The sequence below is a fragment of the Neovison vison genome, chromosome 7 (assembly GCF_020171115.1).
Source record: "Neovison vison isolate M4711 chromosome 7, ASM_NN_V1, whole genome shotgun sequence".
In the NCBI taxonomy this organism is placed as follows: Eukaryota; Metazoa; Chordata; class Mammalia; order Carnivora; family Mustelidae; genus Neogale; species Neogale vison.
Window position 1 is genome coordinate 96,177,074 of NC_058097.1, and position 132,848 is coordinate 96,309,921.

General features: G+C 43.5%; 2 protein-coding genes across 2 annotated transcripts in view; both read right to left on the reverse strand.

Annotated features, from left to right (window-relative positions):
• Nucleotides 1-23,499, reverse strand: part of ACAT1 (acetyl-CoA acetyltransferase 1) — a 24,062-nt gene extending 563 nt beyond the window's left edge. Inside the window, exons 1-11 of the mRNA XM_044257716.1 lie at nucleotides 23,378-23,499; nucleotides 15,041-15,088; nucleotides 13,416-13,533; nucleotides 12,955-13,050; nucleotides 12,632-12,732; nucleotides 5,955-6,098; nucleotides 5,370-5,520; nucleotides 4,513-4,608; nucleotides 3,113-3,226; nucleotides 2,066-2,130; nucleotides 109-266 (exon numbers count right to left, since the gene is read on the reverse strand). Of these exons, the coding sequence (XP_044113651.1) occupies nucleotides 109-266; nucleotides 2,066-2,130; nucleotides 3,113-3,226; nucleotides 4,513-4,608; nucleotides 5,370-5,520; nucleotides 5,955-6,098; nucleotides 12,632-12,732; nucleotides 12,955-13,050; nucleotides 13,416-13,533; nucleotides 15,041-15,088; nucleotides 23,378-23,449 (1,163 nt within the window). The 5' untranslated portion in view covers nucleotides 23,450-23,499. The remainder of the gene's footprint in view (nucleotides 1-108; nucleotides 267-2,065; nucleotides 2,131-3,112; nucleotides 3,227-4,512; nucleotides 4,609-5,369; nucleotides 5,521-5,954; nucleotides 6,099-12,631; nucleotides 12,733-12,954; nucleotides 13,051-13,415; nucleotides 13,534-15,040; nucleotides 15,089-23,377) is intronic.
• A 7,489-nt stretch (nucleotides 23,500-30,988) lies between these two features.
• CUL5 (cullin 5) lies at nucleotides 30,989-119,829 on the reverse strand. The gene is given in 22 exon segments (XM_044257717.1): nucleotides 30,989-34,538; nucleotides 39,227-39,350; nucleotides 39,947-40,065; nucleotides 40,804-40,965; nucleotides 41,520-41,695; nucleotides 42,861-42,984; nucleotides 44,491-44,622; nucleotides 45,448-45,580; nucleotides 53,188-53,252; nucleotides 56,167-56,274; nucleotides 56,523-56,653; nucleotides 58,332-58,425; nucleotides 76,378-76,458; nucleotides 76,543-76,688; nucleotides 78,074-78,215; nucleotides 80,238-80,414; nucleotides 82,973-83,072; nucleotides 98,491-98,600; nucleotides 119,386-119,415; nucleotides 119,418-119,501; nucleotides 119,503-119,583; nucleotides 119,585-119,829. Coding segments are annotated over 22 exon segments (2,574 nt in total). The 5' UTR covers nucleotides 119,645-119,829; the 3' UTR covers nucleotides 30,989-34,343.
• Between the last annotated feature and the right edge of the window lie 13,019 nt (nucleotides 119,830-132,848).

Genomic DNA, 132,848 nt, shown 5'->3' on the forward strand with positions numbered 1-132,848 from the left:
CAACCAGGAGTAACAGGATTAGCATGAGGCGGTTAAGATTTAGACAAAAGTAGAAGGCCATTATGAAGCCATTAGCCTAGACAGAGAGACTTGTCTGACTTCACCTACCCGATGGGATGTCCCAGAGAAACTGCTCCTCCGTCGATGTTCACTTTGTGGGGATCAAGGTCCAGCATTTTAATGTTTGCCAGCACAACCAAACTGAAGGCTTCATTCACTTCCCACATCGCAATCTCCTCTTTCTTCAGGCCTGCATCTTTAAGAACCTAAAATTTTTTAACAATAGATTAACAGTCAAAACTTATTTTCATTGTTTTTTGGAATTCTGCAGTCTGGGTTTTTAGTTCCTGTGATGCAAGAGATATTTAAATATGGAGTTTCTTAGTTTTCAGGAAGAAGAACCTTTTCATTTTCGGATTTTAATGTCTCACTGCACTGTGAGCAAAGAATTCTGTTTGCATTATTTATTTTTTGCAGCAATAGAAAAAAACCTAGATTTTCTTGAACAGTCTATGGATATCTGAAAAGAACATGTGTTCTCTATTTGGGGGTTTTAACTTGATCATCTTAAAATCTTTTTTACTACTTTGATCAGTTGTAGATTCTTTATCTGTCAAATGAGAGAGATCTGTTAGTTTCTGCTGTTAGTACGGTGGTTTTTCTCTGCATCTCCTAGTTTCTCCTGTATAAAAGCTGCTGTGGAGTTATATGGGCGCAGACATTCTTAGCTGTGATATCCTCACTACAAATTATCTCAAGTCTTTCTTTAATTCTGAGCAGTTCGTCAGCTATGCAGGAAGATGTTCTAAAATTCTGCTACTATCCTTTTTTTTTTTTTGAAAGAGAGATCACAAGGAGGCAGAGAGGGGTGGGGGGAACAGGCTCCCTGCTGAGCAGAGACACCCCCCCCCCCAATGCAGGGCTCAATCCCAGGACCCTGAGACCATGACCTGAGCTGAAGGCAGAGGCTTAAGCCACTGAGCCACCCAGATACCCTGTTTTCCTTTTATTTAAAAATTGTTGTGAGAATTAATAAAAGTAACTGGGAACTCTTCCCGCCCGCCCCCCCCCCTCCCCGCCCTTCCTCTCTCCCTGCAGCAGGCTCTGTGTTACAGGCTGTACAGCTCCCACAACGAGACAAAACCCGTGTGGCCCCTTCCCTGGCCCTCAGTCAAGCCGGGGTCAGGACTAGAGCTCCGCCTTCAGAACCCAGACCCGTTTCTCCTTGCTGTCCTGGGCGATGCATTCACTTTCTGAAGCTGTTCTTCTCTTCCTCTCTGAACCCTGCCACCCCATCATTTCTGATCCTTTCTTCCCATAGTCCTCACTGATTTCTGCTCTTTCTGGGTGTTGCTGTCAGAAGTCCCTTCCCTGGGTGAGGCCCTTTCCTTCCAAAGGGGAGTATTTGCTGGAATCTTCCAGGCTCCTTCAGCACCGTCTCTTCCTGTGACCCTGTAGCAACTTCCCTTAGAGACAGTGACTGCTTGGAGTACATAGGTTTTTTGTTTTTAGTTTTACTCTAAGACCAGCTCCCAGCAATTTCCTTTTGGAATGGAGACCTCTCCTAGTACTGCGTTACTTGCTTTGAATTCTAGACCCAGGACCTTCAGTACTCTCCTTTGCCACACCAGCCTCCCACTCTGTGGCCCACGCCAGGGGCGAGTAAGCATCCTACCTAAAAATAATTCCAGACTTTGCGTCGGTTTCACTGAGGCTCTAGTTTGTGGGCTGCTCAGACTATTTTCAGAAGTTGGAAGATTTGGGGGCCTTTCAGTGCCTCAGGCAGTTAAGCATCTGACTTCAGCTCAGGTAGTGATTTCGGGGTCCTGGGATCCAGCCCCGTGTTGGGCGTCCCACTCAATGGGGGAGGCTGCTTCTGCCTCAGCCCCTCCCTCCATTCATGCTCTCTCTCAAATAAAATTTAAAAAAAAAAATTTGGTTTCAAATCTTCCTATCTATCTCTAGGCTTCTGCAGACGAGTAACATTTAAAACCCCAACCTCGCAGTTCTGCTCTAAGAGAAGCCAGCACGATGTGGTAATGACTGCCCCGCACTGGGTTCTCACCTTCGGTACAGCATACGCAGGCGCAACTGGGAAATCAATGGGTTCAACAGCAGCATCAGCAAATGCTTTAAAAAAAAAAAAAAAAAAAGTCATTAAAACCTTTTTTACAAGTGATATGTCATGTATCATGTGCAGAACTGCAAGCTTCCTAACTCCGATCATACATGGAAATGTAGCTGTTCCTGTTCTAAGACTCTCAGCTTTAAAAAATTAGATCCATCACCTAGGCCACGGATTTTCCAAAGCAGGGGGCTGGGGGAATTGGCCTCCAGGGACACTGGCATTAGCTAGACAAGATGTAGGTGCTGCAGTGGGTAGAAGGCCCCTTCCTGCAGCATCCGGGGGGGGGCAGAGGCGACCGGGCGTCCTCCAGCGTGCAACACAGCCTCCAGAAAAGGAATTACTGGTTGCAGAATGTCACAAGCGCTGAGGTTAGGAAACCGCGCTCCCAGCTGAAAACGAGGGGGTGCCTGAGTGGCTCAGGGGGTTCATAAGGCATCGGACTTGGTTTTGGCTCAGGTCACCATCCAAAGGTAGTGGGACCGCCTGGGTTCCGCACTCAGCAGGGAGTCTGCTGGTCCCTGTCCCCCTGCTCCTCCTCCTTTCTCTAATAGGTAAAATCTTCTAAAAAAAATAAAGTAACAAAATGGTATTTGTTAAACTTGCTCACAAGGTGGATTTTACAGCTAAAAATGTTTAAGGAGATGAAGGGTGTGGCAGCCACATAGTTAAATGCCAAAATGTCTCGACTTCTTATTTCTAAACCCCTACCTTCATATTCTTTTTCTTCTAGGCGGCTACCTCTCCCCTGCATGCCAGGACCACGTACCTCCTACCCCCACTCAGCAGACAGGCTAGGAAAGATCTAACGCTTACTCTTCTACAAAATGAATGATAAAGGAGCTTCTAACTCAAAATACGAGCGACTGTCACACCGAACCACCCAGAGAGAAGGAGCCGACCGCAACGCTGTGTGACCAACACGGAAACTCCGTTTCAGGAGGCTTCGAGGGGCTCAGGAGGAAAGCGGTTGGCAACACGCGCTACCTGCTACTCTGGCCAGCGGCCTGACGTTGAGCCTCCGGGCCGCGTCCGCAGTCATGAGGAGCAGGGCAGCCGCGCCGTCGTTGAGCGTGCTCGCGTTGGCCGCGGTGACTGTGCCTGGAAGCAGCAGTGAGCGTGAGGCCTCGACTCTTCACACCACGTTCATTTGGTTCAACTGACTGAACTCCTGGGGGCACCACGGGGGCTGCTGGGTGCGCGGGAATGACCAGGATGTGTGGAGACGATGCCCGCTTTCAGGAGACCCACACCTGGCTAGTTCTGGCTGGTTTTCTACCCCTTTGTTCACAGCTCGCTCAGCAACACTGACGGCAGGAGGGAAGTACCGGCTTACGAGGCTGCCCAGGTAAGGACTAGCGCGCTGCTCTTTCTTCCCAGAGTCTACCTTGGCTTATCCACATTAGAGCAGATACTGTGTCAAAACCACATACATCTTGGTTCGCCTGGGTGGCTCAGTGGGTTACAGCCTCTGCCTTTGGCTCAGGTCATGATCCCAGGGTCCTGGGATCGAGCCCCACAGCAGGCTCTCTGCTTCCCTTCCTCTCTCTTTCTGCCTGCCTCTCTGCCTACTTATGATCTGTCAAATAAACAAAATTTTAAAAATAATTTTAAAAAACCACATCCTTCTCTACAATCACTTGAAGTTAAATGTCAAGAATACTAAAAACAACTGGATGTTTTAAATTTTACAGAATGTAAATTATATCACATAAGCTTTTATAAAAATTGTGACCAAGCCCCTATAGTAGATTGCAGCTAAAAATATACAAGTATACTTTTGAAACATAAATTTTACATGGTGCTTTGAAAAAGACTGATCCCTCCCTGTAGCTGGTATTAACAAATTCAAATCAGGAAAAGCAGAAAAAGTAACTTTAAAATCTAATCGCCAATAGATCTACCCATTTTAAAAGCAGCATGGACCACACCTCGAGGATTTCAAAAACATTAACTGAGACACTTGAATCCTGTTTATGGTAGATTTCGACAGTTATTTACTGAGGACCTGCTACAAGTCAGGCACTAGAAAAAAACCGTGAACGACACTGCTGCCAACTTCATCCTCAAAAATCTTATAGGTACTTAACATGTAAACACATTTCATTACAGAATAACCTTTCAAAATGAATTAAATATGAAAAACTGAATTCTATACTCATTCTATAGTCTCTTCCCTAGGATTTCTAGATTGAAGGTATTAAAATTTTTAATATTTTTTGGATAAATATCACTTGTTAATTTCATATGAGCCTTGACATATTGAAAATGCTAAATAACATCTAAATGTTTTCTAGAATTACTTAACTAAAATCCATAGGCAGTTCCAAGAGTAGAGGTAGTATATTAACTCCACTTTTTGCCACGGTTCATTTCTTCGTACTAACCATTTTCTTTCTGGAAAACTGTCTTCAGCTTTGGGACTTTGCTAAAGTCAACCCGTTTATATTCTTCATCTTCTTTCACCAGGACATCTGGTTTACCTGCAGTACAAGTCTCATCAGCAGTCAGGACAATGAGTCCCTCAGTAAGACACAGCCAATGTACCCCTTGCACCACCCCAAGTCAACCCTACTTGAGAATCCACCACCTACCCTCTCTCTGTTAGGGACTTGTAGAGTTTCTTAAGTAGTTTAACATTTTAAATCTTTGATGGCCCCATCCCATTCTCTTGTCTCGCCCTTTTTAGATCACAGCTCACAGATCCCAGCCACTTTCTGACTCCAGGGCTGGATAAGCTCTAGTAATTCTACCATCCTGAACCTCATCATTTCTCCGTGGAAATGGAACCTAAACCAGTTTAATGAGTCTTCATGCTGAGTCCCTGCTGGAGCAGACGAGGAATCCTCCCTGCTCAGTGGCAGAGAGCCTTCAGATGGGACCCGGAGATGGAGACGGGACAAAAAGACACAGCTCCCAGAGCTGCTGCCATGCGGCCTTCAGTCCTGGGAGGTGCCCCCCAAAGCCTGCCTCCTCACCTCAAAGGCTAATAAACTGTCACTGATACTAGAAAATTTATAATAAATATAAATATATTTCTCAAATTGGGAACATTATTAGTGGTATTTGTAGCTGAGCTGGAAGTGGATGTGAAATTGGGTGGAATTACATTGTAACTGGACAGCATTTCCCTCTGTTAACCATAAGCAAAAGTATGTGTCCTCAGGTGAACAAAGATAAAAATGTACTAATCTAAAACAATTTTTTAGCATAAAAAACCTATATTGGCTCATGATCCCTCTACCTTTTACTGTAATTGTGACAGGGATAACTTCATTTCCAAATTTTCCTGCTTCCCACGCTGCTTTACTCCTGGTGTAGGAGTTAATCGCGTATGTGTCCTGTTCCTCTCGTGCAATGTTCATCTTCTTCGCAGTATTCTCAGCACAGTTCCCCTGATAAAAGATGGAATTCTTAAAAACAAATTCACTTTGCAGAACTTATAAAATATCTATTAACTTGCATAACATAAAACTGGTGAGCCATTAAACATAGTTTCTTAAAATACACTCTTTCTGTACTAGGTCATTTTTCACTCAGGTCTCATCTTTAGATACTTCAGTGAGTCCAGAATTTCTATTTCAAAGGTAAATAATTAAATAGCTACAGAATCTATAATCAGAAGTCAGAACACTCCCTATTCCAGTGTGGGCCAGCGGATTCAACACCCAAGTCAAACTGATGTGGGGAGCTAAGAAATGTGTTCCTGAAATGAATGGCGAAAATCAACATTTATGGAGCCCACCCTTAAGTTTCTGAATCTGCGTATCTTTAAACATCAAGCAGTCCTGTGTACTAGCTGGGATTTCTCCAAAAAACCAAGCATTACCATATGGATCTTATTGTAGACATCCGTCAGCCCATCTTTCACAATCAAATCTTCCAGCTTGACACCACCGTACGGCGTGGCTCCTCTGCTCATGACGTAGGGAACATTGGACATGCTCTCCATCCCGCCTGCCACCATCACATCCTGCTCAGCAGCGAAAACAATGTCAACTCCAACAGGACCTACAGCCATGGATGCCCACCACGCAGCCACCACCAACACGCTTCCGTGGGCCTGGCTAGGCTGCTACACAGTGGGCACGGAGGCACCCTCTCTGAGCCAGATGAAAAGAAATGGTCTAAAATGTCAGGATATTTAAGAATCAGGTATCCTAATAAAGCAGCTCTTCCCCATAAGCAGTTTGAGGAAGTGCCCCTTGCATACCCTATAATGGACAGGACAGCGTGGGTATTGGAGCAAGGGCTTCACTAGAATCAAGAATTATAAAGACCATGCAAGAAAGAGCACACAACCAACAAAATCATGGCCAACAAATGGTAGTATGACTCCTCTGTGCCTCTCCTCTACAAGATACAGCATGTTCTCACCACTGTTAAGTTGCTTACCAGCTGGCGTGCTGCGTACATGGGGAGGAACTGGAGAGTATTAGGATACTGTGCCAAAAGAGTTTCAAGCAGTGGTGTTTAATGATGTAAAAGAGTTACTATTTAGGAGGAAATGTAGGACTGGTGCTCTGATGGGCCTGGACTCTGAGGTTTCAGAGAGGTGGAGACAGCAACCCAAGGAAAGGCCTCAGCAGGAGAAAAGGAGCTGTGCCCCAGAAATAAGACACCCAGTTTGGCCAGGATGTAGATTAGCTAAAGACCTCGTAAAAGAAAGCCCTGGAAAAGTAAGTTGGCTTGAGCATGTGCCAGCGTTAGCATTTTGCATGTGGCTATTAGAGATTTTGGCATAAACACTGGATTCTACAGTTAATGAAGGTTTAAGCGACTATGATGAATGTGTCCTGACAGGGCTGGTAGTAAATGTGTGCTTTATTGACAGTCCTGTCCCATAGGCCAGTGTTTGAGAATTGGCTTCCTTCTGCCTCTCTTCCCTTCAACCATCCCCGAATCTGGAGATTTAATACCACCTGAAAAGACAAGGTTTTATTACTCCTGGTTTTGGTAAAGTTGCTTACAGCAAAGGTGAAGCTGAAATAAATTTCCTGTACATGAAGCCAGAACTTGGCAAACAGTGGTCCCTGGCTTCCAGCATAGCAGAAAGGGCAAGGTAATACTCAGTAGGCAGCAGTTCAAGGGTTTTTTGAAGGCAACCGGCCTTAGGCCACTTGACTCTGCTGTTTTCAGTTTGTCCGTATGAAAAATATGACTCAATACTTCCCAAGCACCTGCCTTACAAGTGAGGCAATGTTTACACTGCTTGAGCAAATGTCTGGCTGCTTGGGCAAAAGCTGCTGGTCCACACAGGACTCCTGATGACTGCAGGGGTCAAGGACACAGCGGAAGGATGTGGGGAAAACCTCCAGTGCCCACCCACAGGATTCTTGCCTCCTTAATAACCTGTTCACAGTCCTGGCTTGTCTTTGGCCGACTGCAGCAGTCTCATTCAGTTCAAAGTACAGTCAGGAACATGTACCGATGACACTTTATGCAGACAACCCAGAAGATTCCACCCCAAAGTACTAGAGCTCATACAGCAATTCAGTAATGTGGCAGGCTACAGAATCAATGCACAGAAATCAGATGCTTTTTCATACACGAACAGTGAAACTGTAGAAAGGGAAATTAGAGAGTTGATTCTATTTATAATAGCACCAAAAACCTTAAGACACCTGGGAATAAACCTAACCAAAGATGTAAAGGATCTGTATTCGAGGAACTACAGAACACTCATGAAGGAAACTGAAGAAGACACAAAAAGATCGAAGAACATTCCATGCTCATGGATCAGAAGAATAAACATTGGTAAAATGTCTGTGCTGCCCAGAGCACTCTATCCTTTCAATGCCATCCCAATGAAAATACTATCAGCATTTTTCAAAGTGCTGGAATAGTCCTAAAATTTATATGGAACCATCACCAATGAAATGATGAAAAAGAAAAAAGCTGGGAGCATCACGTTGCCTGATTTCAAGCTTTATTCACTACAAAGCTGTGATCACCAAGACAGCATGGTACTGACACAAAAACAGACACATAGGCCAGTGGAACAGAGTAGAGAGCCCAGATATGGAACCACAACTCTATGGTCAACTCCTCTTCAACAAAGCAGGACAAAATATCCAATGGAAAAAGACAGTCTCTTCAGTAAAAGGTGCTGGGAGAATTGGACAACTATGTGTAGAATAATGAAACAGGACCATAAACTCTAAATGAATGAAAGACCTCAATGTGAGACGGGAATCCATCAGAACCCTAGAGGAGAACATAGGCAGTAACCTCTTCAACATCAGCCATAGCAGCTTCTTTCAAGACAGGTCTCCAAAGGCAAAGGAAACAAAAGCAAAAATGAAATTTTGGGACTTCCAAAGGAAACAGTCAACAAAACAAAGAGACAACTCGTGGAATGGGAGAAGATAATTTTGCAAATGACACTAGAGATAAAGGGCTGATATCCAGGATCTATAAAGAACTCCTCAAACTCAACACTCAAAAAACAGATAATCATGTCAAAAAATGGGAAGACATGAACAGACACTTCTCCAAAGAAAGCATACAAATGGCTAACACACATGAAAAAACATTCATCATCACTAGCCCTCAGGGAGATTCAAATCAAACCCACAGAGATACCACCTGACACCAGTCAGAACGGCCAAAATCAACAAGACAGTAAACAACGTGTGTTGGAGAGGATATGAAGAAAGGGGAACCCTCTTAACACCACTGGTGGGAATACAAGTTGGTGCAGCCACTTTGGAAAAGTGTGGAGCTTCCTCCAAAAATTAAAAAGAGAACTACCCGGGGTGCCTGGGTGGCTCAGTGGGTTAAGCCACTGCCTTCGGCTCAGGTCATGATCTCAGGGTCCTGGGATCGAGGCCCGCATCGGGCTCTCTGCTCAGCAGGAAGCCTGCTTCTCTCTCTCTGCCTGCCTCTCCATCTACTTGTGATTTCTCTCTGTCAAATAAATAAATAAAATCTTAAAAAAAAAAAAAGAACTACCCTACAACCCTGCAATTGCACTACTGGGTATTTACCCCAAAGATACAGATGTAGTGAAAAGAAGGGCCATCTGTACCCCAGTGTTCAGAGCAGCAGTGTCCACAACAGCCAAACTGTGGAAAGAGCCGAGATGTCCTTCAGCAGACGAATGGACAAAGTAGATGTGGTCCATATATACAATGGAGTATTACTCAGCCATCAGAAAGGATGAATACCCAACTTTTGCACCAACCTATATGGGACTGGAGGGAATTATGCTGAGTGAAATCAGAGAAAGTCAATTATATGGTTTCAGTTACTTATGGAACATAAGGAATGGCATGGGGGACATTAGGAGAAGGAAGGGAAAAATGGAGGGAGGGAAATCGGAAGGAGAGATGAACCATGAGAGACTGTGGACTCTGAGAAACAAACAGGGTTTTAGAGGGAAGATGGTGGGGGTTTGGGTGAGCCTGGTGATGGGTATTGAGGAGGGCATGGACTGCACAGAGCCCTTCGGGTTATATGCAAAAATGAATCTTCGGACACTGTATCAAGAACTAATGATGTACTGTATGGGGGCTAACATTTAAAAAACCAGGAAAAAAAAGAACCAGGTATCCTAAGACTCCCAGGATCCTTTGCCACACTCAACACTGCTCTAAAAGATGACAGCTGTTCACAGAAATAATCCTACTTCTCTCCTGATCGGCTCTTCCCAGACGGCTGTGGTAACTCTCTACGTGACCATGTGCCACGCATTGCTGCCTCCACCCCGGTGGCATGGACTCACACCCAGGTCACTTGGGCTAGAATGAAAGGCTCCTTGACTCTTCTCCCGGAAGGCCTCTCTCCCCCTTTCTGTCCACTAACCCGCACCTGCCATGAGACCTTCAACCCCGTGCTCGCTCACACCCCCCTGCGCATCCTGCCCCGCCACCAACACGGGAAATACCCGGATCAGGACACGTGGCCCTTCTGGGACGAGATGCCCGTCCTTCTGTTCTGTTCCCCGGTTCCTCGGTAGGGTTAGGGTTTATCAGCGCCACGGCCCTGCCCTGAATAGCTGTACTCCCGGGTCCATCTTCACCAAACACTGCTCCTTTCAGGACCAGAGACCTTGTCACGTCTATCAGAGAGTACTAATCAACTAACCGGTTAGTACAAACCAAGAGAAGAAACTTGTTTGCATATAAGGGCTATTTTAAAACAAATAGTTTAATATAAAACATTAATGGAAGCATTAAAGCCAAGTTATTTTCTCACAGCCTTTAACGAGGAATAGAGACAAATCACGAGTTCCAGACCAAAGAAACCTAAATATTTTGCCAGTTTTGAAATCAAGAGATTCTCACTTACTTCTCATGTAAGTTCTACTCAGTTACTCTAAAATACTGAATATTCCCAGGGGGTGATGGCAATAGTGAGTGACAGAAAATAAGGTATCGATTATTCTTCAATACAAAATAAAAAGTGGCCACTTTCCAAAATATTTCAAAATACTTTGATAGTTAAAAATATTCATTCCGGGAACCTGGGTGGCTCAGTGGGTTAAAGCCTCTGCTTTCAGCTCAGGTCATGATCCCAGAGTCCTGGGATCGAGCCCCCACATCGGGCTCTCTGCTCGGTGGGGAGCTGCTTCCTCCTCCTCTCTCTGCTGCCTCTCTGCCTACTTGTGATCTCTGTCTGTCAAATAAATACATAAAATCTTTTTAAAAAATAAATTTAAAAATTTTTAAAAAATATTCATTCCTAGTATTCCTGTAAGTCAGGTAACTAACTGTACACACGCAGAAATACCAGCCGAAAGCGTCTCCAGGTAGCACAAACAGCATTTGCTAGAAAATCACCGTGAATCCACTGAGAGAAAACTCTCCTTCTCAAACAGTTCCCAGCATGGAAACAATCTCCTCCGATTTCCACTCGCTGCTGTAGCCAAGGCCTAGAACACCCCGTGCTGATGTCACCCTCTGTACAAAGGAGTTCCTTTGCAAAGTGCGCAACTGTACCACTTTTAGGGAAGCATCTGAAAATACCCTCTGGAAATCCTCTGACTCAAACTCTCCTCTTAGTAATCTTTCCAAGGGACCAGTTTGTGCGTGACAAGACTGTTAACGTTCTGTCCACCGGCGATCCCTGCGGGTCCCAGAGCAGGCGCTCAGCTCGCGGGGCGGGAGGAGGGGTCACGCCTGTCTGGCTCCAGACGTGCTGTTCTCACCTCTCCACGGAACCCCTCAGAGCTGCTGTTCAAGGACCATGACCCAGTGACCAAGATGCACGCGTACAGGCACGCGTGGCGCCATCATCTAAAATAGTGAGGAAGGGGAGACCACCTTGATGTCCGGTCCACAAGGGCCCAGAAAATACGCTTTCGTTACTCAGGTCAGGAGAACACGAGCACGTGCTCACGGAGAAAGATCCCGCAGGCATTCCGTGGGGTACCGAGTTTAAGCAACTTGCCCGGAGTCTCTCTGCTCGCACTGGCAGAACACACAAGGCAGCGGGAGAGAGAACAAAGACCGCGTTTCACACGCGTCATTTCCGGGCCCGCCCGAGCACGCGCGGTTTACGGTAACGCGTCAGCCCCGTCCACGAGGGGGCGCCCCAGCCACTCCCCCTCTCTGCGCAGGGACTGGAAACACAGCCGGGGAAGCGTGTCCGCAGCGCACCCTCCGGGGCTCCGGCGCGTGCGGGCCGCGGTCCACACACACCTCCTGGGTCACACCCGAGACCCCGAGAGGCCAGAAGGCACCAGAGGCGACGAAGACCCCCGCTGTCCTGTCTCAACCATGCAACCTTGCCGGCCAGTCTCAACCTCACCCTCTTCACACGCGAAAGGAAGGGCTCAGACGCCCCCACTCTCCGTTCCGCGGTCCCAGCCCGGGCTCCTCCCGCCGCAGCACGCGCGGACCTCAGGTGAAGACGAGCGGCCAGCGGGGAGCGCGGTGTGACAAGTGAGCGGGGACGCGGCGACTACTGATCGGGCCTCGGTTCTGGGCTCTGCCAGTGACTGGATCCCCAGGGTCAGCACCTTCTTCTCCTCCACGATGCAAACCCTTCCTACTCCGACAAATAAAATCTTTCCTGTTGAGTCCCCAGAATCTCAGAAAAAGACCAAGTAAAGGGTCACCTGAAGACCCAAACCTCTTCACTGAAAGCTCATTTCGGACCCCAGACCCTCGAGGTACCACCTGCGCGCCCCTTCAGATGGAATAGGCAGATCCAGACCCTCACGAGCCTCGGAGGAGGAGGAATCCCACTTCTAAAGCACAAACGTGGGCGCCTGGGTGGCTCAGTGGGTTAAGCCGCTGCCTTCGGCTCAGGTCATGATCTCAGGGTCCTGGGATCGAGTCCCGCATCGGGCTCTCTGCTCGGCAGGGAGCCTGCTTCCTCCTCTCTCTCTCTCTGCCTGCCTCTCTGCCTACTTGTGATCTGTCTCTGTCAAATATATAAATAAAAATCTTTAAAAAAAAAAATAAATAAAAAAATAAAGCACAAACGTGCTGCGACTTCCAGCATCTCTGAACACCGCCTGTTATTTGGTTATAAAATGGGAACGAAGGCGCTTCTTACCTGGTGTCCACACATGAGATTCTGCGAGGCCATCATGATGGCTTTCATGCCTGAGGCACACACTTTGTTCACAGTGGTGCAAGGAGTGGAAATTGATAAGCCTGAAACCAACACAAACAAGTCCTTGTGAAAAGCGCGGATACCCTTCCCACACACCTGCAGAACTTAAATTAATACAACAGGGCACGGGAACCTCTAACTCGCCACAGCATCCCTCCTGCCAATTTTAACCGGATTATATGATGCATTTAACATTGACCCAGCCTCCACTCGGCTCTCCCGAACAGCTGACGACGCATCAAAGCAGACTCGGCTCCCAGTACCTGCGCCCAGGGCCGCTTGCCTTGTTGGCGCTTGTCCTTCACCCCCTTGCAGAACGTTTCCCATGTACACCTCCTTCACTTCTTCTTTTGGAATCCCTGATTTTACAAAAACAAAACACATTTCCATATTTTAGTCAATTTAATTAATGGTTACCTAATCAGTTTCAAGACAGTCTACAGCAAGACGGTTTCTTCCTCTTCTCGGCTGACATTCATCCTACATGTAGTACAAGGATTTCCTTACAGGGGAATTTAGAAAGGAGGGCATGGAGTACTTCTAAGTGTTATGTATTCAGTAAGTACAAAATAAGTGTTTGCCCCATTGAAGCACCGCCCACCTCTACACAAAAAGCAAAGCAAGTGGGGTGGCTGGCCAGCTCCGTCAGGAGAGCATGTTTGAGCCCCTTGGGCAGCAGAGCTCACTTGAAAAAACCACCCAGAAGAGCACAGTGGTGACTGACCTGCCTTCTCGATGGCTCCCTGAATTGCAATGGAACCAAGCCTGGTGGCCGGCAGGGAGGCGAGGCTGCCCAGAAAGGATCCAATAGGAGTTCTGGCAGCACTCACTATGACCACTTCCTGGTAAGACAGGAGATGGTAAAAATGATGACATTTAAATATTTTATCCAAACCATCTTTCATGAAATGAATACAACTCAATACACAGGAGACCCCCAACCTTACCCACAAGGGAATCCGTTCTAAGATGCCCAGGGGATGCCCGGCCCTGCAGACAGAACTGAGGCCTGGACGGTGTCCACTCCGGCCTGCATAGCCGCCTTCCCATGAGGCCCCGTGAGAGGGGAGCCAGAGCAGCCCCACAAACACGGATACGGCACCAGGAACCAGATACGGGGCATAACAGCTAATGACAGAACTGAGTGACACGGGCACTGGGCCACTAACTTTCTGAGGAAATCAGGAGGAAACTCATCTCCTTCCAGATCAAGGCGGACCACAGCCAAGCGGAACCATGGAGAAGGGTGACCATTTTATTATTTAGGATACAGACTTTTTTTTTTCCCCCAGACTTTATCGGAGACAGAACACAAGCAGGGAGAAGGACAGAGGGAGAGGGAGAAGCAGGTTTCCTGCTGAGCAGGGAGCCTGATGTGGGGCTCAATCCCAGGCCCTGAGATCATGACCTGAGCTGAAGGCAGACACTTGCAACTGAGCCACCCAGGTACCCCTAGATACGCTTTTTTATGAATGACTATTCACTCAATAAAGATTGAAATAATCTAAATATCTGAATAGCAGTAAGACTAATCAGTTCACTGAGGATGCTTTATGATTAAAGATCTAACAGAAAACCTGAGACAAACCAAGTCTAAAATAAGCACAGATCCTTCCCAGTTGTCCACAGAAGGCTGGAAAACAGAAGAATACATTTCACAGCTACTCCTCAGTGAAAATTTAAGAAACGATTGCTTTACCCGTGTTTACTACAAAATCAAGAACCCTAACGAACGGCTTCCTCCTGAAGGCTGTTCTGGGCTCGGAATCCAGACCTACGGGCAATGTGGGGCTTAACGGGGACTCAGCAGAGTCATAACTTCCTAAATGGTTAATATGAACAGTAATATGAAATTGAAGAAAAAGTAGATAAAAGTTCTCTTAAACACTGTCAAACTCTATTTTAACAATTCCCTCCTTACACTTGCCTTCCATAGTCTCCGACCGAGCTCGGAGACAGTCGCAGACTGCTGAGATCTGGACAGAAGGCTATCGCTACGTCGCCTGAGGAACCCGTCAGACACAGGGCCCCTTGGAAAGTACCACTGTGATCAGACAGCGGTCCTCCCGGTCTAATCCCCAGCCTGGTTCAGTTCCTTTCTTCTAGGATCTTCCAGGTGTCCCTCAAAATACAAGGGTCCCCAAGCGTAAGAAGGAACCCCGCACGGTTTCAGAGAGAATGTGGTTCCATGGGAGACAATGGGGAAGCAGTGGCTGCAGAGCAGGGCCCTAGACCCATATCTTGGCCAGGACCCCACATATATGCAAAGATAAGAATATGCATTCTTTACTGACTATATTTCCCTTTAAATTCTTGAAATTTTAAAGCACAATTTAAGTTTCTACTTACATTCAAAGTGGGTTTTGAAACGTAACTTCGCTCCATGTATCTTATTTCCTGTAATATAAATATTTGTAAAATTATAATGTAAAAAACTTTAATCTACATCATTTAATACTTCTCAGTGGTGGGGTTCTGATTAGTTCTTTCTGCTTCCTTATATTTATTATTTCCACGTTCTACACAGCATGTATCATTTATAATCAGAAAAAATTTGCTTCTTTATACTATGATTAGCTCTTCATTGCAACTGTTTTAACTTTTTTTTTTTTTTAAGATTTTTTGTTGTTGTTTATTTATTTGACAAACAGAGATCACGAGAAGGTAGAGAGGCAGGCAGAGAGAGAGGAGAGAAGGCTCCCTGCTGAGCAAAGAGCCTGATGCGGGGCTCGATCCCAGGACCCTGAGATCATGACCTGAGCCGAAAGCAGAGGCTTAACCCACTGAGCCACCCAGGTGCCCTGCAATTGTTTTAACTTCTGATACCTTTGTAAACTTTAAATCTATAAGCCTTTAAGTATAAGCTTTAGTTTTAAGTTAAATCTTCTAAATTTTTTTTCTAAACTAATTTCAGACCACACGAAAATGTCATTTTTCAAAAAAAATATTTTATTTAACTTAAACTTGCTATTATTTCCTTCAACCACTTCTAACAAATGGATGATTTATCTGAAGCAAACACACCTCATACAAATATAGTCTATCTTGCCAAATAAGTCCTTTCTTTTTTTTTTTTTTTTAAGATTTTATTTATTTGACAGACAGATCACAAGTAGGCAGGGAGGCAGGCAGAGCTGGGGGGGAAGCAGGCTCTGCACTGAGCAGAGAGCCTGATGTGGGGCTCGATCCCAGAACCCTGGGATCATGACCTGAGCCGAAGGCAGAGGCTTAACCCACTGAGCCACCCAGGTGCCCCCAAATAAGTTATTTCTTAAGAAAGAAATGAGTAAGTATCTTCTCCCTACATGTCTATTCTTACCACACCACTTTTACTAACAAATGCCAAAAAGAACAAGCAGAGAAAACCCAAGTCACGGTTCAGAGACCCGACTGATCTAAAACTGGACAGTCTGGGGCGCCTGGGTGGCTCAGTGGGTTAGGCCGCTGCCTTCGGCTCGAGTCATGATCTCAGGGTCCTGGGATCGAGTCCCGCATCAGGCTCTCTGCTCAGCAGGGAGCCTGCTTCCCTCTATCTCTCTCTCTGCCTGCCTCTCCGTCTACTTGTGATCTCTCTCTGTCAAATAAATAAATAAAATCTTTAAAACTGGACAGTCTGCAGGGCAAAGAACAAAGGATAAGTTTTTTTACCCTCTGGAGTCAGAAAGCATAATAAATACTCAAAAATGACACTTATATTTAGACCCTAATCTTGTTGATAGCTGTAAATGGCCAATCATATCTTAGAGCAATAAGCAAGCGTACAAACATCTAAAAGCTAGCCTGACTTAAAGCAAACAACCAATTACAGCTTTCAGTTCGCAACAGAGCACAAAAGAAAGGAGATGTGACCAAGAGTGGCTCTAAGCAGAGAGAACCACTAAAACCACAAGGCATCCTCTCAACACTGATGCATAACGCGTTCAGATGAGAACAGATACATCAGCATCTTCGAGACAGAGGGTGTTACTGGGTCATAGAAGAGAATTTAAGAAAATCCTTTTTCCAATGTTAAGATGACAGAGTAACTCACTTTTATGTAGAAAGTTCATATAAACAAGTTTGTTATAAGAAATAACCTACTTTAGGGGCGCCTGGGTGGCTCAGTGGGTTAAGCCGCTGCCTTTGGCTCAGGTCATGTTCTCAGGGTCCTGGGATCGAGTCCCGCATCTGGCTCTCTGCTCAGCGGGGAGCCTGCTTCCTCCTCTCTCTCTCTGCCTGCCTCTCTACCTACTTGTGATCTCTCTCTCTGTCAAATAAATAAATAAAAAACCTAAAAAAAAAAAAAAAAGAAATAACCTACTTTAATCCTGATTTTTATTCAAAACCATAATCATTACAAAATTCAATGCATCCCCCCCCTTTTTTTTTTAAGATTTTATTTATTTATTAGACAGGTTACAAGGAGACAGAGAGGCAGGCAGAGAGAGGGGGGAAGTAGGCTCCCTGCTAAGCAGAGAGCCCGATGTGGGGCTCGATCCCAGAACCCTGAGACCACGACCTGCCTGAGGTGAAGGCAGAGGCTTAACCCACTGAGCCACCCAGGCACCCAGTGCAGCCCCTCTTGTGAGGAGATGGCTTTTCAGTCTTCATGAGCGAGAGGACAGACTCGCCTCCCACCACCCGGCTCCTCACTTGAGATCACCAACATCACAGGAGGCATCACTGGGAATCTGGAATCCACAAAACAGGGCCCTACACTCCGGCAGCGTTAAAATCTTACTAAAGGAGAAATGTTAAAATCACCCGTACACAGTCCATCCACTGTCTAAAGACAGCTCGGTGAAAAACCGGAGAGGCTGACGAACGAGCCACCCCGGCTTCCACGGAGAAGGCTCCTGGGCGTCGCGCAGGGTCTCCAAATACGCGGTGCCACTGAAACGCTTCGGAAAGGGGTCCCGGTTTGTGTACATTCATCGCTCCCATCATCCAATGTAAACACAACACATGTCACCAACGTGCTGTCACTTTCCAAATGACCTGTCTGTGCAGACCTTCAAAGAAAATGTATCTGCCATCTCCGCCTGTGTCTCGGGAAGCTGGGTCCTAAGTCAGGGGCATGCTTTCCCCGCCGGGAGTCACCGGCGGACACGGCTGTCAAGGGCAGCCCACAGCCGCGCCCGCCCGCCGGGCAGGAGGGCACCTTCACGGGTCAGCATATCTGGGGTGCTGCCGAAGGGTTCCAGCCTGTCACCTGGGATCCAACTTTGAATTAAAGGTTCCCACTTGTACTCCCCAGTATTTGGAAAGTACACTTTTGATGGAAATCAAATGTATCATCCTTTGTGGGCCATATCCAAGCAGCGGATTTTTTTTACAAGTCCCCACTGGTGGCACACATGCCAGTCCCTGCCTCTCCGACCATGCGGCTTCCTCAAAGGGGAGTGAAGGGACACCCAGGCCCCCGTGCCCCCGCCCCCCCACGCCGACAAGCGGACAGGACAGGAAAGGGGAAGACCTTGGCGGGGGCCTGGGTCAGCGGGATGACCGTGGGCTCGGGATCAGCCCGTCGCAGGGGCCGCAGCCAGCCGGCACCACTGCCAACCATGGCCGTGACCGCAGAAAGAACAGCCAGGAGCAAGCAGAGAAGCAACAGGATGGACCAAAATACTCGGAAAGAAGGGAGAGGAGCCGGGCACATAACAAGGGACAAAAGAAGATTCCTCGGTGGCCGACCTCCCCGTCCAGGCTCCGCAAGGGCGGCACCTACCACGCAGCCTCGGGTGCCCCGCGCGGCTGCTGGGCCCGGAGGCCGGCTGCCCTGAGCGAGTCCGCGACGGGATAAGGCTCCTTGCCACCAAGGCCACTTTTCCTGGAACAGCGGCCACCTGCAGCCGAAGCTGCCCTGGCCTCTCCGGCCGGCCCCGCCACCACCAGCTGCCCTTCCACAGGGCCACATCTTCATGTCTCCCCTACTCTGTTCACCCCTGTACTCCCGGATCGTTCCAGAAGCACACACAGGCTCTGCTTCCTCCCACCTGAACCCGCGTTCTCCCCAAGCTGTCCCCTCACTCCCTGGCCCCCAGGGACACGGGTTCCCCACCCAGTGACACGGGGCTCACCTCCCCGCGGCTGACCCCCACCCGAGCCGATGCTGGGTGTCTGCGCTCACTGGGCCGGAGGTTCCCTCCACCCCTGTCCACTCTCTCCCCGCTCTGCTTCCCCGGCTCCTGAACTGGCATCCCTGCCCTCAGCACCTGCCCATGGCCATGTCCCGCCTCCACCTCTCCGCTGACCTCCCGACTCACTCAGTCCCAGGGCCCAGGGACGCCTTCCATGGAACGTCCCACTCACCACACCCTATCCCCCCAGGAAACCGGTTTCTTCCCAGTGCACCCCCCTCAGAGCATCGCACTACCATTTGCCCGGTGCCTGAACCCCAGCCCTAGAATTCACCCTTTGTCCTGCCCTCAGACCCATGTACTCCATCACGGACACTGCCAACTCTGGGTCCAAAACACAGCTCTCTTCCTCCCCCGGCTTTGTCTCCACCACCACCCCCGAGTCCCGTCGCCTCTCTCGCTGGAGTCCACGGGCACCTGACTCACCTCCCATCACCCCGGACTGGACTTCTGCCCGCGGTCCAGTCGGTTTTAAACACATCAACTAGATCTCATCACTGCCCTGGTTCATCCTTCTACGGCTTTCCATCGCTCCCGGAATGACATCAAAACCCTGTCCGTCATTCGGCAGGGACACAGCCCCTCCATTCTTCCAAGGCTCACTTCACTCTTGCCCTGTGCCAGCTGCCCAGCCTACGCTTTGCTTTGTCCTCAACCTGCCCCACCACCCAGAGCCGACACTAACAGCCCATCCCCTGCTCCCCATGGGAGCCGATATCCACTCTCGATGTCCCAGCGCTGAGGACACCTTCCCACAGTGCTCCTTCCCGACCACCCAACGGAAATCGGCCTCCCCTGCTGACAGTGTGTCATCGGTGATAGGCATGGGACGATCACAACCAACAGAAAGAGTGTCCTCTGCGGCCTAGGGCCACTCGGCCGCACCCCCGGCCCTGGAAACCTTACCTGCCTGAGCCAGGCAGGGGCAGGCCTGGCGGCCTCCGCTTCCATGGCACCCAGGGAATGCTCACGTTTTCCAGAACACACAATTCTGTGGCCCCTCGATGACCTGTCTCCACACTACACTGTGAGTTCTGAGAACAGATGTTATTTACTCTCTCCTCGTGACCGTGGTAGACACCAAATAAATATCTGAGCAAAATCCGAAGCTTACAGCAAGTGTGAGCAACAACACTGCAGGCAGGAAGTCCATTCCGAAGCCTGTGAAACAGCTACTGAGCGAGGAGGTGAGGGCCGATGCTACCTGGTACGTGGAGGGGTCACAAGAGGGCTCCTAGGGAGGCCCCCGGGGCAGAGACGGGAGTCATCCAGAGAAGCCCTGGGGAGACCTAGGAAAGGAGCACCTGCCACAGGGAAGGTGGAGAACCAAGGCCTTGAACTATGAACACACTTGGCACAGGAGAGGGAGAGAACGTGGAGCAGGACCACGGGGCCAGGTTTGAGCCCGCGGGTGGTGGCGAAGGATTGGAATATGTCTGTGCAACCAGCCACTCGCATTTACAGGTAAGGAAACGAAGGCACAGTCAGGTCCAGCAACTTGTCCGGAGTCACACAGCCAGTAAGGCGGAGAGCCGGTACTTCAAATCTAAGAGGACTATTTATAGATACATGTGTATGTATCTATATTGAGATACGTACATTTATATGTGTAATAGACACAATGTACATTATACATAGGAGTTTATTAAAAAAATAATAATAAAATTTAGGAAGCAGAGGCCAGTACTTTCCAAAGTACTGCGCTATCTTTCAGGAACTAATGATTTGCTTATGATATACTTTCCTGATCAAGTATGTCAACAGGAACACTAACGTTTCTTTATTCCACTGCAGAAACAGGTAGAACCACCGAAGACAGGCAAATTAAGAGAGAACATCTACAAGCCAAAATACCTGTAAAAATGAGCCAAGTGAGTTAGAAATTGAGCCATAATCAATGAAAATATTTTGAGAAAACTGATTAAATCATTTTTGGACCTTTTCAACTTCTAAGTATACAGAGCTTAGCAGTTAGTATCTACAATATCTTGTGTTTATACCTATTATTGTCTGTGTAAGGAAAGCAAAATTCCCTTACATAAAACAGTAATACCTCAAGTCTGTATTTTTTTTTCTTTTCCTTTTTTTTTTCCTTTAGGAAAGAGAGAGCACAGGGGATGGAGGCAAGTGTCAGAGAGAGAACCCCAAGCAGGCTCCACACCCAGCAAGAAGCCAACATGGGGCTCCATCCCACAACCCATGAGATCATGACGTGAGTGAAAACCAAGAGTCAGACGCTTAACTGACCCACCCAGACCCCCCCATCAAATCTGTATTTCGTAAGTTCTTTATAAAGCTCTCCAAGTATTAAAAGAGTTTTGCTAATTTCAATCAACAATTCTCATTTAGGTATTTCATTTATATAATTCCCTTCTTTAAATCCTACCTAACCCTTTTGTTATATTAAATTTTTATACCACTAAGTGCTCTGTTATGGGTTGAATTGTGCCTCCCAACCCTGCCAAAAAAGAAGTCCTAATGCCCAGTACCTTAGGATGTAACTTTATTTATAAATGTTGGTCTCTACAGAAGTCATCAAGTCAAGATGAGGTCATCAGGGTGGCCCTAATCCAGTATAACTGATGCCCTCATAAAAAGAGAAAATTTGGGGGCACGTGGGTGGCTCAGTGGGCTAAAGCCTCTGCCTTCAGCTCAGATCATGATCTCAGGGTCCTGGGGTCTAGTCTTGCATCTGCTCAGCAGGGAGCTTGCAGGCGGTAGAGATTAGCACCAGGAAGGCCTTAGGACACATAGGGCCCCCTGACAGACCCTGGGATGTGTGCACCCACAAGCGTCAGCCCCACAGCTACACAGAGGAGCAGAGGGAAAGGAACCGGGAGCAAAAAGGCTGAGGACTGGCACAATGCAAGAAATTTTTTTAAAGTCTGAATATTAAAACAAACGATAACCTGGGGTCAAAACAGCAAAACAGAGAAGTTTGAAGGAGTATCAAATGCAGTAAAGATCAAGAGGATGAAAAAAGAAATACACATGCACCCAAAAAAAGCACTGGCATTCTTCAAATGAGGGGCACAGAACTCTACCACCAGAGGCTTAAAGAGAAAGGGGATATACTTAAAAAAAAAGAAAAAAGAAGTCGTTACAGCTGGAAAGGTGACAAGCTCCTATATAGGCAGACCATAAGGCAGACTTTGTATCTGAAGGAAAAGGTCAAAGAGCCAGTATGATGGGTGAAGGTCAAGTTCCATTCAACAAACTGACACTGAATATGGCAAATCCTGTTACAACAGGTTTCCAGTAAACCACCACTTATTTCAAATTACAACCAATACTGATTCCTAGAATTCAATCAAATGAGTACCATAAATCATTTGCTGTAAAACCTAGGGCGCTTCCCATCAGCAACATGTGTTTGGATCCTAAGTTCTTAATTAAACTGTAAATTAAGAGGGTTCTGCAATCGTTTTTGGCTTTTTGAGAGGACCTAGTTCATCTAGTTCACCTGGTCAACACCGGTTGAAACCCAGGTTAACCTCGTTATACTTTCCTGACTTCCCAAACCATTGCAGGAACTAACGAGAACTGATGCAGGTCCACGTCCCAGTTCCGCTCTGCGCTACCTTAGACGGGGAAGGAAAGAAAAAAACGCCTCTTTGTGGAAACCCTCTCCTCCTGACTTTCCCCCAGGATTACCGTGACTCCTCCACGTCCTCCTGGCCACTCCCTCCAAGTTCCACATTTCTGCTCTCACAGACCTGTCCGCGGCTGCTACGTCCCATCTCCTCCGGCCAGCACGCGGCTCAAGTTGCTTCACGCGGAAACCATGCCCCCCACACCCCGCACCGCAATCCTGCGTAACCTCGGGCTGCGACACAACCCGAAACACCAACGGTCTCACCGACTTGCGTCAAATTCTCGTACCACGCGGGCGGCTTTCGAAGCGTCCGACCCGGAGCCACCCGGCAAAGGCACCTTCGCCCGCCACGCCCTCAGCCCTCCACCACTCCCAGGTTTCGCAAATCTAAGACGCAGGCGCCCTGGTTCTGAGCCTCTCGGGAGGACCGGCTCCCTTTCAGGGCCGTGGCCCCGCGTTCCCTAAACACGGCGAGCGGGAGCGGAGCACGCCGCCGGACGCCCTCCGGGCGCAGCAGCGAGCACACCCCGCTCCTCGTGCGCGGAGCAGCCCCGACTCTCCCCCGCGAGGGTCAGGTCGCATCCGAGCGGGGCATCTTCCCCCCTCGGGCCTCACGCCCGCAGGCCCGCCGATGCCCTAGAGCACGAGCACTAGCACGACGCGAACGAAATCCCGGAGAAGGCGGACGGCGCGGACTGCGGGCCAGGCAGGACCCGGACTGGGCCCTTCTGGCTGCCGAGGTCCGTGCCCCGTGCCACCCACGGGCAAGCGAGCAGCGGACCGCGGCGGAGGCCCCGAGAACGCCCGGCACGCACCGGGGCCAGGGAGCGGCGCGCGTGCGCGCGTGCGCGGCTCCGGTGGGCTTCCCCGCGCGGGCCCGCGGCCTACCCCCCGGACTCCCAGCGCCGCGAGCTGGGACCCTCCCAGCCAGGGGTGCCGGCGCGCCGCGACCCGGGCCCGAGCCCTCCTCACCTGCAGCGGCCTCTGGAGCAGGCGACCGCGCCCCCGGGCGCTACAGCGCAGAAGGGCCGCCAGCACAGCCATGGCCGCCGGGCGTCTAGACACACTCAGCAGCGGGAGACTCCGACACCCGCAGCCAAACCCCGGCGCCGCGGCCCCGCCCTCCCTGCTCCCGCCCCGCCCTCTCCAATAGCGGCCACGGACGGCGGCGGCGTGCGTGGCTATTGGCCGGCAGGAGGGGGCGGGGCGGGGCAGGGCCTGGGCGGACAGATTTGGCCTGAGCCGCCCACAGTCTGGCCAGCACGTGACAGGCCGCTGGTCCCTCTTCCCCACTTCTGACCTTGCCGGGTCGGTGGGGCAGGGTCACCTGGCGTTTAACGCTCACGGAGCCGTCTTCTCCCACTCAGACCCACCCGGCTTATTCACATGTTGCTGCGCAATCCAGTTCGCTTTTTGCTTGTTTTTTGTTTTTTTTTTTTAAAGATTTTATTTATTTATTTGACAGAGAGAGATCACAAGTAGGCAGAGAGGCAGGCAGAGAGAGAGGAAGGGAAGCAGGCCCCCTGCTGAGCAGAGAGCCCGATGTGGGACTCGATCCCAGGACCCTGAGATCATGACCTGAGCTGAAGGCAGCGGCTCAACCCACTGAGCCACCCAGGCGCCCCGCTTTTTGCTTGTTTTTAAAGATTTTATTTAATTGAGAGAGAGTACACACACACACACACACACACACACACACACACACCCCACCCCCGGAAGGGGCGAAGCACAAGGAGAAGCAGGCTCCCCGCTGATCAGGGAGCCCTGAGCAGGGAGCCCCGGGCGGGACTCGATGGGGAAACCCGGGATCATGACCCGAGCCCAAGGCAGACGCTTAACTGTGGGAGCCACCCAGGAGTCCCCGCAATTAGTTTTTAATTTATGATGAGATAACGTTTGCAACTACCTTAACTGAGCAATTAATAAGAATTTTTAATGTAAGTTTACTTATTTCTCTTTTAAGTAATCGCTATGCCCAACATGGGCTCGAACTCAGACCCAGAGATCGAGTTGCACCCCTGGGTGACTCCGTGGGTTAAGGGGTCTGGCTTCGGCTCAGATCTTGATCCCAGGGTCCTGGGATAGAGAGTCCCGCATGGGTGCCCCGCTCCTGCTCAGCTGGGAGCCTGTTCTCCTGGCCCTCCCCCTCCACCTGCTTCTGGTCTCTCTCTCTCTGACAAACACAACAACAACAAAAGAGTTGCATGCACCACCTACTGAGCTAGCCAGGTGCCCACACAGTAAAAATCCTATTAAACTTGAGGCTTCTGGGTGGCTCAGTGGAGTAAAGGTAGGACTCTTGATTTCAGCTCAGGTCATGATTCTGGGTGGTAAGATCAAGCCCAGAGAGCAGGGACTCTGCTTGGGATTCTCTCTCCTTTCCCCTCTCCCTCCCCAACTCATGCTCTCTCCTTCTCTAAAATAAATAAATGAATCTTTTTTAAAAAAAGATTTAAATTTAATCTTCACAGAAACTCCATGAATTACATTCTATTATTATCCACCTCGTAACTAAGGAGCTAACTGAAGTACGAAGAGGGTAACTTTTTTGTCACAGTTGCACACAAAGTGTTGTGGAGCTGAGTGAGGTCAGAACTGATTATGTCTGCATAGCATCACTTCCCTGTTCCTTTTCCCAGAGAACCTTGGAAATGTCAGCCGTGATTATTGTCCTCACATTTTGGGAACCCAATACTTGACCTTGAATCTTCATTTGAGACAGCAAATCTTTGTGACTCTAACATTTTCTTTTATTGTCATATAGAAGAGTGGAATGCATGGGTGGCTCAGTAGGTGAAGCGTCTTCCTTCTGCTCAGGTCATGATCTCAGGGTGATGGGATCGAGCCCCACATCAGACTCCCGGCTCAGCGAGGGAATCTGTTTCTCCCTCTGCCTCTGTCCCTCCCCCAGCTCGTGAGCTCTCTCTCTCTCTCTCTCTCTCAAATAAATAAAACTTTTTTAAAAAGAAGATACAAGGAGTGACAGCATACAACTTACCCAAGCCCATATTTTTCCTAAAGTAAAATTCCCACCCTTCATTATCTTTTGTTTGAAATTGTGTTTGTGAGCAGTTGAGGGAGATTGCGTTTTTCAAAGATGACCACACCTGTAGTTAGCCCACCCAATAAGCTCTTCTTTCCACGTGCCTGATGCTTACTCCAGAGGTGGGGTTTGTGTTACCTCACCCAGAATCGGAACACAGACTGTGTGGACCAGGGCAGTATGGCAGAAATGAAGCTGTGTGATTTCCCAGTCTAGGTCCAGGACAAAATATGGATATAAAGCCTTGAAATGACTCTAGTCCCCAGCATTCAACCCTTCTAGTTGAAAGCCCAGACAACATGGAGCAGAGATAAGCCTTTCTTTCTGTGCCCTGAATTCATGATCCACAGAACCAGTGAAAGAAATTAAATGGTTGTTTTTGTTTTTAAACCACTACGTGCCCGGCTAGTTCAGTCGGTAGAGCATGAGACTCTTAAACCACTACATTTGGGGTTGGGTTGTTTTTTTTTTAAAGCAAAGCAGTAAATAAACACAACACCCCATCTTTAACCTCTTGGGCACCCCAGTTTTCCCTTAAAGTAATGTTTGATTCCTTCACCTACCAGAGCCTCTATATTCAAGGTCACCAAGTTCTAACTCCTTCCTTTGACTTTCACACACAATGCCTTCTCTCTTACTAAGCCTCCTCCAGGCCAAGCACAGACCTCTCCACACCTCTTGCTTCAACAGCTACTGAAAGAAAATCATTACAGTATGTACCCGTGCTTAAGCTCTGTGTTTGTGTGTGAGGCCCAAGATATATATACCTATATAAGACATATATATGTACATATATACATCTATATATCTTAAAAATTTATTTATTTGAGAGAACATGAGCAGGAGAGCAGCAGACTCTGACCTGAGCACAGAGTCCAGTGTGGCTCAGTCTCACGAACCTGAGCTGAAGACCTGACCTGAAACCAAGAGCTGAAGACCTGACCTGAAACCTCAACCGACTTTGCCGTCCCGTATGCCCCCAAACTGTCACAGATTTAGAGCAAACCGTCTTACTGACCCCTACTTACCACTCTGTACTTGTAGACAGTCCACTTCAAAATGCAGGCCAAGAAGCAAGGCAGCAGCTACCTGACACGGCATAAGCACACTGTGAAATGTTGAACACTCAGCCAACACAGTAGAAGCGAAGGTCAACAAAGGTCAGATCGTAGCTATAAAACAGAAGTGGGATTAGTAAGTGGGGTGGGGAGGGAAGCAGCAGAGAATTCGATCAAGGCTGCTGACCTGAGAGACTGAGTTCATTCCGAAGTGGAGCAAGTGTGTGACTCTTGGTAAAATGCTCAGGAACCAGCTGGAAAGACACATTGCTCCTGGCAGGGAGAGCCCGGGCTGGGGCCAGTCTGGGGCGAACACATGGAGACAAGGGTGAGAGCTAGGGAAGTCGATGAAGAGGAGGGAATCCAGAGGAAAGTCTGGGGCGTGCAGGCAGAGGAAGAGAGGGAAGGAGACAGACAGAGGGAAGAGAGGGACGTGTGAGACAAGTGGGAATGGCATGTTTAACACCAGGGGTTGAAACGCGTTAACTGGGTTCAACCCAGTTCAATATGCAAGTGCGGTGTATGGAATTTAAGAAACAAAACAAACAAGCGAAGGGAGCAAACACAGAGGCCAACCAAGAGCCAGACTTAACTGGAAGAACACACTGGCGGGCGCCAGCAGGGTGGGGCGGATGGGGGAGGGGGAAGCAGGTGATGGGGACGAAGGAAGTGTTGAATCCCTGCATTGTACACCTGAAAATATTACACTGTATGTTAACTAACTGGAATGTAAATAAAGCTTTAAAAAAAAAAGTGGCAGGGGCACCTGGGTGGCTCAGTGGGTTAAGTGACTGCCTTCGGCTCAGGTCGTGATCCCAGGGTCCTGGGATCAAGCCCCCCATCGGGCTCTCTGCTCAGCAGGGAACCTGCTTCCTCCTCTCTCTCTCCTGCCTCTCTGCCTACTTGTGATTTCTGTTTGTCAAATAAATTTAAAAATCTTTTTTTAAAAAGTTGCAAATGCTGTAAGGAGATCCAGAGAGAGGAAGACTGAAGATGCACCTTTGATTAAGCAACAGGGAGGTCATGGATGACCTTGGCCAGAGAACCAGTGGGGCATAAGGCAGCGAGTACGACATGGCAGAACCAGAAGCAGACAGTGGATGAGACTGTCCAGGTGTTTAGAAGAAAACAGAAGGAAGACACTGAGGTCACAGTGCCAGCAAGGCAGGAGAGGAATTCTTTTAAGGATGGCAGACCCTTGAATACGTCTGTTTGGGGAGGGGGCGGTCAAGGTGTTCAAACTTTGCACACATCAGCCTTACCTGGAGGGCCGGTTGAAATTCAAATTGCTGGCTGCTACCGGAAGACTTTCTGCAGACAAGGTCTTGGGGTCAAGCTCAAGGATGTGCTTTTCCAAGTTCTCAAGGATAATGCTGCTGGTCTGTGGACCGCAACTGTGATAACCACGGCTATAGGCCAAGGAAGAAGTAATCCGAAAGATGTTGGGAAGGCAGAGGGGATACGGAGGTCTTTGGGGCAAAACGCAGGAGGCAGGAGCTGGGTTTCAAGAAAGACAGTGAAATAGTTGTCCTTGAGTAAGGATGGAGGGAGCTCCTCCCCGAGACAGGCAGGCAGGTGAAGACGGTCACTGTCGGAGGGACAGCCTAGAGGTGGGGGGAAGGCAAGTTACGAAAGTTCATGTGGGAAGGCCCCATTTCCTCTGCTATTTTCTCCGAGCAAGGTCATCTGCTGAGAAGGAAGAAGGTGAAGTACGCATGGAGCCGCCACAGGAGAAGGGCCGAGGGAAGGTGTTCCCCAACCCCGACGGCCACCCTTCGTCCTGGGTACGGTGCGGGTTGTCTCAAGGACGGGTGCTGATTTCCCAACCTGGCTCAGTGCAGAGATAATTTAAATTATGAATTTGCTCTTTCCAGTTGGATTTTTTCCATGTTGAGGAGAATGAGTTCTCTATACATTTTACTTATTAATTACCTGCATGTTGGATGTATGGTTTACACGGGCTTCCTCCCGTTCACTAGGTTGTCTGTCTGTCCTGTGCGTGGCTTCCTCTGCTTCCTTGTGGCAGTCTCGCTTCACGATTTCGGGGTTCACATTTAGGTCTTCAACTGCTTCGTTTTGTGCATGGGGCAAGAAAGTGGTCCAGTTTGGGGGCGCCTGGGGGACGCAGTCAGCTGAGCCTCTGACTTTTGATTTCAGCTCAGGGTCACGACCTCAGGGTCATGGGATGGAGCCCTGCATGGGCTCTGCGCTCAGCGGGAGTCTGCTGGGGATTCTTGCTCTCCCTCTGCTCCTCCCCAGCTCTCAAGTAAGCACAAAATCTTAAAAAAAAAAAAAAAAAAAAGTGGTCCAGTTTAGCCAACACCATTTATTGAAAAGACTTCCCCTCCCCCATCACGTATTCTTACCTCCCTTGTCATAGATGAACTGAAGGTATGGGCAAAGGTCTCTTTCTGGGCTCTTTATCCTGTTCCATCAATTCACGACTCTAACCTTGTGCCAGTACCATACTCTGCTCACTCCACTCTGGTGCCCCATTTGCAGAGCATGGACAGACGGGGCTTAGCATGGTTCTTAAAGGGCCCTAGGGTTTCCAGGAGTGGCTCGTGAGCACTAGCTCCAACTCAGCCACCAGCTGCCTGAGCCGGCTCCTGAGTCAGCCCATCGTCCTTTGAAGCTCTGAGGCACGGACTTCTGCTTTCTCACTGTCGCAGTCCTAGATGGCACCTTCGTTCAGGAGGAGGCCGGGTATCCACACTGAAAATCTGATAAGCGGAACCACCTTTGTTAATTCTTACGGAGAACTTGCTGCCTCTCAAACGTCAGCACTCATCACTGTACCTCGCACTTGACTTCTGCAGCTTCTTCTCTCAAAATTGAAGAGCTACAGCCTTGCCCTGGACCAGTTTTGGCTTCCAGGAGTTATGGCTGGTTTGGTCTTCTATCCAGACTACTAGAACTTTCTGTGTATCAGCAGTATGGCTGTTTGGCTTTCTTATCCTTCCTGTGTTCATGGGAGGAGCACTTTTGATTTCCTATAAGAACTTTGTCTTTGCTCATAACTTTTGTTCCTGTAAGAACTTCGTTTTGTTCATAACTTGGCTGTTTGGCCCAAGAGGCCTAGCTTTGGGCCTGTCTCCATTTCCACACGCCCGCCTCACCAAGCTTAATCACTCTCAGCTTCCGGTCTCAAGTGAAAGATGTGCGACTCTTTCATTTGAACACTTAGATGCCACTGTAGGGCTAACTGGTCCAATTTCAGTACTGTTGTGTCAGGAATAGGGAGCCCTGAGGAGAGGGTGTGGGGGAACAGTCAGTTGGTGGGAGTCCGAACACAAATGGCATGTATCGGTTCAGTCTGCCGTCCCTACGTGGGTGCACTTTGCGGTACCTGAAACCATTACAAAAGCAGCATCAAAGATCACTGATAACCGTAACAAATATAACGGAAGTTTGAAAGATTGTAAAAATCACCAAAATGTGATTCAAACACAGAACAAAAGCTATGGAAAAATGAAGCTGGGTTGTCACAAACCTTCAATTTGTAAACAAAACAAAAAGCCCCCCGAAACCACGTGAAGTGGGGTGAGGTTGGCCGACACAGAACTCCTAGGGCCCTGAGGGGGGCGCCTGAGCAAGGAAGGGGCCCAGAAGCTTAAAAATCTATCTCTAGGTTTAAGTGAATACTTTCCCATCCACTCCCCAACCCGCCTCAATCCCTGTTCAAGTCCAAGCTGAGCCCGGGGTCATTATGAAGTCCAACAGGTCTATGTCTCAAGTCATAGGCTGAAACCTAATCCCCAAACAGATGGTATTTGGAGGTGGGGCGTTGGCTTGGCGAGCTGGTTCGTTCAGGAAACAGGGTCTTCCCGAATAAGATCAGCGCCCTTATAAAAGAGACCCTGGGAGTCCCCTCAGCCCTCCCTCCTCCACTGAGGACACAACCAGGAGGCAGCAGCGGACCATGGAAGAGGAGCCGCGCCAGAGCCAACCTCCAGCCTCCGTGACTGTGAGGAACAGATTTCTGTTGTTGGTAAGCCACCCAGTCTATGGCACTTTGTGAAAGGCACTGTCCACCCTCACGACCTTCTTACTGAACTATCCCTAGCTTCGAAACAGAAATAGTTCACCGATTTTCAAAAAAACACAAAACATGTCATCATTTGTTTTAGATATGTATTTTTTTTTTACTTGTATCTGATATAAAATTCAAGTTGTCCTTATGACATGGGCTGTCTAACCTGATGAAGGAATGCATTAGTCACTTTCAGGTCTGAGACAGTTTCTCTTTTCCAGGCAGGATAACTTGAGGCTGTTACCATCGCTGAGAATGCTACATTCCTGACAGCTTTCACTATGGACTAAAATTTGAAATCTGAAAGAAATTAGTGGGTTACTTTTCAGATTTCTGACTCCTAAGGTTAAGATTTACTATGTCACCATGAAATGTATAAATATACTTATTACACAAATTTAACTCTTAAAAACTACTTAATAGTAGAACATCAACATTTTCTGGAAAGGTGAAAGCTTTTATATTACATTTTTATTTTGCAAGAAAATAAATTATACAACTTAAAAAATAAAATCCAAAAATTAAGCAGTTCATCAAAATATTTCAGCCTACTGCATACAGAAACTGCTACCATTTAAAATTGTACAGCATTATCATCTCAGTATGTAGTGGCACACATTCAAGATCGTATATACCATAGAGTACAACTTAGGAACGCAAATTTGTTCAACACTCCAGACGACACAGATAGTGTAGATGACAGGAAAGCTCTCATATAATGTGGATTTCACAAACATGACCTTGGAAGAGTTTATAAGATAGCATCCCAGTCATTTACATGAAAATAGAAAAAACCGGCTTGAGTTTAAGATAGCAAATCTTTCTGGAAAACTAGCAAATCTTTCACCCAAATTGAATTTTTAAAATTTGCCCTGTGAGCCAAGCTAATGACGTCCTACTGCAAATAATGCAAAATACTTTGTAACTACTCTGGTCATATTTTATATTAAATTCAATAAAAAGTAAAAACAAGAAAGCTAACATTTCATTTTCGGAAACGGTAACATTTATGCACAAAATAAGCGTAAGAGACTTAAACAGGTTGACAATGCAAGGGACCCCTCCAATAAATGTAAAAATTGGAAGACTTCATAATTTATTTCAAGATCCTCATTAAATCACTGGAACCCTAATGTCCTAATATTTACCTCATTGTAAGCCTTAAAATTGCTCTTTTTACTTTGTAAGTTTTGCTTCATATCTACTTACTCTGGCAATGAGGACAACAAAGGTTAGTATTTTCCAGATGGCTCCATCTTTTACATTAGCGTTCACAGCTTAAATGAACCTGTGGTGCGTCCCATTGCCCTACTCCTGGTGGCCTGGATTCTTCTCCCCGAACCAAGTCAGTGTTCATCCCTGCTCAGAGAGCACCACTGTTCAGTGCAACCAGAGAGAAGGGACCTCATAAAGGATACTAATTGTGATTCTATACCTTTTGCTAACTGCTGATAAGGTTTTTATCAGATTCTTTTTTTTTTTTTTTTAATTAGCAAATCTACTGTCAAGACACATTTAAAGAAAACTTAACAATGGTACAGGCACCTTGTCAACTAAATTGTTTTCATAAACATCAAAAAGTGGTTAAACTTTTTTATACATAACAAAAAGAAAAAAGAAAAAGATGAAAACTGTTAAGTCTACAATATTTGCTGCTGTTCAATTTCCCAAAATACAATTAGGACATAATTAGCTATTAAAAAATTTATAAAATTTAATAGAAAACTTTGCCATGGATTTAGAATTACCCACTTTTGCATTAAATTTTCCTTTATAAATCAAAACATCATGGCTCTCATTCTTAAATTAAATGACCAAAAAGATGAGAAATTCCAAACACGTTCTGAGAACAATTATAGTTTAAAGCAACAAATCTGAAACTTTAAAAAAAATGACCTGTAGTTCTCCCTTCTACTGTTTTCCCATGGGCATTCTTCCCTGGGACACGCAGAGATGCCTGATCCTGAACTATGTGTAAAACGTGAGGGCCGCAATTATTACAAATTATTTTTTCTTTTAATTTCAAATGCATCTCTTGTCCGCAGTCATCAATTTAGTTTAATTCACCACGATACACTCGGTCTGACAACAGACACATGCCGCCCCCAGAGCTAAATGCACGATTTTAAATTAGAAACAGAATTCCAACTTCCTATGAGTTTCAGAACAGGCGTGTGAATGTATCCAGCGACACCTTCCGTGTTTGGAATTTGCGCTCCTTCCTTCCGGCAGGCAGCTCACAACCCCTCTTGGGACTGGGGACAGATTCCACGGAACGCTCCTGGAAGCACCTTGCATAATACTGTCTACTGTGCACCTTCCAAAGATCAGCCTCCGCTTCCTACTATTTCCGAAATCAGAGGTTTAAAGTATGACTTAGTATCAAACAAGATAGAAAAGTATTTCCCAAAAAACTTGGAACATGCAGCATAATGAATAAAAGTCCACGTGGAGCCACTCTTCGCCCACGGGGAATGCGCTTTTCTCCGCTGAGCTGCCCGTGTCCTCCAGCCCTGCGCTCCGCAGCCCTCTGGGCATTCACTTGCTGGCAGCCAGGAAGTTGCTACTTTGGATCAACTGAAAGGAACAGGTTAAGTGTTGCCTTCTGAACATTTTAAAAACGTTTATTTTTAAAATATAGAACTATATATGTACATATATTTGGCAAGTTTCCTGCTCGTATTAGGACTGCAACAATTCTGCTTATACTTTTCAGGTCTTGTGTTGTGGCTCCTGTCCTCCCCCTCCGCAGCGGACACTCGCTCCTTTCCAAAACAGAATGTCTTCCTTTCCAGAAACCTGAGGCTATCCATCAGATGAAGTATTTCTGCGCTACAGATCAAGAGATCAGGTACATAACTGCATTATATGAGAGTGGATCTCTGCCTTGTTTTTAATAAATCTGGAGATAATAAATTTGGCATAATAAAATTAGGTATACAAACATAAAGTGTGCTGATGAACACACTTCACATCTGTTTTGCTATTCCGACTCTGCAGCTGAAATGACCTATCTCCATCCATTTTTTTTAAGCAATTGGAGCAACAAATTAATATAAGCTTCAGTTTTTCAAAACAAGCTCTCCAGCCACGTGAGATTTTAAAACTCCTTATTTGACAACAAACAACTGAAGTAGCAGTCTCCTGCTTAAAGAAAGCCAACGTAGGTAAGTTGGAAAAATCTGGTATCATTTTCAGGTCACCATTAAATCCAGTTACTACACTGAAGCAGGGCGTGAACAAATAGTGTTATACTACTAAATACTTCTCTTCTCACCTACATCTGCCCTCCCCCAACACTGTGTAGACCAGCTCCCTCTTTTGATCAAAAGAAACCAAGAGTGCTATTTCTAGTTTTAATTGCATTTTAAGAAACAAAACATAACAGCATTATTCAGTGCACGAATATCTGAAGATCCTTCCTTGGCCAAGTACATTTTGGTTAAGAGAGGAAAAAAAAAGAGGGGAAAAAAAAAAAAGCAACAAGAACCCCGCCCTCACCCTTCCCAACTATTTCTTCCGGTGGATAGAAATCAAGTTTACTTTCACAAGTTCATCGGGGGCTCTTCATGAATGCAAGTTTCTCTACAAAACAGCATGCTGTTACAGAGTGTGCAACATGAAGGGATGCCATCATGCTAGCTAATGTGATTGGCAAAATAGAGTTGTTTTGTCAGGTAAGGCAGAGATTTTAATATTTATGTAATCAAAGTCCAATAAACCTTCCTCCAGCACAAACTGTTATAACTTTCTGCCCAAGCACTCTGAAATTTGGGTTCTTAATGTTGTCCATGATATTCAAGATTACGCCATGTATATGAAAGTGTTGATGTCGGACTCATCTCTTCGGATGTATTTGTGCTCTATTAGCCACTCTATTTGCTCTTTTATCATTTTCTTTTGTGGCAAAAACATGTTTTTCAAAATTTCTACTAATTCAGTCTGCAGCTGAGCGTTACTAATTTTCTTTCTCATCTTCATTATTTGTATGATAGCTTCCTAAAAGAAAAATACAAATGAAAGAACATTAATAGATTAAATTTTAATTAAAACAACAAAACATGGCTTTTTATGTATTTCACTCTCTTTCCAACATCCATCCTTAATCTTGAGACCAGCAGCTTTTACTTAAATAAAAATCCATTTTTTTTTCACTCACTATAAAAGAAAATCTGATCGTAAAGATTTTGAGGAATGAAGAAAAGCAAAATTGCCCATAACCTCTCCACAGAAAACCACACCTTATATTTTGGGATACTTCCTTCTATTACTTTTTTCCACATTATGCACATTTTAAAAATTTCTCTGACCTGTGAACACAGTATGTATATAACCCGGTGTTATGCTAAGTGTCAATTAAGATACAACAAACCCCTTATACTCCCTTTTCCATTGTAGGCAGTTATTGGTACATAGAAGCTCATGCCAGCTGGTGTCTAAAAGTTTGTTTGTTTTAAGATTTTATTTATTTATTTGACAGAGAGAGGTGTCACAAGTAGGCAGAGAGACAGACAGAGAGCGGGGGGGTGGGGGTGGGGGCGGGAAGCAGGCTCCCTGCTGAGCAGAGAGTCCAATATGGGACTCGATCCCAAGACCCTGAGATCATGACCTGAGCCGAAGGCAGAGGCTTAACCCAATGAGCCATCCAGGAGCCCTGGTGTCTACTTTTAAACATCAATAACTACCAGAATAATAAATTGTATTTGCTATAAATATTACCTTCAGTTTACTGATTCAATGAAGTATTCTGACTTCCTATAGGAAGTAAGCACTATTCCCCTAAGTCAATTTTTTTTTTAAGATTTTATTTATTTATTTGACAGAGATCACAAGTAGGCAGAGAGGCAGGCAGAGAGAGAGGAGGAAGCAGGCTCCTTGCTGAGCAGAGAGCCCCCATGTGGGGCTCCATCCCAGGACCCTGAGACCATGACCTGAGCTGAAGGCAGAGGCTCCAGCCCACTGAGCCACCCAGGCGCCCCTCCCCTAAGTCAATTTTATAAATAGTTGTTGATGATTTAACTACTATTAAGCTTGTAATACGGATAACTCAAAAATTATTATATGTTCTCTCTTTCACTTTTCCCATATGAACCCTGTCTTTAGCAAACCAAAGGCATCTGGCTGCTTTGGTGGAGATTAGAATTTGTTAAAAAAGAAATGAAAGCAGCAAATGAGAGCTAATATTGGCTTTTCACATTCCAAGTGGAGTTTTGCAGCAAAGTGGTAACAGACTTGAGCGCCACATACTGCTCAGCAAGAGAAAGGACTCTTCCACTTCCCCGGCAGAGACAGGAGGATCCTTGCCCCGTCTCAGGGAGGTCAGTGAAGTCCTCCCATTCATTCTCAATGTATCCAGATGCCGGGGTCTTGATGAGGGGCTTATGTCAAGGGTGCAGAAAGAAAGAACGAAGGGGGAAGCCTTCAGGCACGTGAAGACCGGACTTGAGAGCCGGGGAGGAGAACTGACCGCACCCGTCTCCAGCTTTGGCAGAGGTGAGGGAGGGGGCTGTGTTCGAGGAGCGACAAGGAGAACAGAGCACGGGCGCGCTGGCCCTGGTCTGCGCTTACTACCCAGACGTCACTGCAAGACGGGGCCTGACGGGCCGGAAAGAGCAGGCACTCCCGACCCTCCTCTGGTTCCCACATGACGCAGAAGGGGTGCAGAGCTAACAAAACCCCCGAAAGCCTGTAGTGCCAGGCGAGAGTAACCCCGCAGCAGCAGGTGAAAGTGACAGAGGGCACATAGGCCGAGGGGCCACGTGGGAGATGGGGCAAGTCAAGAGAGCTGCAGAGCTCCCTGAGAACAGAGGACAGGCAGGCAGCGCGGGGAAGAACGCAGGTGGTCCTTACCCACTGGTGACAGGAGGAACAGGAGCTCGTCTGCTACAGACAGGAGCAGCAGATGGCAAGGAAGTCAGGTTCCCGCAGCGGACAGATAAAGCACCGCCCAAAAAATGCAAGAACCCAGGACACTGTCACAAGGATAGGACGATCCCTTCACTATCACTATGAGGTCAAGTGAATTCCTCTCACCCTCGAGCCTTCCAGACGCCATCTGTGAAATAGCACAGAGTGGGGCTGGAGGGAGGAAGATCACGGAGAAATGAGAAAGGATAAGCACCACCTAAAGGGACAGCCGGGTCACTGGAATGCACGTCATTAGCCACCGGTTTAAGACAAAGCAGAAAAACTTCATTTTCTCTGCACATCCTACAGAACGACGACCCCTGCTCCAGTCTAATCCACCTGGAATTTATCCTGGTGTAGCCAAAAACTCGGACTACAACCTGATTTTCACCCCAAATGTGAAACTCCCCAAAATCTCTTACTGAACTCCCTTTTCATGGCCCATGAGAATTATTTCCTTTATTCCAAAGTTCGTCTATACTTCTATGGTAGGTTCAGTTCTGAGCTACCTTCCTCCACCTATCTGCCTATTACACTGTTTTATTTTCATCAGTATTTTCGTAAGTGTTCATGTTTGCCACAGCAAGTTCTACCTACACCTTATTCTTTTTTTTTTTTTTAAGGATCTCACTCTCATTTATTTATTCTTTCTCATAAAACTGAGAATCAATTTGTAAAATTCCCAAAATATTCCCAGTCAACTTTTTATATGGGGAAAATTGACTCCTCAAGCAATTCAGTCTTAATTTTGAAGAATGTGGTTACTGTATGCTGAGCAAAAGAAGCTAGACAGGGGCGCCTGGGTGGCTCAGTGGGTTAAAGCCTCTGCCTTCAGCTCAGATCATGATCTCAGGGTCCTGGGATCGAGTCCCGCGTCAGGCTCTCTGCTCAGCGGGAAGCCTGCTTCCTCCTCTCTCTCTGCCTGCCTCTCTGCCTACCTGTGATCTCTGTCTGTCAAATAAATAAATAAAATCATTTAAAAAAATGTAGCTAGACAGCATGAGTACGTTCACGGTCCGATTCTGGTTCTGTGGAGACTTGAAACAGGCACAACTAGGAAGTGGTGAGAGGAATGTGGCGGGTCAGAGGGGGTGGCTGGACTGACAGAAACCTTCTGTATCTTAACCGAGGTGATGGTCACACAGGTACGTACACTTACCAAAACTCACTGACAACCTCTGAAATGTGCATTCTACGTGGACATCACACCTCAATTAAACATTTTAGTAAGAGAAAAAGAGCAAGATCTTTCTATTTACTCAAATCTCCTTTTGACTCTCAGTAAAGGGCCACAAATTTTTAAAGAAGTGCCCTTGAATTCTATGGTTTCTTCTTACTTTTTTTAAGTTTTTTTTTTTTTAAGATTTAATTAATTAATTAATTAATTAATCTGTTTGACAGACAGGGAGAGCATACAAGTGGGGGCAGGGGCAGAGAGCGAGAATCTCAACCAGACTCTGTGGAACAGGGAGCAAAGCATGGGGCTCCATCTCACAACCCAGCTCTCATGACCGGAACCAAAATCCAGTCGGATGCTCAACCAACTGGGCCACCCAAGTGCCCCCTTTCTCTTAAGTTTTTAAAATTTATTTATTGCTAAATAGAAAAGCACCAGGGTTTTGTTCATCTTTTCTCTGCTCACTTATCATACTAGATGATCTAGAAGTGATCAACTATTTTAATCTTCCTCTTGTTTCATATTTTATTGAATTGGCCAGCAGTTTCAAATATTAAATAAAAACAGTGAAAGTGGTTGGTTTTAATTTTTTTTTTTAAAGATTTTTACTTATTTGTCAGAGATGGAAATAGACAGAGACGGAGCACAAGCAGGGACAGGCAGAGGGAGAAGCAGGCTCCCCGCTGAGCAAGAAGCCCAACGTGGGACTCAATCCTAGGACCCTGGGATCATGACCTGGGCCGAACGCACAGGCCTAACTGACTGATCCACCCAAGCATCCCTAATAAGAATATTTCTAAAGTTAAAATGGCCACACATCAGTTGGCCAGAAGTGTTCTTTATCATGTTCAGAAGGGACCACAACCCTAGCTTTATAGTTTGTGAATGTAGAGGCAACTGGCAGGCTTAGTCAGAAGCAGATGAGATTTCCTGATCTTGGGGTCAAGAAATTGAGCCTCACACTGGGTGTGGAGGCCACTAAAAATAAATAAACAAAACTTAAAAAAAAAATGTTTTCAAAAATATTCCCTAATTTTGGGGCGCCTGGGTGGCTCAGTGGGTTAAAGCCTCTGCCTTCAGCTCAGGTCATGATCCCAGGGTCCTGGGATCAAGCCCCACATCGGGCTCTCTGCTCGGCAGGGAGCCTGCTTTCTCCTCTCTCTCTCTGCCTGCCTCTCTGCCTACTGGTGATCTCTGTCTGTCAAGTAAATAAATAAAATCTTTAAAATAAAAAAAAATATATTCCCTAATTTCACATTACAATGGAATTATATGTCTTAAAAATAATTAGAATTTAAAAAGACTTCAATCCTGGAATTATAACTTATTGTGGACACATGTTTAGTCAGTTTTGATCAAAGGGAGACACAAATCAAAACCAAGGTTTTGCCCAACCAATACAATCCACTAGAGGCCATCAAAGATGTCTCTTTCAGCAGCTAAGAGAACGCCAGCAATAAAATTTTTAAATTCCAGCAAAATGAAAATTAGCTCTTTGTTACAAACACTTTGAATGCCTACATGCTTTTAAATTTAAAAAAAAAATGAAGATTAAAAAAGAACAAAAATTTTTCAAAGTATAGACACTCCGCCTTATACAAACCTGGGTTCTAAGTATTCTTAGTTGAACTATTCCTTCATTCTCTTCTTCTCTCATCCTTTCTGTAGTGAGCTGCAAGCGTCCAATCAAGTTGATTTTACCCCTTTTCTGAACTTTAGCATTTTTTCTGCAAAAAACATTGAATCACGTATTTTACAGTTGAAGGCCTTTTGACATCATACTATAGCAATAATGTCTGAGAAAAAAAGATTTAGAAAATTTCTGAAAATTACTCTCCAGAGCTGTCTAAAGGAAAAGTAACGAATAATCAGCATGCCGCTTTATTTACAATGAAGCATCTGATTCTCCCAAAACACAACGAAAGCTCAGCTATTACGTCCGGGTGGCAGCATTCCCTGTAATAACAGAGCTAATATACTTTATACTGCCACGAACGTGCTTAGACAGTTTGAAGACATATGGGCTGTTGTTCAGCATTATCATCTAAATGGATCTTAGGGGAAAAAATGCTTTGTGTGAATGAAGCTTCCTTAGAGTTCAACAGGATGTTTAAAGATGAAAAGCAACATAATCACACACCAAAATGTATCCTTGACAAATAAGCATCTCTAGTTCATTACCATGTTTAATAAACAACTAGATGGCATAACCCTAGAATGTTGTTTTAAATATAATGTAAGGAAAATAATTATTGTGCTAACAATAAATCACCAAAACTCAAACGAGGTGTTTGTATTTTACATCAACCAACGTCAGCCTTACATTAAACTGAACTCCTGGTTCACTGAGAAGAGGGTGCCTTCCGTGAAGTCTTTGGGTGAGTTGACTTGAGGTTCATATAATAGAACTTGCCGCTTGAGCTTTGGGAAAGCTACTAAAGACTATGTAGAACAAAAAGAAAACAAAATCTATTCACAGTATGGAACACATAGAGCAATTCTTCAACGTGACTAAAAGAGGTGAGAACAAATTAGAAGCACAAAATCACAATTCAACTTTTACATGGTACCTCAAAGAATGTAACAGTGTAAATGTTCACTGGGAAAAGAACAGGAGCAGGAGCTTGTTATGAGGCAGGAAGCAACACATGATCTCTTTCCAGCAGGACAAGAGACCAGAGGGATTGGTCAGAGGCGATGGCTGCAAAAGCAACCTGCCAGCTCTTTCCCTCTAGACAATTATGGAACTTTCAAGAGGTCTGTGGAGTAAGGGTAAAATGGAGCTGTGGACTACTAACAAGGACATTCTGCAGGCTCTCAAAAAGACCAGAGTTTTCTAATTCTTACATTTTTGGTCATGATAAGATCTTTGAACACATTCTCAGTATGAACTCTCTGGTCACACTTCTCGCAGGTAACGTTTAACCCCAACTCAGTCTTTCTCACTTTTTTTTTCTTTCTTTCTTATCTTTCACCATCTCAGTAACTTGCTTATTTTCAATTTATTTCTTACCACGAATACCTCATTAGTGCACTAATATCTCTCATAAGTGTATTATTTCTGGGTTAAAGGTCATTTTCAGAGTGTTATGAATTCAAAAATTTATTATAAGCAAGCCATCAAATATTTCCTGCCTTGTGACTGGATATAACTTTAAAAACAAAAAACATAAAACAAACCCATAAAGTCCTTCTAAGCTCAGCATCAGGGAGTTCAGTTGCAAGTTTTAGATTTTCAAAGCTGATTTTCTCTCTGGGTCTTTGGTTCCATGCAAACAACACAGCCAGTTGAAACGTTGTGACCTCCAAATCATATTGACCTACTTCGTTCTTAAATGTTATCTATGACAGACAAAATAGTATCAAGATGAGACTCTCTTCAGAATGAATACCATCTCCCTACCATATACTCTCCCTTCCATGAGATTAAACATGAAAAAGACTGCTAGCTGTCTTCCAATACCCATTCTTCCTTTCTTACAAGGTAATCAAAATTTTAGCAGATCTTACTGACTGTCCAGAAAAAAGGCTCAAATTCCAGCTCTCCCTGGGACAAAGGGTGGCCACGTGACCCGTTCTGTCCAATGAGATGTGAGTGGAAAGGATGGGGCAACTTCTAGGAGTTGCTCCTGAAGTAAGGCACACCTCATCTCTCCCTTCCTGCTGGGCTGGAAGACAGCCACAGTGAGGACCCTCCTGGATCTGCAGACAAAGACTGGAAGTGCGCTGCTGCAACCAGAAGCCCACGTCCTACAACTCCGTGGACTGGACCCCCTAGACCCATTCAAACTTGCACGTACAAAACAGACAAACATCTCTCTGTTTCAGCAACTCTAATTTGGAGCCTTGGTACCTTCAGTCAAACCAGTGTCAGAACTAACACAGCATCCACTTACAATTCCATTTGACATGAGATGATGCCAATGTAATTTCCGACCACTATGATTTTTTTTGTAGAATTCTTCTACTTCAGGTATCAAATCCTCCAGTTCGGTAGGAAGTGAGACAAAGACTTTCTCAGAGCTCCTTGACCAGGCCCCAGCATTCAGAATTTTTATATTAACTGAATCAGCTATAGGCAAGAATATCAGAAAATAGGAAATAAATAATCTTGAAAATGTATAAACTTAAAAAAGAAACAAATACATAAACACTGGGTAAGCATTGGTGAAAACTGAACAAAACCCTAAGGATTTTGTTAAAAGTGTCCTTTTAGGAAAAAAAAAAAAATGATAATAAGGGTTAGAGGGGCACCTGGCTGTCTCAGTTGAGGAAACATGCAACTCTTGATCTTGGGGTTATGAGTTTGAATGCCACACTGGCTGTAGAGACTATGTAAAAAATTTTAAAAAACAAAAAAACAAAAAAAGGGAGGGAGGGGCACCTGGGAGGCTCAGTCAGTTAAGCCTCTGCCTTCTGCTCAGGTCATGGCCCCAGGGTCCTGGGATTGAGCTCCGAGTTGGGCTCCCTGCTCAGGTGAGAGTCTGCTTCTCCCCTCCCCCACCCTGCTGCTGGTGCTCGCTCTCAAATAAATAAATAGAATCTTTTAAAAAAGGAGTTGCGGGGAGATGCCTGGGTGGCTCAGTCGGTGAAGCATCCAACTCTTGGTCTCAGCCAAGGTCTTGATCACAGGATCATGGGTTCATGAATGCTGGGTGTGGAGCCTACTTAAAAGTAAATAAATAAAATCTTAAAATAAAAAAGAAGTAAGTTAGTCTCTTCACGTGATTTGTCTGAAACATGTAAAGCTCAGGCAGTGAGTTGGGGCTATTTTGAAGAAATAAAAAATAGGGGCGCCTAGGTGGTACAGTCAGTTGAGCATCCGACTCTAGGTTTCAGCTCACGTCATGACATCAGGGTCATGAAACTTGAGCCCCATGTTGGGCTCTGAGCTCCACACAGAGTCAGCCCGAGATTCTCTCTTTCCCTCTGCCCTTCTTGCTCATGCTCTCTCTCTGAAATAAATAAATGAATCTTAAAAAATAATTTAAAAATAATTAAAAATATATATACATACATAAAAATAAGGATTAGCAAATCTAAATTCTGTTAAATTCTGTTCTGCTGGATGTCTTCAAGGAATGTGGACTTTGTAACATCTTTGTATCTGTTACAGCTAGGGTTCATTTTTAATATACTGGAAAACAAAAATATTCTCTTTAAAAAGGTATATATGTACATATATATGTATATATATGTATATATACATACACACACACATAATTATAAAATAATACCTGGTAAAGCCAATTTATTGTTTTTGTGCATTTCCTTAAAAGCTTGGTTCAAATCTTCAGATACTTTTATGTCCTGAAACATTCTAGCAAGTTTGTTTACATAATCTGCTGGCATACCAACTTCCTATAAAAGGCAAAGACAAAAGAGGTAATGAATAATAATATATAATCTGATATACTATTAGGAAAAACTTTTAACGGAAAACTAAGTCTTAGATGCTTTAAAATAAAATCATTCCCCTTTATTAGGATATTTATATTCTAATACGTATTAAATTTGATTTTTAAAAACGAAATGACAGTACAGGTCACCCAGGCTTTCCCTGCATGATTCCAATTGACATGTATCAGTCACCACAGCAGAGTTCAGCAACACTAGTCCCTCAACAACACACGTCAACTCTCCATTATCACCATGTATTAAGTGTGAAAGGACAAAATTTATTCTCATCAGGAGAAAAGCAGGAGTAAAGTAAAAAAACTATCTCACTACAGTTTTGATTTGTGTTTGTTTCCCTAACAACTAATGATGTCCAACATCTCCAATACACGCATTGGCCACGTGGCTATCTTCTGGGAAGAAATGTCTGCTTTAATTCTGTGCCCACTTGTACCTTAGCTGTCTTTTTACTGGGGAGTTGTAAGAGTTCTTTATGTATTCTAGATACAAAGGCATTGGACATATGAATTGCAAATATTTTTCTAACTAATCTTAAAATTTTTACAGAGAAACAGTACTTTAGTTCTGAAAGTTTCTTTTGTCTTAAATTACAATGTACTAAATACATACTCTTTTTATAATTTTTTTTCCTAGGTAAGAGAGAGTTTTTAATGTTTTAACAGAAGTTTCTCAGAGTCACAAAACAGTAATTTTTCCCACTAATTGTTAACATTAAGATCATTTTACACAATGTCAGTCTGCAGAGTAATTTTTACTATCCTGTAGTATGCAAAGCAGGACAATCTATAAATGCATATTGTGAAATATATATATAAATGAAAGTTATATATAAAATACACAGCTTTATTAGTATTAATAAATTAATATTATATATAAAAATAAATATAAATAAAAACTTTATACTATATCATCTTATATAATATTATGTATCTTAACATCATATAAATGAATAGAACACATTCATTGTAATAGAATGCAAATCCCATTTAAGTGAACTGACAGGAACAGACTTAAAATACTTTGATATGAGAATTTAATAATTAAATTAGCATTATTACCCAAAATAAGCCATCATTTCTTATGTATTGGTTCTTTTAGCTATATAAAAGTCATTATTTACAAACATCCCTACAGTTAAGCATTTAGTACTGAAAACACCAATGATTTGTCCCATAGCCCATTTAATAAGGTCAATTCAAATGAAAGTGGAAATACAAAAGTGCAAAACATCAGAAGCAAACCAAGAGCAAAAGTGTCTCACTAAGTCTTTATTAAGAAAATATACTTTATTAGTATCACTTTATTTTATATAATCAATGCCATGCTCTTATAAAATGTCCCCTACTTCTTTGACACTAACATCACCAAAATGAATTACTTAAGCACACATAAGAACCATGTGCTATATTAAAAAAAAATATATATATATATATATATAAATTTACTTACTCTTAGCCACTCTACCATATTCTCTTCAATTTCACTATCAGCAGAAATGTCTAATATAAGACGTCGTGTCAAATGAGCTTTGTGGTATCTCATAAAAACATCTTTATTTTGTACGTATTTAAGTACCAGCAGCTGTATAGAAAACAAAGTTACTTTCAATTCATGTATATTCTTAGTCAACTCTCACTGAGACCCTTCCACAACCCCAATGTCAAAATCCAGAAATTTACATAAACATACACAGATAGAAGCCTACTGAACCAACCATCTCAGAAAAATGACCAGTCCCAATACCCTACTTAGCTACTTTAAAAGCTAACAAATTGGAGACTTTAATCGAATAACCTTTTAGTTCCTATAAACATCAACTTTTCAGATTTAATAAATAGTGTAAAACTTCACATCAAAATTAAGGGTTCTCCCCAAAATTTCTCTTCTGTATAGCCTCTTCACTTTGATCTGACACTAATCTCTTTAGCCTTCTTGTCTGTATTTTCTATTTTCTTACTTTTTTACTTCCTTGTATTCCTGGGCTTATAGCAAATGACACTAACAGCCAGAGACAAAAATGAAAACAATTAATTGTTACCTACACTCACTCATTTCTAGTTCTCTATTTTGAGCTCTCACAAAAAGAAAGAAGTGACAACCCCCCAGTCTCTCTACTGTCATTCCAAACACCATCAGCTCCATTTTCCCTTTCTTTGTCCTTTAATAGGAAGTAGCAATGAATTCCTTCACAAGAATCAGGAAAGGGGGAAGAATTAAATACTATTTCCCTTTTCTAGAAGCTACAGAATAAAAATTCCCAGGAAGAGAAATAACTGCCCTCCAGAGATCTTACACTGTATAATTTCACAACATTAGCTGCTACCACACAAAGTCTCATAAGCACAACACAAATTCAAAGTGAGTAATTAAAACTGCTGAAATTAAAAAAAATATATATATATATACCACTTCTTTAAGTTTTGCTTCAATCTCTTCGGAGGTTAGTTTTTTGCTTAACGGTGTTTTTCTTAGCAACATGTCACAGTAATTGGCAAGCAACTCGGGGCATTTTGATTCAGGCTGAGTTTTTAATCCCACCCTAAAAAAAAACAAATTAAAAGCAGCTGATGAAAAGCGAATGATACCTGCAAGTATTTTTCCTAAAGCCAATTTTCCACATATCCCTTATGTTGTGTAAACCCAATGATCAGGGCTGAGACGAGGATGAGCAAGACAAGGAGGGTGCCTAACTCAAAGAGGCGCTGACTCCTAATTTCCCACAGGCGCACCTGCAGGATGCTGAGAGGGAGACCCACATTCTGTACCCCAGGTACCGGCCTACCCCGCCCCGAGTGCTGGCCCTGCCAATCATGTTTAAAAATTTTTATTCAGGTACTAACTTCCTAAATACTTTTGAAAACATTGTGTATATTTTGTAAGTTAGCATTTAGAACTTTTTGGTATTAATAGATCAAGAAAAAACTGTTTTGGGGATGTATCCAAGGTAACCTAAATTCCACAGTTATGTGATACCTACCATCATCCATTTTAGAAAAGTAAGCAAACTTTTCTGAAACAATGAAGAACCTGCATCTCTACTTTACTTTGCTAATAAAATTTAAAAACCAGGGCCCCTGAGTGGTTCAGTGGGTTAAGCATCTGCCTTTGGCTCAGGTCATGATCCCAGGGTCCGGGGATCGAGCCCCATATCAGACTCTCTGCTCAGCAGGAAGCCTACTGCTTCCTCTCCCTCTCCCACTTTCCCTGCTTGTGTTCCCTCTCTCGCTGTCTGCCAAATAAATAAAATCTTTAAAACAAACAAAAATTAAAAGCCAATGTATTGTTTTTTGTTTGTTTGTTTGTTTAATAATTCTGAATGTACTGTATTTTTCTGCTCGGAAGTCTTGCATTTATTCTTTATCTGGCTTCTCTAAATTATGAATGTAAATAAATTAAAATTCAACATTCTAAAATTTGTGTATACAAGACTCTGGTGTCCCAGAATGGAGTTAATTCAACCTGTTTTAAGTACATAACTTACGGGTGGCTGGGTTATGGACAGTGGGGAGGGTATGTGATATGGTGAGTGCTGTGAAGTGTGTAAGTCTGACGATTCACAGACCTGTACCCCTGGGGCAAATAATACATTATATATGCTAATAAAAATAATTTTTTTAAAAAGTACACAATTTACCAAAACAACATAATTATGTTGTGTCTGTGTGTATAAAACATACACAGTATCTTAATGAGGTACATGAAACTTTTCCCCCTCTTACTTAATGAATCCAGAAACCACAATTTTATTTCTACTTTTTTTCTAGTTCTTATTTTTATAACTGTATATCTGTCCTGAAAAAATATCATTCACATAAATAAGTAGATGGGAGTGGAAGGTTTTCTGATGTTACGCCACTCGTTGAGAACCTCCTGAGTTATATGCTTAAAAAATACATACAGATCTAACAAAAAAGGTCATTTTTAGTAATGCATCATATTATGGAAACCATGTGACTTACAAAAGGGCCTGACACCTAGTTGTCAGAAATTCATCCTCTGTACATCAATCCCAAAGTTTCAAAATAATCCCTTCTTCTGCAGCTTGGAGGCTTTTTATGTTTCAAGGCAACACACAGCAGTATAATGAGAGAGAGAGTCATGCCTTTCTTTGCAAAGCATGGAGGAAAAACCCGGGAAGTGGAAAGGGCAAACGGTAACTGGTACTTCCACCAAAGGCCTCGGGTATAGAAAGGAGCAGATGTGAAAGGGAGGACCCAGAGCTGATCTCCAGCTTCCACATGGCACACTTGGGGAAGGTGTTTCTGACACTGCAGGACCACTAGCTCGCTTCTCCAGGGTCCCTCTGTTTCTTTGAGTCTATTCCCACTGACAGTGCCGCGCTACCGCAGGAGCCGCCACCCTCCCGCAGGGAGGCCTCCTGTCTCCCTTCCTCCAACAGGCCTGCTGAGAAGATGGTGGTCGGCCTTTTGGGGCTGTGTCATTTCCCCCCAGGGCTTTCTTAGAGCTCGTCTGTTCTCAGTCTTGGCTGTTTCACTATGACACACTTAGGAATGGCTTAATCTGCATCAATCCTGCTTGGGATTCAGAGAGATGTCTGAACCTAACTGGCATCTTGCTTCTGTTTTGGAAATTTCTGGTCAACTGCTCTTCAAATATTGCTATGTCCCCCTTTTCTGTCTCTAGAATTCCACTTACAGATCGCTACACATATTTTACCTTTTCTCAGGTAACATTTTCCACCTATCTGTCCATTAATATGAATTATTTCTTTTCTATGTAAACTTATTATTACTAAGATATAATTCACATACCATGTAGTTCATCCATTTAAAGTACCTAATTCAATGTTTTTTAAGTATATCTACAAACTTGTGCAACCATCATGATAATGAAATTTAAAAAAAAAAATTTATTTGAAGATTTTCTTTATTCACGAGAGGACAGGAGGCCAATGGAGAAGCAGACTCCCCTCTGAGCAGGGAGCCCAAAGCAGGGCTCGATCCCAGAACCCTGGGATTGTGACCTGAGCTGAAGGCAGATGCTTAACCGACTGGGCCACCTGTGCACCCCATCACAGTGAAATTTTAAAACATTTTCATTATCCCCAAAAGAAACCCTATACTCATCACCAGTCAAATGTCATTCTTCACCTATCTCCCCCCTTCCTGGTCCCTGGCTACAAGTCATCTACCTTCTCTCTTTAGGGATTTCCTTATTCTGAGCAGCTCAATAAAGGGAACCATACAATATGTGGACTTTTGTGACTGAATTCTTTTACTTAGAATAATGTTCTTAAGTTTCAACCTTATCATAACACATACTGATAGTTCATTTCTTTAAAAAAATACTTTCCTTTTTTATTGTGGTAAAAAGATTTACAATTTTAATCATTTTTAAGTTTACAATTTAGGGGCATTAAGTACATTCACAACGTTCTGCAAATATGATCTGTGTGCAGAACTTTCTCACTGTCCTAAACAGCAACCCTACACCCATTAAACAATAACTCTGTACTCTCCCACCCTCAGTCCCTGTTAATGTCAATTTTATTTTTTATATCAATGAATTTGCCTATCCTAGACACCTCATATAAGTGGAACAATAGAAAATGTGTTCTTGGGGCGCCTGGGTGGCTCAGTGGGTTAAGCTGCTGCCTTCGGCTCAGGTCATGATCCCAGGGTGAAAGCCTCTCCTTTAAAAAAAAAAAAAATAAGAAAGAAAGAAAATGTGTTCCTTTGTATGTAGCTGATTTCACTTAGCACATTCTCAGGGTTTCATTTATGTTGTAGCATGTATCAGAATTCATTCTCTTTTATGGGTGGATGATATCGCACTGCACAGATACACCGCATGTTGATTACCCATTCATCAAACAATGGGCATTCGGGTTGTTTCCTTTGGGGAAGGCTATTAAGAATAATGCTGCTACAAACATTCATGCACAAATTTTTGAGAGTGTGTATGTTTTTTTCTCTTGGGTACATACCCAGTAGTGGAACTGCTAGGTGATATGGTAATGCTATATTTAACTTCTTTTTTTTTTTTTTTAAGATTTTATTTATTTATTTGACAGGCAGAGATCACAAGTAGGCAGAGAGGCAGGCAGAGAGAGAGGAAGAAGCAGGCTCCCTGCCGAGCAGAGAGCCCGATGTGGGGCTCGATCCCATGACCCTGGGATCATGACCCGAGCTAAAGGCAGCGGCTTTAACCCACTGAGCCACCGAGGCGCCCCTGTATTTAACTTCTTGAAGAACTACCAAACTATTTCCAAAGTGGCTGCATAGAAGAACTATAAATGAATCCAATCTCTCCACATCCTCACCAATACCTGTGCCTTTTCAATTTTAGCCATTCTAGTGGGGATGAGTGGTATATCACTGTGCTTAAGCTATTGATCTTAATTATTTATTTATTTTTTAAAGATTTTATTTAGTTATTTGACAGACAGAGATCACAAGCAGGCAGAGAGGCAGGCAGAGAGAGAGGAGGAAGCAGGCTCCCTGCTGAGCAGAGAACCCAATGCGGGGCTCCATCCCAGGACTGAGACCACGACCCGAGCCGAAGGCAGTGGCTTAACCCACTGAGCCACCCAGGCGCCCCTGATCTTAATTATTTTAAAGTCCTTATCTGCCAACTCCAATATTGGGATCATCTGACAATCTGTTTCTAAAATGGTTTTTCTCTTCATTGAACGTATGTGTCTCTGCCTTCACAAGCCTGGTAACGTCATCCTGATTACCGGGCACTACATGTAAAGCATCATGGAGGCACCAGATGATGTCAGCTCCCATTAGGAGTGGGTTCAAGCTCTGTTCTGTTCTGGAGGAGGCCAATCACTTTAATTCAACCAGGGGCTGGGTTGCAGTTTGGTCAAGAAGAAGTCTACTTCTGGTAGAATCAGTCATTTTTCACACAGCCCTAACTTCTTTCAGGGGACAATAATATTTAGTGGACTACATCTGGTGCTAGTTGTGTTCCTTGCTTTTGGCGTGTCACTGCTGCTAGGTCCTCTCAGTGGACAAACTTAGAGATACACATACTCATTTACGACTACGGTATCTGGCCCTGTTTCCTTATGAATGTTATTTCTCATCTTAATGAGGCTCTAATATAAGTCTGACAACTTAGAATGAACAAGGGCCTCGAAAAACACACCTGGCCACAACTAAAACTAAGTTACTTAAGAAATCTGAAGAGGCTGAACCTGGGATCAACATCTGCACATAAAGAAAACCCCAGGCCCGGATGATTTCACTTATGAATTCTATCAAACATGTAAGGAAGAAGTAATACCAATTACACTCATTCTTTTAGAACATACAAACGGAGGAAATAACTATCAATCCTTACAAAGCCAACTTAATCCTAATACCAAAAAATGACAAAGACATGATAAAAATGAAAATTATACATGGCACAAAGACCAGAAAAGAAAGAGGTCAAATCCTTCATGAATATGGATGGAAAAAAAAAAAAAATCTAACCAACATTATTAGCAAACTGAGTGCAGGATATATAAAAAGAATAATATGCATCACAACCAAGTAGAGTTTATCCTAGCAATTCAGCCTTGGTTAAATGTGATTTTTTAAGAAAAACCAATGTACTGGGATCCCCGGGTGGCTCAGCTGGTTAAGAGTCTGCCTTCTGCTCAGGTCACAATCCCAGTGTTCTGGGATCAAGTCCTGCCTCCGGCTCCTTGTTCAGTGAGGAGCCTGCCTCTCCCTCTACCTGCGGCTCCCCCTGCTTGTGCTCACTCTTTCTCTGACAAATGAATAAGTAAAATCTTTAAAAAAAAAAACAAAAACAAAAAACAGGGTGCCTGGGTGGCTCAGTGGATTAAGCTGCTGCCTGCTGCTCAGGTCATGATCTCAGGGTCCTGGGATCGAGTCCCGCATCAGGCTCTCTGCTCAGCGGGGAACCTGCTTCCTCCTCTCTCTCTGCCTGCCTCTCTGCCTACTTGTGATCTCTATCTGTCAAATAAATAAATAAAATATTAAAAAAAAAAACCGGGGCGCCTGGGTGGCTCAGTGGGTGAAAGCCTCTGCTTTCAGCTCAGGTCATGATCTCAGGGTCCTGAAATCGAGCCCCGTGTCAGGCTCTCTGCTCAGCGGGGAGCCTGCTTCCTCCTCTCTGTCTCTGCCTCCCTCTCTGCATACTTGTGATCTCTGTCAAATGAATAAATAAAATCTTTTTAAAAAAAAAATAAAAATAAAACAACAACAAAAAAACACAATATATTTACCACATCAGAAAAATATAGAGGAAAAACCCTATGATCATTTCAACACAGAAAAAACATTTAAAAAAAGTCAACACCCATTCATTATCAAAACTTTTAACAAGCTAGAAATAAAAAGCAATCTAAATAAGGGCATATATGAAAAACCCTCAGCTAACTTTGTACCTAGCGATAAATATTAAAGGTCCCCCACAAGCTTGACAAAAAGGACAGGGACACCCACTTTCACCACTTCTATTCAGCACGGTCTAAGACCCTAACCATGTAGCAAGGCAAGAAAAAGAACTAAGTGGTATGAAGATCAGAAAGCAGTAAAACAGTATTCACAGATTACATGATTATTTACACAGAAAACTCTTAAGAAATCTACAAAACAACTACTGGAATAGCTTTGACACAAGGTAACAGTATATAAAATCAATATACAACAATCAACTGTATTTCTATATACTAGCAAAATACTAGAACATCAAGAGTTCATAGAAAAAAAGAACAAAATTAAACTACTTGGCTTACCACAGAACTGTATTAATTAGAACTATGTAGTAATGGCCTAAGGATATCCAAATAAAAAAATGGAATAAAATAGCACAGAAATAACACACATATTTTTAAGTCACTTGATTTTTGACAAAATGCACTGAAGCCATGCAGTGGGAATGGTAAGTATTTCCAACAAATGATGATGAAACCAGTTGCTATCCATATGGAAAAGAAAAAAACATTAAATATAACCTCCTACTTACAATATAAATAATCATTTATTTAAGATGGATCTTAAGCTAAAATTCTAAAGCTTCTAGAAGAAACAAAAAAGATTATCTTCATGTCACAGGGGTAGAAACAGACAAAGTTTTTCTGAACAAAACATAAAAAAGCATCAACCATAAAAGAAAAGTATGTATCTCTCAGTCTACATAAAGAATATCTAAGGGCGCCTGGGTGGCTCAGTGGGTTAAGCCATTGCCTTCGGCTCAGGTCATGATCTCAGGGTCCTGGGATCGAGTCCCGCATCGGGCTCTCTGCTCAGCAGGGAGCCTGCTTCCCTCTCTCTCTCTCTCTCTGCCTGCCTCTCTGCCTACTTGTGATCTCTATCTGTCAAATAAATAAATAAAATATTAAAAAAAAAAAAAAGAATATCTAAGAACTGTTACAGCCCCCTAATGAAAAGGAATAATGCTGTGGGGGGGGGGGGACAAAACAAAACAGGCAAAAGAGTGGAACAGATACTTAAGTAAAATACAAGAAAGCCAAACAGTACAAGAGAAAGTGCTCGACACCAATGAAGTCTTAAGGGAAATGGAATTACAACCACACCAAGAAAGTATATCATCATGACCTGAGCCAAACGCAGACACTTAACCTACTGAACAACCCAGGTGCCCCTAAAATAGCAATTCTTAGCTAGAAAGTATATCAAAACATTTTTCCAATGAACTTTAGTGCTTAGTACTACTCTAAAGGTACCATAACTAGCTCAGCTTTACCATTTTGTAAATTTAACTTATCAATGTATCCATTTAATTCATTATATTTTAGATTTTTTTAAAATGGCAATATAAATATTTACATTAATATTGACTTCCCTCTTTCAGTATGGTGAATTGAGTTATATTCTATGTTTTTATAAGTAATAAAGTAACTTTAGAGACTAATAGGAGAAAAAAAATCACATAGAGATTCTAAAAGATTAAGAACACTTTTCTACTTAAAAAAATAAGATCAACATTTTTTGATGACCATGCGAGATAATATGAAATTAAAAACTAAGAGATTTTTTAATATTCAAAGGCAGTAAAAATCATACAGGTAAAAAAAAAAAAAGGCAGCAGCAAAAATCAAACCTAATAGATTTTAGGGAGACAGGACACCACACATACCCAATAATGTCTAAAACACTCCAAAAAAGTTAAGAATCTTAAATGTGATTTTTAAAAACTTACCCTTTCTGCTTCAAAGGTAATTCAAGTTTAAATATGGTAGCATCATTAACAACTGCTTTATATGCCTGCAAAGAATTTACAATGAAATGAACATTATTTTTAGTATTTAAAATATAGTTTGGTATTTTAACGGTGTCTGTGGCCTGACGGAATGTTTCAAGCCACGACTTCAGCGTGTTCCCTCTCACGTCAGGACTGGCCTTGTTCTCAAGTGGGGTCTCAGTGCTGCCTGACGGCCGTCCCACTCTCTCTGTGCACACTCCCCCAGAACACACTTCACACATCGTCCTTCCCTTCAGCCTTCCCCATTTACTCCCTGCGGAGACTTTCCGAGAGGACGGGACTCCCTGTGATGCTAATAAAACCGAGGTGAACAGAATTCCCTCTCATTTCTCCTCTATCATATTTCCCTGTCCACTGTTCCTAGGCACACAAATAGATCATTATTTAAACCTAAACAGGGAGGAGAGGGAGAAGCAGATGCCCCACTGAGCAGGGAGCCCAACACAGGGCTGGTTCCCAGGACCCGGGACCATGACCCGAGCCGCAGGCGGCTACTTCGCCGCCTGAGCCCCCCAGGCGCCCCGGCAGCAGCACTTGAAACCAGCCCACCATGCCCTCGTCCTGGAAGTGCTTGTCCCACGTGCTACGACACTGTACTCTCCGGCTCCTTCCGCTCACTCTGCTCTCTCCTCACGAAAGCTGGTTCTTCATCTTTCTCCTAACAAAACCGACAGTGCCCCAGGCCAGACCTTGGTCTCTCATCTTTTCCATCCTCACTCATTACACTGGTGCGCGTGGCCGGTGTCAGCACTTTAAATGCCATCCGTATGTATGAAAAAATAATGAATACTGTTTTTCTGAAAATAAATAAATTGGAAAAAAAAATGCCATCCGTATGATAAAGCTCCCGAATTTATTATTCAGGTCTGTTCTCTCCCTTACACGCCATACTGGACACTGCCACACCGATGTTTCATGAACGTTTCAAAGTTAACCTGTCCAAAACTGAGCTCCTAATCTAACGGCCATCCCAATCTAACGACCTTCCCAATCTAACGGCCATCCCAATCTAACGACCTTCCCAATCTAACGACCATCCCGATCTAACGACCATCCCGATCTAACGACCATCCCGATCTAACGGCCATCCCAATCTAACGACCTTCCCAATCTAACGGCCATCCCAATCTAACGACCATCCTGATCTAACGACCTTCCCGATCTAACGACCTTCCCGATCTAACGACCATCCCGATCTAACGACCATCCCGATCTAACGGCCATCCCAATCTAACGACCATCCCGATCTAACGGCCATCCCAATCTAACAACCATCCCAATCTAACGACCTTCCCAATCTAACGACCATCCCGATCTAACGACCATCCCAATCTAACGGCCACCCTCCCAAAACCTGCCTTTCCTCCATCTTCCCCACCTCAGCAAGCATGTGCTTCTAATCAATCAGAACAAAAATTTAAATGTCATCCCTGACTGGTCTCTTTCTATCACGTTCTACATCGGACTCATTGGCAAATCTCGTGCAGTCTGTTGTCATCACCAGTATCTGACTGGCTCTGATGTCTCTAACAACCATTGTTCCGGGCCCAGCCTCCAGCATTGCTTTATGAATTACTTAAACAGGTTTTTAGCCGACGTTCTTACTTCTTCTCCTGCCCCCCTTCAGTCGATTCTTTTTGCAGCAACCAAGTGACCCTGTTAAAATGTAAGTCATATCCATTCTGTTCAAAACCTTCTAATGACTTTCGATCCTCCTCGGGGTGAAAACCAAACTGCCTTCCCTAGCTCGGGGTCTTCCGTGATCTGGCCTCCTACTGTCTGTGACTTCATTTCCTACTCCTCCCTTCACTCCATCCACTCGGGCCACACTGACCTTTTTTCCTCCTGTTCCTGGAATGTGACAGGTAAATTCCTGCCTTACAGCTTTTTAAGCTGTCCCTTTTGCTGGATACTCTTCCCTCAGAAAGCCATATGACTTTATTTCTTAATTACTTTCAATCCTGATTCAGACGCCTCCTCAACAAAGCTTTGGCTGGCCACTCCACTTAATATTTTGAACTAACGCACACTACACCTCTAGCCTCCCTTAAAGCCATTCTTACCCTCTCTCTCTCTACCTACGTACCTACCCACCTAAAAATGGGGGGAAAAAAACACTACCGGAGAAAGTTGATGGTCTTTTTAGAGTTACAGGAAAAAAAAAAAAAGAAATAAGAAATAAGAAAGGTAGATCAAAATGAAAAAACTGACGCTAACTTCTAGTGATAGGTTTATGACATTTAAAAAGATAAAACCCTGGGGCTTAGTCAGTTAAGCAACCAACTCGTGATTTCAGCTCAGGTTGTAATCTCAGGTTCATGGGATGGAGTCCTGTGTGGAGCTACGCGCTCAGTGGGGAGTCTGCTTGGGATTCTCTCTCTCCCTCTCCATCCCCGCCCCCCATGCACATTCTCTCTCTTTAAATTAAAACAAAACAAACTTAAAAAGATAAAACCTGAAGGATAACACCCTGTTTCATTATTATCCCACACTAGTAAGGATAGGAGAAAGGGGCAAGGGAAGTGGGATAAATGGGACCGGATCCCCTGGAGTCCCATGAAAAGGGCAGAGAACAGAAACTGTGCTGGAGAACAGGGTGTGGGCGAGGCAGGGTATCACGGAAGTTCCAGGACATGGGTACTTTGAGGTGGGTCTTAAAGGACGGATCAATAGGAATTCAATATTTTTTTAAAATCTCAAAAAAATGAAGACAAATTTCCTAGCTAGATTCTAGTTCACAAGCATACCCAATTCTTACAAAACCATGTAACAAACCAAATACAATAAAAATGGCTGTCCTCCACTGATAAAAAATCAGAGTTGCTATGTTTTTAGTTTATAATTTAGTAGCATAATGGTACAAGTTCCTTTTTAAAGTAAATTATGACAATACTGTTACTATACAAGAATATATACCTTATCTCTTGCAGTAAGAAATCGCGGATCATCTTGAAAAGCTTCTTTGACGAGTTTACTAAATCTATTAAATAATGTAAGTAACTGTTCAACGTATTTCTCAGAATCCTAAAAATAAAATGTTTTATACTCAATTGAGGTTTTTAAAAAAGAAAACACAAAAAAATGAGAAAATATAAACAAAATTTTAATAAAACACTGTAGCTCTAAAATTTGAGAAATTCTCTGAAAAATTCTTGATATTAAAAGACGTTCCAACATTACCATTGTATCATCAATTACTATTTTAAGTACCCAAGCTCTCATTTAAGGAACAACGTGGACATACGTGCACCCCCGCCACCGAGGACACTCACGGTAGTAATAGTTTCAGCAGCTGCTACCATATCTGCCAGGCCGGCACTAACAATATGTTCCTCCAAGTCCTTCAACATTGGCTCTATCCCATTGGGAACTTTGTCCATCAGCGAAAACATCAAATGTAATTCTGAAACGATAGAACACACTCGAATCATCATCTCATCCATCAAAATACATTTTCTCTTTCATTTGTATCTTGGGTCTAGAATTCCTAGGATAGTGAAAGTCTGGAGCAATATTAGTTGGAAACTGAAAACCTTAGCAGTATTCTGTGGGTATGATTAGGAGTTTTTCCTACCAAGTACTGTAACTTACGGATTCACCTGCTCTGACAAAAGTTATTTTTAAAAGAAATTCTAATTAAAAGTGATCACTCACCATAAAACCTAACTCCTCTTAAAAGGTGAGTCATTTGACCTTCAACTCAATGGAATATGTTTATTTATTTATTTATTTATTTATTTATAATTTTATTTTTTTCTTACATTTAAATTCAATTAATTAACATATAATGTATTATTTGTTTCAGGGGCACAGGTCTGTGATCCATCAGTCTCACAGAACACCCGGAGCTCATTACAACACATACCTTCCCCAGAGTCCATCATCCAGTTACCCCAGGCCCCCACCCAACATCCCCTCCAGCAACCCTGTTTGTTTCCTAAGATTAAGAGTCTCTAAGGGTTTGTCTCCCTCTCTGGCTTCACCTTGTTTCAGTTTTTCTTCTCTTCCCCTACGATCCTCTGCCTCGTATCTTAAATTCCCCATATCAATGAGATCATATGAGAATGGAACATTTTTAAACCTAAATAGTACAAAAGTTTACACAGAAGGGTAGTATATTTCATAAAGTAAATGTAGTATTAAATATACAGCACCACATCATCAAGTGGCAAAAAAAAAAATTCCATCATCAGATTATTCCAAGTGATTATAAAAGCATATTAGAGATAATATAAAATTGTATTCATAAGGAATTTTTCAGTTTATAAAAACACTTTCTCCTGTTATACCATGTAACAGACCTTCACAAAAATCCCACTGCACAGAAGCGGCTACCACTACATAGCCTTCTGAAGGGAAACCGCCATGGAGCCCAGCACAGATCTCATTAGCCTGGCATACACAGATTCTAAGATTTCGTCTATGCCAATGAGCTTTTTACTATAAAACTATAAGTGTACGAACCTACCTGACCGAAATGCACACTTTAAAAGCAACTAGAGACTAAACAGGACCTTGCGCTCGTACACAGTGAAATCTGGAGAGGAATGCGTCCGAGTTTTTACCATATTGGTTGTAATGTACTCGCAACCTCCCAAAATGTATCTTTATTAAGAAAACTTGTCAGTAATAAAAAAGCACACTTGCAGAAACCTTAAATTGTAACATATTTTAGGAAAGAGGGAGGGAGATCATTAACAAGGAGTGTCCTATTACTTTCTAAAAATACTCGCCACAAAGTTTCACACAGAAGCCAAACACCTAGTTCTAGTCTTTTCCAAATGTTTGTCCTTTTAATTAGTCTTTAAAAGCAGAGCCCTACATCTGAGAACAAACTGAACCCACTGCCATTTTCTACAAACAAATGTTGATACCTAAGGGTGGAATGTTTAAAACGTAAATTTATAACCTTCTTTGCAGTACTGCTGTGTTAAAATTTTATCATTTTCTTTAAGCACAGTTTATTGTTACAAATATACCTACGTAGAAAAGGATGATCTAACAGCAGCTTATTAAAAGTAATCTGCTTCAAAGATACCCTCTTAAAAGATTATGAGAACTTTATGTGATGTTTTACCTACTTTCAGTTTCATTTCGCTTGATCATGCCTTGGCACTCTGCTAAGATAGTCTCCTTAAAGGATGTCACCAGGGCATTTACACAGCATTCCATGAGCTGAAATATATCAGAAATTGGTCAAGGCTATTATAAGCACAAACCTACTCCACCCCAGTTTGCTTTTTAAGCTCCATAAAAACCACACTGTTCAACAACAGCAAGAAAATGAAGCATAATGAATGCAGAACTTACTTACCTTTACTGCAGGCGAACTGAAGGTGGGCACTCTATACTAGTTTACCACGGTATTTTTACCCCAAGAAAAAGGCCACAGAACTTAAGTTCTCTTTAGAAATTTACATGGACAGCCCCAAGGAGGGGAGGAAAAAAACCCAAAAATATACAAAACAAAATGAGGGGAAAAAGAAACCAGAAAAACTCGGATGAATTCTTTTCTGGAGAGAACATGTATTAAAATCAGAGTCTAAAACTCTAAGTCATTCAACAAACCATCACTGGACGCTTACTATGTGCAGGCAGCAGAGAAGTGGTCAGGAGACAAGACTAGGAGATAGCCCCTGCTTTGGAGGAGGAGCACCGTCTAATTAAGGGTAGGGAAGAAAGCAAACATAAACTAATATATACAACACAGTTAAGTAGCCACACACACACACTCACACCCAACACACAAAAAAACACGCAGAGGACGACATACTTCTGGGGTAGTTAAAAAGCTCTCACCTACAAGACGAAATCTAAACTGAATCTTGAAAAATAATCACAAGCCCAAAATGGACTGAGTATTTTACCAGTTAGAAGCAGCTGAATATGGTAGGGAAGAGACAGAGAGCAGAAGAGAAAACTAGAAAGGTAGGCTGGAGCCAGTTCATAAAGCAAAATCTATGGTTTGGGATTTTTGTTCCATAGGTAGGGTAGGGAACAAAGAATCAAAGGTTTTCCACAGAAGATAAACGCAATGAATGTCGGCTCCCCTAAGAGCAGGCTGGTCAACAAGGCGGCTGCATCTCTGGGGAACACGGGTCTGGGGTTCCAGCAGCCCTTCACACAACCCACCCCCCGCGCCCCTGCTCCCTCATGTCACAGAATTCCTTACTCCTCTTGCAGGCATCAAGTAAAACTACCAGGCTGTGAGCACTCACGCACAGAACGCACACTAAGGCTGACATACATCTTCTGAAATAAAGATCATCTGTGTGTACTAAGGAAGGGAACTGTGTAAGTCTTGAAAGTTCTTTGTTAAAAGTTCTACTTGGAATGGACATAATGTTCTATTCTGTCTACTTTTAAATGTTTATTTAACTATTCTGTCTACTTTTTAAATGTTTATAAATTTCTCTAACAAAAAAGTTTTTTTCAGGCCCCTTTTTGAGAACTATGCTAACAATTTTAGAACCCATGGATGTCGATTTCCTAAGAGAAACAATATACACAAGAAGTGGGTGAGAAATTTCTCTCTTGCCAAGGTGGTAAGGTCTGTCCCAACTCCAGGGTAACCTCCTGTGGTAGCCGCTCTGGACCGTGCGCGACTGCGCACTCCTGCCCAGAGCGGCGAGCCCAGACTCACAACAGGGGACTCTAACTACACAGAACGCAGGGGGAAGAGAGAGAGCGCAGAGTCAGAATGAGCCCCGGGCCTCTGTCCCTTCATCCCAGTTTCTCTTTCACTGAAAAGTCACAGCTGTGTGACTGGGTAGTAGTCCAACTTCTGCAAATTCCAAAAATCCAGCATGTGTTTTGAACTGTTGTTCTGAAATGTGTTAATGGCTGTAATCAGCTTTCCTTAACAACAGAAAAAAGCAGGAGTCATACATAGTAACACTGAATATTACTTTGTAGAACTTTTGTTTCTGATACATGCAAATAAGCAGAGTGTATACTAAACCACAAAATGAAATGGCTTTCTTATTGTGGGTTACAATGGGGATTAAAAGGAGAGGACAAGATAATTAAAGAACCTGGGGCGCCTGGGTGGCTCAGTAGGTTAAAGCCTCTGCCTTTGGCTCGGGTCATGATCCCAGGGTCCTGGGATCAAGCCCTGAATGGGGCTCTCTGCTCAGCAGGGAGCCTGCTTCCTCCTCTCTCTCTCTCTGCCTGCCTCTCTGCCTACTTGTGATCTCTCTCTGTCAAATATATAAATAAAATATTAAAAAAAAAGATAACTGAATAAACTGAGCAGAATCTAGTAAGTCTTAGATGACAGGAGCTATGCAGTCTGTTGAGGCGGTTTCTGGTTTGAGAGGTCTAACTATTAGAAAAGGAGGTATCTTTCAATGAACACTTAGTCTGTACCAAACACTGTGCTAAATGCTTTCCATACATGACCTTACACATAAGGAAACCGGCTCAGAAGGGCTAAGTAACTTGCAAGTGTTATGGAGGGGACTCCAAAGTCTGCAACTTCTGTTACTACAATGACAGAGCAAGTATATACTTAGCGATGGCTGCATGCTGAGAACTGAGTTAAGTGCTATAAGGAACAGAGAAATAGAAAACATGGTTTAGGGGTGCCTGGCTGGCTCAGGGGTTAAGCCTCTGCCTTCGGCTCGGGTCATGATCTCAGGTTCCTGGGATCGAGCTCGCCATCGGGCTCTCTGCTCAGGGGGAGCCTGCTTCCCCGCCTACTTGTGATCTCTTTCTCTCTGTCAAATAAATAAATAAAATATTAAAAAAAAAAAAAAAGGAAAGGAAAACATGGCTTATACCTTCAATAATCTTACAGTCTAGCTAGGGGCATGTAAGTACACATCTCAAAATCTATGTATAATTCCCATATAACAGAGGCGGACTGGAAGAAGTTCAACTCCCTAAAGGCAAAGGTATGGAAATACATGCCTCATTAGGACACTATGAATTTCACAAGGACCCAGACTATGTTCACTCATAGCTGTTGTGTTCACGGCCCCAGCCACAGTGTGTGCCTGAAACACAACACCACAAGCAGACTGTAATTTGCTACTAAATCCAGTGGCAGAAACAGTAGGTACAGTGGAAGCTCAGTAAGAGGAAACTGTCGGAAACCTACAGAGCTTGCAGTGATACCACAAGAGGGACTATAAAGATTCTGAAGAATTTATAGAGGAAAAGGAGAAAGTAAAACATTAAGAAAACAGGTAAAAAAAAAATTCTTAAAAGTGAATCCAAGAAAAAAAATGAATTGGAAGAAGTTTAAGAATGAGAAACTACTTATTGGAGTAGAATGACTCTTGCCAGATAGTATTAAGCTAGGAAAATAGATTAGGGCCGAATTATGAAGAGTCTTGAACATCAGGTATATAAATGGTCCATAAGAATACAGATGTCTAGCCTCAATAATTTTTAAATGCACACACAAAATTTTTTTTAATCTACGATAGTAGGAGATTCTTACAATTAATAGAGTGACAAAATCCAGATTAGCAAAGATAAACAGGCACATTGCTGATGGGATAAGAATTACTGTCTTTCTGAAGACTGGTTTGGTATTATGTAGAGATTTGTAAAAGGTGCATACCCTTGGCTTCAGCAATTTCATTTCTGTTAAATTCCATTCCAAGAGAATGCCCCATGTGTACGTAAAAGTGTTAAGGAAGTAATATCCACAAGGAATAAACTACAGTAATAACAATAATGAAAATGCCCATCATTAGGGGATAGGTTAGGTGTATCTACTAAATATCTATGATAAAATACAGGCACTGAAAATAATGTTACAATACACTTCCTGTGTCATATAGGGTAAAATATACGGAACGTCACACATTTCTTTGAAATAATAAAAGGAAGAAAAGAAGGAAAGGGAAGGGAAAAGAGAAAAGGAAAGGAAAGAAAACAGGCAAGGAACAAGTGAACAGAACAAATGATGATTGCGGCTCAAACCAGAGGCTGGCTATGGGGGCTGGGGTTCACTGTACTATTACCTCCAATTTTGTAAATATTTGAAAATTATTAGAACCAGGCTTTTATTTTTTAAATAAAGAGATTAATTAAGGCCTAAATCCTTATGAGATGAAAAAGCCTTTAGAGAACTATCTCATGTGGGCAAAAAGAAGAAAGGGAGACTGCACAGTGGCTTTCCCCTTGCTACAAACGAAGTTTTGTTTTCAACAGGTCAGTTCTGTGAGGGCAGAGACCATGTTACTCTTTCATGTTTCTTTTCCACCATTTACCAAAACACTACATAGAGAGTCAACCCTACATACATACTTGTTATTTGAAAAATACGTCTCGAAGGAAAAGGGTAGTGATAAACCATCTCTCTCACCTTGTGTTCCCTTTCTGTCTCCTTTGCTAGCTTCCGTGAAGAATAAAACTTTTTGCCACATGTCATCAAGTCCTGTATTTTGCCCGAGATGAGCACAACTTCTAAATCCATAGAAATCTCTCCCCAGAGGTCTGCAAGGTGAAACACTTTAACTATCAATGTGCTTGATGTTTTACCTTCCTCTATAGCAAAACTCTCCGAAGATGACGCCTGCCGTAAAACACAGCAGGCGCTCAGTACTTGCTCAGTGAACGGATGTGTAGGTCTGCGGCCGACAGGTGCGACAGGAAGGCTAACGGACGGCGCAGAGTCTTCTTTTTGCACAATTAATTCTACTTCACTGAAATTTATTACAAAGCAACAAGAATGCTTCTAATTTTCATTAGTTATTTAAATCTGTACAAGATTAACTTGCTTTAGCTCAACTATAAAATAGGAGATGAACTAAAAATCATCCTAGGTTTCTCCCTTAAGACTTTATCATTATAAGGTCTTTAACCTTACAAAGATATCTGTAACGTATTTAAGAATTCAGTTTATTCTATGCGTGGCAGGTTATTCTCAAAATTAATTTCCCTTGGCCTTTCTGGCTTGGTTCAGATTTCTTTATTTTACCATTATAACTAGTGGTACTTCCTTCATTTCTAAACTATTTACATAGGAACTATACAGAGCAATGAAAACTCGGACTTACTCACCTTGACTTTTTCGAAATCACCCTCAATATACTAAGATACTAAAAGTTAACAAATACATACTTTAAGGTTAATAATCTATGACTTATGACCTTGCTGCTAATTCAGTTTTTTTAATCAACGTTTTGTATGGACAGTCAGATAGTTCCTATCTGAGAATCAGCAACTTTCTCCAAACCCGAGCCCTATCATGCCAGGCCGCAGTGTTTTATTAAACTCTGACAACACATGCGGGTGTCACCCCATCTCACAGTTAAGGAAACAGGATTACAAAGGCTGAGTAACTCACCAAAGAGCACACTGCTAGTCAAAAGGCCACAAAGGGATTCAAATCCTCATCTCATTCCACAAGTATGCCCCTGACCCCTAGAACACACTGCCCCCCCGTCAGCGCCATGTCCCCGAGACAGGATGGAGACCTGCCGCCACCAATCCATTCTCCATCCCACCACTCTACGGCACGAACAATCCATTTTATCTGACTGTCACTCTGAAGACCGGAACCAGATCTCCGGTGTCAAGCCCAACTCACACAAGGCCTAGCATGTTTTAAGTGCATAACAAATACGAACTGAATGCCCTCAGAGAATGCCAATGTATATAGGACAAACACCTAAAATACAAACAGCCACAGAAAAACTTTTAAATGGGCGCCTGGGTGGCTCAGTGGGTTAAAGCCTCTGCCTTCGGCTCAGGTCATGATCCCAGGATCCTGGGATTGAGCCCCGCACTGGGCTCTCTGCTCAGCGGGGAGCCTGCTTCCTCCTCTCTCTCTCTGCCTGCCTCTCTGCTTACTTGTGATCTCTCTCTGTGTCAAATAAATATATAACATCTTTAAAAAAAAACAAAAACTTTTAAAAAGTTATTTTAGTTTAAGGTTTTTTTCCTCCCATTTTCTTACTATGTTTCACCTTTTCCTACCCATCGTGTGTCTTCAGCAGACAGCTAGAAGCCTCTCCGGGTTTGACACAGACGCTGCTGCTCATGTGCTACAGGACCCGCCAACGACAGTGGAGTTCATCAGAATCGTGTGCATCACTGGATGTGAGCGGGGCTACGTGGGTCTCCCAGGAGCAAAACTAGAACCGTGGGCCTCTGGGCTTCTCAGGCAGCACTTAGGCTCTGGGCTAGGTTTTGGACTGACTGACTTTTCAGGTTCTCCACTGAAGAGCAAATAGCTCAACCGCTCTGAGGGCTGTCCTATGGAAAAGCCAAATTCTACAGTTTGGACACATACTTCAGACACATGCACGCTGCCACTGAAGCACGCACACACACATGGGCAAAGACACACACAGAAAGCACGAGATCCACGTGTGGGCCCGCATTTCGAGCTGGGTCAAGTAGAGCCAGGCTACGTGAAACCTTGGAGCCGGACTCTTACCTTGGCTCAGGTCACACACACTGAAGGACAGGCTGGCCGCAACCACAGTCCCCACTCCAACAACAACAACCAAAAGACTAAGAGCTGTCCAAGGTAGCAGAGCTAAGAGCAGAAAAACACATGCAGAAAGCTATCCCAGCGTTCCAAGTTCCTAAACCCACACATCCTTCATTTTAGTCTTAGCCTTGAATTTTCCATGCAGGATTTTATACAAACTAACACATCTGCCTTTTTCTGTTTCAGATGGGTTCCTGCTCCCCCGCCACCAAGAGTGCAGACGAACTAGGCATGTGTAAGGGCAATCCCGTGTTCAAAATCCTGTATCAAACTCTGCTCTCTTCTTCATTCACCGCCACAGTGCTTACCATCATCCTCAGGAACTCAAGACCCAGAAATGCACTTCATTAAAAGCCAGTTTCACCATGTCCCAGCAGACTGAGGCCGACCTCCCTCGGTCTCTGACCCTCAGTGTCTTCACCTATAAAGGAGAAACAATGACAGCATCTACCTACTAGTTCTCCCTCCGAAATGCGTCCTGAATCCTTCCACTTCTATATTCATCTCCACTCCATCGACACCTCTCACCTCGATTATAGTTTAGAATCCAAATACCCCACTGCAACCCAAATGCTCTTCTGGGGTATGAAAATCAGATCACACCAGCTCTCTGCTTAAAACCCTTCAACAGCCGCCCACTGCACTGGGCTCCTGCTGCCTGTCCCTCCAGCTGATCGCTCTCGTCCCCTCCCCAACCACACTGTGGCCACGTTAACCTTTCTCTGTCCCTAAAACAAGCTAAGCTCCTTCCTGATTCACAGCCTTTACCCTAGCTCTTCCCTCCACCTGCAAAGCTCTATCCCAGATCTTTACAAGGCTAGACCCTGATCATTTAGGTCTCAGCTCCAATATCACTTCGAAAAGACCTTCCCTGACCATATTCCATAAAGCAAAAGCGACAATAAGAGCGTTACGGGCGCCAATTCATTCTCTATGGCATTCGGCTATTTTATGAAGAATCACTTACACGGGGACACTGAAAGGACTTGGTACATACTTCCCTAGGCACTATTAGAAATATAATCGGCTCCTTGTATAAGCATAAAGATTTAATAGATAGACAAGAGCTGAGACAGCGCTGAACAAAAGGAAGAAGTAAAACTCCACTATTTACAGGTAACAGTATATTTTATACAGAAAACCATAAAGATGCCACCAAAAAACTGTCAGAATAAACAAATTCAGTGGTGCTGCAGGATATAAATTCAATATACAAAATCTGTTAGAGTTCTTTACACTAATAACAAACTAACACAAAGAGAATTAAGAAAATAATTCCATTTACAACTGCATCAAAAAGAGTGAAATATGGAGGAATAAATTTAACCAAGGAGGTGAAAGTACTGTGCACTGAAAACTCTAGGACACGGAGGAAACAAGGAAGACTAAGAACGTTAAAATGTCCACACTACCAAAAACACACAAATGCAATGCAATCTCAACCAGAAGTTCAAGAAGACCACAAGTCCAAGAAGTCCTAGAAGAAAACCCAGTGTTAGGTGATACCCAACATGTACAAAGAACTCCTACAACTCAGTAGCCAACAATAAAAAATCCGACCAATAAATGGGCAGAAGATCTGCACAGACGTTTTCCAGAGAAGACACAAGGACGGCCAACAAACACAGGAAAAGGTGATGTCACTCATCATCAGGAAATGCAAATCAAACCCACAGGATCACCTCACACCTGCCAGAATGGTGAGTATCAAGAAGGCAAAAAATAACAAGTGTTGGCCAGGATGCTGTGAAGAGGGAATCCCTGGGCACTGCTGGTGGGAAGTAAAATGGTGCAGCTACTGTGGAAAATGGTATGGAGGTTACTTGAAAAATTAAAAACAGAACTACCATATGATTCAGCAATTCCAAATTGCTGGGTATTTATGCAAAGAAAATAAAAAACTAACTTGAAAAGATAATGTAGCCCCTTGTTCACTGCATCATTTATGATAAACAAGGTACGGAAATGACCTAAGTATCTGCCAATGGGTGAAAAGGTAAACACACTGTGAGACAGACACACAATGGAGTATTATCAGCCAGTAACACGAATGAGGTCTTGTCATTTGCAGTGACTTGGATGAACCGTGAGAGCATTATGCTGAGTGAAATAAGGCAGAAAACAACAAATAACATATGATCTCTCTCATACGTGGAATCTTACAAAAAAGAGAGAGAGAAATAAAACGCCCAAACTCATAGATACAGAGAAGAGACTGGTGGTTTCAAGAGGCAGGGGGCCAGAGGTGGGAAAATGTATTTTGTTTTTAGCTTAAGTAAACTGAATAAAAATTTTCAAAAAATCATTTTTTTGTTTGTTTACTAGTCTTTCTCGGTCTTCCCTTATCCGAATGTTAACTCTGTAAGAGCAAGGACTTTGTTTTGTTCACGGTGTACCCCTTTCTACTCACCTCACCACTAACAGAGACCAGATTCATATTTACTGAGTGAATGAGCGCTCCCTAAACATAGGTCAAAAGCCTTAATGAAGAAAAAGCAATGAGAGGATTGTAATCTCTCACTCTAGGATCCCATTCCTCATAAATCCGGGGCACATTCACCAGCAAACACACACAAGCTTAGATTATCTATTTTGACCCACACCCCACGGCCGGGAAGGAAAGCAGTCCAGTGGAAAAAGTACTAGTTTGGAGCCAGGCGACAGGCTGGAACTCATCATTACTCAGGAATACCAAAGACAATGATTTCTCATTACCTCTCACAAAGTGCTGTACAAGGAGGGTGATTATTATTTACACATACTCCCCTCCCCCAAACTTAAAGCTCCTCAGGAGCCCTTCAGCTCTTATAAGTATACAATCTTTCAAGAATTGAAGAGGCCTCTCACAATTAGCTCCCCTCTGACTCTCTACTCTGATTATTCCAAGAACCCAGGCTCAGATCTTTCAATCATCCTACAGGCCATTAAAATGTCTTTTAACAGGACACCTGGGTGGCTCAGTGGGTTAAGCCTCTGTCTTCAGCTCAGGTCATGATCTCAGGGTCCTGGGATCAAGTCCCACATCGGGCTCTCTGCTTTGCGGGGAGCCTGCTTCCTCCTCTCTCTCTGCTTGCCTCTCTGCCTACTTGTGACCTCTCTCTGTTAAGTGGATAAATAAAATCTTTAAAAAAAAATTTTAAAAATAAAATAAAATAAAATGTCTTTCAGGAAGCAGCTGGCTGGCTCAGTCAGTAGACCACGTGACTCCTGATTCTCAGGGTTATGAGTTCAAGCCGCGTGCTGGGCGCTGAGCTTAGTTAAAAACAAATAAATATAATGTCATTTAATGATTTCTTCAAAATGCCTCTTACAGCCCTTCCTTTCCATTAGTTTATCATCATGTACGTAGCTGACCCCCTTTAGTGACAACTAAAAGCAAGTGTCTTGTCTCTTTCAGCCCTGTCATACACACGCCAGCAGATGCACCCCGCAAAGCGCAGCTTCGATCCGCTAGTCATGGATGGTCAAGGCTCTCCACCACCGAAGCACTGGTTCTCACACCCTTCAGACCCAACACTCCCTTTGACAGCAAACCATTAACTGAAATTTACCGACATTATTACTTCAAGAACACCGATGTACATCTCTAATTACGACACAGAGCGGAAAGCAACAACTCTCTTTATAATGAGTCAATCTATATTTCAACCTGTAAAGACGTGGTCACAGCCAAATAAGGTATAAGGAAAGGAGTCAGCTGCCTGCACCTGTGTGTGGCATCACCGGGAAGGGAATGTGGTGCAGCAGAAACGCTGGCGACCACATACTGTCACAGTGGTGCATCCTGGCACTACTGTGGGCGACAAAAGCTTCTGCAGTAAAAATACGTCTAAAGCCCAAACAGCAATAAAAATATTATCTTTCCCCAAGTTACACAATAGTATCATCACTGGAAAATACAGTGTATTATTAATATCATATAAAAATATTTTGGTTTATAAGTAAAATACAACTCAGTTTTAAACTCGGGCATAAACAAGACTTTCACTGACCTGTGTGGCCAGTGGGACCAGTGACTCAGTCCTTCTGGGATGTGATCTAATTTCTGTTTATGTGGGACAGGGAGAGCACTGAGTCATGTAGCATTCCTGACCTCATTCACTAAAAATCAATCTCTGTGACAACTGAAAAAAGCCTCCATAAATTTATATACTATTTCCTAGAGGTAGATGTTACCTTTATTGAAAACCCCTGGCCTGGAGATGTCAGTTCAAAATATATTAGCCTAGTTCAAAAACATTAACCTAGAATTCAAATGTTCTCCACAATCTGCCCTCTACTTTTCAGACTAACTTCCAAAACTTTCCGACACACAGTCCAGGCATCAGAAAAAAATAGCTTATCAGCTCCCCACTTTTTCCCCACCTTTTGCTTACTGGCATCTTCATGTAGTGATATTTAAACAATTCAGCAATACTCACTTTCCATGGATTCATCTCTGTCATAATCTACTGTATTAATGAGAAGCAATTTTAAGTAAAAATCTGTAAAAGGATCCTAAAGATATTGTCATTACATAATAAATTTTACAACTAAACATTCTACATATAAGCAACTTAGAGGAGGGGCACCTAGGTGGCTCGGTGTATTAAGCATCCAACTCTTGATTTCGGCTTGGGTCATGATATCAGCGTCGTGAGATCGATCCCTGCATCAGGCTCTGAGCTCAGAGTGGAGCCTGTTTATGATTCTCTCTCCCTCTGCCTCCCATGCTACAGCTTGCTCTCGCTCCCTCAAAACAAAACAAAACTAAAAAAAAATTATGAAAGGAAAATCTTGGGAGTAACTTTTACTGGCTATATAGGATATGTCAAAATCCCTTTAGGGCAAAAATGTTTATCCATTAAAAAACAGGACACCATGTTCGTTCTTAAAACGGAAGAATGGCTTAATGTGAGGAACTCTGTAAATGTGATTTACTGAATTAGTCCAATGGAGCAAAATGCCATTCTTCAAAACATGTTTTTATTTTTATATCTTATTTTGATTTTAGCATCACAGGAAAGTTGCAGAAACAGCACAGAGGGCCCATATATCCACCACCTCATTACCCTAATGGGTAATGTCTTACACAACTACAGAATAACTATCAAATCCAGGAAAAGAGTATACCACTACTAACAAATAGTTAGTTTGGATCTTGGGGCGCCTGGGTGGCTCAGTGGGTTAAAGCCTCTGCCTTTGGCTCAGGTCATGGGATCGAGCCCCACATCGGGCTCTCTGCTCAGCAGGGAGCCTGCTTCCCTTCCTCCTCTCTCTCTGCCTGCCTCTCTGCCTACTTGTGATCTCTGTCTGTCAAATAAATAAATAAATAAATCTTAAAAAAAAAAATGACGGATCTTACTAGAAATTCACCAGTTTTTCCCACGAATATGTCTTTCCTACTCCAGGACCCTGTCTACGAGCCCACACTGCAGTTCATTGTTGCTCAGATCTCCTGCTCTCCCCCAGTCTGTGGCAGTTCCTTGGTCTGTATCTCTCTCTCTTTTTTACTTTTTTGGTTTGTTATGATCTTGACACTTTTATCTTTCTTTAAAAAAAGAAGAAGAAGAAAAAAAAGATTTTATTTATTTATTTAAGAGAGACCGAGCATGAGAGGAGAGGAGGTCAGAGGGAGAAGCAGACTCCCTGCAGAGCTGGAAGCCTGATGCGGGACTCATGACCTGAGCGGGAAGCCGTGGCTTAACCGACGGAGCCCCCCAGGCACCCTGATCTTGAAACTTTTAAAGAAGAATAGTCAGTTACTGTGTAGACTGTCCTCCAATTTGAGATTGTTTAATCTTCTTATTAGAATAAGGCTATGCATTTTTTATCAGAATACCACAGGAATGCGGTATTCTCAGTGCAGAGATACACCATGTCAGTATGTCCTTATTACTGGTGATGTTAACCTTAATCACTTAAGATAATGTCTTTTGGGTTTCTCCACTGATTTTTCCCTGAGTAAATATCTTGGGGAATATATTTTGAACCTGTTAACATACTCCACTTTACCTCACACTTTAAGCCATTAATTTTAATATCCATTAATGGAGCTTGTCTACAACTGTAATTACTGTGATTTTGCTTAACAGTGATCGTCAATTTCCCTTCGTGTTTGTAAGGTGAAACTCTTCTGTAAGAATGAGTTTGAGCCTCTTCCAAATGTTTGATGGCCAGTATTAGGTACATATTTTTGTCATGTGTCTGTATCTTTTCCCAACATTTTTCTATCGGGTGCTTACCCATTTCTGTTCTTCAATTTTTATTTACTTTATTTTTTAATTTAAAAGATTTTATTTATTTGACAGAGAGAGACATAGTGAGAGAGAGAACACAAGCAAGGGGAGTGGGAGAGGAAGAAGCAGGGTCACCGCTGAGCAGGGAGCCCCATATGGGGCTCGATCCCAGGACCTGGGAGCATGATCTGAGCTGAAGGCAGACGCTTAATGACTGAGCCACCCAGGCACCCTCATTCCTCAATTTTTAAAAGTTCTTTATACAGCAGGGCTAACAGGCCTTTCTCCGTGATATATGTTGCAAATATTTTTTCCCAGAATGTCAGTTCTCTTTTGACTATATGGTTCTTTCTACAATTTTAAAAATATAGTCAAATTCATCAATCTCTCCTTTTCCTGGCTCTGAATTCTGAGTCATGTTAAAAAGCCTTCCCCTACACCAAGGTTAAAAAAGGAATCATTCTTGTACCTATATGATTTCACGTTTAGTGTTTCAATCCTTGACCCATTTAGTGTTTATTCTTCCGAATACTGTAATTACACAATATCATCTTTTTTCAAATGGCTACTGTGTTGTCCTATCACCATCTTCTAAATGTATCTTTAAGTCTATCTTTACACCCTAGTGATTTGAGATCCAACCTTTGTCACACAGAATTCGGGACTGTCAACTCCATCCCACTGGTCCACTATCCATTCGTGCGAAATTAACACACTATTTAATGGAGGATGTTTGAATGTCTGGTAGGGCTTTCTCCACACAGTTTTTCTTTTCCAGTATTTTCCTGGCTATTGGTACATGTTTATTTTCCCATACAAACTTTCACATCAACTTGTCTTAACTTTATTAAATAGTTGTTAGTATTTTCAATGGTATTACAGTGAATTTATAAGTTCTTTAGGGAAGAACTGACATCTTTATAACTCTAAGTCACAGAATTTAAGAGCCACCCAGGCGCCCCATGTATATTAATTTTAAATCTTAACTACTTTTCTGAATTGCTTTATTGTTTGAGTTAATTTATCATTGATTGTCTGGAGTTTTCCAAATATACTATCATATCATCTTCAAACTGAAGGTTTTACTTCTGCCCACCCATCCTCATGCCTCCAACAGATTTCTCTAGTCTAAATGCAGAGGCTAATACCTATTATACAATGTTAAACAACAGCAGAAATAGTGGGCATCCTAGCCTTGTTCAAGATCTTGTTGGAAATGACTCTAGTGTTTCTCCATTAAATAAGATACTGGCTTTGGGACCAAAGTATATAGATTTCTGATTATATTCTTTTTTAAATTTTTTTAAAAGATTTTATTTATTTATTTGACAGAGATCACAAGTAGGTAGAGAGGCAGGCAGAGAGAGAGAGAGGGAAGCAGGCTCCCTGCTGAGCAGAAAGCCCGATGTGGGACTCGATCCCAGGACCCTGAGATCATGACCCAAGCCAAAGGCAGCAGCTTAACCCACTGAGCCACCCAGGTGCCCCTTTTCTGATTATATTCTTTATAGAAGAAGAACAAATGAATAGTTTCTCAACATAACAAAATGCATAAATTATGCCAAAATCCAATACCATGTTTAATGATGAAAATGTGGAAGCATTCCCATCAAAGACTTAAGAAGCAAGGATCCCCCATATTTAACATTTTCCCCCAAAACTATTAAAAGATTTAGTCTACTGAAGGAAATATTAGTATTAGAAAGGCAAAAGCATCATTATTTGCAAATGATGTACTCAGTGGCTTGGAATACCCAAGATAACAGAACTCTGATACAAACAATGAAAATATCCAGTGAGCTGCTTAGTGTGAAAGTAACTTTACTTGAAATGTACATCTGACCTGTAGGAGGCTTGGCCTCACAATGGGGTACTACCTAGGTGAGATTTTCTCTACTATACACAATACAGGTCCAAAAACTTGTTCTTCTGCCTACATTAAAAACTGGTCAAGTTTAAAAACTTGGTATTGATTTATACCAACTAAATACAGAGAAGATAATCGATTAACCATAATAATTTGCTAATTTACAGAGAAAAACATAAATGCCAAAAAAAATACAGATTTTAATCTTAAATTCTGATGTGTATTACAGTATAGCCCCCTATGAAGGGACTGTAACAGTAAAATATATCTTTCCTATACCATAACTACCCTCCATTAATAAAAAGAGTCTAACAGTTAAGTATATATCATTGCATGTTCTTTTTTTTTTTTTTTTTAAGATTTTATTTTATTTGGGAGAGAGAGAGAGAGCATGAGAGAGGGGAGAAAGTCAGAGGGAGAAGCAGGCTCCCTGTGGAGCTGGGAGCCCGAGGCAGGACTCAATCCCAGGCCTCCAAGATCATGACCCAAGCAGAAGGCAGTAGCTCAACCAACTGAGCCACCCAGGCGCCCCACCATTGCATGTTCTGATGGCCAATAATTCCTCTCAGAGAATCTAAGACAGTAAGTCTGTTCTGAATAGGGTATGGTATGGAAAGTGACTTGTTTCTTTCTAACTATTCAAATAATGCTGTTGATACTTGATTTATATCAGTACTTGGTGACTTTTTTGGTTTATTGTTCTTTCCATCACAACATACTTCATTTTAACATGTATCATTTCTCTCTGAAAACAGAAACTATAAATCAACAAATATATATAATAAAGGTTATATACACAGTATAAGGGCCTTAGCTCACTGAGGTATATAAACAGTAAAGCATCTTCATTAAATCTGAAATTCCCAATGTTATAATTAATCCTACAGTTTGGGTACTTGATTTCTCCTCTGAACTAAATATTATTGTGCAAACTATATATTAGCCCATGTTGTTAAAAGAGAGTGATAACCTTTGAAGAAAAAGACTGCAAGAGTAATTTGGAGGGAGCATGATGGATGATTTCTGAATTGCTAGTAATTTTTGTTATGGTGATTTTATAGGTGTACTCACTTTCTAAGAATGCATACCTGAGATTTCTGTGTGCTTTCCTGTTTATATCTTAATACTTGAGTCAAGAGTTAATTTTTAAACATAAGCAGAAAGTCAAAACAAAATAAAAACAAACCACACAAAAAGACCTCCTACATTCCAAATAAAGTACGGTTTCTTTGGAAGCATGCTGTATTACACTTAGGGTCTCTCTGTTGAAAACAGTAACAAAAAAAACTTATCTTCAGAGCCCTAAAGTCATTCAGCTTGATAAGATGCACACACAATTTGGTAACTGTGGAAAAGCAAATTCACATAATCTATTTTAACTTTTTCTGTGTGCGCGCATTCTAAAGTCAAAAGGAGGGGCTCTTGGGTGGCTCAGTTGGTTAAGGGTCTGCCTTGGGCTGGGGTCATGATCACAGGGTCCTGGCATCAAGCCCTGCATTGGGCTCTCCGCTTGGCGGCAAGTCTGCTTCTCCCTCTCCCTCTGTAATCTCTCTTGCTTTCACTCTCTCTCAAGTAATAAATAAAAATCTTTAAAAAATAAAAATAATTGGGCGCCTGGGTGGCTCAGTGGGTTAAGCCGCTGCCTTTGGCTCGGGTCATGATCTCAGGGTCCTGGGATCGAGTCCCGCATCGGGCTCCCTGCTCGGCGGGGGGCCTGCTTCCCTTCCTCTCTCTCTGCCTGCTTCTCTGCCTACTTGTGATCTCTCTCTGTCAAATAAATAAATAAAATCTTTTAAAAAAATAATAATAATAATAAAAATAAATGAAGTAGAAAGGGAAGCTTACATGTGCTATACCAACTGTCATGTGTATTCGATTATCTCTACCATTTCTCATCCTCTTTTTCTTGCTTTCTCTTATTCTTAGTCAGACATCTATTTCATATGGATATGATACATCTGTAAGTCATAAACTAGAGGAGAAAAACAACAATTCTATCCTACTGAAACTGCAACATCCCCACCCAGATGCTGTGGGCACATGGATCAACTCAAACTCCTCACACGAACTCCTACTTCTCCCTTGGGACTGGGACTTACTCTTCACCCGACCTCCCTAGAGCCGAGAAATTCCCCCAGGCCAAAGCTTGGCCAAAAATCCCCCCAGGCCAAACACTAGGACTCCATTCCCTTGACATCCAACCCCACCCATATGACCCCAGGTTCCACCTCTGGGGGGAATCTCTTCACCTCTCTCCTCTTCTCAGCTACCTCCCTGGGGCTATAATCCTACGTGGTACTCCTAAGCCCCCGCATGAATCACTGCAAAAAACCGGCTACCTTCTCCTCTTCTCTCTTCCCCAGCCCAATTCATCTTTCATTCCGTCACCAGACTAACCCCCCCACCCCCAAGGGATAACTGAGCATGGCACACTTGCTTAAAAAACACTCAATGGCCTTTCCCTGCGTCCTGGATGAAGTCCAAGCCTGGCTTTATATTACTACAGAGAACTTCTATAAACAACCACGAAAGTAGCCCTCTTTTCTAGCCAACATCAAAGTTATTTTAGCCATTAGAAGAGGAAATATACTGTAAGTTATGCAAAGCAAGACAAACTGAAAAAAAGGGGTAAGGGGGAGGAGGGAATTCCAATTCAACCTGTTTTCTGAACAAGACATAAACATGACTATCATTCAAAATGGAAGAACCAAAGAATAGTCAGAAGCAAATAAATAAATAAACAAATAAATCCATCCAGAGTTGGAAAATGGTCACAGGCAAACAGGAACATCGCCTCCCTGAATGTAAATCTAAATCTAGTCCCTAAGCTGCAAATGCTGAAGGGAATTAGAAGAAACACCATTGCTATATGTGAGCCATTTCTCAGACTCTCGGTAAGCCTGACTCTTGTTTTCCTGACTACAGCACATTTAGGTCATTCTCCATAAGAAAACACTTAGGACAGATACTATAACAAGGCTACTACCTCTGATCAGTTTTGTTTTGTTTTGTTTTTAAGGAACTTAAAGTATAAAGAAAAACAAAATAACAATATAAAGACTGATGTTCCCTGATCAAGTAATATTTTACCCTCATGACAAGTTTGAAAACATCCTCCCATAACAAGAAGAAAAATCCCCTAGAAGTAATGATTTGACTGGTACTAATTCAGTGTTCACAGCCACTTTACAGAACATAATCACTGTGAATAACAAAAAACAACTGTATCTCTACGGAGCGTATTTTACTCACAACATGAAAATCACTAAAATGGTTAACTACAGATACACATACAACATAATACAAGGAGACGGTTTAAAAATTAAGTACATTAAATGCAGTAAAGTCTAGAGCAGGGATGGCAAATAGATCTCTTGCACGTCAGCTCCAAAGAATGATGACCGAGCTCCACACGAGGCACTTGGCTAGCTCTGCTCGGGCGCACGGGCAAGAGGACTCACTGCGTCAGTCACGCCACTCAGAGGTGTGCGAAGCGTGAGTAAGAACACTCAGATCACGTATTTGCCATCCCTGGGCCACCATGCTGGAAATAATCTCCAAGAACACACAATCACACAGTTACTTACTGCTTCAACAGAGTTACACTCCCGTCTGGTTTCTAAATAACGTAGTGCTCGCTTCTCCTCTTCTTTTAATTTAGCATCTGCCTGCCCAGAAGCAAAATAGCAATCATTTTTTAAGAATATCAAGAGAAGAGCTCAAATTATCACATATACTAAGTTCTGACTTACATATTTCATATAATTCTGTACACCATTTTGTTGTAAATACGAGGGTGCCTGTGTTCTATAAAATCTCTCTGTTGAATCCAAGTATGCCTTCTCAAAATTGTCCCTATAAATTTGAAGCTTATCCTCAGGATTAGAACAAAGGTTAACTGAAAAACAGAAAATAAAATTTTACTCTAATTATGCTTCAAATCAGTATTTTGAGTACAATAAACGAAGTAACAAATAGTAAGGAGTCATTATGTGCAAGGCACTCTGATCAAGCTCAAGAGAACATAAATCATGCAAGAGAAAATCCTTCTCTGTAAGAGACTTATAAAGGTAACAGCACAAGGCACTAAAGTGATAGACAGTACAGGCAACATGGGCTACGGTATTTCTGAATAGGAGGGAGAGTGACTTCCAACGAGATGATCAAGAAACCATTCATAGCCAGGATGGGATGTGAGATGAGTCTTAAGGAAAAACGAGCACTCACACAGAAGCTAGTATAGTAAGTAAGTACTGGGAAGTACAAGACCACAAGGCCAAGTTAAGGTAAAACGACCAGGCTGTCTGGGAGGAAAGCAAGGTGGGATGGAAAGTTAGGAGTGGCTGTGGAGAGCTTCAGCTCTCGGGCTGAGTGACCTGATTTCAGCGTCGTGAGCCAAGAATGGTAAGAAAAATGCTAACAAAATAGTACTTAAAAATTCATCTTGTAAACAGTTTATGGGTTAAATGATAGCAGTAAGATCACTAGAAGAAGAGACTGTTTCAAAAGTCCAGAAACATACACAGTATCAACAGTGGTAGTTGAAATCAGAAGGAGTAAGTTTCAACAACACAGCTAACAAAGCCTACAGACTCTGATACCTCTGGGGGCAACAGAGAGAGCCAATCGGAGAGAGCTGAAGGTTCAATAACACAACAAATTCCTACTGAGGCATTCTCAGTGCCCACGCTCTACGTTCAGTAAAGCTAGAGTGTCAACAACACAGTTAGCTAAAGTGTGATGACAGGGAGTCATCAGTACCGGGAGGCAGGGCGAGAGAGGCCTGACCCAGTCTGGGGATCAGGAAAGGCCTCTGCCAGCAAACAGGATGAGGATGACCTACAAGGAAAGCTGGAGGACGAGTATTCTCAGGGAAATTAGTGTATCTGATTTACAGAACAAATGAGAATATCATGGTCAGAAACGGAAAAGTTCACAGAGGAATGTGTACATGGAATAAATGTACTTCCTGAAAATTTAAGTACAAAACCAGTTACCACCTTTTCTGAGCTACTGATTCAAATCTATATTTCTCTAATTTAGGTCACTAAAAGGATTCACCAGCCAGGAAATAAGTGAGATGGAGAAAACCAGTATTAACCACACAAATATGGATTTTTCTGTATTTTCTTGGAGAGATTTAATACCTTCTCCGGGCTCTTAAAAGCACCCAGCACTAAAAGTAGATGTGACTATTTGAGAGCACACATAACTCCAAACGTACTGTTCTACAATGGTCTCGGAATTTTCATTAAAAAATTATCATAAAAGTTCAGAACATACCATAGGATTCTCTTACTCCAATGACCAGCTGAGAATCAAAAGCTTCTCCTAATCTTTCTGCATGCACCAGCTTCATTGCACTATCTTGGAGTCTGTTTTTTATATTTGAAAAGATGGACTCATTCCATGTATCAAGCATGAGCTAGGAAAAAAAGAAATATGCAATCATCTCAATTATTAATATACCAGACACATACAGACACAAAAAAATTTAACTACAAACACTAAAAAAGGAAATCTAACTCTTTAGTTTATATTCACTTGAATGCTTGAGGGAACTAGTGTATTTAAGTTTGGTAAGAAACACATGGTAAGGGGCACCTGGGTGGCTCAGTGGGTTAAAGCCTCTGCCTTCGGCTCAGGTCATGATCTCAGGGTCCTGGGATTGAGCCCCGCATTGGGCTCTCTGCTCGGCAGGGAGCCTGCTTCCCACCCACCCCCCTGCCTACTTGTGATCTCTGTCTGTCAAATAAATAAATAAAATCTTAAAAAAAAAAAAAAAAGAAACACATGGTGACTGTTAGAGAGCACAAATTTCAAAACCAAGTAACTGGACTTGAACTTCAGCTCTGCTACTCATTTACTAGGTTTCCCCTCTGTAAAATAGGACAGATAATAATACAAATTTCAAGTGGTTTTGTAAAAATTAAATATAGCAAAACGTGGAAAAGGTTACCTCTCCTACAGTTAGAGGGTTAAATTTCAGTACTACTGATGTTTGGAATGCTCACGTACCTGTTTGTATAAACACATAATAAATGCAAAAAGCACCAAATGAAAACCTGCGTGGTACTGGACATTAAAAAAAAAATACAAATCCACCTGACAGATGTTCAGTTTAAATGATGGCGTTTATATACACATCCACGTGTATTATTATTCCAAGAAACTGTGTCAGATACAGAAACTATATTAATGACAACAGCATCCGCACAAGTGATGACATAAGCAGGTATGTGACAGTCACTACGCACCCAGGACTGCTCTAAGGACTTTCCACACGTAACTCATTTAATCCCCAAACCGATAAAGAGGTACTATTATGTCCCTTTTTAGAAATGCAGTGGGGTGCTGAGAGGAAAACAAGCGTCCCCACACTTATACAGCTCATAAATGGCAACACTGGGATGCGAATCCAACAGGTCTGGTCCCAGAATCTGTGCTCTTAATCATTAAGTGATGCTGATTCCTGTGATCAGTAGGGAATGGTATAAATTAAAAGAGTTACAGAAAAACAAGAGAGGACAAGATTATGGAACTGCAAATTAAAAAGCACCCAGAAGTGTTTTCTTTTTCTTTTTTTGTGAGGAGGGGGATAATGCCTCACACTGCAGTCATTTCTGCCACCAGAGGACTCCTGGGTATCTAAATTCACAACATCCCTGTCCACATCAGCACGAAGTTTAGAGCTGGGGAGGGGCAGGAATACCAACGCCACTATTTGAACACCTGCTTTGTTGCCATAACCAGCACCGCAAGTAGCAAGTTGCTTAAAGTTCAAGAGGCATTTTTCACTTTTTTACTTTTCAAATCTACGTTTCCACTTCATTCTCAGAAGCATGAAATCATATGAGAAATGAAGACAGAGAGTTTAGGTCATTACTGATTGAAGAGTTGAAAAGAACACCTGAGATTCTACTTTCAAAGCTGAGTTCTTTCCATTAAATCACAAGGAGTTACTGGACACAGAGCTTCTAACTAGAAACCACGCAAAAATATGGAAATAAACCCAGTACATAATAGTTCATGATAACCCTAATCAAGTAAAAAGGAGATCATGAAAATAACAGGTTAGCCACAATTAAACACAAAGATACAAGAAGGTAACCTAATGAGAGACTTTGGAAAGAGGAAAAAAGTAATCTATAAGAAGGAAACAGTACGAAGGAGAAGAAGGAAACAGAATGCTGAAGACAGAACCAGGAAGAGGAGAAGCAAGGTGGTAGCATGTGAGGACACAGACCCACGTGACGTAATGCAGGAGGAGTGCGGCTGAACGTGGACGGGACAGAGTCAGTGGTATTCCATAAAACCCAGCAGCAGTCGAGAAGGGCTTTATACATCAAGTAGAAAAAACCACTGAAAGTCTGAATTACTTTCTAAAGTTGTAAAATCACCCTCTTTCTGAAGAATATTAGGGTCAAAAGTGCAAAAGTTAACTTACTTTTCGAACAATACTGTCTTCTACAGTTGATTTTTTATTGCTGCCCTGTTTACCCATTAAAGTAATCTCCAGCTGACAGAAAGGCTTCGGTAAAATATCGCACTGTGTAAAGAATTTTCGCCATTCAACAATGTATGCCTTTAGCAAAGCTGTATCGTCTTGATGGCTCAGTACTCGCTGGAAAAAAAAAAAAAAAAGAATTGTATGAACTTCAAATATATACAGGTAGGTGCTTGAAAGAATAACAGAACCTGTTCATGCTATAAATACATTTATTGTACAAACTATATTATATCCAAGAGAAATTAAAACACATATATACCCAAGAAAAATAAAAACATGTTCACAAAGACTTACTTTGACAATCATGCTGGTACATACATAAAATCATAATATACACATGAAACTAAAGAAATGTTTTATGTCAACTATATCTCAATAAAAAAACCTCCTAAAACCCTATATCCCTTAAGCTATCACGTTTTTATCCTCCCATAAATACCAATTCCCATCCATCCCCTCCCTGGCCCTAGTGACCACTAATTTACTTTCAGTGTTTATACACTTGCTTGTTCCAGACTTCCACATGAATGGAAACATGTAATATACAGACATTTTTGTTCTAAGATTTTATTTATTTGTTTATTTATTTATTTAGTGGGGAGCAGGGAGGGATGGAGGGAGCACATGTACATGAGCAGGGGCAGAGGGAGAGAGGTAATACCAAGCCCACCATTAGCTTAGTGCAGAGCCCTACCCAGGGCTTGCTCCTACCCTGAGATCAAGACCTGAGCTGAGATCAAGAATCAGAAGCTTAACTGACTAAGGCACCCAGGTGCCCCTATAAAATACAGACATTTAAAATTGGCGTCTTTCATTTTACAGTTTCAAGGGTCTCTCAAGTCCTAGGATGTATCAATACTTTATTCCTTTTATGGCTGAACACTATACCATTTTATAGATACACCACACTTTGTTTATTGTGTCCACTGATGGACTTGTGGGTTGCTTCCAGCCATTGGTTATCACGAAAAGTGCTGCTATAAATAACCTGCATCTCAAAAGAAGGTCATAAAAAACCTGTCCATAGTCAGCAAGAAAAAAAGTGAGGACTCAAACAATATCAGAAATGAAATAGGAGACATTACAACTGCTAACACAGAAATACAAAGGACTGGGGCTCCTGGCTGCCTCAGCTGGTAGAGCACACAACTCTTTCTCTTTCTTTCTCTCTTTCTTTTTTTTTTTTTTTTTTAAGATTTTATCTATTTGAGAGAGAAAACAAAGAGTATGAGTTGAGGGGAGGGGCAGAGGGAGAGGGAGATGCAGACTTCCCTGCTGAACAGGAGTGCAATGTGGGCCTTAATCCCAGGACCATGGGATCATGACCTGACTCCAAGTCAGATGCTTAATCAACTGAGCCACCCAGGCACCCCAAGCATACAACTCTTGATCTCAGGTTTGTGAATTCAAGCCCCACTTTGGGTGTGGAGCCTAACCTACAACAACAACAACAACAACAAAGGTTCATAAGAGACACCTATAAACAATTATCTGGCAACATACTTGACAACATAGAAGAAACAGATAAATTCCATGAAACACACTCCTACTAAGAACTAAATTATGAAGAAACAGAAAACCTGAACAGACCAATTACAAGCAAGGAGATTGAATCAGTAATGAAAAACCTCCCAACAAACTATATTCTAGGACGAAATGGCAACGACAGTGAATTCTAACAAACATTTAAAGAGAAGTAATACCAATCCCTCTCAAACTCTTCCGAAAAACAGAAGAGGAGCAAACATTTCCAAACTCATTTAAAAAGTCAGTATTACCCTGATACCAAAATCAGATAAGGATAGCACAAAAGAAGAAAATTATAGGTCAATATCCCTAAAGAACACAGATGCAAAACTTCTCAACAAAATATTAGGAAACCAACTCAGCAGACATTGAAAGACCATATATCATGAGCAAGCGGGACTTATTCCAGGGATACAAGCTTGGTTAGTTCAACATCCACAAGCGAATCTATGTGAAACACCACAGCAACAAAGCACAGTAAAAAAGGCATGTGATCATCACAAGTAGACGCAGAAAGAGCATTTGACAAAATGCAACATCTATTTACAATAAAAACTCTTAAAAAGTGGGATAAAGGGAAATGTATCTCAACATAATAAAAGCAATATATGACAAACCACAGCTAAAATGAAAGTCTAAGATCAGCAACAGGACAAGAATGTTACTCCCACCACTTCGATGCAACACAGTACTGGAACAGCAATCAGATAAGAAAAAGTAAAGACATCCAAGTCAAAAAGGAAGAAGTTTAAAAAAAAAAAAAAGTATTATTTGCAAATAACATAAGATAGAGAAAATGATGAGTTTATCAAAAAACTGTGAGAAAAAACGAATTTAGTAAAAATGAATGATACAAAATCAATATACAAAAATCTGTTGCATTTCTATACACTTAATATCAAAAAGAAAAATTTTAAAAACAATCCCATTTACAACTGCATCAAAAAGTATAAAATACGGGCACCTGGGTGACTCAGTCAGTCCCATGTTGGGTGTAGAGATTGCTTAAATAAATAAACTTTAAAAAAATTTAATTAGCAAATGTCAAAAGTCAATGTGATATTTTAAAATTATTTCTGGAAGTCCTACAGCAGAAAATAGGATATTCTCTAAATCTTAAACTTAATCTAAGATACAGAACTTACTGCCTGTGCTTGCTTGATAAACTCAAGAATATCTTCTTTTAAAGCCTGATGAATTTTTGCTGGACCTTTATCATCCCAGAGACAGACCGCATGCACATCCCTGTAAAAATAAAGCAGGTAAACAGAAATGAACACTAGGACCAAGAACAAAGACAAAACTCCCAGCAAGTTCTGTAGGAATAGTTTCCACGGACCATGCTGCACCCAGCTGAGTGGAGAATACATCCATAAGAACCACAAGTTCTTTGTTAAGTTACCTGATACACAAATTTGTTTCTACTTTTATTTTACTTTCTTTGTCATTGTTTTCCTCCTTAAATCTCTGCTTACTGTTTATCTTTAATTATAAAAGCATCCTTCCATCTTTAAATCCCACACTCCACAGTTCACCACTATCAATTAGTTTCTCATGTAAAGTATAAATTATTTTATTTCTTTAAATTATTTTAATTTTTTACAATATATGTAAACTATTCTCTTTAAAAAGAATCAGTCATTTAAACATCAGCAAATCTCTTAACTTCCCCCATACATTTGTTATTTGTTATATTTACACATGAACTACTACTGTATCTCCTTTATTTAAAACACAAAACAAAAACAAAAGCTCTCCTAAACTGAGATAGAAAACCTCTGAATTTATGGAGTTGACAGTATAGATATTTATTTAACAGTAAAACAACATGTTCAAAAACTAATTTCTTAATTATCAAGTTACAGAGTGGGTGAACTCCTAACAAAAGGATAGAGTCTTATTATCGAGGATGCTTTTATTAAAAAAAATGCTCCCTAGTGACTCATACAGTACCTAATGGTACCCCCGCTATTAAAAAAATGCCTAAGAAATCAAAATAAGAGATCTCTGGAATCGTAACATTGTAACAACAGCCAAATAGTTTAGGTCCGGATTCTCAGGGACTTCGTTGTAACTCAAAGTATCTGCTTATTATTCACTTGAACTTGCTTTTGTCTCTGGTTAAATTGAACTTTCAGCTTAAGAGTGGTATTTCTGCTCACCGCCTAGTACTCAGCGAACACAAGTATTTGCCAAATAACAAACAATACATAACATGTGATTGTTTACTATGTGCCAGTTACTATTCTAAGCGGTTTTAATTCATTTAAAACACATTGATTTAAACTCCCTTCACCACAACTCTGAAGGGAGTACTATTTTTATCACCATTTTACAGATGGGGAGACTGAGGCAAATAAAGGTTAAGGAACATTCCTAAGTTACAAAGCCAGTACGCGGTGGAACTGGACAGCTCGGCTGGCGTCCAGAGGAGCAGGGCAGGTGGGACTCACAAAACCATTCCCCCAAATTTACTCCTGCACTTCTCCAAACCAACCTTTCCACAAACAGTACCCAAAGTGAGGCTCTGAAACAAATCACATCCTATTCCCTCTCTGTATAAAAGCTCCAATGGCTTCCCACCGACCTGGGAGTAAACTACACAGCGGGCAGCTGACACCCCTGCAATCTCAGCTCATGACTAAAGGAATCCAGAGGTTAGAAGAACATGACACAAAAACAGGCTGCCTGTAATTCAGTGTACGGCGCCCATGCATAGAAACACAAGATGGTTCTGGAACCCAGGCAGGGTGACAGCTGCAGTGAGGGAAGGGGGAGGTTCCCTGAAAGAGCTGGTTTCCTGAGCTTCATCTCAAAGAACAAGCAGGAGTTTGTCAGGCAAAGGTATGAGGGCGTGAGGGAAGGAGATTTTATGGAGAAGCCGGAGCACGAGTACAAGACTGTGGCTCGCCGTGCCGCGGGCAGGAACACAAGCAAATCGGCGTGCCCTGCGTGTGAAGGGGGGAGCGGTACGCAAGAAATGGAGCACACTAACCCTTCCCCGCTACACACCACATTCAGACACAGTCCTGCTGTGTCCATCCCCTCAATGTCTCTCCAGTTCGGACATGGGCATCCACTACGACTACCAGAATCCCCATCACCACCGCCTCTCACTTTAACAAACAGTCCGGGCGCCTGGGTGGCTCAGTGGGTTAAGTGACTGCTGCCTTCGGCTCAGATCATGATCCTGGAGTCCTGAGATCAAGTCCCGCATCGGGCTCCGAGCTGCATGGGGAGTCTGTTTCTCCCTCTGACCCTCGACCCTCTCCCCTCTCGTGCGTTCTTTCACGTAAATAAAATCTTAAAACAAACAACAAACAAGCCCCTCCCCTTACAGGCACTGACCACTCACCATGTGGCAGGCACTTTGCAGAGTGACTCAGGTCCGTGTAGGGCTCGCCAGAAGCGGAGGGGATTAGACAGGCAAGAGATTTATGGAGGGAAATGGAGGTGAGGGGCAATGGGAAGCGTACTGTGAGAAACCCACAAAGCCAGCATGATCGCCGTTAGGGCCGAACAGAAAGGACAGCCGGGTGTGAAGAGCGTCAGGCCATCAGGCAGTTGTAAGAAAACCTGGTAATGCTATTACCGGGGGGTTTGGGGCAAAAGTCATGCAGCAGAGGAGTCTGCTGCCACTTTGAAATAGGGCCACTCTGAAGCCATGCCACACTCCAAGTACCGCCAGGTATGCATGTCAGAAGGGTTAAAAGGCGGCCTGAATCCCGTAAGGCAAATGGCGTGGTGAAGAAGGCGGGATCAATCCCCCCCCCGGGGCAGTTACGGTCGTGAGTGACTTGGCACATCTCCAGCCCCCTTTTCTCAGCCTCCAGGTACTCCAAGGTGTTGCTACATCAGGAAAGAATGCCCTCACTACACTCAATCTTATTCAAAACACAATGCTACTCACCATCGCACAAAAGACCCAAGTCTCCTGTCAAGTCTCCTGGTCAATCTTCACACACATTTTGAAACATTTTATAATAACATACCTGAGGAACGGATTACGGTGATACCCCATGGTAACGGGTTAATAAACACCCTCTGGTCATACCTCTGTGCTCCTCTCCCTGATCCTACTCTCTGCCACCCTCCCCAGAAGTAGACTGAACCTGTTATTATTTTTCAAGTTTTACAACAGACTATGAGAATTTCTGAACTTCACAGAAATTTTATCTAACACGGGTGACTGGGTGGCTCACTCGGAAAGCGTCTGACTCTTAAGATGGGTGTGGAGGGCGCCTGGGTGGCTCGGTGGGTTAAACCGCTGCCTTCGGCTCAGGTCATGATCTCGGGGTCCTGGGATCAAGTCCCGCATCGGGCTCTCTGCTCAGCAGGGAGCCTGCATCCCTCTCTCTCTCTCTCTCTCTGCCTGCCTCTCCATCTACTTGTGATTTCTCTCTGTCAAATAAATAAATAAAATCTTTAAAAAAAAAAAAAGGAATGAAAGAACTTGATACAAATACAACAGAATACTTAAAACATCTTCACTTATATCAGTTAGGATACATTTAGCTAAAACATGAAATTCAATCAACAGAGGCTCCAACTATTATGTTATTTTTCTGAAATAACTAGAAGTCTAGACGTAGGCAGCGGCTAGCGTCTGGAAAGAAACTGAGAAAAGCATGTGTCTCTCTCCACTCTGCCACTTTAGCACGTTAGCCTCTAAAACGTGGACTGTGCCAGGCACATTAGTTCAATTCATCTGAAAAGCAAAACCTATCTCAGAAGCCCTCCTGTAAATCTATTTGTTGGAACTGTATCACATGGTGACAAAACAGCAAGGGAAGCCAAAGAAGTCAATGTTCCAATATGCAGCCGCACGGAAAGTATATGAGGCACATAAAGCCAGGAATGGGTGTTAGGCAGCAGCATCTGCCCCAAGATCTCTTACCATCTGAAAAGCCAGACAAAAAAAAATTAAGGCCAAAGAGGAATTTAAAAATACAATCAATAGAGACCCCTAGGTGGCTCAGGGGATTAAGCGTTTGCCTTCAGCTCAGGTCACAATCCCAAGGTCCCAGGATCAAGTCCTGAGTCTTTGTTGGGTGCCCTGCTCAGCAGGGAGTCTGCTTCTACCTCTCCCACTGCCCCTGCTCATGCATGCTCTCTCTAATAAATAAAATCTTTTTAAAAAGTAAAACATTTTAAAAAAAAATTTTTTTAAGATTTTATTTATTTATTTGACAGAGAGAGATCACAAGTAGATGGAGAGGCAGGCAGAGGCGGGGGGGGGGGAAGCAGGCTCCCCGCTGAGCAGAGAGCCCGATGTGGGACTCAATCCCAGGACCCTGAGACCATGACCTGAGCCGAACGCAGAGGCTTTAACCCACTGAGCCACCCAGGGCCCCCCCAAAAAATTTTTAAATATAGTTTTTCTCCTAAGAGCATATGCACCCATATAAAATTTTTTTTTTTAAAGATTTTATTTATTTGTCAGAAAGAGAGACAGAGAAAGCACGCAAGCAGGCAGAGGCAGGTGGAGGCGGAGAGAGAGGCAGGCTCCCTGCTGAGCAAGGAGCCCGATGTGGGACTTGATCCCAGGACCCTGGGATCATGACCTGAGCCGAAGGCAGCGGTTTAACCCACTGAGCCACCCAGGCGTCCCCCCATATAAAATTTTTAAAGAAATTTTTACAGGCTATTTCTCTTGATCATAATCCATAAATAAATAAGTGATCAAAGAAGACATCATTATTAGAAATTAAGTCCCTAGATAATGCATGGGTTGAATAACACAAAACAATTTCCCAACAATCGAGAGGGCAATAAAAAGGAAAACATTTCATACTGTAAAACCTGTGTAACACCAGTTAGAATGGCCAAAATTAACAAAACAGGAAACAAAATGTGTTGGAAAGGATGTGGAGAAAGGGGAACCCTCTTACACTGTTGGTGGGAATGCAGGTTGGTGCAGCCTCTTTGGAGAACAGTGTGGAGATTCCTCAAGAAATTAAAAATAGAGCTTCCCTATGACCCTGCAATTGCACTCCTGGGTATTTACCCCAAAGACACAGATGTCATGAAAAGAAGGGCCATCTGTACCCCAATGTTTATAGCAGCAATGGCCACAGTCGCCAAACTATGGAAAGAACCAAGATGCCCTTCAACAGATGAATGGATAAGGAAGATGTGGTCCATATACACTATGGAGTATTATGCCTCCATCAGAAAGGATGAATACCCAACTTTTGTAGCAACATGGATGGGACTGGAAGAGATTATGCTGAGTGAAATCAGTCAAGCAGAGAGAGTCAATTATCATATGGTTTCACTTATTTGTGGAGCATAACAAATAGCATGGAGGACAAGGGGCGTTAGAGAGGAGTAGGAAATTTGGGTAAATTGGAAGGGGAGGTGAACCATGAGAGACTGTGGACTCTGAAAAACAATCTGAGGGGTTTGAAGTGGCGGGAGGGTAGGAGGTTGGGGTACCAGGTGGTGGGTATTATAGAGGGCACAGCTTGCATGGATCACTGGGTGTGGTGAAAAAATAATGAATACTGTTTTTCTGAAAATAAATAAATTGGAAAAAAAAAGAATAAAAAAAAAAAAACCTGTGTAACAATAAAAGAAGTATTAAGAAAAAATATGTATAGCCCTGAATGCTTTCATTTGGAACAAAAAGATTAAAGAACTAAGAATTCATCTTAAGCCAGAAAAAAAATTTCAAAGTAACCAGAAAGAAGACATTAATAAAAAAACAAATTATGGGGGCACCTGGTTTACTAAGTCAGTTAAGTGTCTGATTCTTGTTCTCAGCTCATGTCTTGATCTGAGGGTTCTGAGTTCAAGCCCTACACTGGGCTCTACGCCCAGCATGGAGCTCACTTACAAAAAAAAAAATTAAAAAAGCAAATTATGGATTTGAATGAAAATGAACTGAATATTATTCTTCCCAAAGAACTCATGTTTGCCTTTTCCTTTTCTCTGTTGTACAATTATTTTGTATTTTATCAGTTTTGGCTATTGTCTCTCCTTCCTTGTACTTTACTTAGTTTTAATGTGCCAGCTAGCTAGCTTTGTCCTCATCTCTTGAAATGAGCGCTCAGATCACGGACTTTGAACCTCTTTTTTCTAACATATGGATTAAAGGCTATAAACTCCTTTATACCTAAGCCCTGCTTATGTGGATCGAACAAGTTTTGATATGATGTGTCTTACCAAAGTAATTTTTTAAACTTGCTTCTATGAAAACACCAATAAAATGAATCAACTCCTTAAAGAACAGATTAAAGAAAAATAGTAGGATTAGGGATGAAACAACAAGATATATCCACATATACAACATAAATATAATACTTATAATACCATGGCAACAAATTTCAAAATCTAGGGGAAAAAAAAATGAAGTGTGAGAATAGACTCTTTGTCTTAGTCCCAATTTTAAGTAGAAGGTTCCAACGCATCACTATTGGGATGATGTCTACTGCTGGAATACCTGCAAATGACTTATGATAGGGGCACATGCACCCGAATGTTCATAGCAGCAATGTCCACGACAGCCAAACTATGGAAAGAACCTAAATGTCCATCAACAGATGAATGGATAAAGATGTGGTGTATACACACACACACACACACACACACACAACAGAATACTATGCAGCCATCAAAAGAAATGAAATCTTGCCATTTGCAATGACGTGGATGGAACTAGAGGGTATTATGCTTAGCAAAATAAGTCAATCAGAGAAAGACAACTATCATATGATCTCCCTGATACGAGAAAGTGGAGATGCAAGGAGGGTGGGGGGGCGGGTTGTGGGGAAGGAAAAGAATAAATGAAACAAGATGGGATCGGGAGGGGGACAAACCAAAAGAGACTCTTAATGTTACAAAACAAACGGAGGGGGGCCGGGGGAGGGGTGTAGAAAGAGGGTGGTGGGTATGGACATTGGGGAGGGTATGTGCTATGGTGAGTGTTGTGAAGTGTGTAAACCTGGGTACAGACCTGTACCCCTAGGACTAATACTACATTATATGTTTATAAAAAAATAAAAAAAAATTAAAAAAGAAAAAAAATGTAGTACCGGTGTTCAGGCTCTAATGTAAGAACATATAGTCTGATGTAGAAAACAGACATAAATAAATAGACAATAATGATATATTCTATCATATGGAGATATGTTGTGGTGGGAACATACAAAATGGGGAGTATCTAACCCTGTCGAAGGAGTTGTACTATTTTTACTTGCTCACACCCACTTCCATGTTCTATTAATAGGTGTAGGTCCCTGACACAAGCTAAACCAATCATATTACCCCAAAACCACACTGTGTTAAGGGTGTAGGCCTGAGAGAGTTGTGCCCTGGGATTTTTCAAACCAGAACTGCACAAGTAAAGGCCCTTTCTTTGCCTTCTCATTATGAAGCTCTAAAGGTATGAACACAGAGACCCAGGCTATACTCAGAGAAACAAAAATGAGATGGAGAACATCCTGAAGATATTAGAATCCGATTCCATTCAGTCCTGCTTTTCCCAAGCCTCATATACATTATATAATACTTATTAAAGCTGGTTATTTTGGAGGCCTGGGTGGTTCAGTCGTTGAGCATCTGCCTTTGGCTCAGGTCATGATCCCAGGGTCCTGGGATCGAGCCCCACATCAGGCTCCCTGCTCGACAGGAGATCTGCTTTTCCTTCTCCCACTCCCCCTGCTTGTGTTCCCTCTCTCACTGTGTTTCTCTCTGTCAAATAAATAAATAAAAACTTCAAAAAAAGAAAAAGCACAATTTTTTAAAAAGATTTTTAAAATTTATTTATTTGACAGAGATCTCAAGTAGGCAGAAAGGCAGGGAGAGAGAGAGGAGGAAGCAGGCTCCCCACTGAGCAGAGAGCCCAATGTAGGGCTCGATCTCAGGACTCTGGGATCATGACCTGAGCCGAAGGCAGAGGCTTTAACCCACTGAGTCACCCAGGTGCCCTTTAAGAAATATTCAGCTCTGTTTTTTCTTCACCTACTGAGATTATTAATTTCTAACATGATTTTGACTTTTCCTATTTGTTTTTGAGGTCAATTTTCATTTTATTTCCTCCTACTTTTGTTGGTTTCTCTCCTCAGCTTTTGAATTTTTGATTCAAGGTTTCTTAAATTACCCTGAATGGCTGTATGAGGCTACCACACTCAGTCTGGAGCCCTGTGTTGGTGTTCTTCTGCTTCATAGCTGGTTTCTGTGGAACAATTTTTATCAGCTACAATGTTTGGTTTCCACTTTCTTAGAGTTTGGGATGGATCATGTCCATCCCAACAGACCATTTTCTACGTACGTTCATCTTAAGGTCAGGATTCCTAGTTTCAGAGCACCTCCTTCCGTCAAGCTTAACAACACTCAATTTCTTAATGACCAATGTTATTAATAGAAGAAAGAATACATTTCATTCCTGCAGGATCCTCAGATCCTCTAAATCCTTACCTATCTGAAAATACGCTTATGTTGTCTTAAACTTGATTACAAACTTAACCGGAGAATACTAGGATTGGGATAACTTCCCTTCAAATATTTAAGAAAATGTTTCATCAACCTCCTACATCCAATTTGGCCAACGAAAAGTGCTGAAGACAGTCTGCTTTGTTTTGAGAAGTGAACTGTTTTTCTTCACTGCAAGAAAACTAGGGTATTTTCTTTATCCTTGGAATTCTGAAACTCCCTAAGGACATATCTCAGCATGTTTTATAGCACTTTCAATATTAAGACTTGAGGAGATGGGTGAGAAGGGATGAGTTTCCACCGGGGAGTTTCCACCTCTTATTTTTGGACCATATCCTCTCCTCTGCTATTTCTGTTCTCTCCTTCTGGAACATGTTTACTCAATTCTAGATCTACCTTCCCTATCCCTTTATTTCTATTTTATCTCCCATACCTTGTTTTTGCTCTACATCTAGGGAGAACTCTGGTTTTATTTTTCAAATCACTGATTTGGTCTTCTTTCTGTTTTACCTCTTCATCCTGCATTTCAAAGATCTCTTCTTTAGCTTGACTTTCATTTTCAATGTAAGCTCTATGCCATAAACTGGAGTTTTTCAAGAGTTCTTTCTAGACCCTGCATCATTTATTTCCTCTAACTCTGAGGTACAGCCTCTAAGATGGCCTTCGATGACCCCGGTTTCCTGGTGTTCATACCCGCGTACCGTTCCCTCCTACAGTGTACAAGCACCTGTCTGAGTAATAAAACATGACCCACGTGGTGGTCTGTCACTACCAAAACTATGGCAGAAACCCTGAGCTCTGTGCTGGGAGGCCCTCTCTCACTCTGGAGCAAGCACGCTGCCACATGTAAACTGCTTCAAGGAGGGACCCACATGGTGAGGAACTGAGCAGCTGGGGAAGAACTGACCCCAGCCACACTGGAGTGTTCCTGTGAGCAAGCGGAAAGCTCACTCAGCCCTGCCAGAGTCTCGGCCTACACCCACCGCTCAGCTGCACTGCAAGCTCACAAGAGACCCTGAGCTAGACGGGCCCATCGGGCTTCCTGACCCTCTAACAGTGACAGGGTGAGTGTGCAGCGTTTCAAGCTGCTAACCTTGAGAGTAATCTGTCATGCAGCAATGGACAAATGATACATGGAGACACAACAAAGACAGGCAGGCAGAAGACTGCTGTAATCGTTCAGAGAAATGGTGGCGGGGGAAGAAGATGGGATAGAAAGAAGGCCAATTCAAGAGATATTTAATAAAACCTATGAAACCCAGGAATTAACTGAATATGAGGGAGAAAGAAAACAGGAAGTTGATGGTAGCTTTCAGATTTTTGGTTTGAAGCTACGAACAACACATTTTTGCCATTCTAAATATGCAGTACTTACAAAAGTTAAGAGACAGACACATAGAAACAACAAGAGACCTTTGAAGTCTAGAAATTTGACTCAGAATAATCGGGATTGCTTCTGTAGATAGGAGAACACAGGTAAAAAAAAAAACAACGAACTCTGAAAAAACCACCATTTAAGGTGTACACAACAATAAGTCCACTTACATAATGGAGATGAGGCAGACAAGAGAGGAGAAAACCAACTCAGGAACAAGAAAAACAGCTTTTTTAGTAATGTTTTTTTAGATTTATTTATTTATTTTATAGAAAAAGAGAGTATGTATGAGCAGGGGGATGGGCAGAGGGCGAGAGAGAGACAGAGAATTCTCAAGCAGATTCCCCAGAGTGCAGTCTGACCTGGACTCCATCCCAAGACCTTGGGATCATGACCTGAGCCAAAACCAAGAGTCAGATAGTCAACTGAGTGCACCACCCAGGCACCCACAAGAAAAGTATCTTTTAATATAATTTATGCTAAAAGGGCACCTGCGTGGCTCAGTTGGTTGAACATCTGCCTTTGGCTCAGGTCATAGGACTGAGCCCCACATTGGGCTCCTCACTCAGCAAGGAGTCTGCTTGTCCCTTTGCCCCTCCACCACTCATGCACACGATCTCTCTCTCAAATAAATAAAATCTTAAAAAAAAATATATATATATATATATATAGGATATATATATAGTGAAGACGAATTTTCTTAAAAATAAGGTCTTGGGGTGCCTGGGTGGCTCAGTCAGTTAAATGTCCAACTTGTGATCTCAGCTCAGGTCTTGATCACAGGATCGTGAGTTCAAGCCCCATGGTAGGCTCCAGACTGGGAGTGAGCCTACTTAAAGTAAATACATAAACAAATAAAATAAAAATAAAAATAAGGTCTCACAAGTTGAAAATAATTTGTGATTTAATTCTGGCTTCAATTTCAATAACCAGAGTCAAACCAAATATGGATCTAGAGGAATAGTTCTCAACTGAGGGACATACCATCCCCACAGAAGCTCGCTTGGAAAGGTACCAGAGCCTTTGTTTGTTTATTTCACTAATGAGGGGTGGGGGTGCACAGGGAGTGTCCACTTCTAGAGTGTCTAAGGGTGAAGGCCAGAGGTGATAAACATCCCACAATATGCTAGACAATCTTTTACAACCACCTAAAATGCCAACGCACTCTTATTGAGAAATAAGGATCTCAGATAAAAAAGAAGCAAATAGGGGTGCCTGGGCGGCTCAGTGGGTTAAAGCCTCTGCCTTCGGCTCAGGTCATGATCTCAGGGTCCTGGGATCGAGTCCCGCATCGGGGGGGGTCTCTGCTCAGCAGGGAACCTGCTTCCCTCTCTCTCTCTCTGCCTGCCTCTCTGCCTGTCAAATAAATAAATAAATAAAATCTTTTTAAAAAAATGATGTGATGAGACCAATAACTAGAGCAAATACAAAGGTACTGACTATTTCTGCTTAGAAATGCACCGTAAGCAGGGAATACCATCATACTACACTTCCCCCAGTCAGGAGTGCACAGAAAACAAGCATCATTCTAGATGATAAATGATATAATCAATACAAATTGACAGAAACAAAACAAAACCCCACCACAGTCAACAGATTATTCATAAAATAGTTTAATCAAATAATTTAAGAAAAATAGTATACATGAATGCTATGTATTTCTAAAAGGGCTTAGCTGTTTACTGAACTTTAATTTTTCAAAAGATAGAATCATGCATTTAAGTTAATATTATGTAACAAGTTCTACACTATTTAGGAAATTATATTTTTATCATGCAATAATGAGAAAAAAATGAGAACAGCTTAATGTGTATGGATTATTCAATCACATATCTATAAGTCCTGACATAGAATTCCACTAAAGCATACACAGAAAAGTTAGAGCAGGTCTTCACCGGCTATCCTCAGGAAGACGTGCTTGTAAGGCTGGCCCTTGACTGGTATCTGGGAATTTGGATTTTGTAAAGGTACTCACCGTTTCCTGCTGAGAATCACTCACTGGGCCTAAATGTTTAGGTAAACAAGCTGATTTATATTTAACTCCTGCTTGTCATCTAGGAGTCTGGGACTTCACTTTGTGTCAGGCAGAGGCTATCTATGCAACAGCTGAGTTAAAACCTGAACACTTGTCTTTAATGTGCTTCCCTGTAGAAAGACTTTCACCTGTGCTGTCACCATCAGCTGCTAGAGAACTAAGTGTCTCCTGTGTAACTCCAATGGCAGAGGATGCTTGGAAACATGCATCTGGTTTCCCCTGAATTTGCCACCTACATCTTTGTTGCATTTTACTGTAATAACTCACAGCCATGAATACGACTATGTCTGAGTCCTGTGAGTATTCCCAGCAATCACGGAACCTCGAGGTGGTCATGAGACTGCTGAGGCAAGTGGTGTCAGAAGTGGGATTCACTAGGACAGCTGGGACTCACTGAAACGTGGTAAGGGTACGAAGTGATGAAGTGACTGGACGATGAACCGTTGCTGTTTGGGTGGCTAGAAAGTCATCCATGCTACAAAACAGGAGCTGAGTGCATGTGTTTTAAGAGAGAAGAGTTACCTAGGAAAGCAGAAAACAATAGCTCTAATCCCCAGAGAGTGGGCTCGCTCAATCCCCGGGCTGCTTTCAGCCATGCTGACTGACGAGTGACAGGAGAAAAAGCACAGCCTGGCTAACACCTCTGGTTTTGCTCTTGCCTCCAACTAGGAAGAGAAAAGGCCCAAAGTTAAGCTATGAGTGAACCAAAAATGTCAAATGCTGGCATTATTCTCCACCACCCCCGACCCCAGCCATGAGGAAATAAGAGTTAAGTCAGATCCTGGAGAAAGCTTTAGATAAACCAGGGGAGAAAATGCTGGGGGTGGAGTGCCTGCAGGGAAAGGAAATCACTCCAGCTGTTTCTTCAGCCCAAAGGCTGCTACTGAAGCAATTCTTCCACGCTCCTTGCATACCAGCCAGGATCTCCCAGCAACTCTAGCATTAATGTTGTCAATGCTGTTAGGGGTTTGAATAAATCTATAATGGGTTTAAAAGATGGTTTTGTATTTTGTGCCTTCGGCATCTGGATGTATGATCAAAAAAGATGTAAAATCTTATATGCTCGTACTTTCATAAATCCTACCAGGATTGTACCTAGCAGCAAAGGTTGTCCCCCCCGCCCCCTCAAAACTAGCAGACACAACTTCCATGCTTTAAGCTGCTGGTAAGGGGATTGGAACTTAAAGTGTTTGAATATTGGAACAGAAAATGTCTCTGTAAAGGCATTATTTTTACCTACTGGTGTGTTTGAAAAAAGGGAGACAACGTAGAAACAAAGGAAATCTTTAGACAGAAATACACTTCTGGAGTTTTAAAAAGCAGTTCTTAGTTGCCACTGAGTTCCTGTGAAATCAGGTATCTGACCTGTAGAGGCTGATGATTTTCCAGCCTGATGTGCATGTTCTTGAGCGAATCAATCTGGACTCTTAAGACTGATAAGATAAAAAGGGCTTAGACAAGTCTTGCTTGTCACTTGGACTTGGAACACGAATGTCTGTAGCCATCTCAGTTTTGTGGCTGCAGAAGAAAAGTTGCTCTCTTTTTTAGACTCCTGAATTCACAAATATTTGCCTGGATCTGACTCTGAGCTGAAACCTGATACTGTCTGTTACTGGCTGTTTCCAGCTCAGCATAAGCTGTGCTGAACTCGAGCAAGCATATGCTCAGTGAACAGGACTTGGACCTGAAGGCGCTGCAGGTTTCAGCAGCCTTTGTGGAGCTGTCAACTGCAAATATCCTGGATTCTGGCTGGACCACCTGCATTACTTCCAGATGCCCCCCCCAGCCGCTGACTGGCTCTAGTTATTGGATACAGACACTAGCAGCACTCCTAACCTGTGATGACTGCCGAAAGCTACCAGGGGGAAGGCAGTGACCCACCCCTCCTGACGTCCTCTCAGTGAGGTCTCACTGTGAGTGACCCATGTTCTGTTCACCTTTGCCTCATCGTCCCTGTGCATACACCTTAATAAGCAACTTGGGTGTTAAACCCAGCTGTCTCCAGAAAGGAGTGGACCTTTTCTAGGCTGCTCACTAGATAAATAATCAGAACAAAAGGTGCGGGAGGGGACACAAACCTACTTTAAAAATTTCTGAACATCTGACACTTCATTCAGACCAATACACAATACATCTTCCTAGTTAAGGGAAGTATATTATTTTAAACATTTTCTGTAAATATGCGTTTGCTCCTCTTGCCAGTCCACATGTCTGGGGGAAAAAAATTGAAAAGTTTTCATTACTGAATGGGACACACTGGTCTTATAAGAAAGAAAAAACAAAACACAGCACCTGAGAAGGCACAGGGGAGGAGGAAGACATTAAAGATTTTTGTTTTTCAGAATTATTCTTCAAGGTTTTGCTGTCTTCCTGAAGGAAAACTCCCACCACTGGCTTTCCATGCTGTTGTGAGTACTCTGAAATCAAACATGACAGCGCTTGGAGACAGCAGGGAACAGCCCAACTCCTACACTTTCTACACAGAACCCTTCTAAACAGCATCCGCACTAGTGAGGCGAATCAACAAGTGTCATGGAATAAATGAAACCATTTAGAACTAACTTCCTTCAGGCAGTTCATCTGAAAACAAAGGCTGAACTGAATGAACAGAAAAGGAACAAGAACTCTAGAGTGAACGGTCCTATGGGAGGAGGGAAACTGGGAGCCCTGTGACCGTGTACTACCTGACCAACCTGACCTGTCTCACCTGCAGCACCCTAACAACTGTAAACTTTTTGTTTCTGAGGTACCACACATGCCCTCTGAGATTATACTCCTTCGTGGATGTGCTCTGAGGATCATGACACTACTTTAACCCTGGAAAGCTTTTGGGTGTGCTTCAGCTTAGGAGCCAGAGTTGTGCAGTGCCTGAATTGATGCCTCAGACCACGTACAAAAAGGTTCCTATAGAAAGTAAGGGAGAGGGGCGCCTGGGTGGCTCAGATGGCTAAGCATCTGCCTGCAGCTCAGGTTATGATCCCAGAGTCCTGGGATCGAGTCCTCATGTCAGGTTCCCAGCTCAGTGGGGAGCCAGCTTCTCTGGTTCCCTCAGGCTCTCCCCGTTTGTGCTCTCTCTCCTAAATGAATAAATAAAATCAGAAAGAAAGAAAGGAAGGAAAGGAGAAAAGTTTATTTTCTTTTCCTAAAATAAACTTCATGGTTGGTGGGATTTATTTTTATTAGCTAAATCTAGGACCCCTAAAAGACCTGAGATCAGTACTACCGATTGGTCTTGCCTTGCCCCGCTGTATGAGTGAAATGGTCAACAGTATGCTACCCTGATATAAAACTTTTCCTGACCATGCCTTAAATGTACAAGCTATATGGTTTACATTGAACACCTGATCTTTCTGAGAATCTGGAATTTGGGTACATGCCAAGCAGAGGCTACCTATGTGACCCCAATAAAAACTCTGATTACGGAGTCTGCGAGAGCTTCTCAGGTAGACAACGTACCATACTGGTTGTCAATCCCATTGCTGGAGAGACAGGGTTCTATACGATTCTATAAGTACTCTGGGAAGCCTGTGCCTGTTTTCCCCCAGTCTTTCTCCGGTGTGCCTTTCCTTTTTGCTACTTTTGTGTTGTATGTTTTTGCTGTAGTAAGCCACAGCTATGTATGACGGCGTACCACCCCCCCATCCCCACCATCCCCCCATCCCCAGCAAATCACTGACTACAGAAGAGGACTTAGAGGAATAACAACTGTAAACAGGTAAACAGTCCAGTCTAAAGTGAGCATTCCATTTGGATATAGTAATGCATCACCAAAATTTCCTTTATATTACCAAAAAGTTAAGAGTTAATGGATTACTTACGAAAACAGATCAAACCACTGCTGTTTTGTTACAGATTCCTGGCGTAAAAGCTTCAAAACAATCGGGCGCATGAAATCCCATTTGTCTTCAAATTGAAGTGAACCTTTATTCTTTAAAAAAGAAAAAAAAAAGACAAAGAGTATTTTAATTTAAATCCAGTTATATCAAAAGTGTCTGTTATTTTGTCTTTAAAGAGTTAAGTAGAGAAATGCAAGGTTTGAAATTTAAAACAATCGGTTTTCCATAATGGAATCCCTGTAAACTAATATGATTTCAAGAAATCACAGGAAGACACCATAAAAAAAATTAATTGTGCGAACATATAAAGAATTTGGCCATGCCCAAGGAGAAGGCCTGGTCTTTGTCCTTGACTTCTGATAGGTAATCTCTGGGGTCTCAGAGTGTGCGTCTGATAAGAGTTGTTGTTTGCCCGGTTAACCTTGGGTCAAACTAGATAATCTAACAAACGTGATTTAGGGAGGGAACTGGCCATATCCATAGAGTCCTTAGGGTTGGGGCTCACCAACCCAGAAACACCACTCTAACTTTGGGAGGTGGTTTTGGGTTAACCAAAATGGAGACTGAGATTATCCACAAGCAATCCATCAGTCACAGCTACATAAAGAAGCCCCAGTAAAAACTCCAGAAAGGGATGTCTGTGTGCCTCAGTCAGTTAAGCATCTGTCCTGGGTCTAGGTCATAATCCCAGGGTCCTAGGACAGAGTCTGCATCAGGCTCCTTGCTAAGCGGGAAGCCTGCTTCTCTCTTTGCCTGCCACTTCCCCTGCTTGTGTGCTCGCTCTGGCGCGCGCTCTCTCTCTCTCTCTCTCTCTCTCTCTCGTTCTCTCGCTCTCACAAATAAATAAACAAAATCTTGAAAAAAACAAACAAAACTGGAAAATTCTGGCTACATCAGTAGGTGGAATGCAACTCTGGAACTCAAGAGTGGTGATTTTGAGCCCCATGGTGGGTGTAGAGATTCCTTAAAAATAAAAATCTAAAATAAACTTGATACTAAAGGCTGGATGAGCTTTTCTGGCTAGCAGTACCCCATACACATGGTCACACAGTAAGGCCAAGAGAGATACGTGATCTGACTACAGGGGTGAGGACGGGGAAAGCTCTGTGCTTGGAACCCTCCTACACTCTGCCCAGTATGTCTCTCTCTTTAGCAAATCTGAATCTATATCCTTGCTCCATAAGAAGCCATACCATGATCTATGAATCTGTAAGATGTAGGAATCTTTCTAATGAGTTATTGAGCCTCGGGGTGGTTTTGGGAACCCTCCAAACTTGTAGCTTGTATCTGAAGTGAGGATGGTCTTGTATATGGAGACTGTCACTTCTAATTTTACACTTGCCCTAAATTCCCCACAAAAAGTACACTGAGAGTCTATATAAATTCTAAAAACTGAGAAAAACAACAACAAAACACACACACACACACACACGAAAAATACCCATCCCCTTTTTAAATACTAACAAAACCCTGACACCAAACTGGAGAGAAGAGCATAAGAAATGGAAACTCTAGACAAATTCAACAAGGACATGGGTGCAAAAATCTTAAATAAATGTCAGCTAATTAAACAAGTGGCATATTAAAAGAATGATACTTCATAATCACACATGGTTTATCCCATGAATGTGAAGTGATTGGACATTAAGAAAAAGGTCCTCAATTCATTACATTACTAGAAGAGAGAGAGCGAGTGCCCATTCGTGTTCAGTTATTACCACTGTGGCCACATGACTTGCTTTCATCAATAAATTTCCACACAAGTCAGTCATTTCCTAACATTCGAAGAAAAACTTTCAAACACACAAGTGGAACTCATTTTCATTTTTACTAGATGTAATTTTTTTTTTAATGTAACGTTCTTAAAGATGCTGTTGACTTGTATCAGATAAGGTTCTAGACTGACTACCTGGAATCTACAAACTCCCTAAAATTATAACCCAGTAGAAGTCTCTGAATCATGTGGTCTAACAAGAACATACATCAGAATCACCGAGGGTGGCAGTTTCACATATAAGTTTCTAAAACTTAACTCAGACCTCCTGGATCAAATCTCTTTGAGTTCAGAATCCGCATATTCAGCAAACTTGTAATAAAGCTATATAAAAATATTAGAAGGTCTATGTCCAAAAACAGGTTAAGAACCACTGACTGCAGGGGTGCCTGGGTGGCTCAGCGGGTTAAGCCTCTGCCTTCGGCTCAGGTCATGATCCCAGGGTCCTGGGATCAAGCCCTGCATCAGGCTCTCTGCTCAGTGGGGAGCCTGCTTCCCTTCCTCTCTGCCTGTCTCTCTGCCTACTTGCGATCTCTGCCTGTCAAATAAATAAAATCTTAAAAAAAAAAAAAAGAACCACTGCCTGACAAACTCTTGTGAAAGAAAGTGATGCTTCTTATATCCACAAACACTTTGTTTTCTCTTAAACTTAAAAAAGGCACACGGTCCCATGCAGGGCTGCGTTTGAATGTATCTGGAGTCTTGCAAACCTGACCACCCGATGCTCTGCTGCAAACGGACCCTCAGAGCTTGTCTGGAGGTTCTAGCAGGGGAGTGTAGCCACTCATATGCCCTTGACCAGAGAACGGCCCTCCACTACTGGGGACAGTCATCCACTTCAACCAAGCGTGCAGCTTCGGGAGGGACACACATGGACTGGTGAGGGAAAGAGGGGACACCCGCCTACAGATCAGCCACACCAACTCTGCTGATCAGTGAGGTGACAGATGTCACTGCCAGATCGTGCTCACATCCTATATCCAAGAACACTGATGATCCTAAGAGTTACTGTACTGTCTTGCCCCAGGTACCTACTCTAATGACAACATTCTTATTATAAGCACCTACGAGTGATATTCACTCAAAATTTTGTAATGGGATTAGCTGCGCTTTTCCCATGAACAACTAGTTCGTTTTTTACCTTATAGACTTTAGTGAATCATGCAGGGAACTTTGCCCTTAAGTGTTGGCTATGGAGAAATTCAGAGTCAGATTTATAATTCCATGGCATAAAAGTTGTGTACTAACCTTATGACTGACTTCACTTTTCCTACTGTTCCTTCTGAGGGAGGAGCATGCAAATAAACAAATTTGAAAGAACCAGAGAAAGTTTTCTTGACTATGACATGGAGAATCATTATATATCCCCTTAATTAGAGGATACTTTATAATGCCAACTAAGTCTAGTTCTCTTAGCATTTTTGGCAATTCATAAAATTAAACATAGTATAAATCTTGCAATTAAAAAGTCTAAAAGATACAGAGGACTGGAATAAACAGGTGTTTTAAGAAAATTAAATACTGCTTAGATTCTGGAATCTATTAGCTATCGCAAAATAACAGGAAACACATTTGGTTCTTCTGTTTGATGAAACACACAAGACTAACATCAGAAACATTTTCCTCGAACACTGAATTAAAGGAGGAATTCAATAACTGAATGTTTTCTAATCATCTTTTATAATAAAAAAATGATGCTCAAGCAATTCTTTCAAGCAATTTCTCTGTTAAACTGAAGAGCATATCATTACATCATTAAGTAAGCAGCAGCAGCAGACCAAATCTCGTACCTACAAAAGAGCAGGCATTAACAAGATTTGAAGGAACCTTCAAATTATGAACCTTGATTTATGAATGTTTCCACTAGCTAACTGAAGGCCGCCTCATCTCCATTAATTTGCTACAAAGTCTCTTCTGCTTTTTCTCATTATTACTCAGGTTTACAGTAGGCTGAACTCACCAACTGCTGGTATATCCAGGATTATCTCACCCACTGGCTCTTTTTCACCAAGATTTCAATATCTGCCGTAACCCTTCCCAACTCTTTCACTCCTTTCAGCCTAACTACTGCCCTCACTGGCTTTCTTCTTCTCAAATACACAAAGGGGCTCTGGGGAGGCCAGTGGGGAGCTGGCCATGAGGGATATCTGGGTGGGGAGTATTCTAGGCAGAGGAAGCATCCACGGGGAAGACCCCAAGGTAGAAACATGCTTGATGTATTCAAGGTAGAGCAGAGTAAGGGCAGATGAGAGAGCAGAGAAAAAAGGTCTGGATCTTGCAGGGTCCTGAAGGCCATCATAAAGACTGTGGCTTTGGGGTGCCTGGGTGGCTGAGTGGGTTAAAGCCTTTGCCTTCAGCTCAGGTCATGATCCCAGGGTCCTGGGATTGAGCCCTGCATCGGGCTCTCCGCTCAGCGGGGAACCTGCTTCCCTTCCTCTCTCTCTGCCTGCCTCTCTGCCTACTTGTGATCTCTGTCTATCAAATAAATAAATAAAATCTTCAAAACAATAAATACAGACAGACAGACAAACTGTGGCTTCTATTATAAGTGAGATGAGGAACAATGAGAAGATTCTGAGCAAGCAGTGACATGACTGATTTACACCTAAAAACTTTCCTGATTGCAATGTTAGAAATACATCATAGGGGGCCTGGGTGGCTCAGTGGGTTAAAGCCTCTGCCTTTGGCTCCGGTCGTGATCCTAGCATCCTGGGATCAAGCCCCACATTGGGCTCTCTGCTCAGTGGGGAGCCTGCTTCTTCCTCCTCTCTCTCTCTCTCTCTCTTGCTCTGCCTGCCTCTCTGCCTACTTGTGATCTCTGTCGAATAAATTAAAAAAGAAAAAAAAAAAAGAAATACATCGTAAGAGGCAAGAGCTAAAGCTGAGTGTAAGTTGAGGAGGCAAGGTGAGACCGACAGTGCCTTGGAGCAGTACGGCAGCTCCAGAAGCGGGCAGCAGCAGTAGTTACATTTGCAGTTTGAAAAGTGGCACTCTGGAGGACTTCCCAACAGTATGCACGTGGGATGAGAGAACGGAGTAAAGCAGGACTTCTGCCTGATGTATCAAGACCCGCAAAATGAAGTCCACTCCAGGGGCCCAGCCCATGTCACAAATCCAAACCTAAGTCGGCCTGCACTTGTGGGGAAAACCTCACTACCAAGGAACCCTAACAGCAATCCAGTCCCCCAACTCGGCTTTAGTTAGCTTATTTTACCTTTGAGAAGGGCGCCTACTTGCCTCATAAAGAATCTCCAACACCCTAACCAGTTAGGCCCTGCTTCTCTACTGCCTCTTCTAACAGCCCATGAAACTGCCCTTGCCCCATGTCCTTCAGGAAGAGTACTCTCCCCCGGTGGTCAGGCACTGTACTCCCTCAACCATGGATCATCTTCCCTGTGGTCAAGGACATCAAACTCGTTACTGAATTGCCTGAGTTGTCATTGGACATGTCCAAGAAGTACGGTACTGCCGTCAACTGCGATGGAAAACACTGCACATGGAACAGGCTCAGCAGGAAAGCCCTGGCATTTGGTTTCCAATGGGCTAGGTCTGACACATCTACACAACGGCCCTTTGAAGACATTCAATACAGAGTTTCATAAGCAAATCTACAATCCAAAGAAAGGTCTGGTCAGGAAATTAAAATGCAGAAGTCACTGGAGTACAGATGGGTTTTCAAACTTGTTACTGGACCAAGGTGGTGACCGTAAGAGAGAAGAAGACCCACGCCCGTAGCCTGAGGCATCCAACATTAAGGGGTGGGAAGAAGCGTAAGAACCAAGAAAGGAGACAGAAGGAGCAACTACAGCGGTGGCACAAAAATCAAGGCTCTGGTATTCTGGAAACCACGGGAATAAAGTATCGAGAAAGGGGGGAGATCAAGTGCAGCTCGTGCTCCTGAAAGATGATGTAGGAGGACTCCTGAAATAGCAGCCTGGAAGTCAGAGACTTCACATTACTCACAGAAAAACATTTCACAGAGCACTAAGGACAAAAGCCCGACTGGAGAGGAACTGAGAGAGAAAGAAAAGGAAAATCGGAAAAGTACGGACAATTCTTGACACTTTTGTTGTACCAGACCGCAGAAATGGCAGGGGAGTTGATATGGGGAGAGGGAGTCAAAATTTTTTTTTATGATGCGATAGATACAGTATGCTTTTACACTGATGGGCACGTTCTAGGATATACTATTGAAGATGTGGGAGAAACGGAGAGAAACTGCTGGAGAATTTGAATTTAAACTTAATTTGCCCTGGGTAGGCAAGGGAAAGGGCCTCCAGTGCACAAGTGGAGGAAATGACCACGCGGAGAGAGGGGAAGGCAAAGTACACACACGCAGATGCTGGCGGGAAGGGAGATGATCTAAGTGCCAACTCTGCAAACTTCATTTTTGCTTGCTCCAGTTTCTCAGTGATGTAGAAAAAAAGGAAAATGCCTTGGAAGATGCGGGAGGAGGTGCTAGAATTTTCAGAGAAAAGATATGAAACAGGTATCTAGGGAAGCAGAATAAATGACTGGTCGTGTGACTGGGCTCACTTACGGACTCCGGTCGTGGATTTGAAGGGAAAATAGCACAGAAGTGTCTTTTTCACCTGAAACATTCACACGGCTGCTGGCACTGACAGGTGGAGAGAGGATTTAACCAGGGTTGTGGTTTTTCCCAAGTGAAATGAAAGGAGCAAGGGAGTTAAAGTGTATTCAGGGGAGTGATCACGACGACTGAAAGGAGAATTCATGCCCAGAAGACTGAGAGAAAAGACATCCAGATGGTAAGAGACAGAGACTTCTTCCAACCATGATGGAGTAACAGCAGCCAGGTTTCCCCCTCTCTGCTTCAACAACCAGAGCGCCATGGGGCAGCATGAGACAGTGCTTCTCTAGAAAACCATCACAGGTGAGCCCTACAAATGCCCAACAGACTGCCTAGAGACAGTTTCCAAGCCTCAGCACAAGCAGGGGAATCCAAACAGCCTGGGCGTTTCACTTAGGAGACAGAGTTTAGAGAGGACAAGGGGACAAAAATTTGTGGCACAGACAGAGATATACAAAGAAGTCCCCTTGAGCCCTTGACTGAATTCTGACTTGCCCATGTGTCTAAGGAAACTATCAGAGACTGGGGCAAAGTCCATTAGAACAATCCGCAGGGCTCGTAAAGAGCTGAGAACAGTTTGTGCTCCGACCAGCCGGGGCACAAGTGCTCTTTCACATTAGGGAGAGTCCTCAGAAAGGCAGCGCATCTACAGTGGACCCAAAGGACTCCTTCTCTGAATGCTGTTCCAGACCCACTAGGAAAACGCAAAAGCAAGCCCAAGAAGATCAGGCTGATTCCAAGCACCTTAATTATGTCAAAGCCAAATCCAGAAATATTTAAAGGATATTTGAAAAACTCGGGCCCCAAAACATAAAACTCACAATGTCTAGCATGCAAACAAAAATTACCAACCAGGCAAAGAAGGAAAATACAACCCATCATCCAGAGAAAAACCCATCAATACACTGCCCCAGAAATGACATGAATGAGAGTTTTCAGTAAAGCATGACATTAAACCAGCTGTTATAAACATCATAAGTTCAAGACAACAGAAGCATACATGAACATTACAGAAACAAAAGAATTCTAAAAAGAATTATCAGGGAGCTATGAAACAACATCAAATGACCTAACTAACATATAACCAGAGTCTTGGGCAGAGGGGGTTGATATCCAAAGAAATAAAAGCCAAAACGTTCCCTAACTTGATAAAAATTATCAACTCTCAGATCTAAGACACTACACAATAAGGTGGTAGAATCAATGAATTACAGGCCTTAGTGGAGCTAGATTACTGGGCTAAGAACATTAAAACAAGTTAGAAAGACAGCAGGGGTAATCAGAGTAGGATGCTTGCCACTGACATTGTAGAAGGGTAAAATTTTTAAAAACTTTTCATTATATTTTTATTGTTTTTTTTTAATCATTCCCTTACAATATTTTATACTTATTTCTTTCATTGCAAATATATGCCACTTAGCTAATTTGGGGTTACAGTCAATAAATTTTTTTACATGTGATAACTGTGATACAAAAGAGGACTTCCTTTGCTTATCTCTGAATAGCTTCCTTTACATTTCGATGGATGGTCTGAATATCCAAAAACTGTTTACAGTTCAGCTATTTATAACTTCTATGATTTAAGTTCAGTATAATCTTCAGTGTAGTTCCTTCCATCAACTTTGATCATTTCACTTTATAATATCTGACTACTAATTATGTGTCAGGTACTGCTTTAAATATTTACAAGTATTCATTTGATCTTTATAACTACACTCTCTGTTTGGTGATACTATTCTCACTTCATAGATGAAAACACCTGTACATTCTACCCTAAATTAGGTGAAGTTATTTTCCTAAGATTATAGAAAGTAAGTGGCAGAGGTGGACTTCAGATCCAAGCAGTTTAGTTTGGTTAGAGCCTCATTTTTTTTTTTTTAAATAAGGTCTTATTATTTTTTAATGTAATCTCAACACCCAACATGGGGTTGAACTCAAGACCCTGAGGATCAAGTAGCATGCTCTTCTGAAGGAGCTAGGCAGGTGCCCAGGGCACCTTAACTACTCCTCAGGTCTTTCCTAAATGAGTAACAGAGAGACTTGCAACCTATCGGCCGGAATCCAACCCCGACTTAATTTCATTTTTTTTAAATTGCCGGGTAAAAAAAAAAAATCTATGATTATAAAAATTCAGTGGCAATTATTGAAAAACCACAGGGCAGGAGCACCACTACATGAAAGACGTATTTGTCATTAAACATGGTGCAGAAGAGAACACTTTTCCAAAAAGCTAAACATCTTTTTATCAGTGAAATGAGAAATTTCAAACTATACTTCCCTTTAAAACCTTTATGTTTCGGGGCACCTGGGTGTCTTAGTGGGTTAAGCCTCTGCTTTCGGCTCGGGTCATGATCTCACAGTCCTGGGACTGAGCCCCACATCAGGCTCTCTGCTCAGCAGGGAGCCTGCCTCCCCGCCCCTCCGCCTGCCTCTCTGCCCCTCTGCCTGCCTCTCTGCCTACTTGTGATCTCTGTCAAATAAATAAATAAAATCGTTTAAAAATGATAAGGAAAAAAAACCTTTAGGTTTCTTTTATAGAGGAAAAAATTTTTAAACAAATTCTGATAGTGCCTAATTTTTAGAAACCCCAACAACTAACTTAAAGAAAAAAGACAACCACAGAAGTAACAGCATTGGTGAAAGAGTCTGAACTTATTTGGGGGCTTTTTTATCATTCATTCGTTCCATTTATTCATTCAACAAATATCTTGAGTGACTACTGTAGTTGAAGAATTATGCTAGTCACTGGGACTTACAAATGAGAAGTCTTCAAGGAACTCACATTCTAATACAGTATTTCTTGAATTGTGGTTAACAGACTCCTGGAAGGGTCCCAGGATATATTTTTGAGGCTCAAAAGTATAATAATAAATTCTTAATTGTGCTTTTGTTCTAAAAAATGAAATAAGATATTAACACAAGTAGAGTCTGGATCATTTGTATGACCTTATAACCAAACGCTAACCATAAAGAAAAATTTTGATAAATTGTATAATATTAAAAATAATTTTGGGGGGCGCCTGGGTGGCTCAGTGGTTTAAGCCTCTGCCTTCAGCCCAGGTCATAATCTCAGGGTCCTGGGATCGAGCCCCACATCAGCCTCTCTGCTCAGCAGGGAGCCTGTTTCCCCCTCTCTCTCTCTATCGGCCTCTCTGCCTACTTGTGATCCCTCTTTCTCTGTCAAATAAATAAATAAAATCTTTAAAAAATAATAATTTTTGTTCCTTAAAAGATACCATTAAGGAGGTGAAAAAGCTACTCGCAGAGTGGAAGAAGTTGTTTCTAATACATATATCCAAGAAAGGTTCTTATCCAAAACATGTAGAGATTCCTAAAAATCAGTAAGAGAGGAAAAACAATCAAATCCAATCCCCTGCCACAACACTTGAATATACCCTCTACAAAGCCAATATCTAAATGGCCAATAATCATACGAAAAAGCACCCACCATTATTAATCCTCAGGGAAATACATATTAAAGCCACAATGAAATATCACTATATACACCAAAAAAGCTAAAATAGAAAAGAATGACAATACCAAGTTTTAGGTAAATTTTAGAGAAACCAGAACGCTCATCCTTCTGGTGGGTGTAAACTGGTACAGCTATTTTAGGAAACTACATAGCATATCAATGAAGGTTAGATGCACGTATAATATGTGACGCACCAATTTCACTTCTGGGTATACTCCCAAATGAGCTGCATACATACATCTAACAAGGACTTGTTCAAGAAAGTACATCGTATCTCTATTCTCAATAGTAAAAAACCATTATAAGCCCAAATGTCCAACAACAGGATGAATAAACTGAAATATTCATAAGAGTGGCATACTCCACAGCAAAAAAATTTTAACAAGCAGTAATAGAGAGGAACCTCACCGACATGATACTGAGCAAAAGTCCCAGGAGTACACACTAGTGCATGGACAAAGCACATCTACAGTTATTACAAATCAGCATAGAGATTAGCCTGGGGCAGGGGGCTCCAAACTAGAGACTAGGACAGGGCAAGAGACAGGGGGCTTTCAGGGGCATTGTTAATATTCTATTTCTACTGTGAAGTGTGTAAACCTGGAGATTCACAGACCCTTCCCCCTGGGGCTAATAATACATTATATGTTAATAAAAAATAAAGAATTTATTTAAAAAATATATTCTATTTCTAGATATGGGTGTTGGTTATACAGGCATGTTTCCTTTATTAAAAATGTATCCAGCTATACATTTATGATTTACAGGCATTTCTGTATACAGGTCATATTTCAGTAAATCTTGCTTGAAAAATTGTCATGCTAGTGTTGTTCATTTAAAAATTACTGAGTTTTTAGTGTTGTATTTAATTGGTAACTATCCTTTAATTGTTAGTATTCTGAGTTTAAGGAATTTATAGCTAGTGTCACATCTATACATATTAAAAATGTTGTAATGGCTTCCTCTCTTCCTTCCTTCCTTCCTGAATAACTCAGCCCAAAAGCCAGTGTCAATGAGATTTCTCACTGTCAGAGAAAGAAGTCACATTATATGGAAAGGGAAAAGGATAGAAATGAGTCTTTTGAGGGGCGCCTGGGTGGCTCAGTCAGTTGGGCGTCTGCCTTCGGTTCAGGTCATGGTCTCAGGGTCCTGGATCAAGCCCCGCATCGGGCTCTCTGCTCAGCAGGGAGCCAGCTTCCCCTTCTCTCTTTCTGCCTGCCTCTCTGCCTGCTTGTGATCTCTCTCTGCCTGTGTCAAGTAAACAAATAAAAGCTTTAAAAAAAAAAAAAAAAGAGTCTTTTGGAATTAGGAGGATTGGGGTGAATTCCCTGGTTTCAATAGTACACAGAAATTACCACAGGGTGTGTGTGTCCTAGCTCAGCCCAATGGGAGAGCCTGGGAGAAGCAACACCCCAACAGCAATTAGCATCCCTAGCATCCAGATCCTGATTTCTCAAGACCGTATTCCATGAAAAGTTTCCTTAGAGAAAATGTTAATTCCAAAGTTAGGGCAGAGATGAGACTGGAACACATTTTTGTGTCAGAAAGTAAGAAAGCATTTAATCTAAGCAAAATAAATGACAGTAACAGATTGTAACACATTAAATAAAATTCTTTGGGTGGGGGGAAAACACAGCCACTGGCTATTGGTATGATTACATTTAACTTCTAAATGATCATCTATAAATTGAACAGGAAAAACTAGCACACAGTCCAATAGGAAGCCACAACAGTCCATGTAAGCAACACAGGATGAAGCCCTACACGGAGGCAAGGTGCTACCGGTGAGATGTTCACGAAACGGTTTTATAAGGAAGGAATTATGACTTAGCCATTTACCAACTGTGTGACCGTGAGAAAGTTACTTAAACTCTCTGTGCTTCAGTTTCATCTAAGTAAGATGGATTTAAACACAGCTATCCATGTGCAAGGGCTATTACGGGATTTAATAAGACACGTAAAATGTTGAGAGACATGGACTGAATAATTAATAAGACACGTAAAATGTTTGAGAGACAGGGACTAAATAATTAAATATAATAAAGGTGCTGGCTATCTTTATTGCATTAGGGACTCCCACGGTAACTACTACTGCTTCTAATTCTCCTACAATAACAGAATTTGGTGGTAGTCAGATGTAGGAATGAGAGAAAGTTGAAAATGACTTGACAGGGCACCTGGGTGGCTCAGTGGGTTAAGCCGCTGCCTTCGGCTCAGGTCATGATCTCAGAGTCCTGGGATCGAGTCCCGCATCGGGCTCTCTGCTTGGCGGGGAGCCTGCTTCCTCCTCTCTCTCTGCCTGCCTCTCTGCCTACTTGTAATCTCTCTCTGTCAAATAAATAAATAAAATCTTTAAAAAAAAAAAAAAAAAGAAAATGACTTGACAAAAGCAGTATTAAGGCACTAATCTCTGAAATGACTTCTCAGTTGCTCCCTCACTGGTACTCCCCAGTATAATTCAAAATACAAAGGATACAAAATTCTAAAACATAGAGGTCCAAAACAGATTTTTTTTTAAAATCATATATAACCCATATTTTTTTCCTCATTTTTTTTTTTAAATGGGAGTAGGGTACCCCTAAGCACGTGTTCGCTCTGCCTACTGCATAATGCAACACGGCTCTCAGATTTCTGATGTGAGTGACTGACAGAGCGCCGACCATAGAAGAAATGCCAGGAAAGGAATGCATTTGAGTTGAGTGATTTGGAAGGAGTGGTCAAGATCAGTTTGGGATGTACTGCCCAAGAAAATCAAATGCTGAAGTTCTAACTCTTGGCCTCATTTCTTTCCCCCTGAGTTCACTGTTCCTCCTTATTTTAAATAAGATAAAAAAGTAAATCATTCTTTACTTTTGTCTCCCCCACAAGACTGAGGAAAAAAAATTAGTGTCAAGTTTCTCAAAAACAATTAGAGGAGAGAAAAGATGAAAACAGTAAGAAAAAAAAAAGTTGGAAGAAAGAAAAATAGGTGAATAAAGGCTTAGCTCCCTTTTCTACTCTAATAGATATAAGGAAATCAGGAGGGGCGCCTGGGTGGCTCAGCGGGTTAAGCCTCTGCCTTCAACTCAGGTCATGATCCCAGGACCCAGGGATCTAGCCCCACATCAGGCTCTCTGCTCAGCAAGGAGCCTGCTTCCCCCACCCCACCGCCCCACCTCTTTGCCTACTTCTGATCTCTCTGTCAAATAAATAAATAAAAATAAAATCTTAAAAAAAATAAATCAGGATCTCCTAATATAACATGTTGGTTAACCAGAACCAATAAAATACACTTAGCTACATCGAAAAGGTAGCCCCTAACATAATGATCTAAAACAAACTGATGGTCAAATCCTACAATCTCTTACCCATATCCATGGTGATCGTCTCAAAGAAAAACAAGCATGCACTAGGAAGAAAGCAAATTACAGAATAAAAGTTTAATTTTTTGTAATGTGTTTGGGGCCGGGGGAGATGTTATAGGGCAGTAATGAAAAATGCCATATGGCTCTCTCTGGAATGCGTTATTTAAAAAGATTCTGCACCACTTCCTATTGAAATTCAAGAGTGGCTTTTCAAACAGTGAGTTCATCTGCAACAATTCCATTTTATTTAATCCCAAGAAAAAGGTAGTACATAATTCCTTGTGTGCACATATAAAATGTGATCTCTGTCTGTCAAATAAATAAATAAAATCTTTTTAAAAAATAGTAATGCTTAAACACAGGAGAGTAAACAGAAACAGAAAAGTCCACTAACTTGCAAAATCTACTTAGAATCATTTTTAAATTACTCACTTTACAACAAAATAACACAAATACTGACCTATTGGTTTGCCCTGAAATGTCCAGAAATCCCTACATAATACATGGGACAAAACACACAGTATCAAACTATAGAAGCAATCCTATGACAATTATAATGACATCAAATGTATTTGGGGGCACCTGGCTGGCTCAGTCAGTGGAGTGTGTGACTCTTGATTTTGGGGTTGCAAGTTCAAGCCCCACAATCAGTGTAGAGATTACTAAAAGAACCCCAAACAATCTTAAAAAGTTTCATTTGGAAGAAAACAGAGAATGCAGTTATTAATACTGTGCATGTTCTTGTAACATCCTCGTGATGACAAAGGTACAAGAAAAGTTAAAGGACAAGCTGAGGCAAGACAAGAAATAATGACGTGGACACAGTTAGTAGCAATTACTTTGATCACCTGCACTTTCACTCCTGTAACATTCTGACTATGACACAAGGTTATTTAAGATTTATATTTATTCCCTCTGTGAAGTTCCTATCCTACTGATTATGAATTATATCTAATTACTTTACAAAAGGAATCCAATTTGTGTATTTCAGGTCTTCCGTGTAAATCACAAGGCTTTTTGAACATGTGGGTTCCTGCACGGTCTATGAGCCACTAGTACTCCCAGTTATGTGATTTTAAAACCACATCTGCAATCCCCATTAACCAAAAGAACCACAAAACTCCAGTATATATCTGAATCCTGGCAATTCTCACTATATTCCAGCCACACCACCCTTTTAAACGTGTTCCTCAAATTAGCCAAGCTCACCACAGCACCTCAAGACCTTTGCCTAGAATAGAATGCAGGTCATTCAGGTCTAGCGTCAAAGTCACCTCCCAGAGGCCTTCCTAAAACAGCCTAAGAAAACTGCCTCTCGCCCATTCCTCTCTGCAGATCTGAAGCCAAAGGCTTAAGCACATAGATTTAACCTGACTTTGAGATTGAAATTTTTAATTTAGACCAACAGGACTTTTTTAAAAAACCAGAAAGCTAGGAGATGGGGTTGAAATGTCATCAAGTAGCAGGGAAGGAAAATTCAACAGAACAGAGTTGAAAGCAGTATTTTGGGGAAAAAGATAAAACTATTTTGTTGTAAATACATAAAATATGCCCCCATTTTCTGAGCACTCCTGATTATACTGTTTCCATCACAGCTCTCGTTTCTACAAAAACTACCCAATGTGTTACTTCTTTGGTGACAGCACTCACACGTTTGAAAAGGAGCTCCACAGACTAGGGACCTCGTCAGTCATATTCACTGCTGTGTTACACTTAGAATAATATCCCGCACAGAGTAAATGCCTACGTATTTGTAAGATGAACAAACCCATTACAAAGATCAAATACGCCAGACAGTACATGTATCATGACCAAGGTTTAAACCCAAGCTGTCACCTGTTTACTCGCATACAGTCCATCAGGCGGGCGCCAATTCACTCCACACCTACTATACCAAGGCACGAGTCACATGGCTTTCTGTGACACGACTGGGTCCTCCAGGATGCCTACCAAAACAGCCGGTAAGAAACATCTGTCTGTCTCTCTCTCTTCTCTGTCCCCCAGATGGTTATCTAGTGTCCTCTCCATACCCTCCTGCAGTCTAAAATTGCCCTTTTCTAATCCACCGATAAACGACTGATATCTCAAAGTTTACCCTAAACTGTCACTTCCTGTCAGTAACATCAATACGTATCACCTCCAGATTAAGGTACTTGCTCATCTCTTTTCCCAGAACAGGAACAACGCTCACATTGACGTTTATCACAAACTTAGAGTAACTCAGTCCACCAACATGCAGAAGCCTGGTTTCTTTCTCCCTAGGCCGTGTCCAATGTAACCACATCTCAAGGACGGGACACTGGAGGGAGGGCAGGCGGCCCTAAGGATCATGTGCCTCTCACACGCCCATCTGGAAAGCAATTCCCCTCAACTCAGTGAAAACTGACAAGGTGGGCTGTGAATAAGGCTCTCACTCGTGTTCAAATAGAGATTAAAAAGAATCACGCAGTTGTGTATCTTAAATGTTCACGGACAACACCCACAACTTGGTGATCACCTGCACAGTTCCTTGCCGAGCACGTTCCTGACTCAAAAGGCCTTTATACCGGCCGTTCCTGTTCCCTCCACCTGGGAGTCTTCTCCAAAATGTGTACGTGCCACATGTCCTCGCTTCATTCAACTCAACGTTCGTCCAACGTCACCTCCTCAAGAGGTCGTCCCCGAACAGTCCATCAGATATAACATCAATTCCTCTCTACCCTTTCCCTGATTGTTTTTCTTCACAACATATCTGACCCAGTTATTTTCTTATATGTTTTTTGCCTCTCTCCCCCACAAAAAATATACCTTAAGGGCAGGAATTTGCCTAAATCACCAGGTGGGATTAGAAATGCTGAATACTCACTGGATGAATTGATTTTCCAGAGACTTACTGACCCCCTGTTAAGGTTCCAATGAACATGGTGTCCCCAGTACAAATGCCCCTCATCCATGACCACCCCACGAGTCGGATCCTGAATATACTTAAAGGCAATGCTGGGGGGCCTGGGTGGCTCAGTCCTTAAGCGCCTGCCTTCAGCTCAGGTCATGACCCAGGGTCCTGGAATCGAGCCCCATATCAGGCTCCCTGGTCAGCGGAAGCCTGCTTCTTCCTCCCCACTCCCCCTGCTTGTGTTCCCTCTCTCATTGTCTCTCTAACATATAATATATAAGGCATAAAGCAAGTGCTAAAAGGAAGTGACGCCCTGCTCTGGCTGTGCACAGCAGGCAACAATTTCCAATGACAGCACTACGAAGAAAGGGGGAATCTGGGCCGATCCTATTAGTGACTAAATAGATTTTAATAGGCCAATATGGAGATAGTGATATCCTAGTGATCCAACAAGGATCCAGCCAGGTAGAGGTAGGGGTGTGTGAGAGAGAGAAAGAGGGAGAGGCGGATGGAGAGGAAGGAGAGCAGGAGGGGGCCAGGGAAGCAGGGAGATATTAGGGAGAAGACCCAACTGGAAAGATATCAAAGAATTTGAACCATCAAAGGTATTTGAGCAGGAAACTGATACGGTCAGAACTGTGTTTTGGTCCAGAGCTCAGATCAGAGTTAAGAGATAAAAATAGTGAAATCATGGGAGTTAGGACTGCCCCAGAAACAGAAGTACAAAGATAGAATAGGGCTGAAGATTAACTCCTGAGAAATAATCACACTGGGGAGGACAGGAGGGAGGTCAGTGAAAAACACCAATGATCTGAGAGAGAGGATACTATGGAGAGAATCTCTTAAAAATCAAAAGGGAAGCAGAGCTAGTGATCAACAATATCGGAGAAAAATCTCATTTTGCAATCAGGCAGCAGCGCTGGAAGTAGTGGAGGTAAGGGGAGAGGAGTCACGGTAAGTTCAGCAAGAAGGTGAAGAACTATAAAGGAAGCAAGTGGGGGCTGCCTTTCAAACAACCAGAGACATGAATGGCAAGAGGAAAAAGAGCCCAAGTTTTATGAGAGGAGATACGTGAACTTTTTCCCTCCACAGAAGCCAGGACAAGGGGACTTAAAAAAAGTAACAGGGAATGTGCTGCCAGGTCCTGGAGGGGAGAGGAAGGCTGAAGAACGAGCCATGAAGAACACAGCAGGTGCCTCAAAAAAGAGAATCCCTTGGAATCCAAGGGATTCTCTTTTTTGGGAAAGTGTGTGGCACTGACCACAGGAGTTGAGAGCCCTCCACATGACTACGTACAGTAACTAAACGAGGGCTGAGAGCCGGCAAATAAGATTTAAACAACTGCCATTTGGGATAGGATACTCAACTAGAAATGAAGAAAATAAACGGAGGGCCTAGATACTGCCAAAGCAAAAGAACCAGAATTCCATGTTAAAAAAACAAAAACAAAAACAAACTTAAAGTAGTAATACAGAAAGGTTTGGGGAGATATAACCCCCCAAGCAACTGGTAACTGTGTACGACAAAATATACAACACACGTTTTTGCATATTAGATTTCCAAAATCCAGCCACAGTCCACCTGCCTTAAATACACAATTCCTCTATCAAATTCCAATATTAAAAACATACGTCGTTTTTTTATGGCTTTGCCCTCTCACTTGTAAGTTTCCTATCAAAGTTCTGAATCTTGTAATCTTTCGTAACATATTAGCTTTCCCTCCAAACTGTCATCCACAAACTCAATAAACTTAACTCCACCCAAGTTACTGGCAAATTGGAAGAAAGCTTATTTTTTCAGCAGGACACTGCAGGCCTCCCTTCCGGGTGGATGATTTATCACTTATCCTTCCTCATGTACAACTGTTTAATGAATCCAATTCTAACTGTATTCTCATCTAGCCACGTTTCTCCATTTTGACCACAAGACATGATAATTCTGTCAAATATACTCTGATGAAACCTATTTGCACAATGTCTAAAGCATTTTTCTTATAAACCTATTAGTCCTGTCAAGAGAGCAAATGAGGCTAATCTGGCCACACCCCACTCATCTCGATCTTTATTCAAGGTACCCCGGACTTGAATTTAGATGACCTGTGAATTATGTTATGGGTCTACCCTGGCAGTCTCACTATATTTCTCCAAGACAACAAACATTCCCCTTCTTTTTTTTTTTTTTTAAAGATTTTATTTATTTATTTGACAGAGAGAAATCACAAGTAGGCAGAGAGGCAGGCAGAGAGAGAGAGAGGGAAGCAGGCTCCCTGCTGAGCAGAGAGCCCAATGCGGGACTCGATCCCAGGACTCTGAGATCATGACCTGAGCCGAAGGCAGCGGCTTAACCCACTGAGCCACCCAGGCGCCTAACAGTCCCCTTCTTAATTAGCTACTTTTCAGTATGAACATGCGATAACCCCCCCTCCCTACTTCCAATATGGAAAGAAAAGAAGAAAAAAAAAAAAAGATTTTTCTGGCCAACTTCAACACATAAACTTTTGGTGATACAGATAGAAGAATCAAGTGTCTATTTATAACATCCATTATATAATGTTAGTTGTGTGTATTTAAAATCACATATTATGGGGGCACCTGGGTGGCTCAGTTGTTAAGTGTCTGCCCCACGTTGGGAGCAGGGAGCCGCTTCTCCCTCTCCCACTCCCCTGCTTGTGTTCCCTCTCTCATTGTATCTCTCTCTGTCCAATGAATAAATTTAAAAAATTTTAAATAAAATCACATATTATGTAAAATAACATTCAGAAATTCTTTCTCCCCCCTTTACAACACTTCATAAAACAATTTCACTGAAAATTTTTCAGTGTATCTTTGGCATCTGTCTTCATGTTCACTAGAGTGAATAACTCATTTACCTATTTTTTCAAATCATTATCACCTTTGTTTAATTTATAAAAGTTGCCTGAGTTACAGAACTTTCTGAATGCTTGTGAACTTTTTAACCGAAGTCCCAAATACCCATTTTCTATACACTCAAGCAGTTTTCTCATTCTCTAGGTGTTTGTTGTCTATGCAGATTCACAATCTCCATACAGTAAGCACACTATTATTGCACTGAAGTAGCCTAAAACGTGCATCTTCTCCAAACAATCTTTTGTAAGTCACAGGGAGCAGAAAAAAGTCATTTGCTCTTTTCTGAAAGAATTGTTAGGGGAATAAGACCTTGCTTTACATCCAAGTAATCAAGTCAAAAACAGAATCACAAACCAGATTATTTCTTTTTTTTTTTTTTAAAGATTTTATTTATTCATTTGTCAGAGAGAGAGCAAGCACAGGCAGACAGAGAGGCAGGCAGAGGCAGAGGGAGAAGCAGGCTCCCCGCCGAGCAAGGAGCCCCATGTGGGTCTCGATCCCAGGACGCTGGGATCACGACCCGAGCCGAAGGCAGCTGCTTAACCAACTGAGCCACCCAGGCGTCCCAAACCAGATTATTTCTTAAACACACTTCAATGAGTAACATTAGCTACTGCTCATGTAAACATGTGGGAAGCACGAACAGGAGTCTTCAGAAGGTAAACAAGTTTTCTTTCTGGTCTATTAGAACTTTGCAATCCTGTTCTAAAAGAAGAGTAGGATGGCTTACTCCATCCCCATGAATTCGTTTTCTCCCAGAAACAGCCGCACTAGTAACTCTGGCTGCGTACGTGTATCCTGTACTAATTCAGTGCCAGTCACCGGTCTAAGCATTTTACATACACTGACACGACCTTAACAATGCTCCTACGAGACAGATTTGCTATTGATAACGCCACGTTATTGATAAGGAAAGCGGGGCACGGAGAAGTTAAGAAACTTGTCCAAAGTCACACAGCCTCTAAGTGGCAGACTTGAGTTTCCTTCCAGGTCCCTCCCCCTTTTAAAAGAATATATATTACCTCTTCGATTAGTAAAATTTGGTCCACATTTCCTAAGACAGTCCCACCCGTTAGGCAGCTGTTATCGGTGATGTAAAGACCTACACGAGGTTCCGGTACAGTTCACCGTACTGTCCGTTCTTTTCTATCATCCATGTGCCCTGTGTTCCTCCTCCTCCTCCTCCTCCCAACTTTCCGAGGGCAGGGGCTGCTGCCTCCGTCTCCCTCGCCATCCCACAGAACCCAAACTAACTCTAACCCTTGTCTTGGATCCCGTCGCTCTGCGGAGCTCGGGAAGAAACGCCGGGAGCGCTGCCCCGGCAGTCGTCGGACGGCGCGCTGCCCCGGGGCTGCGGGGCAGTTTCCCAAGGAAAAACAGGAGACATGGGCACTCGGGAGCGCCAGGACAGGAGCGAAGGTGCAGCGCGCAGAAGCGGGACGGCGCGAGCGGGGTGGAAGGCACCGCTTGCCGCCTGACCCGGACTTTCGTGCACACAAGACCGGGCCGAGGGAGAGGAGGCGAAGAAGGCGGGGGTCAGCGGGCCGCGGAGCCCGACTGGGCAGCATCTTCTCGGATTTCCCGTTGCTGCGTCTTGGACTCTGGCCGCCACCGAGACCCGGAGAGTGCCGCGGCCCCGGCGGGTCGGCGCACCGCAGCCCCACGCGCCCGCCGCCCCGGGCCACGACGGCTCCCCCTCCAGCCGCGCTCGCCGCCTGCGCTCGGCCGGGCCCTGCACACCCCGCGCCGGCCGGCGGGACGGACAGCCGGAGCCTCCCGACCCCAAGGCCACAGACCCGCGTTCCGGTGCTCGGCGGCCGCCTCCCCGGCCTCCCCCGCGGCGGACAACCCCCGAGCACTCCCACACCCGGCCGCCGAGCCCGAGCCGGGCCTCTCCCGAAACGCCAGAGCCGGCGGGCGCGGAGCCCGAGCCGCGCCGGACGGAGGGTCTTACCTTTAACAGATTAGACGTCGCCATGTTCCTGCAACTTCGCCTCTCGCGAGACGGCGCGAGATTTCGCGGCGCTCCGGGCCAGGCCACAGGCGGAGGCCCGGCTTCCCAGCAGGGCCGAGCGGCCCGCCGGCCCGCACCGGGGGTGTGCTGGGCGCCGCGGAGGCGTGCCCAAGGCGCTGACCTCGTCCCGGGCACCTGGAGCTTCCTCGCTCTTCCCCCCTACATGGTCACCGGAGCTTCCCCACACCGAAGAGCTCATGCACACGCTCGGGGAGTCGGCAGTGGCGGACCGGGAGGAGGTAGCGGGAGCCGACCTGAATTGGAAGAGGAAGCATGGACTCCGCGAGCCTCCCCACTCTTTCGGATTAGCCTTTGTGGTTGCACCCGCGGCGGCCACCGGCAACGAATTTAGCTCGGCTTAGGCCGGGCAGCTCAGGTTCCGTGGCCGCGTCACGTGACGCGGCGGGCGGGGGCGCGCTCGGGAGCGAGCGTGGGAGCCGGGACGCCTCGGTGGGTCGGGAGGCGGCGGAGAGGGCGGGAGCACGCCCTCTGCTGGCGGGACCGGATATTTTCCCTGGTCCCCCACGCCCCTACCCCCACCCCCACCCCCAAATCCGGGGATCCGGTGTGCAGGGAGCGCCGGGATCCCGAGGGAGACGCTTGCTTGCGCCAGGTCGGCTGGCGTCCGGCCGCTCAGTCAGTAAGAACTGGCACATCCAAGGCGTCCAATAAATGTTTGTTGAATGACTGCATGAATCAGTGGAGGCGCAAAAGTGCTAACTATTAGTATTTCCAGCCCAGACTGCCTAGCGCTTAAATAATCCATGCAAGGTTGTCCAGGCAATGAATATTAATCTTGGCTTTCCTGAAGGCGCATGATCCTAGAAGGTACTCACCGTAAACCCTCAGGCTTTAGTTCTTCAGACGACTGGCGGAGGGCGGGGGGCACGCGGGGAGAGTATAACTCACAATAGAACCTACAGTGTACCTGGTACTGTATGATGCGTGTGTAAAACAGTATGCTTTCTTACATGCATAGTATTTTTTTAAAAGATTTTATTTGAGAAAGAGAAAGCATGGGGGGTGTCAGATGGGGAGGGAGAAGCAGACTTCCTGCTGAGCAGGGATTCCCAAGTGGGACTCCATCCCAGGACCCTGGGATCATGAACTGAGCCGAAGGCAGACGCTTAACACTCTGAGCCACCCAGGCGCCCTACATTCATGATATTTTAGGGGAAAAAGTAATAAAACCTCTGGAGGAAAATGCAGCCAGGAAGCGGCATGAAGTTTGCAACTTTGCACAGAGTGTCCCCAGCAGGCCTCACTGAGAAGATGTCATGTGAGGAAAGGCAGGAAGGAGAGAGGGGCAAGGCCAGCAGGCCTGTGGAGGAGCCTTCCAGCCGGGGTGGGGGTGGGGGTGGCAGGTTGTCCAGAGTGTGGGAAGAGCAGGGAGAAGGTTGGTGTGTTGCCAGCAGAGGCTGGAAGGAGAACACACTAAGATCATTCATTCAGGGCCTTGGGGACCACTGTAATTAAGGATGGGGTGTCATTCTGGGGGAGATGGGCAATCACTGTGGGCTTCTGAGCAGAGGCCTGGCGTGATCAAACTCCCGTCTTCATGTGCTCCCTCTCCTGTGTAAATAGTAAACAGAAGCAGAAGGGTAAGGAGCTTCCCTAATACCTCCTTAGATTGATGCCACAACCATGCGACCAAGGCGTCCCTGCTTTACAAATGATTTATTAGAGTGATCTAGGCATGGTTAAACGGTAGCTGTGTGATAGAGGGAGGACTCAGCCACTGTGCCCAGGGGTCCTGGCGGCATGTTTGCAGAGGGCTGACTCCCAGTTAGCGGAGGTTATCTGGCTCGTAGAGTCACCTGGCCAGTGTCACTCAACTGGGAGGGAGAAAAGGCCTCGTCCAGGGCAAACTTGATGTAATTACAGTTTCGTTTTCCAGGGAAACTGGGTTTTCTCATCAAGTCCAGGCCAACCGCACTGCCTGATTGAAGGTGTAAATTGATTACATTATGGTCAACCCAGTGTAGCTTTAAAAAAAGTAAAATGACAAACTGATAAAGTAATTGCATTAATTAATGGCTGACACTGCTTAAGAATTCAGCATTTCATACTTGTTTGAATGCCTATGATGTACGAGGCGCCGGAGATGTAGGGTTACATGAGGCAGAGAAGACCCCGGTCATCTTGAAGCTTATCGTCTCCTAAAGGAGATGCATATTGTGTAGTTACACAAATCAAATGTTACTTAATTGGGGGCTCCTGGCTGGCTCAGTCGGGCAAGCGTGCGACTCTTGATCTTGGGGTTGTGAGTTCAAGCCCCGAATCTACTTAAAAAAAATCTTGCAAAAAAAGTCTTTTTAGAAGATTGCTTAATTGCAGTTGTGATAAATAGCATAAAAGAAAACTACACTGTGGACTTCAGAGCATATGGTAGGGAGGGAGACTAATACCGTAACTGCCATCATTCCCACGCCCACAGCATGAACCCTAGGACGGCTCTCGAAAACTCAGCTGCAGACATCCCATTAACAGGATAATTCATCCTCCCCTCACTTGTCCCGGCCACAGGTGGACAAGCTGTCCCCATGTTTCCTGTGAGCTCGTCTTACCTTGGACTCTACCACTTCCTTGTTACTTAGCGTTCCCTCCTTTTCACTGTCTTCCTCTTCCCATTTCGATTTGATAGCCCATCATTAGAGAAACGTTTGAATATTTTAAATGCTTAAATATTTCATTGATCTTAAAATGGAGATCCCAAGCACGTGGTACAAAATTCAGAATGTGCTAAAAGGAACACAGCTAGGAGGAAGGCTCCCTCCCCTTCCTGGAGTCCTGTGCTATATTGTGGTAGGTATGTGGGCTATTCAGGTGTATGCATTTGCCAAAACTCAACTGTGTGCACTTAAGGTTTTTCCATTGCATTCGAAAGAAAAAAAAATAGTGAACAGTTTGAAATTTAGTTAATGATATTCACGCTGCAGACTTCAGGAGTAAGTGAAGTTATGTTTACAGTTTACTTTGAAATGTATCAAAAATAACATGGTTTGGGGCACCTGGGTGGCTCAGTCGGCTAAGAAACTGCCTTGGGCTCAGGTCATGACCTTGGTGTCCTGGGATGAAGCCCCACTTGGGTCTCCCTGCTCAGCAGGGAGCCTGCTTTTTTCTCTCCCTCTGCCCCTCCCCCTTCTTGTGCTGTCTCTCTCTCTCTCTCTTTCTCTCTCTCTCATGCTCTCCCTTTCTCAAATAAATAAAATCTTAAAAAAAAAAAAAAATATATATATATATATATATATATATGACATGTATTGATGGTTGCCTGGACAGTTTGACCAAGCAAGTAGAGTAAAATGTTAATGACAGACTCTAGGTGGTGGATTTACTAGTGGTCAGTATGTAAAATATTTCAGCCTGTCTATACGTTTGAAATTTTTCATAATTAAATGTTGGAGGAAGTGTTTTTTCCATCATCCTCCCTTCCTGCACAGTCCCCCAGCCAACTCCTCCTCCCTCATGCAGAGACAACCACAGTTACCAATTTTTCCTGAATCCCTAAGACATTCTGTGCCTGTGTAAGCCTTCATGGATGTTTTTTTCTTTCCCCACAAATGATGGTGTACTGTTTATACTCTTACACTGCTTAGACTTAGCTGTATGATATAAATTACTGAAAAAGACATTCCTGCTTGTTTTCTTCATACTTCTTTTTTATTAATTTTTAAAGATGATTTATGTATTTGTCAGGGAGAGAAAAAGGGAGAATGCAGGAAAGTGAGTGAGCAGGCAGAAGCGGAGGGAGAGGCAGGCAGAGGGAGAAGCAGGCTCCCAACTGAGCAGGGTGCCCAATGTGGGATTCAATCCCAGGACCCTGAGATCATGACCTGAGCTGAAGACAGACGCTTCTCTGACCGAGCCACCCAGGCATCCCTTTTTTTTTTTCATACTTTAAAAAAAAAAAAAAAAGATTTTATTTATTTATTTGACAGACAGAGATCACAAGTATGCAGAGAAGCAGGCAGAGAGAGAGGAGGAAACAGAGAGAGCTGAGCAGAGAGCCTGATGCAGGATTCGATCCCAGGACCCTGGGATCCTGACCTGAGCCGAAGGCAGAGGCTTTAATCCGCAGAGCCACCCAGGCACCCCTTCTTTTTCATACTTCTTAACAGACATTCAAACAATTATTGGCAGGCCCTAATGCATCCATTGCCCCCAGAGTGTTTAGGATTATTCCTTCAAAAATAGGATCTTACAGTCCCTTTTAAACATAACAGTTATAGAGTCAAAACTTCTGATTATTAAGAAGCAAAAAAACAAAAAGCTTCTGCACATAAAAACAATAGGATGTGGGGACACCTGGGTGGCTCGGTTGGTTGGGCAGCTGCCTTCGGCTCAGGTCATGGTCCCGGCGTCCTGGGATCGAGTCCCATATCGGGCTCCTTGCTCCGCAGGGAGCCTGCTTCTCCCTCTGACTCTGCTGCCACTCTGTCTGCCTGTGCTCGCTCTCTCTCCCTCTCTCTCTGACAAATAAATAAATAAATAAAATCTTTTTTTTAAAAAACAAAACAAAACAATAGTATGTGAAGTTTAATCGATAAGCTGATTGATAAGAGAATTGGTGACAACCTAGAGGGACACCAAAGGTTTACAAGATTTTGGACCAAGAGAGGGAGGAGAGAAACAGACCCAATAGGTGGGGGATGGCCATCGGGCTTCCCAGATGTCTGTACAGCACCTGGAGAAAGAGAGTTCACCCCACTGCTCAGCACCAGTAAGACCCATGGGAGCCAACCCTAAGCGTAACCCAAACTTGAGTCTAACCATAGCCCTATAACAATTTCTATTCTTATCCCTAAGCCAGAAAATCCTTCTTTGCTCTGCCAAGGACTGTCACACATTGCCAGTGTCGAGCCATCTGTTAGCTGTCTTTCTCAGGGACGCTATGTCAGAGGGAGCTGCTGCCTTCGCCATAGAGTCGTCTGGACCCTCGGTCTGTGTCTAGCCCACGGCACTACTTAATATGGATGACTCCCTCTTCCGTGGCCCCCAAACACTTCTAAGCTCCATGCCCACCTCCAGAAAGTGGGGCCGTGGACAAGACGGGTGGCTGGGGTGGAGGGAGAGGGGTGGGTAGAAATCAAAACCCTGCAGCTTCGTGAAACCACGGAGAACCATCCTGAGGTCTCTGCCCTTGGGACCAGGTCAGCAGTAGAATCTCCACAGCCCATGATATACATGTCACATAGTCACTCTTCTTGCAGATGTCTCCACCAACCTCGTCCCTTTCCCCGTCCATCAAACATGAGGAATCTAGTCACAACTTGGTGTAAACCCTTCCATCTTTTCCACGCCTACACCCAAGGAGCCAAACATCACCGGAGAAAAGCAACATTTTTGTCTAAACCCACAAACTCGGAGCTCAGATGAGCCTTGGACACTACTCAGTGGGCTCCAGCAGGCTCCTCTTCCACCTCGATCCCTGGTACACCCATGCATGTCAGACCCCCTCAGTGCGTTACCTTTGTCCATACCTCATGACAAACGTAAGCGGCAGCTTTCTTTTCTCCCCGTGTCCCATCTTCAAACCGCCACCCCCCCCACCCCGTTTGCAGTTCGTGGCTCTGATGGCACGGCACTGGCCAGACCCCTGCTGCCGCTCTGCACCTGAGCTCCAGTTTGTAATCTGGGTCCCACCCCAAGGACTCCCTTCTCCCAGAAGACTTCCCCTCTCCTGTAGTCAGGTGTTTCCTTCTCTCCTTTATCATTCCCGCCCCCTATTAAAACAAACAAACAATCAAAACCCTGTTCCTGAGCATTTCTTCTTAAAAGAAAAGAAACTTTCCTTTGACTCTCTCTCCAGTTCCGATGGTCACTACCCTGATCTCACTGCTCAGCCCCCTCAGACCCAGCCTCCACCTTCCCTGTCCCCGAGCCCCCTCCTCACTTGGCCTCCATGACACGAAATTCTCCTACTTATTTCCGACTCCGTGGGTCTGTCTCTCTTGCCACGGCTAGCCCCTTCCTCTCCACTATACCCGCCTGGTTGTCGTCCTTCTGGGCTCTTCTCTGTATGCATCTCCTTCGCTGACCTCATCAAATCCCCTGGTGCTGAATCTCACCTATAATGCTGAGACCTTTCAAATAGATCTTTCTAATAATTACCATATGACCTCACTCATGTGTTGAATTCAAGAAACCAGAGAATTATAAGGGAAGGGAGGAAAAAATAAAACAAGATAAAATCAGAGAGGGAGACAAACCATAAGAGACTTTTAATCCTAGGAAACAGAGCTGCTGGAGGAGACGGGGGTAGAGGGATGGGGCAACTGGGGGATGGGCATTGTGGGGGGGCACGTGATGAGGCATATGTGACACTGATGAATTGCTGACGTCTACCTCTGAAGCTAGTAATACTGAATTTCATTAAAAAAATGTGTATCTTGGGGCGCCTGGGTGGCTCAGTGGGTTAAAGCCGCTGCCTTCGGCTCGGGTCGTGATCCCAGGGTCCTGGGATCGAGCCCGCATCGGGCTCTCTGCTCAGCAGGGAGCCTGCTTCTTCCTCTCTCTCTGCCTGCCTCTCTGCCTACTTGTGATCTCTGCCTGTCAAATAAATAAATAAAATCTTTAAAAAAAAAATGTGTATCTTGCCAGCTTTGACCCTCTCTCTTGGATTCTCGACTCCTACATCCCACCACCGGCTGGCCATCTCCACTTTGGATCTCGTAAACATCTCAAGTAGGACATGTAGATAGGATGAACTTTACCCGAGCCCTGTGCTCCCAGAACATGGTGGTGGTTAATCCCCCCAACATTTTGCTTTCCAGAGGTGGCTTCCTACAAAGAACCAGCCTTCTCCATATACCTTCAACTGTCCATTCTTCCGAACGATTCTCATAAACCCCATTTACCTGTGACAAGGCCAGACACAGACCCACAAAATTCTTATTCTTTGTCCCATAATGATAAGTTGACCTGTGTACACCCCGCAACTAGCTAGACATCGAGACAAACTGTGGTGGACCGGCTGAGATACTCCCCTGATTCATAAAAGCGGCTCAAACTGTCAAATCACCCCACGTACAACTTCTCTACTCTTCCAGGCAAAACCATCCTCTGGCACTCTGGTCTTGGGCGCTGGCGTGCTCTCCCCATAGCCAGAACCCAAATAAGGTCAGTTTCCTTATTTGTCTGATGCCTTTTCCTTCGCCAACATGCAAATCAGAACTTCTGATTCTCTTCTCACCTCTGTTCTTTAACTGCCGTCTCCATACCTTTACCTGTGCCTCTCTCACCTCCCCAAGGCTTTACCTAATTCTCAGGGTAAAGCACTGTCCTCCACCCAGTTGCTATGGTCAAAACCCTCAGCATTCTTCTTCCTTCCTCCTTCCCGCCTGTCCCCTACAATCAGCCCATGGTCTGAAGTCTGGCCCTCCACACGATCTGGGGCTGTTCATTTCACTCCACATCCACACGGTCACCTTTCACAAGCCACACTATGACAGTAGCAGAACCCACACCTCCTGAATCATGCACTCGACGGACGTGGTGGGCTAGCACAGACAGATGAACCAGCCACCACCGGTTATACTGCAAGGATCCCAGTGATACATTAGAGATCATGGACCCAATTTGGAGTGCTGAATGATTGTTTTTTTCAATAATGACTCTTTTTAAAAAAATATTTCATTTATTTATTTATTTGACAGAGAGAGATCACAAGCAGGCAGAGAGGCAGGCAGAGAGAGAGGAGGAAGCAGGCTCCCTGCTGAGCAGAGCCTGATGCGGGGCTCGATCCCAGGACCCTGAGATCATGACCTGAGCCGAAGGCAGAGGCTCAACCCACTGAGCCACCCAGGCGCCCCAATAAGGATTCTTTTATTTAAGAATAACATCCTATATATTCTTTGTGAGAAAAATATTCGTTAGCTGTTTGCTCACTGGAGTATTTTTTTAAATTTATTTATTAGACACAGAGAGCACAAGCAGGCGGAGCAGCAGGCAGAAGGAGAGGGAGAAGCAGGCTCTCTGCAGAGCAGAGAGCCCAAAACAGGGCTTGATCCCAGGACCTTGAGATCGTGACCTGATCCAAAGGCAAACCCTTAACCAACTAAGCCACCAAGGCGCACCACGTTGAAGTATTTTTATCCTCACTGAAATCCATTTTAACTCAGCAGGGAAAAGAAATTCACAAACATCTATTTGGCAGCTTTTTTTTTTTTTTAAATAAAGATTTATTTCTTTATTTTGGCAGGGGGTTGGTGGGCAGAGAGGAGAGAACGACTCAAGCAGACGCTCTCCTGACCGTGAAGCCCTACTCGGGGCTTGATCCTACGATCCTGAGATCAATACCTGCGCTGAAATCAAGAGTCAGGCCTTTAACAGACTGAGCCACACAGGAACCTCTTGCTTAAAATATTCTTTAAGCCACCTGCTCATTTAAGAAAAATTAAACACCATGTTAAAACATACACCAGGGGAGTGGAAGTATAATCTCCTGTCTTCCACTTTTGAAGGAATCCACTGTCAAGGAGTCTGCTTTGTTCTCCCACTCTGTGTTCTGTGTCTCCAGTAAAGAAAGGACACAGGAGTCTCCCCAGTACCTCAGATGTATCCCTTGCATCAGAAAACCCTGGAGTGCATGATAAAAAGGCAGAACTCTGAGCTCCACCCTGCAAAGATCCTGACCCCAGAGATCAGTAGATAGTCCCAAATCTGCCTTTTCCCCCAGGCACGCACTGGGGGTGATTTTTACTGTCCCCATGGTTGAGAACACCAGGGTAGTATTTAAGAACAGGGTTCAGCCACTTGTGAACAGTGAGACCGAGTGTGTACGAGTTAATCCAGCTGAGCCTTCGCTTACTTAGCTGTAAAGCTGGGATAAAAGCAGCATCTGTGGTTCAGTCTATTAAGCATCTGCTTTTGGCTGCAGCCATGAACCCGGGCTCCCAGCATGGACTCCTGGGGTCAAGCTTCCTGCTCAGCAGGAAGGAGTCTGCTTCTCCCTCTGCCCCTCCCTGCTCTCATGCTCTCTCTCTCTCACTCTCTCTCTCTCAAATAAATCAATAAAATCCTTTAAAAAACAGCGTCTGCATCATCACAAAGGTTTCTTTCTCTTTCATGGAGTTATTTTAAAGATTCAGTATGGGGGCAGCTGGGTGGCTCCAGCAGTTAAGCCTCCGACTCGTGGTTTGGGCTTAGATCATGAGCTCAGAGCTGTGGGATTGAATCCCGCATTGGGCTCCCCAATCAGCAGAGTCTGCTTGTCCCTCTCCCTCTGCCCCTGCCCTGCTCACGCGCATGTGCAAGCACACACAGCCTCTCTTTAAGGAAAATTAAAGACTAAAGATGAGGTATGATAAGGCACGGGAAGCAGGATGTACGGCACCCGGAAGCACTGGCCACGTGGGACAATGAGAGCTGATGCACCCGACAGTCCACGCGGGCACCGCTCTCTTTACAAGGCTGAGTTCTGGTAAAGCTGGAATCCTTCCCTCCTTGTGGAGAACTGAAGCGTCATTCCAACTTCGCATCTGGCTGCTGTGAATGACCTGGGAGGAGGAAGAAAATGGTGATGCAGAGGATGGAAGGAACCATCGTCCTGATGAGGAGCGGACATGGCCTTGGCCAGGAGCGGGGACGGTCCCACCAGCGGGGGAAAGGGCACCACGACACATAGACGGGCCGATGGGCATGAATGTTCTCTTCTGACGGCTCTGCCACTCAAGTTGGAAAGCTGACGTTGTGAGAAAAGAAGATGGGACGTTGTGATTTACGGCGGAGGGAGAGCCAAGGGACTGAGGAAGTGCATTGAACTCCGAGGTGGCCCCAGGGATGCCCTTGAGACTCCTGGTCCCGGAGTCTAGCTGAGACTGCTCAGCACAGTGAAGGAGACAGAGACTTGGCTGGGGTAGGTGACGTGCCCAAGGTCTCACAGCTCGTGAGCCACGTTCAGCGGCTCCAACGCAGGCAGGGAACAGGTATGGAAGGGGATGGAACCAGGGCTGGGGTTGTGCTGCCGGACGATGATGGAGGAAGGCTAGCGTCCATGTGAAGGAGTGAGTGTGATGACGGACCGTGGGGTTACAGCTGAAGCGGGAGGGTAGAGAACAGTGAAAGACAGAAGGACCAAAGTACTGGGTGAGAGCCTAAGGACTGATGGGGTCAAGACACCATAGGGGGGGCGCCTGGGTGGCTCAGTGGGTTAAGCCGCTGCCTTCGGCTCAGGTCATGATCTCAGGGTCCTGGGATCGAGCCCCGCATCAGGCTCTCTGCTCAGCGGGGAGCCTGCTTCCTCCTCTCTCTCTGCCTGCCTCTCTGCCTGCTTGTGATCTCGCTCTGTCAAATAAATAAATAAAATCTTTAAAAAAAAAAAAAAAGACACCATAGGGGACTGAGTTGATAGGAGAGATAGGAGGAGGTAGCTGGAGAGTGAAATGGAGCTCAGGCTGTTAGCAGTTATGGGAGAGGGTAGCTGAGGTTGGGTGGAGGACCGGATCCTTGTGAGAGACAGGAAGCTGGGGACCTGAGAAGCCAGGCATTCCTGATGTTTTCAGGATCCCAGACACATCCCTTAAGCCACTTCTGCTTCCAGCAGCAGCCACGGTGAGAGCATCCTGGTCTCCCCCGAGAGCTCCCCACCGGAAGAGGACACCTCTCTTCTCTGCTTTCACTTCACGATCTTCTCCACGCCCCCAGGAGCCTGCTGGGTTCACAGGCAAATGTACCAAGGATGGGGAAGATCACGCTTCAAGGAGCGGCCCTCAGCCAGGAGGGTCAGAAGCCAGTGAGTAAGCGACCCAGATGCCGGTCAGATGTTTGTAGATGTTTGGTAGATAATGTCGGGGGGCACTGAGGATGCTTCCCAGAGGTCTCAGCGGACTTGAGTCTCCCATGTTCATGGTAGTGACCTTCATGCCACACCTCTGCAGAAGCTTTTCTTTCCTCCCTCTATCTTACTCTCCTTGCTCCCTAGTTCGCGACGACCGGATTATCTACCAAATACACCACTGATGTGTCAAGTCCTTGTTTCAGGAGAAAGTTTACGAAAACACCAGAGTATTAATAATCTTCTATGTTAATATTGAAATCACTAAGAATTATGACAGAAGTCACGTTGGAGAGAATGATAGAGTGTCAGGGCTTAAACTGGTTAAGGATTGAGCGAGTGTGACCGAGGAGGTCGATACGTGATGGCGACAAGGAGGGTTAATGGATGGACAGCCCGCTGACACCCGACTCAAAACTGAGTGCTTCTAGGAAAGAGGGGAGAGGAGGATTTGGAAATGGCAGTGGGAAGCAAAGACCAGCACACAAGCTCCAGGCCTGTGGCACTTGGACCAGTTTGTGAGAGAAATGCAGGAGAAGCCGTGACGTGACGTCAGGGCTAGAGCAAGCGTCACCGAGAATAAGAAAGGAAAGAGAAGAGTTTGAGGAAACAGAGGGTTTTACTGCCTGTCCAGAGGCTTGACTGCTAGGGAGATGAAATCAGATGGGGAAGTGCCGAGGGGTAAACTAGGTGTTGGGACTTCTTGTGGACACAGGCCTAACAAGGCTAAAGGCATAATGAGATTGGCTTTGATAGTGTACGAGCAGGTACGCGGGGGGAGGGGGTGTCAGGCAGTCGGGCTGGGTGGGGATCTTGTCAGAAACACACAGAGTTCTAGTGTCCCTTCTTCTCGGTCACAGTTGAACGTGTGGAAGCTGGGGAAGGGCACTCCTACTCCATTCAAGTCCAGAGGAAATCTCGGGAATTCTCTCTCTCTCTCTTTTAAGATTTTTAAGTAACCTCTATACCCAATGAGGGACTTGAACTCACAAACCCAAGATCTAGAATTGCACACTACACCAACTGAGCCAGCCAGGCGCCCCAGGAATTCTCTTGATCCTCGTTAGGAGGAACAGGGAATCTAGGGAGAAAGACAGGCTTAACCAAAGTACGGAGAATTTGGGGGAACACATTTTTTTTTTTAAAGATTCTATTTATTTGTCAGAGAGAGCGAGCACAAGCAAGGGGAGTGGCAGGCAGAGGGAGAAGCAGGCTCCCTGCTAAGCAAGGAGCCTGTTGTGGGACTCGATCCCAGGACTGGGGTCCCAGACACTTGACAACTGAGCCACCCAGCTGTCCCTGGGAAACAAATTTTATTTTTTTAATTTTAATTTTTTAAAAGATTTTATTTATTCATTTGAGAGAGAGACAGAGAGCATGAGCTGGGAAAGGAGCAGAGGGAGAAGCTGACTCCACACTGAGCAGGGAGCCTGATGAGGGACTCAATCCCAGGACCCTGGGATCAGACCTGAGTTGCAGGAAGACGCCCAACCAGCTGAGCCACCCAGGCCCTCCCTGGGGAACAAATTTTAGTAACTAGTTTGAGGCTTGCATTTTCAAAGCAACTGATGGACTGTCACCTATTCTTTCCAGCTTCTTCACTAACAATGGCTAATCAACATCTGAAGCTGAGGCTTTAACTGTATTTTCTAAACAAGGATGAATTAAATAATATGGGATTTATGATATTCTGTTTATATAATGGAAAATAACCCCCAAATCCTGAAAAATAGAAAAAGTATCTAAAGATGAAACATACTGCAAAACAACACTGTGAGGCCCCAGAATTGTCGATTCTTGAAAAACCAATGATTGGGCATATGATTTCTGGAACAAATGGATATTTTAACCAACTTGTTGGGTTGACTAACTTGTATCCTATGAACGTGCTTGGAGTCAAATTATCTTCCACCATATCAGCTAGTCTTGGTGGCTGACAGTAGGGTCAAGTCTTCAGATTTGGGATTTAATGCTCCTTCTCGTCTGAAGGATGGTTTCACAGAAAAATATCAACAGAAATATGCTCGAGGCACGTTTTGCTTGAACTGTGGGGTTGAACCTTCCCTTCTAGACCGGCTTCTTCTTATCTTCTCCGAGGCTACTTCACCAGAGACTCAGACTCTACATCTTCTTTGCTCCCCATCACGTCTGTGGGTCTCTCCTTACTCTCAGGTTACACCCTAACTCTTGACACGTAGGAGAGGACCAGTTAACTTTCGGATGAGTCTAAGTTCTGACATTTCTGCTGGACTTGCTCGTTCCAGCGCCCAAGTCAACCTCATTCTCTTTCCCTTCCTGTCCCACTGAATAGTTCCCCAGCAGTTAGAAACTTGCCTTCTTGGGAAAAGAAGACAAGTCAGAGGTTTTAGATCTGGGCATTCCGGTATGGTCCAGCGACCACTGTTGGATTTGCAGCCTCTGGGATGGGGAGATCAAAGCTCCGTCTCACGCGCTCCCCCTAGTGGTACATCCGTTAACTACAGGGGCAGGAGCTGCCCTCTGAGATGACATTGATTTGGGGCTTACAGGAGATTTCAAAGAACCTGGAAAACACACACAGACACGGACACAGACACACACACACACACACACACACACACACGCACAGAGACACGCTAATACTTCT